This window comes from Manis javanica, chromosome 5 (assembly GCF_040802235.1).
Source record: "Manis javanica isolate MJ-LG chromosome 5, MJ_LKY, whole genome shotgun sequence".
Lineage (NCBI taxonomy): Eukaryota > Metazoa > Chordata > Mammalia > Pholidota > Manidae > Manis > Manis javanica.
The window spans coordinates 50,627,338-50,771,516 of NC_133160.1; the positions used below are offsets into that span (position 1 = coordinate 50,627,338).

Genomic DNA, 144,179 nt, shown 5'->3' on the forward strand with positions numbered 1-144,179 from the left:
AGTACAACTTGCCAAGGATGATCCAGGAAGAAACAGAAAATATGAACAGACAAATTACCAGCAATGAAACTGAACTGGTAATCAGAAAAATATGAAAGAACAAAATCCATGGACCAAATGGCTTCACTACTGAATTTTATCAAACATTTAGTGAAGACCTAATACCCATCCTCTTTAGTTTTCCAAAAAGTAAAAGAGGAAGGAATATTTCCAAACTCATTTTATACCAAATACTAGAACATCACTCTAATACCAAAACCAGCAAAGATACCACAAAAACAAGAAAAGCGCAGACCAATATCCCTAATAAACATAGATGCAAAATATTAAACAAAATATTAGCAAATCAAATTCAAAAATACATCAAAAAGATCATCCATTATGATCAAGTGCAATTTATTCCAGGGATGCAAGGATTGTAAAATATTCAAAAATCCATCAACATCACCCACCACATCAAGAAATAAAATGACAAAAACCACATGATTATCTCCATAGATGCTGAAAAAACATTCAACAAAATTCAAAATTGGTTCATGATAAAAGCTCTCAACAAAATTGGTATAGAGGGCAGGTATCTCAACATAATAAAAGCCATATATGACAAACCCACAGCCAATATCATACTTAACAGTGAGAAGCTGAAAGCTTTTCCTTTAAGATCAGGAATAAGACAAGGATGCCCACTTTCCCCACTTTTATTCAACATAGTTCTGGAGGTCCCAGTCATGGCATTCAGACAACACAAAGATATGACAAGCATCCATACTGGTAAGGAAGAAGTTAAACTGTCCCTGTTTGCAGATAACATGATATTGTATATAAACATACCCTAAAGAGTCCACCCAAAAACAACTAGATGTAATAGCTGAATTCAGAAAAGTTGCAGGATACAAAAGCAATACACAGAAACCTGTTGCATTACTATATATAATGATGAAAGAGAAACCAAGAAGACATTTCCATTCACAATTGCATCAAACAGAACAAAATACCTAGGAATAAACCTAACCGCTCTGAAAACTACAAGACACTCATGAGAGAAATTAAAGAAGATACCAACAAATGGAATTACATCCTGTGCTCATAGATAGAGATTGCATTGAATCTGCAGATTGTTTTAGGCAGGATGGACATTTTAAAAATATTAATTGTTCCTATCAAAATACTGACAGCATTCTTCAATGAACTAGAACAAATAGTTCTTAAATTCATATAGAATCACAAAAGACCCCAAAAAGTCAAAGCAATCCTGAGAAGGAAGAATAAAATGTGGAGGATTATGCTCCCCAACTTCAAGCTCTACTACAATGCCACAGAAATCAAGACAGTTTGGTACTGGCACAAGAACAGGACCATATAGATCAATGGAACAGAAGAGAGAGCCCAGATATAAATCCACACATATATGGCCAATTAATATATAATAAAGGAGCTATGGTTATACAATGGGGAAGTGACAGCCACTTCAACAGCTGGTGTTGGCAAAACTGGACAGCTACATGCAAGACAATGAAATGGGATTATTCTCCATACACAAATGGATCAAAGACCTTAATGTAAGTCATGAAACCATAAAAATCTTAGAAGAAAACATAGGCAACACTTTTGAATATAAACATGAGCACCTTTTTCATGAACATATCTCCTTGGGCAAGGGAAACAAAAGCAAAAATGAACAAATGGGACTACATCAAACTACAAATCTTCTGTACAGCAAAGGACACCATCAGTAGAACAAAAAGGCATCCTACAGTATGAGAGACTATACTCATAAATGACATATCCAATAAGGGGTTGGCATCCAAAATATATGAAGAGCTCATGTGCCTCAACACCTAAAACACAAATAACCCTATTAAAAAATGGGCAAAAGATGTGAACAGACACTTCTCCACAGAACAATTTCAGATGGTCAACAGGCACATGAAAAGATGCTCCACATTGCTAATCATCAGGGAAATACAAATTAAAACCACAGTGAGATATCACCTAATACCAGTTAGGATGGCCAGCATATAAAAGACTAGGAACAACAAATGTTTGTGAGGATTCAGAGAAAGGGGAACCCTCCTACACTGCTGGGGGAAATATAAATCAGTTCAACCATCATGGAAAGAAATATGGAGGTTCCTCAAAAAATTGAAAATAGAAATAATATTTAACCCCAGGAATTCTACTCATAGGAATTTCCCCAAAGAAAACAAGGTTCCAGATTCAAAAAGATATATGCACCCCTATGTTTATTGCAGCACTATTTACAATAGCCAAGATATGGAAGCAACCTAAGTGTCCATCAGTAGATGAGTGGATAAAGAAGAGGTGGGACATATACACAATGGAATACTATTCAGTCATAAGTAGAAAACAAATCCTAGATTTTGCAACAACATGGATGGAGCTAGAGGGTATTATGCCCAGTGAAATAAGTCAGGTGGAGAAAGACAAGTGCCAAATGATTTCCCTCATTTATGAAGTATAACAACAAAGCAAAAGTGAAGGAACAAAACAGTAGCAGAGAGAGGGGAAGATGGTAGCATGAGTAGGGCAGTGGAAATCTCCTCCAAAACCACATTTGTTGAAAATACAACAAATAAAACTATGTATAACAGAGAGACCAGAGGATACAGTACAACAGCCAGGCTACATCTACATCTGCGAGAACTCGGCATCTCATGAAAGGGGTAAGATACAAGCCACAGTCCGGTGGGAGCCAAGTGCTTCCCCCACCCCAGCCCACTGGTGGAAACAGAGAAGTCGGAGCAGGGACTGAGTGGGAGGCCAGGACTTCTAAATACCCAGCCCTAGTCATTCGCACTGGAGTGCAGACACACATTGCATGGTGTGCTGGATATTAAGGAAAAGGAAAAGGAAAATCTGTGAGCATGTCCCAGCAACCAGCTCCCCTGGGACAAAAGAAAAGCGAGCGCTTTTTGAAAGTCTGAAAGGGACAGGAGCCTCACAACTGGATGGAATCATCCTGGCGCACTCAGCCCAGCAGCTGGGAATCCCGGGGAACTCTAGGTGCCCCAGCCCCCTGGGAGGCAACACAGCCCTGAAGCACCTCATGGTGGTAAGCAGCCTGCTGTTTATTCCCCCTCCCACGTGGACCCAGCAGAGCAGCCTGGGTGTGTTCACACACACAGCAGTCACTCAGAGCCTCGTCCCAGCATGCAGCCACCTGGGACAGACCTGGGGCTGTCACAGGTGTGAAGCTGGCTCAGGCAGGGCTCGAAGGGGCACTGTTCTCACAGGAGAGCACATCTGGCACACCAGTCTCTCCCTGCAGGGCTCTGGAATGCCCCAAGGGCTGCTCCTGGTGTGCAGGTAATGGGCACAAGCAGAGGAGAAGGGCAAGGTGACCAGCAAGCAGGAAGTGACTTTGTTCTGCAAGCTAACACATGTGCTACCTGCCTACAAATACCTCTATTGCCATGAAAAGGCAGAAGAACTTGATCCAGTCCAGAATCACCCAGACAACCCTTGAGAGAGGACTGGGGAATATAGACTTAACCAATCTTCCTGAAAAAGAATTAAAAATAAAGGTCATAACCATGCTGATGGACCTACAGAGAAATATGCAAGAGCTAAAGGATCAAGTTGGGAAGGAGAATACAGAAATAAAACAATCTCTGGAAGGACTTAAGAGTAGACTGTATGAGGTGCAAGAGGCCATTAATGGAATAGAAATCAGAGAACAGGAACACAGAGAAGCTGAGGCAGAGAGAGATAAAAGGATCTCCAGGAATGAAAGAATATTAAGAGAAATCTGTGACCAATCCAAATGGAACAATATTCGCATTATAGGGATACCAGAAGAAGAAGAGAGAAAAAAAGGGATAGAAAGTGTTTTTGAAGAAATAATTGCTGAAAACTTCCCCAATCTGGGGGAGGAAATAGTCTCTCAGAACATGGAAGCCCACAGATGTCACAAAACAAGGGAGCCAAGGAGGACAACACCAAGACATATAACAATCAAAATGGCAAAGATCAAAGACAAGGACAGAGTACTAAAGGCAGCCAGAGAGAGAAAAAAGGTCACCTAAAAAAGGAAGACCCATTAGGCTATTATCAGACTTCTCAAAAGAAACCTTAAAGGCCAGAGAGAATGGCATGATATATTTAATGCAATGAAACAGAAGGGACTTGAACCAAGGATACTGCATCCAGCACGATTATCATTCAAATATGAAGGAGGGATTAAACAATTCCAAGACAAGCAAAAGTTGGAATTTGCCTCCCACAAACCACCTATACAGGATATTTCAAAGGGACTGCTCTAGATGGAAGCACTCCTAAGGCAAAATAGATGTAATCAGAGAAAATAAAATTACAAAAAAGAAAGCAGAGCAACCAAATACTAACTAAAGGCAAAATATAAAATCAACTATGCACATTCAAAGGAAACACAAAAGAGTACAGAATAAAACACCTAACATATAAAGAATAGAGAAGGAGGAATAAGAAGGAAGAGAAATAAAGAATCATCAGACTGTGTTTATAATAGCTCAATAAGAGAGTTAAGTTAGATGGTTAGATAGTAATGAAGATACCCTTGAACCTTTGGTAACCACAAACTTAAAGCCTGCAATGGCAATAAATGCCTATCTTTCAACAATCACCCTAAATGTAAATGGACTGAATGCACCAATCAAAAGACACATAGTGATAGAATGGATGAAAAAGCAAGACGCATCATATGCTGCTTACAAGAGACTCACCTCAAACCCAAAGACATGCACAGATTAAAAGTCAAGGGATGGAAAAAGATATTTCATGCAAACAGGGAAAAAATAGCAGGTGTGGCAATAATAGTATCAGACAAAATAGACTTCAAAGCAAAGAAAGTAACAAGAGATAAAGAACATTACATAATTATAAAGGGTTAAATCCAACAAGAGGATATAACCACTAAAATTATATATGCTCCCAATACAGGAGCACCAACATATGTGAAAGAAATACTAACAGAATTAAAGGAGGAAATAGAATGAAAGGCATTTATTCTAGGAGACTTCAACACACCACTCATTTCAAAGGACAGTTCCACCAGACAGAAAATAAGTAATGACACAGAGGCACTGAACAACACATTAGAACAGATGAACCTAATAGACATCTACAGAACTCTACACCCAAAAGCAGCAGGATACACATTCTTCTCAAGTGCACATGGAATGTTTTCCAGAATAGACCACATCCTAGGCCACAAAAAGAGCCTCAGTAAATTAAAAAAGATTGAAATTCTACCAACCAACTTTTCAGACCACAAAGGTATAAAACTAGAAATAAATTGTACAAAGAAAGCAAAAAGGCACGCAAACACATGGAGGCCTAACAACATGCCCCTAAATAATCAATGGATCAATGACCAAATTAAAATAGAGATCAAGCAATATATGGAGACAAATGACAACAACAGCACTAAGTCCCAACTTCTGTGGGACACAACAAAGGCAGTTCTGAGAGGAAAGTATTTAGCAATCCACATCTATTTAAAGAAGGAAGAACAATTCCAAAAGAATAATGTAAAGTCGCAATTATTGAAACTGGAAAAAGAAGAACAAAGGAGCCCCAAAGTCAACAGAATGAAAGACATAATAAAGATCAGAGAAGAAATAAATAAAATTGAGAAGAATAAAACAATAGAAAAAATCAACGAAACCAAGAGCTGGTTCTTTGAGAAAATAAACAAAATAGATAAGCCCCTAGCCAGACTTATTAAGAGAAAAGAGAATCTACACACATCAACAGAATCAGAAATGAGAAAGGAAAAACCATGACAGACCCCACAGAAATACAAAGAATTATTAGAGAATACTATGAGAATCTATATGCTAACAAACTGGAAAACCTAGAAGAAATGGACAACTTCGTAGGAAAATACAACCTTCCAAGACTGACCAAGGAAGAAACAGAAAATCTAAACAGACCAATTACCAGCAATGAAATTGAATCAGTAATCAAAAACTACCCAAGAACAAAAACCCAGGCCAGATGAATTGACTGCTGAATTTTATCAGACATATAGAGAAGACATAATACCCATTCTCCTTAAAGTTTTCAAAAAAATAAAAGAGGAGGGAATACTTCCAAACTCATTCTATGAAGCTAGCATCACTCTAATGTCAAAACCAGGCCATGACTGCACCAAAAAGGAAAATTACAGACCAATATCTGTGATGAACATAGAAGCAAATTACTCAACAAAATATTAGCAAACCAAATTCAATACATCAAAAGAAGATCATACAATAGCCAAAGCAATCCTGAGAAGGAAGAATAAAACAGAGGGGATCTCACTTTCCAACTTCAAACTCTACTACAATGCCACAGTAATCAAGAAAATTTGGTACCCAAAGACCAGTGGAACAGAATAGAGAGTCCAGATATTAACCCAAACATTTGTGGTCAATTAATATACGATAAAGGAGCCATGGACATACAATGGGGAAATGACAGCATCTTCAACAGCTGGTTTTGGCAAAACTGGACAGCTACATGTAAGAGAATGAAACTGGACCATTGTCTAACCCCATACACAAAAGTAAATTCAAAATGGATCAAAGACCTGAATGTAAGTCATGAAACCATAAAACTCTTAGAAAAAAAAATAGGCAAAAATCTCTTGAACACAAACATGAACAACTTCTTCGTGAACATATCTCCCTGGGCAAGGGAACGAAAAGCAAAAATGAACAAGTGGGACTATATCAAGCTGAAAAGCTTCTGTACATCAAAGGACACCATCAATAGAACAAAAGGTATCCTACAGTATGAAAGAATATATTCATAAATGGCAGATCCGATAAAGGGTTGACATCCAAAATATATAAAGAGCTCTCACACATCAACAAAAGCAAATAATCCAATAAAAGAAAATGGGCAGAGGAGTTGAAGAGACAGTTCTCCAAAGAAGAAATTCAGATGGCCAATAGACACATGAAAAGATGCTCCACATCACTTGTCATCAGAGAAATGTAAATTAAAACCACAATGAGGTATCACCTCACACCAGTAAGGATCGCCACCATCCAAAAGACAAACAACAACAAATGTTGGCAAGGTTGTGGAGAAAGGGGAACACTCCTACACCACTGATGGGAATGTAAATTAGTTCAGTCATTGTGGAAAGCAGTATGGAGGTTCCTCAAAATGCTCAAAATACAAATACCATTTGACCCAGGAATTTCACTTCTAGGAATTTACCCTAAGAATGCAGCAGCCTGGTTTGAAAAAGATATATGCACCCCTATGTTTATTGCAGCACTATTTACAATAGTCAAGAACTGGAAGCAACCTACGTGTCCATCAGTAGATGAATGGATAAAGAAGATGTGGTACATATATACAATGGAATATTATTTAGCCATAAGAAGAAAACAAATCCTGCCATTTGCAACAATGTGAATTGAGCTAGTTGGTATTATGCTCAGTGAAATAAGCCAGGCGGAGAAAGACAAATATCAAATGATTTCACTCATCTGTGGAGTATAAGAACAAGGAAAAAACTGAAGGAATAAAACAGCAGCAGTCTCACAGAACCCAAGAATGGACTAACAGTTACCAAAGGGAAAGGGACTGGGGAGGACGGGTGGGTAGGGAGGGATTAGGGGTTGGAAAAGAGAAAGGGAGCATTGTGATTAGCATGTATAATGAGGGGGGGGTCAAGGGGAGGGCTGTACAACAGAGAGAAGACCAGTAGTGACTCTATAGCATCTTACTATGCTGATGGACAGAGGCTGTAATGGGGTATGTGGGGGTGGACTTGGTGATGGGGGGTGTCTAGTAAACATAATGTTCCTCATGTTATTGTAGATTAATTATATAAAAAAACAGTAGCAGATTTACAGACATCAAGAAGGGACTAACAGTTATGAAAGGGGAGGGTTTGGGGAGTGCAGGTGGGGAGGGAGGGAGGAGATTGCGGGTATTATGATTAGTACACGTGGTATGTGGGGTCACAGGGAAGACAGTGTAGCACATAGAAGACAAGTAGTGACTCTGTGGCGTCTTACTCCTCTGATGGGCAGTGACTTCAATGTGTTGTGGGGGGGACTTGATAATATGTGTTAATGTAGTAACCACAATGTTTTTCATGTCAAACCTTTGTAAGAGTGTAAATCAATGATACTTTAATAAAATAAAAATAAACATAAAAAAATAAAAGGATTAAAAAAAGTAATAATAGAGATAAAAGTGCTTGGTGAACTTTAAGAAGTATAAAAGTATAAGAATATTATTACTATTTCCATCAGCCTGTTCTGTCCTTAGAGAGCAGGAGTAAGAGACACACTAGGGGCTTCCATCTTATTAAATCGATTCAGGAAACTGAACCTGGCTGATGACCAGGATGTTTAAAACCCTTGGAAAGACAGTACTTGTCATGTGACACCACCACTGCGGTGACATTCATGTCTCACCTTCAGGCTCCTAGCTGTCACTTCTTGAGAAATGTTGCTTTTTCGTATTCTGTTCTTAAAAACATCAGCGTTTATGTCTTCTAAGCTATTGTACAGCCTAACCTGATGAGTCTCTGATCATATGTAGTACAATCGTGCTGTGAAGCTTTCTCTCTCTCCAACCCAATCACACCTATCTCAAATCTTTTCATTTCCTGTTTTAAGTGTACTCTGTCATCCATTAGCAGACCACTGCCATTATATCCTGGTTCCTTCCTCTACCTCATTTTTCTTGATGAGAGTAACTGGCCTTCCTTGTATCAAATAGTTGTCATTAAAGTGATTTAGGACGTCCTTCTTTCAAGAAGCCTCTCCAATATGAGGATTTTGACCACGGAGTACCTCCTTCAGAAACCAACACTGGACTTACATATTAATCCTCATGACCTTGAACTCTCATGACATAGGTACCGAAAACAGGTTTGTTGTTTTTGACAGTGAATGAATAATTACGTGCTGAAGTTGAGCTCCATTAAGTGTAGCAAGGAATTCATTAAATGACTGAAATAATGAGGTCCGTGTAAGATGATGTTATTCAAAGTAATTTTATTATCCTGGGATTTAGTGGTAAAGATTTTGATTTCAACTACTCTCAACAGCAGAAACAACCCATGCCATATACATGCCATAATAAGGGTCATACATGCCATAATAAGGGTCTTTTTTTTTGTTGCTGTTGTTTTTTAGTATAAAGTAAAACCCTTAGCAGAGCCTGAGACTAGCCTATCCCTACCTTTCTAGCTCCTTTCAGTGCTTTCTCTGCCCCTGGCCACTCCAGGCCTTCCTTCCACTCTCTGCACATGGTGGTGTCATTCTTCTTGACTGAAGGACTGGGCATGCTGTTTCTCCACTTGATTCTTCCTACTCTTCTCCCCACCAAATAATTCTTTATAATTCAGAGCAGAGCTCAGCTATCACTGTCTCTCCATGATACCTTGGATGAATCAGCTCCTCTCTTTATATCTCACCTGGTGCCCTTCATAGAATGGATAACTGAGTAAGCACTTCAGTCATGAATATGATAATATGACTTTCCTGCTAAAAGGTAAATCCTGTGAGGGCTGAGACTATGGCTGCCTTACTCATAGTAGTAACTGCAGCATGTTTACACACAACAGGCATCCAAACAATAGGGTCACAAGGTGACTGAAGGGGAGAATCCCTTCATGGTGAGGATGCCGATGGGCTCCTGTGAGGTGAGGTGGCCCTGGGCTCTCTGATGATGATATTCTGGAAGTGTTAACACAGTTTGTAAAAACTAAATGTGCTATTTTCAACTCTGCTTCTGTGTTACAATTTCCTCTTTGGTTCTTCTAATAGTCAACTTATTTTGAAATCCAGGACTGACACAAGACTGTCAAAAGTTAAGAAATAACAGAAGTAAAACCAGTGATTCCTCAAAGTAGTAATTAATAAAAATTTATTGTGCATGCACTAAGAAGTTTGCAAACTGAGAGCCCTCAAATCAAAACATGGAATTTGGCTACCACTGAGCCTCATTGTTATAAAGCAGCTTGTAGGGTGGAAAGCAATGACTGTTCATTCTTCACAATGACTAGTTACAATATTAAAGATTTTTTCAAGGATAGGGAATTGGCCAGTGATTACCTCATATCAATCTTGGGAAACAGTTCAAGTTTTGCTTAGGATTTTCAGAACCATATACAACCAGTGGCTCTGATCAAGTTAGTCTTGCAAAATCAGCTAAATTAGTCTTTGTTTGAATGTCTATACTGGTTTTGTCTGCTCAGCGCTGGTCTCTGTTTTTTATTTTGACAACGTCACCTTTCTGCTCATTTTCTCAAGAGGCTGAGAGTATGACCCACCAATATAGTGTTATTCTCAGTTACCATCATGGATGTAGACAGTGCAAAGAATCACACATTTGTTGTTTCCAGTAGTAGGGTTGTGCTGGAAGGCCAGGTAGTCACCATTTTTATCTTTTATGTGTTCATTGCAATTTCATCCAGGTGTCTGATCCTGATGCATACCATTTGGTGAGTGGCTCACAGCAGGAATTTAAAACCCTTGAGAATATACAATGCATGTAAGAGGTTAATAGCATGACAATCAGAAGAATAATAGCCAAGGATTGAAAAGTTCTCCAGAAAAGAGATTCCCAGTAGCCAAGATTTAAACAATTAAAAAATCAAATGGGCTTCGATTTTTTTAAGTTATTTATGTAGACATAACATGATATATTAACAATCACATATCCTTATGATTACTTAGGACAGGACTAATGTGAATGTTTTATTTCAGGAGGCTGTATGGCAGGTGAGTTTTCACCTGAATTAGGTCTCTGTATGATGTGAGCAATCAGGTAATTTAATGAGAGGCATTTCCATGGAAACAAAAGTAAAACAAAGGTTAATAGTTTGAGCAAATTATACATTCAGTTTCTAAGTCTGGAGAGCAGCCTCATACTGTGAGGCTGAGACTAGAAATTTGAGAACATTTCTAGATGCCAGATTCCAAGCACCTTCAGAGGGGGTGAGAGTGGGCAGGTGAGATGGGATAGATTTCCCTGGTTTGTGGTGCGAATACCTCTGGTGAGTGACCACTTAGCAACAAACAAACATCATCCACACATAAGCTGTTACAGAGATTTCTCTGAAATTTCGATCAAGCTGGCCAGTTTTAGATTGCATGGATTCAGGAAAAGGGCATTTTTACTTTTACAGTGACTCCAAAAATTGGAAATTTTAATTAGTTTGGAGAGATCTAGCCAGATATTGGAGGAAACTAGAAGAATTCGGGATCTAGTGTAGTTTATAGGTAGAAAACAAAAGCCCAAAGACAACAACACCAGAATCTGACATCCACAAAGGTGTATTACTGAAACATAATTTTTCTCTCTAGAATCATCCCCATTCCTATCAAAGATAAACTCAGTAAGACTAATTCATTTGCAAACTAAGCCTAGTTTCAATAAATTTGGCTTGATTATTTACATAAGTGCATCAAGAAAAATGAGTGACTATAGAGGCTCCTTTAAATTTCCTTGTTGGAACTTTTTGTAAGGAATATCAGATTGAACTTTCAAAAGCCTCTCAAGGCTGGGAAGCCAAGCCACGGACTTGACCAATCATGTCCTCTTGTAAGAAGAGATTCTTGCTGAATTTCATCAAGTACTTACATTGTCATGAAAAATAAGAATATTTAATAAGAGTTTCTGAATTGTGGAAGGCTCAGGTAGGGAGAAAAAGAAAAACATTTTCAACTTTGTTGCAAAGGTATATTTTACCAAATTGCTGTAAGTTATAGATAGCTTTAAAGAGAGGAGAAAAAGGAGTCCTTTAAATTTGCATAACAAAACATTAAAGAACTAGCAATGATTTAAATGAAGTTATAAAATTATAATCATCTGCATCAGTTGATTCAGTCTCCTGTAATTAATTTTTGTCTTGCTTTATCTTGGTTTATCAGCTTTATGAATTAATCAAAATGTTTTCATGAAAAGTTTTAGAAAATCTTACCCAGTTCACTGTTATAATCTTATAATTACCTGAAACCTGAATTTTAGTTGTGTATGTGTCAGGGTCTTTCCCATGAATCTCTTTGAAGACATTGTACAATGCTTCTCATGTAATCTAACATATCAAATAAGTCTAATTAGTTTAATACTCCTACAAGGAGAGAAAACAAGTCTTTTGAGATGTTCCAAGGACCCTCTAGAAAATCCCAAAATTATTTCAAGTTTTAAAAAAAGAAGCTTTATTTAAAATTTAATTTCTGAGAAGTCTGTCAAAAATATTAAAAGGTTTAAAACACAAAAGGGTTAAAATTATGATCATAAGTCATTGTCAAACAATACTTACCCATTCATTCAATGAAAGTAACAATTGAAAGATTTCAAAAGCATATACAGAAGGTTATAGAACTGTAAAAACAAAACAAAGCAAAACAAAAACACTTAGACCTTTTAATAGAAAAGACTCTTTTTTTCTAAGTAATCAAAGACCTGATGAAGACAAAACACAGAATCTGTTCTCTAGGCAGATTACATTAAAGGCACAGAAAAATCTTTTCTTACAGTTTTTTTTAAGAGTAGACCAATAATCTTTCTTTAAAAATGTGATTTTAACAGAGAGAGAACAAAATTCTAATTTTGTACTAGTAGCTTTTGATATTAAATATTTTTAAGTAAATAAATCTATTCCAATCTAAGTCAGCTTGAACACACATAAAATTTCTTTCTCAAGAATCTTTGTCTATAAATCTTCTTCAGCTTTCTGTATCTAATTTGACTTTATCTTATCTTGTTCCTTTCTTATTCTGGAACAATCGTGTTACTTTAGCACAAAATTACTTTTTTTCCCTTACAAAAACAAAACAAAAAAACATGTCCTTCACATTTTTCCTTATCTGAAAAACACACTCCTTTTTATTTGCCTACCATATCAAATAAATACTCATTTTTTTCCACCCTTAGTATTTCTAGTGGTTTATTTTTACATATTGATTATAAATTTGAACTATTTGTAATCTGTGCTTTTCAGTGGAAACTAGGAGGCAGGCAAATGTGAACTGCTTATCATCTTTAGCATCCTGTAGTAGATTAGGAAATTTAGAAATACACTTCACAGTTGCTAGAATATTCTTTCTCACAGTAAAATTTTCACTGTGAACACAAAACATGTTTATTTATAGACACAAATATCTTTTGTCTCTCTGGAAAAAAATTTAAAAGCCCAAAGTAGATAAAACTCAAACTCATGTTTAATTTTTGTTATTGGGAAATTATTTAGATAGTCAATGAATATCTATTTTTTAGTTTAACTTAGTATAAACTTTTAACTTAATATTTATTTACATTACTTGTTTTTAACAATTATGCTTGGATTAGACCTCAAATAGCTAACCATATTAAGTTTTTCTATTGTTAACAAATTTCTAAGGCATGCCTGCATTTATTAAACTAGATTTTATTTATTTAAGATTATACCAGATCATGTGAACTTGAAAACATTTTTTTTCTGAGAGTATAGTTGATTTATATAAATGTTTAACTTTCTTTAAGCCAATTAAATAGAGCTTTTTAAAAGTTAACTCTGGTAATGCCACCCAGAGATAGAAATATAGCACACATAGACATACATAAATGTACTGATAGACAGACATCTTATAGCTTTTGTTTTGAAAATTTTAGCCATATCTGTGGTATAAACCTCTAAAGAACAGTTGTATCACCCTTGTGTTTCTGGCAGATAAACTAAGTGTACCTGCTCAGACGGTCAAGGCTTTTTTTTAAAGATATTTTATTTGCATGTTGTAAGGATCTTTTTAGAACTGTTTTTGGAGTCATTTTATCTTTCAAAGGCTTCTGAATATCAGTTAGAAAATGCTTTCCATTGTCTCTCAGAGGTTTGGAATCCAAATTTACATAAGCCAATGGTTACCCAAAATGGCCATTACAATTTCAAAAGTTCATCCATTTTTCCAAAAGACATGAAAACCTGATTCATAGACCAAGTGGAACCCATTTTTACCTTTGGATTCTGCAAGACATTTTAACTATGAGAGGCACTATTTTCCAATAGTTGTTCCAAAATGTAGGGAATCATGCATTTTCCCCACTATAGAATGGAATATGGTGACTTACCAAGAAGTTGAAAGGAAGTGTGCACAATAAAGTAGGAGAGCTCAGAATGCAGAGTGGAGCCCACATCCCAGAGACTTACCCTCAGTTCCAGGGTCAGCAAGAAAGCAGTGAGCTCCACGGGCTCTGTGGGTACGAGCACGTATTTGTTCACCATACTTGGGAGTCTTTGGAAGTCTTCTTTGGATCCCACTTCTGATACCAGAGAATGTCATAAGTTCAGAAATAACAGAAGTAAAATGAGTGAATCACTAAAGTAGTAATTAGTAAAAGTTTATTGTGCACACATCAAACACCAAAACGAGTTTGCGACAGAGTGCACTTAACCCAAAATACGGAATGAGGTTCAGGGGTACCTTTTTATAAAGCAGATTGTATACTCAAAAAGCAGTGACTATTTATTCTTCACAGTGGTTATAATAGAATTTTCTTAAATAATAGGGAATAAGTCAGTGGTTACCTCTTATCAACCTTGGAAAACTGTTTTATTTATGATTTTCAGAAGCATAAGCAAGAAATGACTCATGTCAAGTTAGTCGTGCAAAATAAGCCAAATCAAGCTTTGTATGACTAAACTAGTTTTGTCTGCTCAGGGAGTTTTCAAGGCTGGTTTCTGTTTTTGATTTTAATAAGGGCAAAATTATAATTCTTTATTAATGATTCCTTAATTTTTCTTTTATGTTGATTATATCAGATAGATTATACAATTAGGGGACTTTTCAATGAAGCTAAAGTTTACTTTGCATAATAAATTCCTTAGTGAAGATGAAATTCAGTCATCAGACACATTCAGAAGCATTGAACTAAATCTCTATGGAAATGGGATTTCCTTGGGGCAAAATATTTATACATGACATGCATATGTTAACCATAACTCACACATGAATGCAGAGAGCTTATGCTAAGCCTGGTATAACACTGATGAAGGGAAAAAATGTGTTCTCTAGTATATCTGTGTGTGTGGGAGGAGAGTGATCAATTACATTACTTGATTTTCTTACTGTATATATCAGTTTGCCCATATGAGCCATTGAATTTGATGGACACTAAGAGTAACACATCAAAATGTATAAGCCCTTCACAGCAACAGCAAAACAAAATAATTTTATTGATTCTTTGTTGTAAGATAAAAAATGAGAGTATATAAAATTAGACTTGTCAATAGGTTTTAAAAATCTCTAGGCTCACCAATTATGTATTGGTTCTGTTTGCAGTTCCAGACCTTTTGCCTATTTGCTCTTTATACTTACTGCCAGGGAGAGTGTAGAAATAATATTTTCTAATATGTTTTTTTCTTTACCTACAATTAAGAAAAGGTAAGAATATAATCAATTTGACTTTGAACTGTAAACTTGATTTTTATTATGCTTGCTTTTACTATTTGAGGTTCTAACTCTATGGATTTGTGCTTTTTTTACTATGTGTAATATAAGGCAAATACTTTCAGCATTTAGAGCAATGTGAGACATCAACATAGCATCCAAGTCTAGGCAAATAACATTAGGCTGGTTAATTAAGGAGAACAGTTCAAGTAGGAAAAATTTTGAAACAGAAATGAAAGAGTTAAGAATACAAGTATGAAAATAAAATTCAGATTGTTGTACATAATTACTTTGCTTTTGTCTTAGCTAAGAGTGTTTTAAGAAGTAGCACATACATGTCTTGAATTTAGTAAGGTCAACTAAAATGATCCATATTAAGTATCTAATGTGGGAGCAATCTTAACTTTGAGCACTGGAAAATGCCGAAATTTAAACCTATTTGTGTGCCTATAGAACCAGAATGGATTCCTGGTCATTATAAAATATTATGGGTAATGTGACTCCATTATGATTTTTCTTCACCCAACCCAACAAACACTGGATGGAGCCTAACTTTTCTCTAAGGATTGGACTGGAAACTTATAGTTAAAAATGGACATTTTTCCTATTCCTCATCAACAGAACAGCTAGAACATTTTTTAAAATAAAAGATAGGCTTAAGAAATTCTATTCCAGATGAAATTAAAAAAAAAAATGGTCACAATGCCAATCTCTAAACTCTGAAGTGTGGCTGCTGAACACAGTTTGTCTGGCTTAAGAGCAGGACACATGCTGAGTCAGCACATAACTCTTTGAAAGTCAGACAGGATACACATTGCTCCAAAACTACCTTGAAAGAAATGTTTTAAGCATACACTGGCTAGAGCAATGGGGTACATGAACATGATGGGACATCAGGCAATAAAAGAATGTTTCAATATTGAACTGGTTTGTACTGTGAAATGGAGAGAAATGGAATTCTTAGGAGATAAATTCCTACCCTCTAGTGTTCAGTGAAGGCTGCCAGAAATGAAGTGAGTGAAATTAATTTATGATGAGACAAGAATATTCCATTTCAGTCATAGTTACATTAAAAAAGAGCTTGCAAATTTTAGACATTGTATTGCAAAAAATGCATAAACAATAATTTTATGTCAGGCAATATTGACTCTACCAAATCAGCAGGGCAAAAAAAAAAAAAAGGAAAATAAAGTATCTGTACTTGGTAAAGTGGAAATATAAACATTATGACAACCATCAGTTTTCTATACACAATTCTATCTATAAGTGAAGGTTTATTATTGCCACCCCCACCTAAGGTTTGCTGATGCATATTACATGCCAGGTACTTGCAATCTCTTTTTTTTTTTTCACAACAGGGCTTTATATATCAATAATTAAATTTGAGAGTACAGCAATGGTTCACAACTAGTTCCTCCTTTTTCATTGGTAGTCAATTCTTCCTCTGGGGGCTACACATAACAGAGAAGTAAATGAAGGCTGGTAAGAGTTCCACATTGGTTGGAGCATGTTGTTTACTGTAGCAGTGATGTCCAGCCCTGCTTGTTGTTAAATAATTTGACTCTCACCCTTGAACAGATGTTCCCTACTTTCTTACAAAAGGTAAATATCAGTGCAATTTCAAAGGATAAAATATGTTCACCATTTTATTCAAAATTTTATATTATGCTACAAATATGTACAATTTCAATAATAAATTAAAAATAAAGCATGAAAAAATAAGCATGAGGCCAGTTCATTGACACTGTGTTACTCAGTGCCATTTTTATGTCTTCATTTCTAACAGTTCATCTGATCTAGGATCCAGATCATCTTCTTGCTAGTAAAACTTTTTGGCAGCACATCTGACATGCAGAGTGTTTCCTTCCTTCTAAGCAGTGGGAAGATGTTTGTTAAAAATAGAAATGCTGAAGACAATCAGTTGCGATCAAGAAGGGTTGATGAACATTTGCACTATATGTACAAAACTCCGTAAAAATTCTTTAATATTTTTTTCCTCCAGTTCCTCACATTCTTTGCATCCTAATTCAGTTACATTCTGCCAGATAAAAAGAGAGGATCAATTAGATTAGAAAGTCTAATGTATTTCTTTCCTGGGAACATTACATCATTTGAACTATAAGGTGAGGTCTCAAGACATAAAAACTTTGGCAAATTACTATGCCATTAGGAAGAACTATGGGGAAAAAGAACTGAGGGATTTGATATGGGCTATCAAATGTCCTATAATAGATTAAGGATATTGAAAAAAATAGCCATGCCTATCAGACCATGGACTTCCTGATTAGAGCCTTTCAATAGTTTCCAGTCATCTACTCTAGCACAATGTCCCTGCCTCCAGTATCACCCTTAAGCTACTCCTTACCTATTTCTTTCACATTTCCCCATTACCTCAAAGGTTATGCCCTAGGAACTCTGAGGTCATGCCTTTACCCCCCATGCACACATCAGACTATTCCTCTCTGCTGATCCACACTTCCTGTTCTAGCTACTGCTACTCACAACTATTCAGACAAATACCACAAATTGATGTCACTTAAACATAGTTTCATGGATAACTAGAATATTCCAAACGTAGCAATCATAAATTAACTTTTTAGAGATGATCTGAACCATGAAAGCTGTACCAGCAGAAATCAAAATTATATTTTGCAAGCATTTGAAAGTCAGATCCACCAATTTTTATCAAGTACATACTCTATGCCAGGCACTGTCATATCTCATATAATGCTACCCTATTGGTTCTGAAAATCATCGTGTCAGATAGAATAGCAGAGATACTAAATGACTCATCTCAGTTGACATAATCAATAAAATTGACCCTGTCCAGGTCTTTTAACTATGCCTCCTGCCCTTCCTTCCATTGCATATGCCACACTGGATAGTGAGGACGGGGACTATGAACATGCACATTAGATTCACCATTGATGTTGTTATGACTTATCTGTTGCATGGTTCAGTCTTTCAACTGATAACATAAAGATAACATCACAAGGGTATTTTAAACATTAGTATATTCATTTCACAAATATATCAAGGGTCTAGTATATGCCAGGCATTATTCTGGGAATTGGGATATAGCACTGACAAAGCCAGAAGTGCCTGCCCCTTTGAGTGGGCATTCTAGCCGGGAAAAGCAGCTAATATCCATTAAACATGTGGTATGTCAGATAGAGGGACATGTAGAGAAGGGGACAGGGAGCACTGATGTGGGGATGGGACAGCAACTATGAAGAAGTGATATCATGAGAAGGTGACGTCTAAGCACAAACTGGACGCAGCCTGGCATTTGTGGGAAAAATCCAAGGTGTGCAGCCTCACAAGCCCAGGGTCTTTGCACTCTCAATTGCCTCTGCCTGCAGATACTTCCCCAGGTGTCCTTCAGGCTCATCCCCCCTGCTCACATCCTTGTCAAATGTCAGCTTAGTAAGTAAATCTCCAAAGAAGAAGCCCTGTCCCTTATCTGCCTTCTTTTCAGCCATTAGACCTTTACTATGTAACTGACTTATTCATTTGCTTATTGATTGGTTTATTTATGCTTCTTTCCTTCTTAAGATCTGGGATTATGTATATTTTTTCACTTCTTTTATCCTGAGGGCCTTCAACTGGGCCTAAAAAGATTTTGTTAAATTAACAAATAATTATTATACCTTCCTCATTTATAAAACATTGATCCACTTTGCTTTGGCAACTACTGTCTCACCACAAAAGCCATGATCCTCTGTGCTTCAGTGCCTTTGCACAGCTGCCCTCAAGCCTGCCACAGCAGTCCCTAGGGTTTGCTCTCCTGGAACCATACTGCTGATGTTGCCTGGATTGACCCAAATTATTAATAATCTTATTATGATCCCTTTGCTGCATTTATTCTTTCACAGATAGGAAGACAGACTCTGGGGTGAAACTGCTTGCATACGAATCCTGGCTCCCCATTGTACTAGCTGTGTGGATGGCAGGGAGACTTCAAACTCTCCATGCTCCAATTTCTTCAGTCTTAAAACAAAGGTATCTATCATAAAAAGTTACTGTGTAGATTCAATGAATAACCATTTAGCCCTTGAAGAACAGGTCTGGCACAGAGTAACAACCCAATAATGTGGGCTGCAGTTATTGATGCTAAACACTTACTTAGGTAATTAGATTAACATCTATCCACCATACCTGGTGGTAAGTAAACACCTCGAAGTCAGTGACCTGACTTTTCCTCCACTGCCACTCCAGCTCCGAGGCACAATACCTGGCATCATGCAGTAAACGTTGAATGAGTGTCAACAATGAATGGTTTAGGATTGTATGCACACTAGTAACGGTGCCTCTTCTGCATGTCACTCCTAGAATTAGCTCCCTCTCACGAGTGCCCTTTGAAGGGTCCGCTTGTCCATTATTACTAATGACTTCTCCCAATCAAGCAAAAATATCCAACATAGCTCTGTATGAGTATTGGTAACTCACCCCACTGGAAGATAAACTGTTGTTTGCTAGAATGATGAGGTTTTCAACTGTTTCATCAATGCCCGGATTTCTGGACTCACGCAAAATAACGTGTAACTCCAGGAGAAAGCACTTCATTGCTGTAACTTTGCAATTGGGCTAAAAATAGAGTTACAAAAAGCCATTTTGGAAAAAAATTGCTCTTATTCACTTTCATATAGATGTAATTTTCACTTTTTAGAAAGTCAATCCAAATATTTTATAAAAAAACACAATACCCCTGAAGAGTTTTACATAGGAAGTTGTTTGATTTTTTTTTTCTCTCTTTTGGCTTTGAAAATCAAAACCAAAACAGAGGACAAACAGTCAAGAATGATGGCAATATTGTACAGAAGAAAGAACACAAAATCAGAAAACATGGAAATTATAAGCCACTTAGATGATAATTACTCTCAAAACATTAATATAGATACTTAATGTGAGAATTTTTAGAATTATACTGTATTGTTAACATTTTAAACAGTGGTAGCTGCTAATCATACTATTTATGCAAGTTCCAAAGTTTGAGAGGCAGATGTGATTCCAAGAAATTTATTAGAAAAATCAAAGCAAGAGTATTATCTACTTACAGATTGGCTAAATCAAAAGATACCTTTCCGATACCACCCAAATACATTTCCCACAATAATTACTTGAACAAAAACTTAAACTTAAGAGAAGCAAAGCAGTTAATGAATATTGGGGATTTAACCATGACTTCTTTGGCTTTGTGTTCCCAATGCCTGGGACCCTGCAGGCACTGAACAAACGCTTCTGAACAGATGAATGAATGAAGGAACACACCCATGTGCCTGGCTCTGACAGTATTCCTTATCCCTCACTGCAGCTGCTTAGGATTGAAAGGGTAAATACTGTCACCATGTTGATAATAAAATAAATAATAAAACTGAGGTTCAGAAAAGTTTAGTGAATTCCAAGCTAACACATGACTAGGAAGAACATGAGTCAGGCTTTAAATCTCAATTTCCGTCTCAGTTTCTTTCTACAAACTATGAGTTGCAAGGTTATCTTCTTGCAAAAAAACAATCTCAGGACACTGAGTGTTGGTGGTAACTGACTGTTCCCTACTTTGAAACAATGCAAAGAAACAGGGGAAACACGCTGAAGCCCAGGCAGGGAAATGCCTTCCAAGGGCAGCAGCCCTAAGTGGCTGGCGGCTATCTGTCTTTTCTGGTTTCTGGCTATGGTTTCTTTTCAGTGCTTAGAAAGTCTTGGTGGGGGCAAAGCCTTCTATTTCATAGAAGTTCTAGGTGAGGAATAATGAAAGAACACTTACTGTTCTGAATGCACACAGCACAGAATTTGTTTTCCATGAGGTGAAGGAGTAGGGGATCTGTTTCCTGGTTTTTAGTGACCAATCCAGAGGGAAAGGACCAGCAGTGTGACTGAAATCACACGTGCCTTAGGAAATGTCGGTGTGTAATGAAACAAGGTCAAGATTATTCTTGAACTCTGACAGGTTTTTTGGGTTGTGTTTCTTTCTTTCCCACAGAGAGAGTAACCAACCAGGCAGAATCTTTTTCTGACAATTGTAGATATTTATGCAAAATGTAGAACATGAAGTTTTTAGGCAATTTGTAGAAAATATGATTAAAGATGGTGATACACCTCAGCACTGGAAACAAACGATATGCTGAATACTTTGAAATTGCATCAGTCAACATGATTCTTGCATTTAATTGCATGATGATACAATTGCATGCTCAAAATGTATAACGTATTTTGTTTGACATTGATGGAAAAGGCTTTTTTATATTTTGATATGGCACCTTTAAAAAATAGCATCCATATGTAGCTCTTTGTCCCCAAATCCTAGAACCACAATAATTAGTTATAAAATTCATTGATCTATGCTATAAGAACACACCAAAAGCTAGATTAAAACTATACATATTTCAATCAATTTATGAATATACACTTAACAGATTTTTGAAAACTCAAAAATATACAATTTTGAGAAAAAAACAATACTCACATGAGCATCACTTTCAGTATATAAAGTGGCATCAATATGCATAGACTGAAAGGGAACAAAATTAGATAAAATGAAAAACTATGCCTGCATTAGATATAATGAGAACAATATACTGAAAATATTAAGCTTTTAAAATTAATTCTTTATTTTGAGGTAATTTTAGATTCATATGCAATTGTAAGAGAAAATACAGAGAGATCCTGTGTACCCTTCACTATTTCCCCTATTGGTATATCCTGCATGAGGAGAGTACAACTTTACAACTAGGAAATTAACATCAATGCAACCTCCACCTTGTTCAGATGTCACTAGTTTTATATGCACTAATGAATGTGTGGTGTGTAGTTGTATGCAATTTTATCATATGTGTAAATTCATGTAACCACCACCACCACTATTAATATACAGAACAGGGCCATCATCAGAAGGATCCTCCTGCTAGTCTTGTATAGCCAAAACCACCTTCATCCCCACACATTCCTGCACCCCCATCCTTCTAATCTATGGCAACCAATTCTCCACTCTCTATTTCTATGATATAAATTCAAGAATGTTATATAAATAGAATCATACAGTATAAACTTTTGAGATTGGCTTTTTGAAAAAATTAATATACTTTTATTTTTTTAGATTTTATAAAACATGAGCAGAAAGTATAGAAAGTTCCCATATATCCCCTTACCTACCTCCATCCCCACCTTCCCCTCATTAATATCTTGCATTAGTGTGGTACATCTATTAAAATTGATGAATCAATATTGATGCATTTTTAAACTACAAATGCAGATTACATTAGAATTCACTCTTGGTGTTGTCTGTCCTGTGTGATTTAACAAATACATAATGACATGTATCCTCCATACAGTATCACACAAAATAGTACCACTGCCTTCAGAATCATCTGTGTTCCATCTATTTGTTTCTCTCTCTCTTCTAACCCCTGGCAGCTACTGATATTTTTACTGTATTCATAGTTTTACCTTTTCCAGAAGAAAGTTGGAGTCATATAATATATAACCTTTTTAGATTGGCTTCTTTCATTTTGTCATATGCTTTCAAGGTTCCTCTATGTCTTTTCATGGCTAGATAGCCCGTTTCTTTTCATTGCTGAGTATATATACCAATGTATGGACATACTCTGGTTTGTCTGTCTAGACTGGCTTCTTTCACACAGTATAATAATATTCTGGAGGTCTATTCAGTAATTTGTATCAGTAACTTGTATCAGTAATTTGTTCCTTAGTATTATTCAGTATTATTCCATGATATAAGGTACCACAAACTATTCACCTGTTGAAGGATGTTTGGTGGGGTTTTTTTTGCTATCATAAATAAAGCTTTATGAACATTCATGTGCATGTTTTTGTGTAGATGTAAGTTTTCATCTCCCATATAAATGATCAAGAGTGAAACTGTTGGATCATATGGCAAATGCATGTTTTGTTTTATAAGAAACAGCCAAACTATTTTAGAGTGTATCAGAAAAACATGAGTGATATACTTTCTCCACATCCTTGGCAGCATTTGGCACTATCACTCTATTTTATTTTAAATATTCTTATAGGTGCATAGTGATAGATATTGTGGTTTTAATTTGCACTCCCTAAGTAAAATATTACCATTTACTGGTACTGTCTCCCAAAAAAGACTTGGAGTGATTTGTAATTTCTTCCTTTCTAATGTATCTACTTTTTCTTTTCTTGCCCTGCCAATTTAGCTGAAGTTCCAACACTATGTTGAATAAGAGTGGTGAGAGAAGACATCCTTGCCTTGTTTCCTGTAAAAGCATTCAGTCTTTCCCCATTATGATGTTAGCTCTAGATTTTTGTATCTGTATCTTTGATGCTCTCTATCAAGTTGAGGAAGTTCCCCCTCTGTTCCTTGCTTACCGAGAAATTTTATCCTGCATAGGTATTGTGTTTTTAAATGCCTTTTCTGTATCAATTGGTATGATTATATGATTTTGTAATTTAGATGGTTGACATGGTGGGTTACACTGATTGACTTTAAAGTACTGAACCAGTCCTGTATAACTGGAATAAATCTCACTTGGTCATAATACATAATTCTTTTAATATACCATTTATTGAGAATTTTTACATCTGAGTTTATGAGTGGTATTTTTAGCTTTCTTTTTGATGCTCTCTTTGGTTTTATCCTCAAGGTAATACTTGCCTCCTAAAATTAGTTGGAAAGTGTTCCCTCTTCTAATTTTGGAAGAGATTGTGTAAAATTGTTTAGTTTTTCTCTAAATGTTTGGTAGAACCAGTGAAACCAGCTGTCCTGGAATTCTTTTCTGGGAGCTTATAAATGGTGAATTCAATGTCTTTAGCAGTTACGGGAGTTTTAGGATCATCTGTTTCATCTTTATTACATTTTGGTGGTTTGTGGTTTTTGAGAAATTTGTCTATTTTGTCTAAGTTGTTAAATTTATAAGAGTAAATTTGTTCTTAGTTTTTCTTCATTAGCTTTTTGATGGCTTCAGGTTTTGTGGTGATAGCCCTTGATTTCAGTCCTGATGTTGATGGTCTGTGTCATTTTCAATCTTTGTCAGTCTTACTAGAGGTTTATCATTTTATTGATTTTTTGCCCCAAATTGAGTTTTATGTTTCATTGATTTTCTCTATTTTTTTCCTGACTTCAGTTTCATTAATTACTGCTTTTAATATTTATTCCTTCCTTCCTTCTGTTTGTGATGGGTTTATTTTGCTCCTCTTTCTCCACCCTCTTAAGGCAGGAACTTAGATTGCTGATATGACATTGGTCCTCTTTCCTAACATAATCATTTAGTTTTATAAATTTCCCTGCAAGTAATCATTAAAATTTTATAACTCTTAAACTTATTTAAAAAGTGACTACAATAACTGCTCAATCTAAGTAAGAATTTAACTGAACTTCACATATCTTGATTTTCATTTGCCTTCAGTTCTAAGTAATTTTTTATATCCTTCGAGACTTATTCTTTGACCAATGGAATATTTATGGGTGCTTTATTTAATTTCCAAGTGTTTGAAGATTTTACTGTTGTATTTGTGTAACTGACTTCTATTTGATTTACTGAGGTGGGAGAACATACTTTGCATGATTGTGGTTGTGATAAATTTGTTAAAATTTGTTTTATGGCCTAGCATCTGCTCAGTCTTGGTGAATGGTGGCTAAAAAAGTATTTATTCGCTATGGTTAGATGAATTGTTCTATCTATGTGAATTAGATATTCTTGGTTGACTGTGTCATTCAGTTCTGTACCCTTCCTAATTACCTGTCTCATAGTTCTGCTCATCATTGGTGAGGTGGCAAAGGCCTCAGCTGTGATGGTGGGTTTGCTGTTTCTCCTTTCAGTTCTATTAGTTTTTACTTCTTCCATTTTGAAGCTCAGTTGTTCTGTGTGTACCCACTTAAGATCACTGTTTTCCTGGTGTATTCATCTTTTTTACCATTATATAATGTTCCTCTTGTTTCTAGTAATTTTATTTGTTACAAAGTCTGCTTCATCTGGTAATAATACAGCCACTTCTGATTTCTTATTATTACTGTCTGTATGTACATTTTCCTGGAGCTGCTGTAACAAAGCATCACAAAGTATGTGGCTTAAAATAACAATTTATTCTCTTGCAGTTTTGGAAGCTAGAAGTCTAAGATCAAGGTGTCACAGGGCTGCCTCTGAAGGCTCTAGAGAACAATCCTTCCTTACCTCTCCCAAGCTCTAGTGGCCCCTGGCAATCTTTGGCTTGTAAATATATCATTCGAATCTGGTTTGGCTGTAGCTGCCTCTGTTTGCACATGGTCTTCTCCCATGTCAGTCTCTCTGTCTTATGTCCTCTTCTTATAAGGACAGCTAGCATTGGATTAGGGTCCATCCCACCCCAGCATGACCTCATCATAACTAATTATGTTTGCATAGACCCTATTTCCAAATAAGGTCATGTTCTGGGATTCTGGGTGGACATACATTTATTTGGGGGACACTTTTCAACCCATTACAATATGGCATATTTCCTCTTTCTTTCTAATTTCAATCCACCTATGCCATTGTATTTGAAGTGAAATCCCTGTACACAGCATAAAGTTGGTTTTATTTTGTTAGCAATCCAGTCCATCTTTGTGTTTTAGTTGTATTCTCTTCTCTCCACTGAGATGTTAATGCAAGGAATGCTGGATCACTTATTGTCCCAAAGATCCCCGAGGCTTATACATTTTTTGGTAAGTTTTCTATTACTCTATCATCAAGTTCACTGTTTATCCTCTGTCATATTCATTCTCATCTCCAGTTTGTTTTGTATTTCAGTTATTGTATTTTTCAGTTCTATGATTTCCATTTGTTTCCTTTTTCATATTGAAGTTGTGATTTTCCTGCTTCTTGGTAAGATGACTGATTTTCAACTGTATTCCAGTATCTTGGAGATTATGTTGGGGGAGACACTGGTCCTATTTCCATCTTCCATTTTGGTGTGCAGCCACCTTGATTGGGTTTAGCACACAGGTTCTGGCTTCTGTTTGTATGCCGTGATTCCCATGGCAGTTTGGTTTCCATTTGGAAGGCTTGGTTCACTGGGTGCTCCTGGGCCTCCCACTGGTCCCTGTTGTGTCAACCACAGGGCAAAAGCACTTGCTTGCCCACACTTGTCAGTGAGTCTCCTGCTCCCCACCCCACTGCAGATTCTGCCAGGCCAGCTGGTGTCTCTAGGTGGGAGAGGGGGCTCTCTACCTCTCAGGAAAGAAAGCCTTTCCTTGGCTCAGGCCCTGGAAGGGCTTTTCCTCCTGCAAATGCCACTAAGTCACCTGGTTTCTCTGGTAGGAGAAGAGATTATCTCCTGTGACAGAGAGTTCTTCATGCTGGACCACTTGCAAATTGCTGATAATTGTAGTAAAAGATTTCATTTGAGGTCTTACAAGGCTCACAATTCTACAAAATATTGTTTCCAGAAAGACTTCATTAAGATTAACAGCAAAACACAGGGAGAGGAATACTCCAAAGCAATTACATCAGATATTTTTGGAAAAATGAGTACTCACTTGAATGAGACTGTCAATTCTTTTCAAATCACTTATTACATCCTGCCATTGTGCCTCTGTTTTAGGAAGACCTGCGCTGATACAGCTGAAAGCAAAACCAAAGGGTGAAGCATATTGAATAAGCATAATATTGTCCTGATGACTACCATGGGCAAAGGAGCAACCAAGAATGTTTTATTATGACTAGTGAAAAGATGAGTGCTGTCCCTGTCTTCAGGCATTTGACAGCCTTGTAGATAAATAGAAGGCCTGAACACACAGTACAACTTTGATGCTTTAGGCTACCTGGGGACTTACGAACATGGATTAGAGAAAGTGAAAGTGATAACTAATAAATAACCTAGTGCAATTTATCATAATGAAATAAAAATAGTGCCTTATGTGTGGTAGTGCTATAGTAGTGCTATCGTAAATATTTTTGAATGAATTACTATTTCTTTTTTTAAGTGGAGGTCTCATCAGACTTTTTAGTCTAATAAATAAATTAACTCTTAATAATCATTCTCATGTAATCATTTTGACAACAGATCATCTTTACAGTAGATTAAACATGCCCCTTGAATGTTGCTCACACTATTACTATGCTTGTAGCAGTTTCCTTCACAAACATTACAGATTTGAGCCCAGTCTAAGTTGTATGATCACATACTTCGTTATTTTGGTAAAACCAAAATTTAATACCAAGACAAAAGACTCCTGTACCGATAAGTGGCTGTGGAATGATTCTTAGAGCTTCAGGAGAAATAGTTGCTCCCTGATGGATCTTGTACAGAAGCATGAGAACCAACACTAATCTTTCCTGGGAGAAAGATTTACCTGCACAAATCTATGGCACCCCATAGTATGCAGACATTAGTAGAGTAAAGCTGAGTTCAGAGTCAGATTACACAACTACAGGTTGGGTACTTTGGGTTAACTGTACACTGTATTAGCTGCATCTAAGAAGGAGGAAAAAACTTAATAGGCATTTTAACAAAAATATGAATATTTAATTGGAATAAAAACAGAAGGCCTAACTAAAGAAAGAACTGGTTCACACTGAACTAGGATAGGGCTCAAAGGATAGGAACAGTGCTAGCAATAGATAAAGAAGTAATGCAGGCTAGCCTTATGTATCTATTTTTTTTACTGCTGTGAAAATCATGCAGGATATTAATAAGGAATCTACTTCCAAGTTCAGTTAGATACCAAGAGGTCCAATTTATGTGAAGGCTATAACATCATCTGGAGTACCATCAGGATATAAAAATGCTCAGTAGGGTGATTACCAAACCTTCCCTGAATCTCCACAATCTGCTCTTTATCATCACTCAAATGCTGAGCACCTAAGGATTCAAAGAAGCTGAACATAAACCAATTCCACAGAGGAGATACTGAAGAATAATGACTATGGCTATCAGTATGATATTTATGCTGAAAAACAAAATTACCCCAAAATGAAGACATGAATGCCAGCCTCCGTTAAAAAATGACTGTTCAGAAGTAAACACAAGTAGCACTGGATGGAAGAACTTCTCAGATATGGTTTCTGAAAGATACAATCGCAAAGTTAGTAAATTGTTTTCAGTTAGAAAGTGAGATTTAAAATTATATTTTATCATGTTTCTATGTCCCAAAATGTAACCTTATCAAAATTTCAGACTGAATATTCCTTATCAGAATTAATGAAACAAATTTATCTTTTTGCTTTCTCCCCCACCTCTGGCTCTGTCTCCTGTGTGCAAAATTCTTTCATATGTATTTCTCCAGATGCATTTCAATGATGATAATTTTAAGAAAATTTACATATTTACTAAATTACATATATACTAACAGCACCACTTGATTTGTTTCTATTATCCTGAAGCTCCCTCTCATCTCTTTTTCCTTTTTAATAGTCCAACATATTTTATATAGCACAGATTAATACCATGAATAATTAATATAGGTGTACTAGTTATATATTAATTTCACATAATGCTATGAAAATTAGTTATATAATCAATATCACTTGGAGAAAAACCAGACAGAAAAGGAACCAATTAAAGATACTCTATGCCATCCTAAGAGCCAATATAAAATAAGGTCTCTTGGTAATTAAGGAAAATCACTTATCTTCAAAGTTCCTGGAGTTTTGATACTGTTGACTGTCTCTTTCATGTTGGAAAAACCTTTATAACTTCAGAAAGCAGTGATGATTTTCACCTTAACCACTAGAATCAGTGCTTCATTTAGTCTAAACTGCAGGGATGAATAATACCCAGATCCTGCCCTCCATGAACTTGCCCTACATAATTATCTGAGTAAACATTTAAAGAATAAAACAGGGAGACATAAGTGAAGCAACACATTTATGACATGAAAAGCACATCAAGATGTTAGTAGAGTTAAAAAGCTATTTTATTTATTTTCAAAATAAGAACAATCTGTGTGTGAAAAGACATCTGTGACATCCCAAGATCTTCACAGAAGAGTCATGTAACATTATAAAGTATCTGAGATTGAAGTGACCTTTTAAGAAAAAATCCATATACTCTCTTCATCTGATTTTTCTTACCGAAATTCTCATTACTCAATGACAGGGTAAATCCTTAAGTATTGAAGAAGAGCTGGCTATGGCAATGGGTTTCCAGCAGCCATCCATTCAGAATACTTCCTACAATACAATCCAGGGTAAAGGATGATCTGTTAAAAACACAGTAGACTAGTGGGAGGAAAGAAAGGGAAGGGAATTAATATTTATTGAGCATGTACTTTTCTATGGACATCCTATTAGTCACTTTAATATAAGCATCACATTTAATCCTCACAGCGATCCTGTAGGGTGGGGTTGGTAGCATTTGGGTAAACTGTCCAAGCCCCTTGCAAGTCAAGACAGCCAGGATTTGAGGCCAGGTCTCTGATTACAAAGCCTGAACCCTTTCCACCATGTTCCTAAATCAACAAATTGCAAAGTCATATTAGTGAAAAGTGAAGCAACCAAGTACCTGGAGTCATATAAATTACTGACTGTTAAGTCTTTGAAATAAATCACTTTGAAATAAGTCACTGTTAATTGAAACACCATTTGAGAATTTCATAAGTAACAAAAAATTTCTATTTTTCTAATTGAAATCATCAAAGAAGGCAAAGTTTACACATTCCCATATTCAATTCCATTTTATTAAATAAAAATTTAAAAGTATATAAAATACAAACTTGTCCTTTTAAAATAGTATGTATTTTACAGCATCTTACTATGTTGATGGACAGTGACTGTGAACGGGTATGTGGGGGGGACTTGCTGAAGGGGGGAACCTCGTAAACATAATGTCCTCCATGTAATTGTAGATTAATGATACCAAAATAAAATTAATTAAAAAAAATAGTATGTATTTGTTGACCTCTCCCCAAAATAAAAATAGGCCATGTCCCTTGACATAAATAGTCACAGCAATTAAGTTTATAAACTATACTAATTTTATTATTTAATTTTCTTTAATTTTAATTTGTATTTAATTTACATACTCATGTTAATGATAGGGAAAATTTACAAGGACAGCAACCTAGCGGGTGGCTCCACTCTGTCTCGCACCCCTCCCTCCTCAACATAAACAACACTATAAGGACAATAATTTACGAGGTGGCTCCCTCCCTGCCTCGCCCCCCTCCTCAACCCAAACAAAAAAAACCACTCCCTTGGTTTCCCCATGCTGCCGAGCACCGGTCCCAAGGTTTGCTTCCTAAACTCCCTCCCCTTGCCTGCTCGCTTGCTGTGTACGTAGGAATGTTACAGATAAGGAAGCAGAAAGGTATAAATTGCTCCCTTTTCCTTTGTTCGGGGCTCAGACTTTTTGGGAGATTACTCCCCCCTGAGCCCGCAGGTGTGAAATAAAGCCTCAGCACTCCAAGACCTCCGAGTGCCGCTTGGTTTTTTCCTTCGGTGATCCAGTCCAGGCTTTTTTTCAGTATTTTCCGTAACATAAACATAATAAAAACAAATATTTAATGTAATTTTTATTTTACAAATTATTTTATTATTCAGATGTTTCTGAAATATAAAAATGATTGCTTTATAATACATGATGTATCAACTTTTTAAAAGAAAAATGAGCATTTATCTAGGTGTTACAGATACTAGAAGAGTATATCTAATAGGAATGCCATTTTTTCCTACAACATATTAAATCTAGTCTAACCTATATTAAATCTAATCCTGTTGCATATGATCTAAATCACCCATTTATTGGTTTAATTAAAGCAAACTCTGTGTTACTCTCATAATCATTCTCTGTCTATATTATCTCAGTGCTCCAATTTTTGAAACTTCAGAATTATCTTTGTAATTTCATCCAAATCCTCTTAAGTTCCCTGTATCCTTTTAAATTGTCATACCCCAAACTCCACATGGTTATAAAAACTGTAGTTACTGTCTTGGGACCAAGTCATACTAAGGAAGATACATGTGTTAATACGGCCATATGAAGCTACTTCAGTAAACAACGGGGGTTTCACTCCTGGGCTTTTGCAGCAGTGAGTCTCCACACATGCAGGGTGTTTAATTCCTACCAAGGTCACAGTGGACTTTCATCGCTCTGCTCAACTAGCTCCAGCTAGCATAAGTCAAGGATGACTAAGTGATGTAACCAAAACGCTCAGGGCAAAGCATGGAAGAATTGGGCAGGAAATTGCCTCAAAAGTCTCTAACAAAAAAATGATAATGGAGACCAGTGTAGCTGAAAAGGAAACTTTTACAGTTTTGATTATCACTTGGCAGAAGAACTGATATGGTCTTTTAGATAGCCACATGGAAATGTCAAATAGACTGGGTTGACAGCAGAGAATCTGGTTTTCATAGCAACTTTGGAAGCAATTAATCTGCCTCTTACTAAACTTCTGTGGACCAATAATTTTACTAGAAATTGTGTGTGTGTATGTGTGTGTGTGTGTATATGTGTTTGTGTGTGTAATCCACGTGGGTCAAAAAGACTGGAAAAAGTATAATACTCTATTGCTTTCACCTTAGTAAGGGTTCAATGTTAACTTTTACTATAAAAATTATTAATGATGCTATATTAATTAGAGTGTTTACCTAGTGCTTTCAGATTTATAAAATTATTTCAAATATATATACTATCACATTCAATCCTGGCAATATCTTTAAATGAAATATATTATTCTTATCTTACAGTAAGAAAATGAGATTCTGAGAGATTAAATGACTTGCTTCAGCGAAATACCCTGCATGTAGCCATCAAAAATTTACCTCACAATATAGGTGGGGTAAGGGAAGGAGGGAGGCAGTAAATTTCACAAACTTTGTGACTGAGAAATGTAGGCCCCTTCTATATATATAGAAAGTACACCACCCATCCCATGTAAATAATCAAAAGCCACAGCTCTCTGAAAACTTAAAAACAGGTCTCAAATTGTTCTGATCTGAAACATAACTCAAGTTCTTTCACACACATCATCTCATTTGCCTCTCACAAAATAACTGGTGGAGAGGTCTCAAATTGTTCTGATCTGAAACATAACTCAAGTTCTTTCACACACATCATCTCATTTGCCTCTCACAAAATAACTGGTGGAGGAAAGTGGCCGAAACCAAGCCAATCACTTCCTGAGCAGGCAAACACAGGGCTGGAATGGATTTTCCACTCCTTCTATGCCATGGCCCTGGATGACAGGAAGCAGTGTTTAATGCTGTCACACCAACTACGCACGGTCATGATTTGTCCTCACAACTGCCACCTTTGGTTTTTCCTTCATTCCCCTGATGCCAGGACCTGGGAATAAACAAAGACTAAATTCCAGGCCTAGCCTCAAGGAACTTACTGAGCTTAAGCAGGATATTTTTTTTCTAATCCTGTGATTGGGTCTCCTCACTCCAGGGTGCCTGTTGACCTTACAGCAGCACTGCTATCCAAGCAGGATGCCACTGCCCAGGCCAGAGACGTCAAGGCACTGGAAAGGGCTGACAAATCAACACAGCTGGGTAGTTCTGGAGCAACTTGTGAAAATAACTGTAAACATGTTAAATTCTATACCAATATTACAGTTCTTACTAGCATGAAAATATAATCTAACACACTGCTTTTCTGTTTTGCTTTATTCTGCTTAATTATTTACATGCTTAGTCACACATTTAAAACAAATTCAAATAGACTTAGCAACAAAAGAAGAGTTACAAGTATTGGTTTATTTGGAAAACATGTTCATCTATTCCATCAAATAGCTAAAAATGAGAGCAAATCAAGGTTGAGTGCTTCTGTGGAATATAAAGAATGTACAACAATGTAGCTGTCCATTCATTTAGTAAATAATTATCAAGTACTTACCATGTGCTAGGCATTTTTGTGTGACCTTGGAATACATCAATGAATGCAGAAGACAAAGAACCTTGACTTCAGGTGAAAAGCCCACTTGCAATATACATAAGTTAAGTTATATATTTTATGAGAGTGTGATACATGATACAGGAAAAAGAAAATGGAGACTGAAGTAAGAAAGATAGGGTTGCAATTTTAGGTAGAGTGGTTAGGGTAAGGTTTAGGTAAAACAAAATCTGTTCAAAGATATAAAGGCAACTGGGGCATGGGCCCCAGGGAGATTCAGGGAAGAGCATCTGAAGCAGAGGGGCAGCTGGAGCAAAGGCACAAAGGCAGCTGCAGGCCTGAGTTTGAGGACTGGGAAAAAAAGGCCAATGGAGGGAGGAAAGCAGAGGGTAGTTTGAGATGACGCCAGAAAGGCAGAGCTGGAGGGGCATCAGGTTGGGCCCTTTCAGCCCCTCTAAGGATCTGAAGTGAGAAAGCACTGCAGCATTTTGAGCAGATAATTGATACCATCTGAATGGCCTTTCTAAGAATGCCTCTGGGCCTCTATTAAGGCCAGGCTGTCAGGTCAGGGCAAGGATTCACGCAGGGAGTCTTGCAACTACAGGAAACCAGGTGAGAGGCATGATGGCTACAACGAAGGGGACGGCAGTGGAGCTAGGAGCTGTGGTTGGAGTCTGGAAACACTTTTAGGACAGAACCAATAGGATTTCCTGGCAGATTGGATGTAGGGTACAAGAGAAAGAAGAATTGCTCCAAGTCTTTTGCCCTAAGCAACTGATAAATGGAGCTGCCATCAACTGAAATGAGGCAGGTTGTGGGTGGAGTGGACGCTGTGAATGGAAGGGGAAGGCCAGGAGTTTTAGTTTAGGGTGTGTGTTGAGTTTGGAGGTCTATCAGATAGCCACATGGAAATGTCAAATAGGCTATTGGATATATGAATCGAGTTCAGGAAGGTTGTTTGAGCCTGAAATATATTGATTGGGGATTAGTGACATGGTTGAGACACCAAAGGAAAGTAGAGGAAAGGGCCAAAAACCGAGCCAAGGCGTTTCAATATTAGGGAGAAAAAGAAGAACCAGAAAAGGAAAAACTCAAAGGGAAGACCAGCGAAAAAGGAAAAAATGAAGAGAGTGTGATGATGTTCTAGAAATCAAGTGAAGCGACTATAACCAGGGAAAGAAATGATGATCATGTTAAATGTGCAGCTAGGTCACAGAAAACACAGACTTATCACTGACCAGTGGGACTTAACAACCTGGAGGGCAAGTGACTCTGAAAAGAACACTTCCGGCGGAATGACAGAGGCGGAAGCATGCCTGGAATGGGTTGAGGAGAAGTGAGAGGAAGGAATTTGTGAATTGTTAGTGCAGACAATGTTCAGAACTTTAACTTTGAAGAAAACCAATGTAAAAAGGAGAAATGAGTGGGGTGGCGATAGGTGGTAGAAGGTGGAGGAAATAACAGCATGTCTTCATCCTGAGGGAAAATTAAACAGAGTTAGAGAGAGATGGGCCTCTTGCCAGAGTGATATTTTTGATGAGAATAGTATCTCCTGCACAAGTGGATGGAAGCTGAGACATCTATTGTCTCAGAAAGAAAGCTAAGTGTCAGGATGGATGCAGTACCTGAGAGGTAGGTAGATATGGCGACTGAGTCCTCAACTCTCACTTGAATATTTTCACTGAATTGGGACAAAAAGTCATCTGCAGAGAATGAGAAAGCAGAGGACAAGAGAAAGAGAATGTTACAGTTTGAGGACAGAGGAGAACATATGAAACAGTCATCAGGGTAAGAAGGAGAATGAATAAATATAAATATGCTATGAGAACCATGCCTATTGGAAGTCCGTGGTCATAAATGGTCAGAAAGTAAGATCAGTCAGCATGCTTGTGTGCATCTTCTCCAGGCACATTGAGTGCCAAGGAATAGGTAGGCCTGAAATAGGGAGAAAACTGGATTTACTCATGGTGGTGTATGCCCACCAAGTACAAGCAAGAGAGAATCAAGGAATTTTAGGGCATATGTAAGGAAGCTGTGTCCAGCATATTTAATTTTCTTTTTTTATTATAGGACTTCATGGAGTGTTATTGGAATCATACCTTGAAGAATGGGTAGATTTTAGAATTGAGTAAAAGGAGAAAAAACAATATTCTAGCTGGATGACAGAGCCTGAGCAAGGACCTATGTAAATAGGTATAGTAGTATGTATACTGAGAAAGGTGAGTCATTTGATGACAGTGAAAGTAGTGGTAAGAGTGGACAAAACTGTACAATTTCAAAGCAGGAATTGTTAAACATTTTTTCTAAAGCACCACATAGTAAATAATTCTGGCTCTGTAGGTCTTACAGTCTGTCACAACTACTTAACTCTGCCAATACAATGTGAAAACAGCTACAATGTATGCATGAATAGGTATTACTGTGTTCCAATACAACTTCAACCATCAAAGCAGATGGTTGGAGGATTTGACTCACAGGTTATATAGTTTGTGAACTTCTGATGATGTGGATCTCTTAGTCCTTATTTAAGTTCTTAGGAATACTTAAAAACAGACAAATTGTTTAATTATATTAAAATGCTTCCAAAGCAAATCATAACCATTTAATATCTGTACTGCCAAGGAAAAACAAAGGAAAAAACAAAGTGGTAAAATTTGGACACTTTAGTTACCACAACTACTGAAAAAGCACTAATTAAATAGATGATGATATTATAAAATGTACATATAGAAATACCTCAAATAGTTTATCATTTAAGACAGACAACAATGATACATACATGTAGCTACACAGCATACATGATAGATGGTCTTACCACTCTCTGATCACAGTTCTATGTAGCAGTAAATATATATATATATACACATACATACATACATATAAAAAAGAGCTTTCTCAAAGCATCACAGCTATGGCATTTAATCTACTGTTCAGGAATAGCCAGTGAGATCTGCTCCTCTAGACCACTTTCTGGAAGCACTGTATTCACAACATTTGAGAAGGTGAAGAAATTACCCCAGCCCATCACACAAAAGGATGAAGAGCCAGAAATTATGAGACAGGTTTGGAAATTCCAACATAGTATTGAAAAGGAACTCCAGAAGGAACAAAGAGAATGGAGAAAAGGAAATATTTCCAAAAAATGATAAAAGAAAATTTCACAGAGGAAGACACTAGCTTTCACAATGAATGGGTATAAAAAGGATAAATAAAAAACATAGTAATTTTTAATTAAATTTCCTAACTCCAGGATAAAGAAAAACATGCTGATAGCATCCACGGAGTAAAAACAAATGACTTAAGGACAAGAATCAGAATGAATCTGATCATGGTTACAAGGCAATAGAACTAATATTCAAAGTTTAAGAGTAAGTAAGTTTGAAACTAGAAAGCTATTGATATTTGAGAAAGAGGGCAAAGAACATTCTTTCATACCAGACCTTAGAAAACATAAGATCCACAGAATGTCTGTGAAATAATTATGTGAAAATGCCATTTTGGGAGAAGAAAAAGGTTATACCAGCAAAAAGAAAAAGATGTATATAAGAAAGTGCAGAGCATAAAATAAGTAATATTTATATTTGGGTCTAAATAACTAATGATCATTTTTAAATGTACATTTTTAAAAGTACATTGCTTCTTTTTACCCCACTCATTCATTTATTTTACAAACATGAGATTCTTGTTAGAAACCTTGTTTATCTTGTTCATTACTGTATATCCAGCCTAGCTTACTAGATGCATGATAAGCACAGATTAGATGTTTGCTCTATTTGATTTTTCATTTGTTTACGATGACATTGTTCCCATTCTCAGAACTCTCAGCCTCTTAGCTGCATGTCTCCCCATCCAGCATGTCTCAGTCACTGTAACACTATACTAAATAGCACCCTAAGTTTCCTCCACAAGTCATTTTTCTGCTATTTTATTTCACCGACTTCAAATTCCAAGCTACAAAGCATTGAGAGAAAAACTGTGCCATTACAACTTCTTGAGATGCAACTTCTACTGGGCCTTCTCTATAGTCTGCTAATGATTTGTTGCTCTTTCTGACATTCCCTGCCACACTTTAAAGTCAACTTTATTGAGATATAATTTCAAGATAATAATATACACCTAATTTAGGTATACAGTATGCAAAGTTTTAAAAATTGTGTACACCTTTAAAATCACCACTACAGCTATGATATAAAACATATCTGTAATCAAAAATTTTTCTCATCTCCCTTTAAGGTCACTCCACTCCCAGTGTCAACACCAGGCAATGACTGACCTAATATGTACTCTTCCAAATATGGAAGGAAGATTACAGATAATCTCCATGTGGGAAATAATGTGGAAGAAAAAGCAGCAGCAAACTCATGCTAAGATTATTATTTTGTTTGGAGAATGTGAACTGAATTAATGATGACTATTGCAAAAATCAAGATAAAAGTTTACTACAGGAAATAATAAAACCTAATTATATTATTATAATTTCTAAACCACAAAATAAAGGAGAAAGACAAAAAAAAAACCTTGAGCAATCTAACAAAGACAGAACAGTAAAAAGTACAAAATAAAGTGGCAGCAGTAAGACTAAACATACAAGTGCATTCACCACACAAGCAGAGGTGTGATGAAAATTATATCTGCTCATTAAAACATTTGTATTGAATTTGAACAGTACAGAGGTAGAATAATAGACATAAAAAATTTTTAAATATGCTGTTTATAAGAAATGGAACAGAAATAAAATAGACAGGGAGTAGTCCTGGTATGGTAAATGACAAATGGGTTATGTCATGGAAAGCCTTGCTTGACAGGAGAATTTGCTGTTCACTCTGTTCATGAATGAAATGGCATGATCAAATCTGCATTTGATACAGATCATCTTGACCACTGTGAGGTGAGAGAAGACCGATAGTAGGAAAATGAGTCAGTTATTATTCTAGTAGTCCGTTTAAGGATCCAAACTGAGGAAGTAGGAATAGGAATTGAAAAGTAAAGAGTACTACTTATTGGAGTAATAGTTCCCAGCAGAACCGGCAGGTCTTATCAACAGTCTGGGCATGTGGAGTCACGGTGGAGGGTGAGTCTAGGGTGAATGACAGGCCTTATGGATTGGAATATCAGGGTAGTGGGGTCACTGAGACTGGACAAGACAGGACTGGTTTGAGAGGAATATGATTCACCCGGCGTCGAACATGTTAAGCCTGGAAGGCTGGTGGGATACCAGAGAAAACGTAGGGCAGACAGATGAATATGCAGATTAGAAGCGCAGGAGATAGCAGAGTTGGAGATACAACACACTGACTGGCTTAAAATCACGCATTCAGACAAGATCAAGCAAGGAGAGCGTGTAAAGAGAAAACTGCGGTGAGAAAGGGAAGAATGACAATCCTTGGCCTTTCTTCACATGCCGGCCTCCGTGAAAGGCTTCTGACTGCCGCGGGTTATCAGTCACAGCTACCAGGGTCATGCTGCAATCACAACATGCTTGTGGGCTCTAACAGTACACTGCCTGGAATCTTAGAAGCACATGTTTTCAATTAGAACGTTTCTGAAATAGGGTCTTAAGTGATCTCTATCCTCACCTACAGAAAAGCTGTTATTGCAAAGATGTGCTTTTTAAAAACCTGATGATGGTTCAGGGAGGGTTCTCTGAGAAAGGGACTCTTGACAGATTTATGTGCAGGATCTATACTGAGAAATGTCTCCAGGTCCGCTACCTGTGGGGGAAGGAAGAGAGCTGAATTGGGCAGAGGGAGAAGTGAAGCTGCTCTGCAGCCCCTGACCGGGCTTTGCGGGGCCCTGTAGCTGCGGCAGCCCTCCGGACTGCACCAGGCAGGGGAAGTTACGGCCTTTGTGACACCCGCGTCACCGCGTCACCATGGATGCAGGCTGCCCCTGGTGACTGAGTGTGTGCTGAGTGGCGGGGGTTTCCCCCAGAAAGGACTGTCAGCCAACAGGAGCTGAGATAACGAACTTCGTTCCTGACGGAGAATAGGACATCCGCTACAAATACTTGAGAATGAAGATATGTAACAGTTTTAGCTCAGCATGATCTGATCTTTATATGAAAAGGAAATATTAAACATAAATTTTATCTGGCACAACCCACTTCAAAATCCATTTTAGTTAAAGCAGGTCATTTGAAATCTTACCCTGTTTGGGACAAAGTGGAACAAGATAATTATTCCTGAAAATTAAAAATATATGTATATATATATATGATCAAAAAAGACATTCACCACCAAATTCCTAGGGATTTATGGAAAATTTGGCAAGAGTAAAATACAATGGTAAATGTTAATTTAGCCCTTAGCCCTTAATGTGAGTGGCAGAGTTACCACAAAATCAGTGGCACTCCGATGCCTCTGTCTTGTATTGCCTGCGGTGAGGAAACAGCAGTGGGGCATGGAGGCTAGCCCCAGCCTGGTGGTCTCCTCCACCTCCTAGAAGTCACCCTGGGTTTGTAACAGGTATTGTCAGCAGGCAGGCCAGTACTTCCTCAATCATTTTGACTACAGTGACTATCTAATCCCAGTAAACCTCGTGGAGAATCTGGACCTTACCTGAGGCTCTAAGGATGTGAACAAAGTGTACCAGGGCCCCTCTGTCCCAGGCTCTCAGCCACTCGCTCCCCTCCATCTCTCACAGCCAGACCTGCCCAAGGTAAATGAAGGGCGAAGATGGAGAGTCAAGAGGCAGCAGTGAGGAAACGGGTGGTTCCACCACAGAGGCACTGGCCTGAGATCATGCCAAGTGAGACCTATAAGCCAGACTTCTCTGAGGCTTCCCTCCAAACAAGAAGGACCCCCAAGCACAAAGCAGTGGGGGCAGTTAGAAATGTGGTATTTGTGATAATTCGTTATGAAGGTCAATGAGTATTTCCTAAATCATCAATAATGAAAAACAAATTTCAATCTACTTGCTAGAGAAAAGCATAAATTTTCCTTCTATTCTCTATATAGAAAATATTATAAATAATATCACATAAAAGAGAAAATCTGAGTGTACCAAGACAAAAGTTTGTAGGAAATAAAGTATATAAGGATACAGGATGCTTATTAATGATGCTGATAGTATTTTGCAGTGTTTGTGGTATTCTTCAGTTTTTTTATATCTGTAATTAGTGATTTCTCTTCCCACTGTAGATACATAAAAAATGTTCTAGTTGAGTCACTTTGTATTTATAATTCAGTATTCTTTTTCTTAAAGGGGACCAACATTATAAAAAGCTTATGCAAACTTGGATTCTCTCTTACTTGTGATGTACTAGAAAGTCTTCCAAACATTTTAAATCAAGTAAATGTATGTGGTAGATGCTGTCATTATCCCACTTCACAGATGAGGAAGTTGAAGACACAGACTTTAAGCAACTTGCCAAAGATGACTCATGGAGGACCAGCAGCGCCCAGATTTGAACCTGCTGTGTCACTCACTCTTAAGCTCTGTGCTATACTGAAATAAGCAATTTATTGATCATTTTGATGTACTTTGATATGCATCCTATCATTCCTCATTCAACATTTATAAAGCTCCTTTTTAAGGGGTTCTTAAAGGGTTAAGGGAATGTGTTTGGTGCACATTCAGGTGTACATCACATCAGGCAGATCTGAGATAGCTCCTTCCTCCCAAAGCATCAAGACTAAGGAGCAGATCCAAAATGCTCTAACAGAAAGCATAATAAAATATAAAGATATTTTAAAATGTTACAAAGAAAGAAAATAAAATGTTACAAATCAAAATAAACATTCTGATCTACCAAGTGAAAGAGTGTGAGTAATGGTGTATAAACATCTGATAAGTCTTCTCATTTACAGAACACTGGGAAGCTAATGCTATAATTTCAGTCTAAAATCTCAACTCAAGATAATGGATAAATTTTGGACAAATTTTTTAAGTTTCAGGGGTAACTAAGATGTATTCTGAGTTCCCATCAGGCAACTGGAATTTTGATATGCATTTGGTGATTGAGTCAAGAAAAAACAACTTTATAATGGGAAAGACTAACAGAGATTCTATAATCTACCCTCTTTTTCCAAGAGGAACCTGAAGCTAAAAGATGCATGGCAATATGCTAAGACAATTCCCTTTCAGGAATCTTTTCCTGAAGTGATCACAGTCAGATACCATTTTACCTTTTTCTTTACACAGCTTATGATATTGCTCATCTAGGCTATTGTTCTTTAGTTGGGAGCTTGTTTTGTGCATATCTCAAGATCATGAACATCTTAACCTTTATTTTTTTATGATCAACAACACCTTTAATGTCTAAAAGTTTATGTGCTCTTTCCTCAGAAAAATGCAAATAAGCACGAAGCCAAAATTTCGATAAAGTCCTCTGCAGCTAAAACATTCAGTCCTCTAGAGGACTCGATACCAGGCTAAGGATCTTTCTTCTAGATTATTGGTTCCATAAAATGACTTTTTCTTATGCATGTTCAAACACATACATAGAAAACATTTATCTGTGCATCTCCTATAGTGCCTAACATTGCAATAAACATGATAGAAGCTTAATAAATGTCCATTAATTTGAATTACCAAGAACAAAGTAGCAGCCAACAGGAGGCATGGAACCAGTCTTATAATTCCTTGCCTGTTCATGTCTTATACTATTTCATGATTTTTCTAAAAGAAGAAACATAACCATTGCCATGATGGGTAAGTTTTATAGTGCAGGTAAAATAAACATTAAAGTAGAAACTCCCTATAACTACTTGGATATGACTATGCATACAATAAAAAGTCATATTTAGGAGAGGGCAGCACCTGTAACATAAAAAGTACTCAGTAAATATTTGTGGAGTGATTGTGAATACATGAATAAATGAATAATAAATAAGAATGAGCAAATGCTGCTACAAATGGAGCAGGCTTTTAGACGGGGTGGCAACTGAGGCTAGTATTGAAGAGTGACTAAAATTTGAATAGGAAGAGGAGGAGATTCCAGCTTATACAAATGCAGCATAAATAATACCATTTGAGTATGAGAAAACCTAAGAGGTGCCACTAACTCAAAAACAATGAAGGAAGTCAAAAGAAATTGCTACCCTGACTGTTGCTACCCCAAAATGTGTCTCACTGGCATATGGATTATTTTAGGCTGGTTATTATTAAGAAACAGAAGGCTTAGGAAGAGGCTTTGACTTTCCCCCTAATGGCCTAGAAGAATTTGAATAGAGGACTTGCACCAGGAAGGGAGCCATCACCATAGATAACTACAGTATAATATGAATTACTTGTGGCAGACAGGGAGATGCTTAGCAAAGCCTGTTTGTTAAATTGACTTTCTTTGTCCCATTGATTTTCTGTGGCCCAGCAAACATTTGTTTACCAAACATTTACTCCTTTCATCTTCCTGTGAATTGTCTTCCTCCACTTTGAAGTCCCAGATGCCTATCTCCTTCTCTTTATCTCAGGATGGCTTACAAGACTCAATTGCCTGTCAGCGAGCCTCAATACTCTTATGGAGCCCCTTGTAGGTATGTAATTAAATTTTACTTTCTCCTGTTGATCTGTCTCATGTCAATATAATTCTTAGACCAGGCAGAAGAAATCTTGAAGGGTAGAGGAAAATTATCCCTCCCCAACAAAATATAAATAGGCAGGTTGCAATCAGATTGCACATGACCTTCACAATCAAACTGAGAAATCTGATTTGATTTTCTGGGCAATGAGATGCATTTTAGACTCTTAGATAGTGATGTTAGGTACCTAACAGTTGTACTTGACAGGAATTAATGACTAAATGTGTAACTGAAGAAAAAAATGACACATATAATTTTTCAACATCAGCTAATATATAAATACTCAGACCAGTTTTTACCTGTTACAAACTATTACCTTAATCTCACAAATAGTCCTTCTACTTTAATAAACTAGTTTATGATTACTGGTCACCAATAGTCATCCTTTTCCAGGAAAGACTGTCAATTATTCAAAACTGAAAATTGGTATTGATTGCCCATGTGTCAATTAATAGCTGCATAAGTCATAAGTATTTATGGGCTTGGGTCATAATTAGTTTTGATCTTAAAAGAAATCTCCTAGCCTCCTCAGCACACACGTCCGACAGCAGTTTCCCTCTAGACTGTGGCTCCCTTTGTTATTCCTGCCTCCCAAAGTATATTGTTTAAAATTGGCTTTTCAAGTATTCATACTTTCTCTGTATTTTGATCTGCCTACTAAAGCTGGTCATTAGTATCTCTATAAATCAATATGCAATATGTTTGGGTTATAGCCTCCTTTACAGTTTCCACTATAGATAAAATTAAAAAGGGAGCAGTGCTTTCTTTTTCCACAAAGTTTGTACTAGGTGTGTACCCCTCTCAGCCTGAAAGTTTATTCTTCCCCTTCAGTATCATTTTCTCCACCATCAGACAACTATTATTACAATGCCTGCGTGTGGAAGTTGACTTGGGATTGTTGTCCTAATACACAGACAAGATAAAAGTGAGGCAGAAGTTATTAAGTGATGTTGTTCCAGATTCCCATGGTGCAGTTATCAGAGCAACCCAGAGGAGATATCAAATTCCTATTGTTTATTTTACACCATATTTTCCTAATCTTTCCCTAACCATCCAGGCAACTTTCCAACATTGACTTCTTACTGTGCATATGTGCACATGTGTGATCATGCATACCTACACATGAGCACATTTGCCACTGCAGAGAACAAGAGATAAAATCTCTGCTCTCACAGAGCTCATGCATTTTTTTTTTTTTTTTTTGAGAGGGCATCTCTCATATTTATTGATCAAATGGTTGTTAACAACAATAAAATTCAGTATAGGGGGGTCAATGCTCAATGTACAATCATTAATCCATCTCAAGCCTAATTCTCGTCAGTCTCCAATCTTCTGAAGCATAACGAACAAGTTCTTACATGGTGAACGAATTCTTACAGAGTGAATAAATTCTTACATGGTGAACAGTACAAGGGCAGTCATCACAGAAACTTTCGGTTTTGATCATGCAATATGACCTATAAACCATCAGGTCAAATATGAATATTCATTTGATTTTTGTACTTGATTTATATGTTGATCCCACATTTCTCCTATTATTATTATTATTTTTATTTTTAATAAAATGCTGAAGTGGTAGGTAGATGCAAGATAAAGGTAGAAAACATAGTTTAGTGCTGTAAGAAGGCAAATGTAGATGATCAGATGATCAGGTGTGTGCCTATGGACTAAGTATTAATCCAGGCTAGACAAGGGCAGCAAAACATCCACGGATGCAGAAGATTTCTCTCAAAACAGGGGGGGTGAGGTTCTGAGCCTCACCTCTGTTGATCCCCAAATTCTCACCTGATGGCCCCCCTGCGACTGTGCCTCTCTTAGGTTGTTCCTCCCTTGAGGAATCTTACCCGTCTCTGGCTAACCAGTCATCTTCCGGGGCCATACAGGGAAATGTAAAGTTGGTAAGTGAGAGAGAAGCCATATTGTTTGCAGAGGTTAGCTTTTTACTTCTTTGCAGATTTATGCCCTGTGGCTTCTATGCCCAGCACTTGTCTCGAGGTATCTTTACCACCTGGAGGAATTATGATACTCGGTAAATTCGATATGAGGCACGAATTCTATTTAAAGTTTGTAATTAGGAAGGAAGAAGAAAAGCTATAGATGTAGCATATGAAGGAAACTTGGGAGGATTGATTATTTCTTTGACATATCTTCTTGTATAGTACCTTAAGTATGTATAGGTTTTAAACTACTAACTAATTTGCACACACATATTAACATAATAGGAATACGGTGACATAAACAAAGCAAATCTATAATTACCATCCATCTCCAGTGAAGCCAAGAAAACCAGTTAGGCACCCTAGGCATTTGTGAAAATTTATCTATGATATGATGGATATTTTCCAACTGTACTTGAACCATCAGACAAATTAAAGCAGCCCATTTCTGGGATCTGTTCACATCCCATATGTTCTTTTAACCATAGATAGTCTATAGTCATGAGATTTTGGGGTGCTACAACTTGCACCCCTCCCAACTCCTGGTTGAGTTCCAACAGACAGATCCGGTCAAATTCGTTGTCTCACTGTATGCACATGCCAGCCTAGACATCTCCCTCCTCCTTCTCATGGCAAGTCCAGGAGATGGTGGGCTGGATGCAGCCACAACCGCAGCATCGTCCGGATCCCTGTGGAGGCTTTTTGATGATCATCCCCCGGCACGAGTCCTCCAGAGAGTGCTGATGCCGGAAGCTCCTCCTCATATCGTATCTTAGTTCATTTTCTGGGTATCCAAGCTAGGCCTTGATCTTCTGCGTAGAAACAAACAGACCCTTTGCCCACACTTTGACATGCCCTCTATACCACTGTGCAGAACTCATTGGAGGTCAGCACACAGTAACTGCTTTTTTTTTTTTTTTTTTAATTAAGAGAAAGGAATATTATCAGAAAAGAGTACCTCCATAGCTGATCATCTGACACCCTTTAAGTGATCAACATTAAGGATATTTAAAGCATGCGTTGATCTTTGATTTACCAATAGTTTTATCCTGTTAAGGAGTAATCCCCCTTTTCTTTCTTTCTTTCTTTTTTTTTTTTTTTAAATTTTTAATCTACACTTACCTGAAGAATACTATGTTTACTATGCTCTCCCCTATATCAGGTCCCCCCTAACAACCACATTACGGTTACTGTCCATCAGCTTAGCAAAATGTTGTAGAGTCACTACTTGTCCTCTCTGTGTTGTGCAGCCCACCCTCCCCTTTCTCCCTCCCCCCCATGCATGCTAATCTTAATACCCCCCTTCTTCTTCCCCCCCCTTATCCCTCCCTGCCCACCCATCCTCCCCAGTTCCTTTCCCTTTGGTACCTGTTAGTCCATTTTTGGGTTCTGTAATTCTGCTGCTGTTTTGTTCCTTCAGTTTTTCCTTTGTTCCTATACTCCTCAGATGAGTGAAATCATTTGGTATTTCTCTTTCTCCGCTTGGCTTATTTCACTGAGCATAATACTCTCCAGCTCCATCCATGTTGCTGCAAATGGTTGGATTTTTCCACTTCTTATGGCTGAGTAGTATTCCATTGTGTATATGTACCACATCTTCTTTATCCATTCATCTACAGATGGACATTTAGGTTGCTTCCAATTCTTGGCTATTGTAAATAGTGCTGCGATAAACATAGGAGTGCATCTGTCTTTCTCAAACTTGATTGCTGCGTTCTTAGGGTAAATTCCTAGGAGTGGAATTCCTGGGTCAAATGGTAGGTCTGTTTTGAGCATTTTGATGCACCTCCATACTGCTTTCCACAATGGTTGAACTAATTTACATTCCCACCAGCAGTGTAGGAGGGTTCCCCTTTCTCCACAGCCTCGCCAACATTTGTTGTTGTTTGTCTTTTGGATGGCAGCTATCCTTACTGGTGTGAGGTGATACCTCATTGTAGTTTTAATTTGCATTTCTCTGATAATTAGCGATGTGGAGCATCTTTTCATGTGTCTCTTGGCCATCTGTATTTCTTTTTTGGAGAACTGTCTGTTCAGTTCCTCTGCCCATTTTTTAATTGGGTTATTTGTTTTTTGTTTGTTGAGGCGTGTGAGCTCTTTATATATTCTGGACGTCAAGCCTTTATCAGATCTGTCATTTTCAAATATATTCTCCCATACTGTAGGGTTCCTTTTTGTTCTATTGATGGTGTCTTTCGCTGTACAGAAGCTTTTCAGCTTAATGTAGTCCCACTTGCTCATTTTTGCTGTTGTTTTCCTTGCCCGGGGAGATATGTTCAAGAAGAGATCACTCATGTTTATGTCTAAGAGGTTTTTGCCTATGTTTTTTTCCAAGAGTTTAATGGTTTCGTGACTTACATTCAGGTCTTTGATCCATTTTGAGTTTACCTTTGTATATGGGGTTAGACAGTGGTCCAGTTTCATTCTCCTACATGTAGCTGTCCAGTTTTGCCAGCACCATCTGTTGAAGAGACTGTCATTTTGCCATTGTATGTCCATGGCTCCTTTATCAAATATTAATTGACCATATATGTTTGGGTTAATTTCTGGGGTCTCTAATCTGTTCCACTGGTCTGTGGCTCTGTTCTTGTGCCAGTACCAAATTGTCTTGATTACTATGGCTTTGTAGTAGAGCTTGAAGTTGGGGAGTGAGATCCCCCCTACTTTATTCTTCTTTTTCAGGATTGCTTTGGCTATTCGGGGTCTTTGGTGTTTCCATATGAATTTTTGAATTATTTGTTCCAATTCATTGAAGAATGTTGCTGGTAATTTGAGAGGGATTGCATCAAATTTGTATATTGCTTTTGGCAGGATGGCCATTTTGACGATATTAATTCTTCCTAGCCATGAGCGTGGGATGAGTTTCCATTTATTAGTGTCCCCTTTAATTTCTCTTAAGAGTGACTTGTAGTTTTCAGAGTATAAGTCTTTCACTTCCTTGGTTAGGTTTATTCCTAGGTATTTTATTCTTTTTGATGCAATGGTGAATGGAATTGTTTTCCTGATTTCTCTTTCTATTGATTCGTTGTTAGTGTATAGGAAAGCTACAGATTTCTGTGTGTTGATTTTGTATCCTGCAACTTTGCTGTATTCCGATATCAGTTCTAGTAGTTTTGGAGTGGAGTCTTTAGGGTTTTTTATGTACAGTATCATATCATCTGCAAATAGTGACAGTTTAACTTCTTCTTTACCAATCTGGATTCCTTGTATTTCTTTGTTTTGTCTGATTGCCGTGGCTAGGACCTCCAGTACTATGTTAAATAACAGTGGGGAGAGTGGGCATCCCTGTCTGGTTCCCGATCTCAGTGGAAATGCTTTCAGCTTCTCGCTGTTCAGTATAATGCTGGCTGTGGGTTTATCATATATGGCCTTTATTATGTTGAGGTACTTGCCCTCTATTCCCATTTTGCTGAGAGTTTTTATCATGAATGGATGTTGAATTTTGTCAAATGCTTTTTCAGCATCTATGGAGATGATCATGTGGTTTTTGTCTTTCTTTTTGTTGATGTGGTGGATGATGTTGATGGATTTTCGAATGTTGTACCATCCTTGCATCCCTGGGATGAACCCCACTTGGTCATGGTGTATGATCCTTTTGATATACTGTTGAATTCTGTTTGCTAATATTTTATTGAGTATTTTTGCATCTACGTTCATCAGGGATATTGGTCTGTAATTTTCTTTTTTGGTGGGGTCTTTGCCTGGTTTTGGTATTAGGGTGATGTTGGCTTCATAGAATGAGTTTGGGAGTATTCCCTCTTCTTCTATTTTGTGGAACACTTTAAGGAGAATGGGTATTATGTCTTCTCTGTGTGTCTGATAAAATTCCGAGGTAAATCCGTCCGGCCCCGGGGTTTTGTTCTTGGGTAGTTTTTTGATTACTGTTTCAATTTCTTTGCTTGTAATTGGTTTGTTTAACTTTTGTGTTTCTTCCTTGGTCAGTCTTGGGAGGTTGTATTTTTCTAGGAAGTTGTCCATTTCTTCTAGGTTTTCCAGCTTGTTGGCATATAGGTTTTCATAGTAGTCTTTAATAATTCTTTGTATTTCTGTGGAGTCTGTTGTGATTTTTCCATTCTCATTTCTGATTATGTTGATTTGTGTTGACTCTCTTTTTCTCTTAATAAGTTGGGCTAGAGGCTTATCTATTTTGTTTATTTTCTCAAAGAACCAGCTCTTGGTTTCGTTGATTTTTGCTATTGTTTTATTCTTCTCAATTTTGTTTATTTCTTCTCTGATCTTTATTATGTCCCTCCTTCTGCTGACTTTAGGCCTCATTTGTTCTTCTTTTTCCAGTTTTAATAATTGTGATGTTAGACTATTCATTTGGGATTGTTCTTCCTTCTTCAAGTGTGCCTGGATTGCTATATACTTTCCTCTTAAGACTGCTTTCGCTGCATCCCACAGAAGTTGGGGCTTAGTGTTGTTGTTGTCATTTGTTTCTATATATTCCTTGATCTCTATTTTGATTTGTTCATTGATCCATTGATTATTTAGTAGCATGTTGTTAAGCCTCCATGTGTTTGTGAGCCTTTTTGTTTTCTTTGTAGAATTTATTTCTACTTTCATACCTTTGTGGTCTGAAAAATTGGTTGGTAGAATTTCAATATTGTGGAATTTACTGAGGCTCTTTTTGTGAGCTAGTATGTGGTCTATTCTAGAGAATGTTCCATGTGCACTTGAGAAGAATGTATATCCTGTTGCTTTTGGATGTAAAGTTCTATAGATGTCTATTAGGTCCATCTGTTCTAGTGTGTTGTTCAGTGCCTGTGTGTCTTTACTTATTTTCTGCCCGGTGGATCTATCCTTTGGGGTGAGTGGTGTGTTGAAGTCTCCTACAATGAATGCATTGCAGTCTATTTCCCTCTTTAGTTCTGTTAGTATTTGCTTCACATATGCTGGTGCTCCTGTATTGGGTGCATATATATTTAGAATGGTTATATCCTCTTGTTGGACTAAGCCCTTTATCATTATGTAGTGGCCTTCTTTATCTCTTGTTACTTTCTTTGTTTTGAAGTCTATTTTGTCTGATATTAGTACTGCAACCCCTGCTTTCTTCTCACTGTTGTTTGCCTGAAATATGTTTTTCCATCCCTTGACTTTTAGTCTATGCTTATCTTTGGGTTTAAGGTGAGTTTCTTGTAAGCAGCATATAGATGGGTCTTGCTTTTTTATCCATTCTATTACTCTATGTCTTTTGATTGGTGCATTAAGTCCATTTACATTTAGGGTGACTATTGAAAGATATGTACTTATTGCCATTGCAGGCTTTAGATTCGTGGTTATCAAAGGTTCAAGGTTAGCTTCTTTAGTATCTTACTGCCTACCTTAGCTCGCTTATTGAGCTGTTATATACACTGTCTGGAGAGTCTTTTCTTCTCTCCCTTCTTATTCCTCCTCCTCCCTTCTTCATATGTTGTGTGTTTTGTTCTGTGCTCTTTTTAGGGGTGCTCCCATCTAGAGCAGTCCCTGTAGGATGCCCTGTAGAGGTGGTTTGTGGGAAGCAAATTCCCTCAGCTTTTGCTTGTCTGGGAATTGTTTGATCCCACCATCATATTTAAATGATAGTCGTGCTGGATACAGTATCCTTGGTTCAAGGCCCTTCTGTTTCATTGCATTAAGTATATCATGCCATTCTCTTCTGGCCTGTAGGGTTTCTGTTGAGAAGTCTGATGTTAGCCTGATTGGTTTTCCTTTATAGGTGACCTTTTTCTCTCTAGCTGCCTTTAAAACTCTTTCCTTGTCCTTGATCCTTGCCATTTTAATTATTATGTGTCTTGGTGTTGTCCTCCTTGGATCCTTTCTGTTGGGGGTTCTGTATAATTCCATGGTCTGTTCGATTATTTCCTCCCCCAGTTTGGGGAAGTTTTCAGCAATTATTTCTTCAAAGACCCTTTCTATCCCTTTTCCTCTTTCTTCCTCTTCTGGTATCCCTATAATACGAATGTTTTTCCTTTTGTATTGGTCACATATTTCTCTTAGTGTTGTTTCATTCCTGGAGATCCTTTTATCTCTCTCTATGTCAGCTTCTATACGTTCCTGTTCTCTGGCTTCTATTCCTTCAATGGCCTCTTGCATCTTATCCATTCTGCTTATAAATCCTTCCAGGGATTGTTTCACTTCTGTGATCTCTTTCCTGACATCTGTGATCTCCTTCCGGACTTCATCCCACTGCTCTTGCATTTTTCTCTGCATCTCATCCCACTGCTCTTGCATTTTTCTCTGCATCTCATCCCATTGCTCTTGCATTTTTTTCTGCATCTCTGTCAGCATGTTCATGATTTTTATTTTGAATTCTTTTTCAGGAGGACTAGTTAGGTCTGTCTCCTTCTCAGGTGTTGTCTCTGTGATCTTTGTCTGCCTGTAGTTTTGCCTTTTCATGGTGATAGAGATAGTCTGCAGAGCTTGTACAAGTGACCGCTGGAAGAGCTTCCCTTCTTGTTGGTTTGTAGCCTTTTCCTGGGAGAATAGCGACCTCTAGTGGCTTGTGCTGGGCAGCTGTGCGCAGACAGGGCTTCTGCTTCCTGCCCAGTTGCTTTGGGGTTTATCTCCACTGTTGCTGTGGGCTTGGCCTGGCTGGGGCTGTTCCTCCAAAATGGTGGAGCCCCGTTAGAGGGGGAGCAGCCAGGAGACTATTTATCTCCGTAAGGGGCCTCTGTGCTCCCTGCTGCCCAGGGGGTTAGAGTGCCCAGAGATCCCCAGATTCCCTGCTTCTGGTCTAAGTGACCTGTCCTGCCCCTTTAAGATTTCCAAAAAGCACTCTCCAAACCAAAACAACAACAGCAACAATGAGAGAGGGAACAGAAAGGAAAAAAAAAAGAAAAAACACGCGATTTTTTTTTTTTTTTCCTCAGGTGCCGGTCCCAGGCACCCGCGCACTGGTCCTGCTGCCCTGTCTCCCTAGCACCAGGGTCCCTGTCCTTTCAAGGCTTCCAAAAAGCACCCACCCACCGGTCCCGCAGGGAAGGAACGCTCAATATTCTTTGTCCTCAGGCACTGGTCCCACGCACCCGCTCACCAGTCCTGCCGCCCTGCCTCCCTAGCACCGGGGTCCCTGTCCCTTCAAGGCTTCCAAAAAGCACTTGGCAAAAAGAGAGAAAAAAAAGGGGAAAAACGCGCGATTTCTTCCGTCCTCAGGTGCTGGTCTCAGGCACCCACCCACCGGTCCCACAGGGAAAAATGCGGGATATTCTTTGTCCTCAGGTGCCGGTCCCAGGCACCCGCTCACCAGTCCCGCCGCCCTGCCTCCCTAGCACCGGGGTCCCTGTCCCTTTTAGGCTTCCAAAAAGCACTCGCAGAAAAGAGAAAAAAAAAAGGGGAAAAACGCGCGATTTCCTCTGTCCTCAAGTGCCGGTCTCAGGCACCCGCCCACCGGTCCCGCAGGGAAAAACGGGGGATATTCTTTGTCCTCAGGCGCCGGTCCCAGCCACCCGCTCACCAGTCCCGCCACCGTGCCTCCCTAGCACTGGGGTCCCCGTCCCTTCAAGGCTTCCAAAAAGCGCTTGCCATAAAGAGAAAAAAAAAAAAAGGGGAAAAACGCGCGACCTCCTCCGTCCTCAGGCACCGGTCTCAGGCACCCGCCCCCAGGTCTCGCAGGGAGAAACGCGGGATATTCTTTGTCCTCCGGCGCTGTTCCCAGGCACCTCCTCACCGGTCCCGCCACCCTGCCTCCCCAGCAACGGGGGCCCGTCCCTCTAAGGCTTCCAAAAAGCGCTCGCCAAAAAAAAAAACTGCTCCGGTTTCTCTCCACCCGCCGGGAGCCGGGGGGAGGGGCGCTCGGGTCCCGCCGGGCTGGGGCTTGTATCTTACCCCCTTCACAAGGCGCTGGGTTCTTGCAGGTGTGGATGTGGTCTGGATGTTGTCCTGTGTCCTGTGGTCTCTATTTTAGGAAGATTTTTCTTTGTTATATTTTCATAGCTCTATGTGTTTTTGGGAGGAGATTTCCACTGCTCTACTCACGCCGCCATCTTGGCTCCCGCCTCTCCTCATGCATTTTTTAATGTGACTAAATATTATGTACGTGTGTTGTAGTCACGTGGAGATTAACAGCACTGATTTTTCTGATGGAAAAATTCTAGCTAGTACCTTATAGCTTAAATAGTTTGGATCAAAGTTTGCTGGGGGAAAAATCTGTAACTAGGTAAAATTAATTTTGTGGAATTCATTTATCATTATTTTCCAAATTAGGCTCCACAAAGAAAATACAGAGTAAGTCACCAATAAGTAATTTTTTCATTGTTTACATTTTCTTTCAACAAATACGCATCTTAAGAGGAGGAAGGTATATAGATAAGGAGAACAAAGTTAAACATTAATATATTAATAATTTGTATGAGAAGAGAATAGTTAAACTTGCCTTTGGTGTTAACTTTGAACAAATGCTCAGAAAAAACCCTGCAGCTCAGCAAAAACTATTTCTGAAAGAGCAAGGTGCACTAAAAGAACAGTCTTACATTAATAATCTATGTAGTACAGTATACCCATTCAAATGTTGTATCTAATGTTGACTCAATCAAAAATTTTGAACAACTGTCTAGAAAAATCACCTCTCAGCAGAAATTACTTCAACATGAGCTATAAGTCTGTGAATTAAATTGGAATCCACATTCTATATGGTGCCAAAAGAAAGTCAGGATTCTCAGGCTTAGGAATGACAAAATGGGTCACTTATTGTCTGGGAGTTATATACAATCAGTGCAGAGAATAAGCTTTCTGCACTAACAATGCCTTACCAAGCCAATTAAGTACTTAACTTGAGCACTCAAAGAGATTCTGTGGGTTACTCTCTGAAAAGAGGAAGGCCCTGTAGTAGGGTAAGAAGGTCACATAGAGTAATTGCCTTTAGGGGGAAAAATATGTTTTCTCAGTTTCCAAAGAAATATATGAAACAAATTATATAGGAATGAAAAATATGTTAAGAATCCTGTTATTTCACCTTGATTCCCCTGGGCACCCATTATCATGCTTGAACTGAATATTTACATCAAACCGACACTATTCGCACAAAATAAAATGACAGAAAATTCTTTTCCCATTTACAGCATTTCAAAATCTGGGCTACCATGGGCCATTAAGGAATGCTGAAACATCCTATCTGGATTGCCACTTAACTTATCTTTTCATTTATTTATTTTTAAAGGAAAATGTGAAGAAATCTCTGTATAGCTTAGACTCCCTTTGGAAGCCAAGCAACTGGTTTCCAGGCAAAGCAAAAGATAACCGTGACTTCTATTACCCTTAAACAGAATGTCTTCTGCTTCTTTATACTCAGGTTAATTAAACAAGCAAAATTAAAAGGAAAAAAAGTAAGAAACCTTGTTTCTCACTGCATCTTATGTAAGATTTCAGAACAAGAATTGAAAGGTATTCTGGGGAAAGAAGGAATGCACACAATAAAAGAAGACAAGTACTCTCTCAGGATCTGCTTAATTAAGTTAAAATGGGGCCACTAACAAGTCATAGAATTACAGGGGAAGTATAGATCTGTACTGGCTGAGTTGGACATCACAGATGTCAGCCAAAAAGGATGCAAGCTGGCGTGACATGGACACAAAATGGAAGTGGAGAACAAGAAGTTTCCATAAGGAAGAATTGGCAATAAAGTATGCTCATTTCAATTAAAAATATCTCCCCAAAATGTTTAATTAGTTCTCACTGAGGACTAAGTGGATGAAGTCCTTCTTAAGAGCTATGCCTGGGTAAAAAAGAGGTAAATTAGGCTGAGTGTAAGTGGAATCTGGTCCTTGAAAATGCAAATACCTCAGGAAGACACCCCAAAATCTTGGTTTCAATATACAGCGAGGATAGGCTGAACAAGGCTGTTGTGCCCCTGGGGAAAGGCTGGTGGGAGAGACATTCATGGTAAGTGAAGGACATGTCCATATAGTGAGCAAGCACAGCTATGGGTTAAATAACACTCAGGTTCTGAGCTTTTAATAGCACACAGGGCAGCATCATAAAGATAATTTCCAATCAAATTTTATGGGACTTTCTTTTATAGCCAAGGCATAAAGCAATCTCCATGAAGGAAGCTATACAACAAAACTTTTCATCAAGTGTTCAATAGAACCAGAACCATCTGACAAGTCTCTGCAGTCAAACAAATAAAATAAATAAAAGCAGTACTACAACATTCATTCAGTAGAATGAAGCACTTAAAACGCAGGAGAGAGCTCACTCCCGGACATAGTGTCGGTGGCATTAGGCTTCCTGCCTCTTAACACCCGTGCTCACACTCTCCCTATAGCTATAATAAAATATTGCTATCCAGCTCGAAAATCAACACATTGGCTTCCAAAGCACATGGACTCAGTAGTTTTCCTATCAGAATCCTACAGCTTTATGAAGCCACGTCCTGACAGAATGGCAGTGTAAAAAGAAAATAAAACCAAAAGAAAAACAGATAAACAGCTGTTTCCCTTGCACTAAGACATCATTGCAAACATACAGCAGCAGTATAGGTTCCTATGTAATGAAAACTCTTTTTGTTCTCTACATGCTGAATGACAACATGAATAGTTTTGTTCTGTTTTGGTTGCTATTTTCCAAGCTTTATTACCAGAAAAATCATTTTGTATGTGCACATTACCCATTATATCTTCCCTTTCAGTGAGAGACATTAGAGCTCAGACCCCAGTTCGTTTAATTTTCTCCAACACTTTAAAACATCAAGTGGATGTTTTGACTTATCACAACTGGGCCATCAATCTGGAGGAGAAACCATCAGTATGATAGCACCACTGTTTCACAGAACATATTTCACAAAGGCAAAACCAAGTTTGCTTAAGACAGTATGCAAACACTGGCCATAGTCTACTAACACGGTATTTGTGGTTTAGTATTTAAGTCAATTTTCCTAGACAGCAAAGACAGCAAAAATATTAATGTTTCATTAAGTAAGAACAGTTATGCATAAGTTGTGACCAAACAAAATTCAAAATAAAAGCTATTTCTGGTGAAATAAAGGAAAAAGGAAAAAAACTGTGAGCAAAAAACTGGAACCCAAGAAAGCATTTTATTATGTGAAGAATGAAAAAAATCTCACAACTTAAGTATGACAAGCCCCATGCACATTATAATTTTAGTATCATATTCACACACAGTGAAATTCAGTAAAATGTTTTCATGTGTCTTTATATCTAGCAAACAAATTTGTAAGCAATCAAACTAAAATAAATATTTCCAGCAACTTAGAAACTGACCAAAGTATGTCACTGATGTGTTTAAAACAAAAGAATTTTGGAACTGCTGATTTTATAGTGGGGGACAATGAGGTTTAGAGATGTTCAGTGAAGTGTCCCAGGTTACGAAATTGTTGAGTAAACCAGGATTGGACTTAGTTCAACACACAAGCTACAATGTGCAACTGAGTTGGTTATAGTCTGTGAGGCTCTGTCTGACTTGGTAAATCATGGGAAAAATACAGATTCCTACCCCTGTCTTAATGGGGTAAAAAACAGAAGATTCAAAAGCTGCCAGGGAATCAATGGTTCTCTCAAAAAAAATTATACTCAACAGCCTAAGGAATATATGTTATAAATTTGCTTGTTATTTAAAATCAATAAAGTGACAAATCTATTTTTTTTTCTTTTCATTGGGTGCACCAGATCAAATACTCTGCTTCATAAAAATCCATGTGGTCTTTAGTTAATGATAGCTTTTTATGATCAAGAATGGGATTTTTCTTGATTTATACCTTTTGCAGTTCCCTTAGCACACTGCTGTAGGAATTATAGTCACTTAATTACTTTTGAAAAGGACATAAACAAGGAGAAAAACTATGATTGCCTTCAAATTTCCAAAAGAAATGGAAATGAGCATGACTTAGTTAACCAAGTCTTTAGGGCATATTCATAAGATAAGCAGAAAGGAGATGGAGTACAAAGTAGAAACCAAAGCTTGTAATAAAATAGGGTAGACTAAACTGCTCTAAGTGCAAATCACAGAAATATGTAAAGCATAGAAAACTTACTTTACATGATTCTTGGCCATGTGGATCTCCTATTTTATAGGACCAGTGTGCCTGTATGGTTTGTGTTGGAACCAGTAAGGCAGTACTTTTTACATCAGTGTGTGTAGTACTGGTACAGTCTGGTTATATAGCAAAAAGGTTGGTTTCCATAATGCTTATGGATAAAGTCAGGGCCTCTGATGAATGTGGTATAGGGACAAAGCTCTGTAGTTCAACTAAACCCAGGTAGACTCCAAATCTGTCAATTAACATTTTGAGTAATAGGGTATGGCCAGCAGACTTACACATCCTACCCCCCAAAACCTGATAAAGGTCAATGTCATACCTGTCTTTTCTAAGTTCACAGACAACGGTAAACAAATCCACAGCTATTATGTAATAGTGGGAAGTATTACAGGAGGGTGCTATTGACATGCAAGAGAGGTAGCTCCTCTGAGAAAGACTTTCTGGAGGGCTAACAGCCAAGCTGGGACCTACGGGACAAATAGACAGACCTTAAGAGAGTAGGGGACAGCGAGTGTTTCAAGCTAAGGGGGCAACATATTTAAAGGTTAGAAGATAAGTAGCTATGTTGCATTTTCAAGAAAATGAAAGACATTCCCTATAGCTAGAGACTATAATCAAGATACATAAATAATTGTCTATAAACTGGAATATTTTAACTCTGTTACCACTGCTTTTCTGCATTTTGTTTTTAATTGGGAGCACCAAAGCAGAAGTGATTAGTAGTACTCCCTGCTTTTATGTATTAAGTCTACCGTTCCATCTAGATCCTGTATATTTTTCAGTGGAAAATTCTTGCTATTCTCTAATGTTTGAAATCCCTGGTTTTTAGCAAAATCAACAAGTTTATATTTCTGCTTTGTCATACATACCCTCTAGATATTGTGCTATATACATATTATAAAGCCACTGAGACAATAAAACAATGATAGATTAATGTGACAAAATATTATTTTGTTGTGAGGTTACTTAAAAAGCAAGGAGATTAACCAATTAGAAATGACATTGAAACTATCAGACTAAAACAAAAAAGATTACAAAAATCACTCCCTACCCCCTATTCTATGCTCTCAAAGCTTTGGTTCATATGCTGAAATAAAAGGAAAACTGAATTAAAATGTATTTATCTTTTTGTCAGGAAAGAATAAAAGTGACTGCTACTAAGAGACAGAATTTGTTTCTTACTGATAAACCACTGAAGGCAGTGTAATGATCGATTAACAAAACTTCAAACCACTCAAATTAGTAGATTTTCTCATATATACAGATTCATTATTCATAACACAACAATTAGAATTGCTGCAATAATTATAAACAATTACTATGAAAGGCCTTAAACTCTGTCTTATTTCCTATTATTATTTGTTAGTACAGATGACTGAAATACAAAAAAATAAAGACAACTGTTAGCCACTGTATACAGAAAAGTATTTACATTTATCAATAGTGAAATGAAAGCCTACTGTGTTATAATGATAGCATAACAAGCTCTCTAATTCCTGTGTCCTTATGCAATGTGACCACACCTCTCCTCCCATCAGAGGTGGAGTTTTTCTCCTCCCATTAATCCAGGCTGGCCCTGTCCCTCTAACTTGCTATGACTGAGTGGATGTAGTAGAAATAATGTGCAACTTCCAAGGCTAGGTCTTAAGAGGGCCTGTCACTCTGTTTCCTTTATCTTTGAATGCTTCTGTTCTCATGAAAGAAAATGCAGCTAAACTATTAAAACTACTAAGTGAAGAAATTACATGGAGAGAAAAACTCAGAACCACAGCCAGCCCCAGGCCCCATGTGAGGAAATCTTAAATGAGCCCAGAGAAGACTAGCAGAGACTGCCCAGTCAACCAGCAGAATTATGAGCAATAATAAAATGTGGTGACTTTAGGCCACTAAACTTGGTGGTTTGTTACACAGCAGGAGATAATTGATTCACTATAATATATATTTTAAGTAAAAAAATTTGGAAAATGAGTTAGTAATGTCTTGTTAATAAATCCCTCAGTCTATAATGTGAAATCATTTAACCTTCTACAGTGCTTTGCAGTACTTTTCACAACCACATCTTTTCCTAACCATAACCTCATGAGCTAGTTATGGTTAGACTCACAGAGGAAACAAAAGCTGATTAGTTCACCCTAGCTAATAAGTGTGCCCACAAAACTGAGTCTCCCCATTAGTCTCTGATCTTCTGTAGGTAGGGGTTATCCTACTCATGTCTGTATCTCGAGCATATGCATGATGACCAACACACAAGTTATTTTTAAAAGGGTGAATGAATGGATGGATGGATGGATGGATGGATGGATGGATGGATGAATCAACATGCTGCTTCCTCTGCTATTTTAAATATTTAAGAAAATTGATATCTAACCCATTCCCATGCCCAGTAAAAACCAGGGTCTTTCTTTCCCATGCTAGTTGTTTGGGTTATTCTTTATTTGAGATAGTACTTAAATACTTTATAATCCTTGTTGTCTTCTAAGTAAAATCCAGTTTACCAATGTTTCTCTCAGAACTGAGTTCTTGAAGCTAAACATAATACAGAATTTATCTAAAACTGCTTTCTATAATCTGAACCCTGAATCTATAAGAAAGTAATACTTCTTTGTAGATTTCAACAGTTTATCTGAAATAGGTATTATCCTAACTAAAACTAAAATAGTTTTTAAGTTGTAATAGGAAAAGATTGAATCTCCCTAAAAATCTGCTTTAAAAAAGCAAAATGCCTTGGCAAAACTAATGATCAATAAAATTTAGTTGGGAAAATGTACTTACTCTGTAGTAATCTACTTGAATTGAGAGAATAAATGGACTCATTAATTTTGGTTAGTTTAAGAGACTTCTTTAAACTGTGCCATTGATTTTCATTAATTTGGATAGAATTAAAGAACTCAAGTTGTCCTATTAAATTCCTTTCATAATGCATTAATTTGGCCAGTTTTAAAAGAGTATACCCACCCCAGCCCACAGGTAAACACAGATGACCCCAGTCCCATGCTGCGCTGCAGTGCAGCCGGCCACAGCCCTTGCACCTCATTTCCTTCTATTGTTTGTCAAGATAACAGCATCATAAACCAAAAGCACCACTTTTTGTCCCCATGACACCCAATAAGTCAAACCTTATTTTGCATTAATTTCCACAAAATCAAGAAGTTAGGAATTCTCTCAAACTATTGTGTTAAATTCTAAATTATACTTTTTAAAAACTACGTTAATTTTATTTAGCCAACTTTTGTATCTAGTTGATGAAAAATCCTTCTGATGTAACTTCAGGGATCACAAAAAGTAGGACATAATTTTATAAAATCTATTTCTGGGCAAAAACCTTTAATTTATTTATTTATGTAGTTTTATTTTCACAATAATATTCTATTTTAATGAAGGTACTGCATATAATGTCCATGCTCACTATTGATTTTCCAAATTATATACATGCTAACGGTAAAGACATCTAGATCTGTAACCCCAACATCTCTGTCAAGGGTCCATTCTTTTGCAATAAACTGTTATGGATTGGCAAACTACAGCTTTATAGAGTAAATGAGGTTTCAATCTGTTTTTCATACACATTTTTTTAAATTAAAAGGATAGTTAAAAAGAAAAATTCTTAAAGAAGCTTATGTAACAAAGACTATACTTGGCCCACAAAATATTTACTATCTGCCCTTTACATGAAAAGTTGGCCAATCCCTGCCCAATGGATATTTCTACCTGAATAGCCTATCAGTAGATGAAGCTTAATATCCCATAAAAAAATGTTAACAATGTCAGGTTACATTTCCACAGAATACTTAAATAACTTACATCAGAAAATTAAAATTAAGATAAAGGATTAAATAAATATGCTGAGTACTGGGAGATGGCAATAGTGATGTTCATGCATATATGCATATAGGACTGACCCTCAGTATATATGTGTAAATGACTAATCCTGAGACTGTTTTGACAACTTTCTTAATATTAGGTAGATTAGAATATCAAGAAAAAATAAATACACTCCACATTATCATCCAATATAAAAGGACTAAAAGAAAAACTAGTGTTTTAAGAATTAGTATCAACTCCACCCTTCCTTCCTATGATTGAAATAACAGAGTCCTGAGAAGCAGAAGGCAAAGCAGTTTCTTAATTTTGCTGACTGGACAAAGCACATGCTTTTTTTTTTTTTAAGTGAGCAGTATACTGAGAGTAAAAAAACAGGTACTAATTTAACCATAGGTGTGCAAACACAGGGTGGAGAGATGTGTGATCTTAATAAGATGAGACTGCTGGGATGCCAGTCAGACTTGCTTTGCTAAAGTTCTTTCACTTTAAGTTGTCCCATAAAAAATTCACACCATAATCTCAACAGATGATACTACTAGTCATTGCTGATTGAGTGCCTACTGTATTTCAAGGGGGATGCAAAACACATATGCCATTTCTAAAACCCCTGTGAGGCAGGTATGATTGCTCTCTTCATTTTACCACTGATGAAACTGACAGCATAACCCCTAGCCTGAGGCTGTGATGTAATGCTAATATGTGGGAATGTGGTAGAGAAGGTTTCAAATCCCAGACAACCCAACCTGTTCAATACAGCACCAACTATGTCCTAACAATGTATTTGACAAAATTCAGCACCCATTGTTTTTTTAAATAATAAATTCTTAATAATAGAAATAGAATAACAATTTCTAATATAATCAAATCTTCCTTAAGTAATACCAACTTCAAACCTATTAGCAAACCACTATAGGTATCTATCTCCATTGTACTCAGTAATAAGATACCCTGGTGACTATTTTTTGGCCCTTTTCCCTTACTTGTCACTTCAAGATTCAGCATTATAATGTTTCATTGAGTAGCAGGTAAGGGAATAGTTACTGTTTAACAAGAATTCTGTGAAGCCATTGATTAGCTATTTCTGAGAAAAATTATATTCTCATTTCACTTCACATGACAAATTCCAGCTTTTAAAAAAAGATGTGTAGAAAAAGTATATAAGTAAAGTATATGTTTTCTAGATAAGCATTAGAGCAATTTTTATAAAATTAAACAAAGATTGATAATTTGAAAAAGTAAAAACGATTAAGTTCTACAAGTGAATGTAAAATGAGCAAAATGATAGGATGAATGGACTTTAAGAAGTGAAATAAAAATGTTAAAATGTACTGGTTCTTTATATATTAATTAATGGATTATAAAATTTGGTTAATAAAAACAAAAATATCTTTGAATAAAAGAACAGATAAGTTCAAAGAGTGAAAATAAAAATAACAAATGAACTCTTATAGGAATTGAATGTCTACAGCAATCAAGAACACAAAATAAAATGAGATGAAATTTCTCATTTTACAAGTTTTTAGAAAATTACATGTCATTTTCTTTTTTCTGTAAAGGTTATATATTCATGTGGTTAAAAAACAAAACAATAAAAATGATATTTATTTGGAAATTGTGTCTTTATTTCTCTCCCTGTCCACCCACAACCATTGTTATTAGTGTCTGTGGATTCTGAAAGCTTCCTAATGAAATGTAAGCAAATTTAGAAATGTATACTTATATTTCCACATCTCTTCAATAAGATTAAATAACAATTAGCATTTTATGTGACGTGGAATATTCTTTGTGAATTGAAATACTATTCGTATTTCTTTTTATGCAAATTGTCCACTCATGATCTGTGCCCATCATTCTGTTGGTTGGTACATTCTTATACCCCCCACAATTTCTAACATATATTAGACAGAAAACTCTGGGTGATTTGAGAGGCAAATGTTTTTTCCCAATTTATCATTCTCTTTTGAATTTCCTCATAGTACTTGCCTTTTTGTCTGTTTCTCTGTTTTTTGGACAACCAATGGGTTTCTTTTTAATGAGTCAAATTTATCTTTTTTTTTCTCTCTTTTACATGCTAGAATTGGGTCATAGAAATTTTTTTTAGTTATATTCTTTGGGGTTTTCTAAGTCTTAACTCATCTACAAATAACAGTTTTGCTTCCACCTTTTTAAAATTTTATACTTTGAATTTCTTTCTCTTGTCTAGCTTTGTTGACTAATAACTCTGGTATAGCATCACTAGTAGTGGTGTACCCTTATCTTTCTTTGTACTTTTAGCAGAAATAACAGAAGTGCTCTAACATTTTGCCACTACTTATGATGCTGTCTTTGGGCTGAATTTGCGTGTGCGTGTATGGGTGAGCACATAGTTCGCTCTGATTATAAGATATTCAACTCTTACTTCATTGAGCTGTCTCTTTTTCTGTAAACATTTACAATGGCTGTTGAATTTTGTCAAATGAATATTCAGTATCTATAGATATAACATATGACTTTTCCCCTTAGACTAACTAACATGATCAATTATTGTAATAGAGCTCATAATCTTTCATTCCTAGAATGAATCCTACTACATCATAATATACTACTCTTTTAATCAGTTGCTGGATTCTTTCTGCTAATAGTTTTTTTGAAGAGCTTTGAATTGACATTCATAAATCAAATTGGGAATACTTTTCTACTTGTGAAATTTTAACCAAGCTTAGGTGTCAATGATATTCTCACCTCATGAAAATAACTTGAAGTTTATATCCCTCTGGAAGGGGTTACATTATACTGAAATGATCTCTTCTTAAATTAACCATTAGATAATATGCAATACACAAATAATGCATGTTGTCATATCTAAGTAACAACTAGTATCTAGGGTAACAACTTGAAAACACATGTTATAATAATAAGCTAACAAAAGAAGAGTAAAATAATATTAATTAACAATTAATAGAGGAAAAAAGGATGATAGAAAGTTGACTAATCCAAATAAAAGCAAGAAAGGAGGAAAAAGCTACATAAAGAGATGTCGAATACAAAAGAAAAGATGGTAGAGACAGACACAACTATATCAGTAATTATGTTACATGAAAATGGACTAAATACTCGATGAAAATGACTACACAAAAACATGAAGCACAGCTACATGCTGTTTACAAAAGACACATCTGTAATAGAAGAACAAAGATAGGCTGAAAGTAAATAGAAGGGAAAATAAATATGATGCAAACAATAAATAACCTGGGGTAGTTATATTAACATTGGAAAAGCCATACTTCAAGGCAAGAAACTTTATTAGAAAGACAGGGGCTATTTCACACCCATGGAAGGGATTGATCTACCAACACAATCCAAAAGACTGCCTCTTAGGGACATGGCTTTAAATTTTATAAATCACAATGAACAGAACTAGAGAAAGGAGAAATAGGCAAATTCACATTATGGTGGGTGATTTTAAAATATCTCTCTCAAAAGCTAACAGAGCAACAATAAAGGAAAAATTCCAGAAGGATAGAAAGGTCTGAAAAAATCATGAATAAACTTGATCTACCTATCATGTATGGTGATTGTACCAACAATGACAAAATTCACACTTTTTCAGTACTACTGGAATATGTGCCAAAGTTGACCATATGTTGGGCCACATAGCAAGTCGTTACAAAATTGAAAGGAATGAAATTATTCAATGATTATTTTCTGACAGAATTCTGGCTGTGAACTCAGTAACAAAAGCATGAGGGAATTTTCAATTGCTTGAGAATTAAGCAATACATTTTTGAATAGCTCATGAATCAGAGGAGAAATCCCAGTGGAAATCAAGCAAACAATAAAGATATGCCATTATCATTAGACACAGAAAAAGTGTTCTATTAAGAAGTACAATTCCAGGAAAACAGGAGGAAGTGAGAATGGGAAAGGAGAGAGAGCTGAATGCCAGCAGAGCGGAGTTAGCAAGCTGGCCGCTTTGGAGGGTAGACAGCCATACATACACCCTGCTACTTAAGTCCTCACCCTCAGGCAGAGAGAAGGGCAAGGACTTATTACCAGCTCCTGAGTGTCAAAGATTAGACACTCAGCCCATTAACTCGTCCACCTTTCTGTGTCAGGAAGAAAGCCCAAACAAGAAGCCCATGGTGTGGGCAGGGGCATGACTCCACCTGTCAGGATGGCCCTTCGAAGCCCATCAGAGCCTATAAGAGGCAGCCTCGCACCTTTTCTGAGCAATTCCAGCTTGGTCACTAAAAACTGCCACTCAGGGACACAGCCTCTTCCTTCTAACGCATTTTCCCCCTTTTTGAAAGACACGCTTTTCGGGATAAAGAATCTTTTTCTATTTCTCCCAGCACTGACTTCCTGTTGGAGCTTGGTTCTTTCTGCCTCAGAGTACTTATCTGCAAGTGATCACTGACTTCTGTTACCACTGGTTCCTTACATGTCTCCCCCTGTGTCACTCCAGCAGGGATTCCTGGCCAGAGTTGTCTCTGCCTATAGTGACACCTGTTTGGACTTTACGGCTTTTCACTGTCTCTGGGTTTTGCTATAGACTTAGTTTGTGGGTCTCCCTCAATCCCACTCTGTATGGTCCCCAATAGCCCCAAACTGCTGTCCTCTTCATCATGAAACCCAGAGGAATTGTTGTAGAACTGATAAATGTCACCGCTGATGAGGGTGTGATGTCACCAACACTCACAAAGAGATGACAAAAATGTAAATTTATACATATTTTCTGGATTATGTGTTGAGCATCACTCAAATAGTTGTAATGACAGACACCTTAATTCTCCTCCTGGGAAATTTTCTTGGCAAAGTTTTCAGAAATCTGGACATTCATTCAAAAATATATTTGCTGAAATATTGTTTTTAATAACCACAAACTAATGAAATCTAAATGGATTGTGACACATTTTAAATTGGAATTTTATATACATATCAAAAGCAATATTTACTTATGTAATGTCACAGGGAAATGTCAGAGTTTGCTGTTAACATAACAAAACTACAAGGCAAATCTTCAGTCTTTTTGTATCAACCATACAGAAAGAAATAATCCTGGAACGAATCAAGCAACAAGTTGTCTCTTGCATAATTGGTATTATTTTTCCCTCTTAATACTTTTCTGTAGTTTCCACTCTTACTATAATGATCTCTTTGATAATTAGAAAAATATAAGAAATTTAAACTAAAAGCTTGAAACAAGTTGATTTAAAGACGGGGCCTCAAGGCTACTTGAGGCCGTAAGTTGCAGCCCCAGCCAAAATAAAAGATGAGGTGGGCTTTGAGCAAAGCATGCCCAGATGAGATCCCTGGCAACCAAGTCTAAACTCACATTCAGCTTTATAAATACATTTATTCTCAGAATAGATAAAAGAAGATCAAAAAAACAAAGAAAATCATGGTAAACACTACAAGTGAGTTGAGATTTGCACAAATGTCATTGCAGCCACATTTCTTTACGATAGAGCCTGCTATGCTTCCCAATCACTTGCCCCCCAAAAAGCTACCTTCAAGGAAACATCCTCCAGAGAAGGGTCTTTCTGGGTCCTGGTTACAATAACCCTGGTGCGTACTAAGGAACAGGTTACACTTGATTTCTACAGTGCAAATTGGAAGAGATACATGAAGTATTTGATTCCACCTTGCCTATATTCTCAACCTACCCTCACAGCAGACAAAAACAGCTATTATGGGCTACTACAAAATACGCAGATTAAAGTTCCTCTGCTTTGAGTACCCCAACGGAAGCAGTAACTAAAAATCCAGGAATCAAGGAGAACTCTGTAACAGACAGCACCTAACACTTTTCTTTTGACTTCATTACAACTGACAGGAGATTCCTTTTCAAGTCCTTGCATATTTTCAGGATGATATCATTAAAAAAAAATTCCCTCTTTTTTTTTGCCCCAAATTAATCATAATGGAGTTTTTAAGAAATAATATTTATTCATTTTCATAAATAACTCAGTGACAAAACAATTCAAAGCTATGTTCTATTGTAAAAATTTTCAGGTTCTATCCTTCAACATCTAAAATGCCCTCCCCCCCCCCCCCCCCCCCCCCCCCCCCCCCCCCCCCCCCCCCCCCCCCCCCCCCCCCCCCCCCCCCCCCCCCCCCCCCCCCCCCCCCCCCCCCCCCCCCCCCCCCCCCCCCCCCCCCCCCCCCCCCCCCCCCCCGCCCCCCCCCCCCCCCCCCCCCCCCCCCCCCCCCCCCCCCCCCCCCCCCCCCCCCCCCCCCCCCCCCCCCCCCCCCCCCCCCCCCCCCCCCGCCCCCCCCCCCCCCCCCCCCCCCCCCCCCCCCCCCCCCCCCCCCCCCCCCCCCCCCCCCCCCCCCCCCCCCCCCCCCCCCCCCCCCCCCCCCCCCCCCCCCCCCCCCCCCCCCCCGCCCCCCCCCCCCCCCCCCCCCCCCCCCCCCCCCCCCCCCCCCCCCCCCCCCCCCCCCCCCCCCCCCCCCCCCCCCCCCCCCCCCCCCCCCCCTCCCCCCCCTTCCCCCCCCCCCCCCCCTCTCCCCCCCCCCCCCCCCCCCCCCCCCCCCCCCCCCCCCCCCCCCCCCCCCCCCCTCCCTCCCCCCCCGCCCCCCCCCCCCCCCCCCCCCTTACCCTCCCGCCCCCCCCCCCCCTCCCCCCCCCCCCCCCCCCCCCCCCCCCCCCCCCCCCCCCCCCCCCCCCCCCCCCCCCCCCCCCCCCCCCCCCCCCCCCCCCCCCCCCCCCCCCCCCGCCCCCCCCCCCCCCGCCCCCCCCCCCCCCCCGCCCCCCCCCCCCCCCCCCCCCCCCCCCCCCCCCCCCCCCCCCCCCCCCCCCCCCTCCACCCCCCCCCCCCCCCCCCCCCCCCCCCCCCCCCCCCCCCCCCCCCCCCCCCCCCCCCCCCCCCCCCCCCCCCCCCCCCCCCCCCACCCTTTCCCCCCCCCCCTTATCCCCCCCCCCCCCCCCCCCCCCCCCCCCACCCCCCCCCCCCCCCCCCCCCCCCCCCCCCCCCCCCCCCCCCCCCCCCCCCCCCCCCCCCCCCCCCCCCCCCCCCCCCCCCCCCCCCCCCCACCCCCCCCCCGCCTCCCCCCCCCCTGCTGCTTCTTTGAGGCTTCAGAGCTAGCAAACACCTAATGTGTGTTTATCCCTAAGATGGTCAGAAAGTTGTTTCTTGAGATTGGGGAATTCTTAATAGAAATTCTAGGAAACAGAGCAGTTTCAAGGAAGCATACAAAGTCAGACAATAACTTTTACTTTGTGGGTCATTACAGGAAAAGGGCATGCTCTTTCATGCTTTTTCTTTCAATTCATGTTTCCTTTATTATTTTCTGATGCCAGAAACGATCATGCAAGAGAGGAATTTGCCTTTTTCCTCTTAACATCCTTGCAGGATTCAGTTCTCACAAACTTCTTTACTTACTCTACTGTTTATCCTGATTTATACACATACTGCAGGATTTTTTTCTAAAGGACTAAGTTAACATCTGAGGGTTGGCAGATTGACCCACAGGCCAAAATTACCTGCCATCTGTTTTGTAAATAAAGTTTTATCAGATTAGAGCCAAGCCCATCCCTGTCTATAGCTGCTTTCCAGTAGGAAAAGCAAAATTGAGTAGCTGTGACAGAGATCATTTGGCTTGCAAAGCCTTAAATTTTTACTATCTGGCTCTTTCCAAAAGAAAAAATTGCTCACCTCTGTTTTGTGTAATGCTCTTTGCCCTCAGAAAATGTGTTAAACATTTGATGACAAAGGGCATTTTCTTTTTTAACCAAGATGTTCATTTGGAAAATTCTGAGTATACATGTAACCTCACCTGTTTTGCACACCCTCCTTATTATTAATTACATTATTACATAAAAGGTCTCAACTGCATGTCATAATTCTTAAAGCCTTACTTACACAACCTCCTGTAGGCTGGCTATGTGCTAACACCGACTTTGCTTCCTGTGACATCAGCAGCATGGCACATGACGGGACATTGCTTTAAGAGCCAGGTGGCCGTAGGTAGGAACAGATGCTGTGAGAGTCAAATGTAGGGATAAAAAAATAAAAAATTACATATTGAATAATCCTCCCTTCCTTGGTTTGATGATCATGCTAGAAAAGACAGGAAGACTCAGGTAGAGAAAGCTTCAAAAGTCAATAGGATTTTATTATTTTTATTATTCTTTCCTAAAATCTTCAGATTTCTCCATAATTTAACTAACATCCATGTTGACTATACTTACTTCATTTTGGAAATCAAATAATCATGTATCATTGAAAATAAATGGTAACATCTCATACAATACTCTAGTAAAACATTTTTCAATTTTCCCAACACATAGCACAAAACAAACATGCTGTCCAAAGTATTCATGGATTTGATGTCAAGTTACTGACCAACTCTAAAGGAGATAAGTTGCAAACATAGAGTGGCAAAATCTCCACTCAGACACTCAGTAGTGAAACACAACATTATAACATCAAATTTTCAAGTGATATATAATTTGAAGGAGTTTGAATATGCCAAAAGATTAGAGTTTAAAGTAGTATATTTCCCGTTTTAGAAAAAGTAGTCTAACTTATTTATGCCATTTTAGAAAGGTAAGTAGCACAATTCCTAATTTAAAAAATAAATCAGAAAACATCTTCAACAAGTTCAGTATGGTCTGTGATATAAAGGATACTTATATTAATTAGAATAATTTTTAAAAATCTATATAATCTTACTTTGGACTATTCATGATTTAGTAAATCTTTAATATAGTTTTAAGTCCAAAAGTGTAGCCAATCTATTTGCATGCCTGTACTCTGGCACCTTCTTGAACTATTTATTTAAAAATATTCACTCAAAACATACTGTGTATAAGTATCTTTACTAGATGCTCTAATAACTGCTTTTAATCCTTAAGGAATTCACCAACCAGTTGGGGGGAGAAAACTGCAAACAACTAATGAATGCTCTTAGTGTTTTATAGAAGTATGAAGAAAGCCCCACTTAAAAACAGAGTGTGAGGCAATTAATACTGTAGAGATGAGGAAGATAAGGGACATGGAGAGACTTCAGTGAGAGGGTGGCATGTGAGCTGGCCTTCCTCGGAATGAGTGAGTACTACTACTACTCTAACAAAGGGAATGCTGCTTGCAAAGGCTCAAATTCAAGACAGTAGGTAAGGAATGGTATTCTAATAGGATTTTGACTGTGGCTTTACTCTTGCCTTGGAATTGATGACTAGAACCCCATGTTGGGGGATAAAGAAGTCATTAAGTTGTCCCTCATTCTAAAGGTAAATTTTTAGCTAGGTCTAGACACCACTCCAGGGCTAACTCAGAGGTAGGCAAACCCTTACTACTTCCACTATGTCTAAACCACCAATTCCACCCCCAAGATCCTAGCCCTGATCAAATACAGAGGACCATAACACCAGGAAGGGCATGGAAAGGTGGTGGCGGGAATCGCCAGCTGGAGGTATGGAGGGAAGTGCTGTGGGACAAGGCAGATGCTGCTCTGGACTGACTTGTCTTCCCAAAATGTGTGTGTTGAAGCCCTCACCCCTAGTGTGACTGTTGGGAAGTAATTATGGTTAAATGAGGTCATGAGGGTGGGCTCATGACAGGATTAGTGCCTTTATAAGAAAAGACACCAGAGGGCTTGTGTCTCCTCTCTCCACCACATGAAGGCAAGAAGCCAGGAAGACTGTCCTCGCCAGCAAACTGAATTGGCCGGCAGCTTGATCCTGACTTCAGCCTTCAGAAGTACAGGTATAGTATTTTGCCATGGCAGCCTGAGCAAACAAATACAGACAGGCATCTCATTCCCTGGCTGGACATCTTGTCAGCTCATGGGATTGCTAAATTGCTCTTAAGCCTATGTAACTAGGGAGAAAAATAACAGAGAAAAGTATCAGACTTTGTGTTTGAATCAACAAAGCTGTGGATAAAGGCTAGTGTCCTTGCAAGGGGACTGGCATAATAAGACCTAGTGAGCTATCCCACAGGGAGGAGCAGAGAGAGTGGAAGAGGTTAAGCCTAATCACCCACAGAGGGTCACTGTGAGGTTCAAGGAGGCCCTTCATGCAATCCGCATAAAGCAGGTCTTAATGCACACTGAGTACTCACTCAGAAACTGTGGCCTCTTAGCGAATATCGCCACTTACATGAACCAGTCTTCTCACCCCTCACAACCAGGCACTCCACCTCTCCCTCATGACTGGCAAAAGAGATAGTGGCCACTGACATCCTTAGAGTCTAGTTCAGTGCTATTAAAGTGTCACTTTACAATGAATAAAACTTGCACTCGTTCCTTCCTCAGCAAAGTCTTTTTATGAAAAAAAATTGGGTGAACTGAACATGTGTGTTAGTGACGTGGTGAATTTACCACCTGTACAAGCTCTTGGGAGTTGAATCCTGGGAACACACATTTTCATACTTTGGATTGCAATGGTCTAGTTGTTGGGAAGACTAGACATCCCTTGATATGATTTCTTAAATCTCATAAAGGAGAAGTCTTTCAAACTGTGCCATGAAAGGGGCAAAGTCTAATACTGCAGAATTGAAGGGAAAGAGACAGCTAAGCCAGTCAAGGTGAAGTTTTTATAGCTTGTGAATTCAAACTGAGTTCTGAAGAACATACAAACAATGCTAAAGGAAAAGAGATAAGTGGAGAAAGACAAAGGCACAATACCAAGAGAAAGGACAGAGAAGAAATGGGGAGAACTCTCGCAGTTTCAGAGCTTCAAGAATAAAGAAATAATTTTGTCATGATTGGGGAGTTGGAAAGCTAAGACAGGCAGAATTCCTGTAGATACTGAGAATCCAGCTGCTTGTGGAAAGCAGGGATCCATATCTGGCTGCTCTGGAACTAAAGAAAGGCAGGCAGTCTGAGAAACTTCATAACAATGAAGGCCTTAGCAAGAGGGCTGCTAAAGGGGTAAGGATTGCATAGACCTTACTGCTCAGGAGAAAGGACAGGTAGACAAAATTGTCTGGGTGCACTCTGTGCAGCAGGTTGGAAACTTTTACGATCTTCAAGCACTCCAGCTCCCTGGCTGGCTGCACAGCGCCAAGGATCCCCTCCATCATATGCAGCCTACTGCAACTTTATCCCAGCCAGCCCCACCTGGCTCACGAACTGGCAAACCCTACCCTGGTGTTAGGCCAGCCAGAGGGAAGATCTGTCTACAGCAACTACAAATGCAAGGCATAGAGGATTATACCTGTGTGCTCGGCCCACTGGCTGAGGCAGTGAAGATAGGAATAGCAGCTGAGAATCAGGAAACAGTTCTTTCCTCCCCCCAGGCACCAATACCACTCCCCTGTGGCCCCTGACATTGCTTCAGGGGCTGAGCAGGTCCAAAGAGTAGAGCCTCTGGGCACAAGAGGATGCCATATACAAACATGAAATGCCAAAGGGACAGTTCAAAGTAAAATTATTAATACAACTACTGAGAAAGACTAAAATGACATAGACATCATGAAACTTCCTGAAACGGAATTCAAAATAAAAATCATTACCATGTTCATGGAGGTATGGAAAGATATTCAAGAACTTAGGAATGGATTCAGGTCGGAGATCCAATCGTTGAAGAGCACAATGGAGGGTATTAAAAGCAGATGAGAAACAGTGGAGGAGATGATAAATGAAACAGAAACTAGAGAAGAGGAATATAAAGAAGCTGAGGCACAGAGAGAAAGAAGGATCTCTAGGAATGAAAGAATATTGAGAAAACTGTGTGACCAATCCAAACAGAACAATATTTGCATTATAGGGGTACCAGAAGAAGAAGAGAGAGAAAAAAGGATAGAAAGTGTCTTTGAGGAGGTAATTGGTGAAAACTTCCCCAGTCTGGAGAAGGAGATCATCTCTCAGGCCATGGAGGTACACAGATCTCCCAACACAAGGGACCCAAGGAAGACAACACCAAGACATATAGTAATTAAAATGGCAAAGATCAAGGATAAGGACAGACTATTAAAAGCAGCCAGAGAGAGAAATAAGATCATATACAAAGGAAAGCCCATCAGGCTATCATCAGACTTCTCAGCAAAAACCTTATAGGCCAGAAAGGAGTGAAATGATGTATTTAATGCAATGAAGCAGAAGGGCCTCCAACCAAGATTACTTTATCAAATAAGATTATCATTTAAATTTGAAGGAAGGATTAAATAATTTCCACATAAGCAAAAACTGAGAGAATTTACCTCCCACAAATCATCTCTACAGTCTATTTTAGAGGGACTGCTTTAGATGGAAGTGTTCCTAAGGTTTAATAGCTGTCACCAAAGGCAATGAAACCACAGTAAAGAAAGTAAAACAGTGAATTAGTAAGCAAATGCAAAATTAAATTGACTATTCTCAAAGTCAATCAAGGGATAGACAAAAGAGTACAGAATATGATACCTAATATATAAAGAATGGAAGAGGAAGAAAAAGGAGGAGGAAAAAAAAGAACCTTTAAATTGTGTCTGTAATATCATATTAAGTGAGTTAAGTTAGAATCTTAGATAATAAAGAAGTTAACCTTAAACCTTTGGTAACCACGAATCTAAAGCCTGCAATGGCAATAAGTACATACCTATCGATAATCACCCTAAATATAAATGGACCGAATGCACCAATCAAAAGACATAGATTCACTGAATGGATAAAAAAACAAGACCGATCTACATGCTTCCTACAAGAGACTCACTTTAAACCCAAAGACATACCCAGACTAAAAGTGAAGGGATGGAAAAAGATATTTCGTGCAACTAACAGGGAGAGAAAAGCAGGAGTTGCAGTGCTTGTATCAGACAAAATAGACTTGAAAACAAAGAAAGTCACAAGGGACACAGAAGGACATTACATAATGATAAAAGGGTCAGTCCAACAAGAAGACATAACCATTATAAATATCTATAAGCCCAACAGAGGAGCACCTACATTTGTGAAACAAATACTAACAGAATTAAAAGGTGAAATAGAATGCAATGAATTCATTCTAGGAGACTTCAACACTCCACTAACACTGAAGGACAGATTAACCAGACAGAAAAAATGTCAGGAGACAGAGGCACTGAACAACACACTAAAACAGATGGACCTAACAGATATCTACAGAACTCTACACCCAAAAGCAGCAGAATACACATTCTTCTCAAGTGCACATGGAACATTTTCAAGAATAGATCATATACAAGGCCACAAAAAAGAGCCTTGGTAAATTCAAAAAGATTGAAATTGTCCCAACCAGGTCTCAGACCACAAAGGTATGAAACTAGAAAGAAATTACACAAAGAAAATGAAAAATCCCTCAAACACATGGAGGCTTCACAACATGCTCCTAAATAACCAATGGATCAATAACCAAATAAAAACAGAGGTCAAGCAATATATGGAGACAAATGACAACAATAATTTAACATTGCAAAATCTGTGGGACACAGTAAAGGCTGTACTAAGAGGAAAGGATATTGCAATACAGGCATACCTCAGGAAAGAAGAACAATCCCATATGAGCAGTCTAAACTAACAATTAATGAAATAAGAAAAAGAAGAACAAATGAGGCCCAAAGTCAGTAGAAGGAGGTACATAATAAAGATTAGAGCAGAAATAAATAAAACTGAGAAGAATAAAACAATAGAATTAATGAAAGGAAGGGCTGATTCTTTGAGAAAATAAACAAAATAGATAAACCCCTAGCCAGACTTATCAAAATAAAAAGAGGGTCTACTCACATAAACAGAATCAGAAATGAGAAAGGAAAAATCACTACAGACACCACAGATATACAAAGAATTATTAGAGAATACTATGAAAAATTACATGCTAACAAATTGGATAACCTAGAAGAAATGGAGAACTTTCTAGAAAAATACAACCTTCCAAGGCTGACCCAGAAAGAAATGGAAAATTGGAACAGACCAATTACCAGCAACAAAATTGAACTGGTAATCAAAAACCTTACCTAAGAACAAAACCCCTGGACCAAATGACTTCAATGCTGAATTTTAGCAAACATTTACTGAAGACCTAATACCCATCCTCCTTAAAGTTTTCCAAAGAGTAGAAGAAGAGGGAATACTTCCAAACTCATTCTATGAGGCTAGCAACACTCTAATACCAAAACCTGGCAGACACCACAAAAAAAGGAAATTACACACCAATATTCCTGATGAACATAGATGCAAAAATACTCAACAAAATATTGGCAAAATGAATTAAAAAATACGTCAAAAAGATCATCCATCATGATCAAGTAGGATTTATTCCAGGGATGCAAGGATGCTACAACATTCAAAAATCCATCAACATCATCCACCACATCAACAAAAAGAAGGACAAAAACCACATGATCATCTCCATAGATGCTGAAAAAGCATTGGACAAAATTCAATGTCCATTCATGATAAAAACTCTCAACAAAATGGGTGTAGAGGGCAAGTACCTCACCGTAATAAAGGCTATATATAACAAACTCACAGACAACATTATACCTAACAGCAAAAAGCTGAAAGTTTTTCCTATAAGATTGGGAACAAGACAAGGATACCCACTTCCCCCACTTTTATTCAACATAGTTCTGGAGGTTCTAGCCACAGCAATCAGACAACACAAAGAAATAAAGGGCATTCAGATTGGCAGTGAAGAAGTTAAACTGACCCTGTTTGCAGATGACATGATATTGTACATAAAAACCCTAAAGAATCCACTCCAAAATGACTAGATCTAATATCTGAATTCAGCAAATTTGCAGGATACAAAATTAATACACAGAAAACTTGGCATTCCTATATACTAACAATTAACTAGCAGAGAGAGAAATCAGGAAAACAATCCCATTCACAATTGCATCAAAAAGAATAAAATACCTAGGAATAAACCTAACCAAGGAAGTGAAACACCTGTACTCTGAAAAATTACAAGATGCTCATGAAAGAAATTAAAGAAAATACCAATAAATGGAAACACATCCCTTGCTCATGGATAAGAAGAATTAATATTGTCAAAATGGCCATCCTACCTAAAGCAGTCTACAGAATCAATGCAATTCCTATCAAAATACCAACAGCATTCTTCAACAAACTACAGAGAAAATCATTCTACAATTCATATGGAACCACAAAAGACCCCAAATAGTCAAAGTAATCCTGAGAAGGAACAATAAAGCTGGGTGGATTATGCTCCCCAACTTCAAGCTCTATTACAAAGCCTTAGTAATCAAGACAATTTGGTACTGTCACAAGAACAGACCCATAGACCAATGGGACAGACAAGAGAGCCCTGCTATAAACCCAACCCTATATGGTTAATTAATAAGGGAGCCATGGACATACAATGGGGAAATGACAGCCTCTTCAACAGCTGGTGTTGGCAAAACTGGACAGCTACATGACAGAGAATGAAACTGTACTATTGTTTAACCCCATACACAAAAGTAAACTCAAAATGGATCAAAGACCTAAATGTAAGTCATGAAACCATAAAATTCTTAGAACGCAACATAGGCAAAAATTTCCTGAATATAAGCATGAGCAACTTCTTCCTGAACACATCTCCTCAAGCAAGGGAAACAAAAGCGAAAATGAACACATGGGACTACATCAAACTAATAAGTTTCTGTACAGCAAAGGACGCTATCAACAGAACAAAAAGGCATCGTAGAGTATGGAAGAATATATTTGTAAATGACATATCCAACAAGGGGTTAACATCCAAAACATACAAAGAACTCACACATCTCAAGACCCAAAAAACAAATAACCTGATTAACAAATAGGCAGAAGATATGGGGAGACAGTTCTCCAAAGAAGAAATTCAGATGGCCAACAGACACATGAAAAGATGCTCCACATCGCTAATCATCAGGGAAGTGCAATTAAAACCACAATGAGATATCACCTCCCACTATTAAGGATGGTCAGAATTGAAAAGACTAAGAACAACAAATGCTGATGAGGATGCAGAGAAAGGGGAACCCTCCTACACTGCTGGTGGGAATATAAGCTAGTTCAACCATTGTGGAAAGCAATATGGAGGTTCCTCAAGAAACTAAAAATAGAAATACCATTTGACCTGGGAATCCTACTCCTTGGAATTTACCCAAAGAATACAACTTCTCAGATTCAAAAAGACATATGCACCCCTATGTTCATCACAGCACTTTTTACAATAGTCAAGACATGGAAGCAACCTAAGTGTCCATCAGTAGATGAATGGGTAAAGAAGAGGTGGTACATATACACAGTGGAATACTATTCAGCCATAAGAAAGAAACAATTCCTACCATTTGCAGCAACATGAATGGAGCTGGAGGACATTATTCTCAGTGAAATAAGTCAGGCGGAGAAAGACAGGTGCCAAATGATTTCCCTCATTTATGGAGTATAACAATGAAGCAAAACTGAAGGACCAAAATAGCAGCAGACTCAGAAATTCCAAGAAGGAACTAGTGGTTACCAAAGGGGTGGGGTGGGGAGGGAGGGAGAAGGGCATGGAGGGGTATTATGTTTAGTACGCATGGTGTGGGGGATCACGGGGAGAACAGTGTAGCACAGAGAAGGCAAATAGTGAATCTGTGGCATCTTACTACACTGATGGACAGTGACTGCAATGGGTTATGGGTGGGGACTTGATAATATGGGTAAATGTAGTAACCACATTGTTTTATCATGGGAGACCTTCATATGAGTGTGTATATCAATAATACCTTAATAAAAAATTTTAAAAAAAAAGAAAGAATTTTACCGCACAGGCCGAGCCACTCAGTTGATACCTTGTGGCTGCTAACAACAGAAAGCCAGAAGGACCTGAAGAGCATTGTGGCCAGTTTTGACCTCTTTTGTCCTATTATTCTGTATTTTCACATAATAAGAATACTAAATATTTATAACTGTAAACTCTAAAAATAGATATAAAAGCTATTTTGGTGACTTTTTGACTCTTCATACACTTATAGTAAAAGATAAATGAGCCTCAAAAGAGAAAATTTCCAAGTATGTGTTTAAAATAAATGTTCTTCTTTGAATTCTTCAGATATTTATATTAAAAGATCCATAGGAGAATTATTCTTCATCATAAAAACCAGTCAATCATTACTAAACAATTTTCCAGTACTGCCACTATAGATGATTGTTTAACTATGAAAGTGTATGTTCTGATTTGTAACAGCCATAATGGCACCAATCTCTACGTGATTGTTCAGTGCTTTCATGGAAGACATACTTCATCTGTTGCAGCATGAAATACCGTATGACAATTTATAATGATGCACATTTCTTATTACCTGCTGATAATAACTCGTCAGTGAAAATGACAGCTTAATTATATAGCACATCTCCTACTCTCAAATAACTGGATTCAAACATCTCTACTGCTTCTCACCAATCCCTTAGAGAAGCAAAGAAGTACAATTACCACAATCCTCAGAAATAACACTACTAAGTAAAAAATATCTAAGGGAAAGCTGATCCTTTATTAAATACCCATGTACTTTAGACCATATAATCCCTCAGTTCTGCCATCAGACATTTACCTTAGAGCTGGTTGTCATTCTTTTAATGTTTTATTTTTCTTGCTCATTAGGCCTCTCGTCTCTCCCATTCCAAATACTTGGATTTTTATGAGATGCATCAAGTGATGTACTCTGAATAGTGGACCTCTGAATCAACACAGTGGCCTCACACGTGCTGCAGTAGTCTCAAACATCTTGTTTCTAACTCATGACTCACCAGGCTCCACTAACTGGTCAAGTCTACATAGCAAAGCAGTAGCATTTATAAAATTTCCAAGAGGCAGACTGCCTCTATTAATAACACTTATTTGGCAACTGACAGAGTGCTTGGACTCCTGAGTTCCAGTGCGGTCCAGGTGGCTGCTGCCCTCCTTTTCTCTGAACTGCACAGTGGAACTTGTCTATCTTCTACAGCACCACTTGTTTCTTTTTCCTCTACCAAGGCCATGTGTACAGCTGGCTGTGTACCTGGGCTACAGCTAACAGACTGCCTGCCCCAGAATTAGAAGACTTAATCAGCTTTAGTTATTTACTTCATCTTTCACTGGTCTCATTAAATACTCTTATTTGAATAGTGATTACCAAAACCACTACCACCAATAGACTGCCATTCCTTTATTCTTTCTCATCTTTGCTTTCCATTTTTCTGTCTTTCAATCACTTCTTCCATGATCCTCAACTTTCATGCAAAGAAAAATGGGCTATAAAGACATCAGTAAACACTCAACATGCCTCATGACTTCTATGGGATTCCACATTTGTTACAGCCTTAGCACCCTTTTTCTGGGTGTACTTTTATAGGGTGACCTAAATGGATGCATCTCTGCAGTCTAAAATGTCAGATTTCTTTTCAGAACCTTTTCTGGGGGTAAGGGGACCATAGAGAAGTAAAAGTGTGTGGCTGCTTCTTGCATCAGAGCCATCCCTAAATAACAGAGGCTGCATGATTAACTTAAATGGCCAAATTACTAAGAAGATTTTTTGACAAACATGGAATAGGAACAAAGGAAATTGTAAAGCCATGTAGGATGTATCTTCTAGGTTAGAATAGAAAACAGAATAGGTTGTCTTGATTCAGCTATAGAACACAGCCTTCTAGGTAACTAGCATTAAATGTGTCACTACCAAGTGCTGAGACCATGACCATTAATTTCTATAGACATAGCATTTCTATTTGGATTTGTGTCAACACTGGTGGTGGTGGTCACAATCTCTTCTCTTACTAGACTCCATGCAGACTACCATCTTACCATTCTATTCATTGTTAGAATGATACTATTTCAAAAACTGTAGTTCATGTAATATTGAAAGTGAAGGCTCCTTGATGAAATCTGGAGTCTACCTAGTCTTACCAAAATCATGAAATGGACTAGAAATCTAGAGATTTGGACCCTGGTCTTGGCTCTGTCTTTAAACAACTATGTGACCTTAGCAAGGCACTTCATATCTCTTAACCTCGTTTTATCTTTAAAAGGGCCAGACTGGAGTCTGTCTAAATTTCCTTCCCAGTACCTAAGTATATCTATTAAGGTCACAGGTTAGTTATCAGCATATGACCAAATTCATTCAAGTCATGTTAATCGGATCTGACATGTGCAGGAATGAATTCCTCTGGTCTAATCCCCTTAATTTTCCAAGAGAGAAAAAAAGCCTAGAGAAACTAAACGTATTGCCCAGTTTTCTACAAAGAGGTAAAATTGGGGTTTGCTGTGTGTCTTGGATTCCTAGTTTAATTCTTCTCCAGTAGTTCATTTGGTTAACAGGGAGCACAGGTCATGTGCTGCCTCTCCATATTAGCTTCAATTTCAAAACATGTCTACTTAGCCCTAAAATCAAGGATTGCAATCTGCATGGGGCTTACAGCCCTGTAGGTATTGATGATAACCAAAGGACAGTATGAGTAGATTTTGAATTGTTTTAATTTCACTCCTTATATCTAACTGTCCTGCACCAACACTGCCATGGGCAAAATGTTGCTACAATGCAAGTGACTTTTCTTATTTCCCGACAGCGCTTTCTGAGTCAGAACACCAAAGTCAACATGCCACCCACCACTGCTCTAGAACAACTCTGCTTCCTCCTAACTCACTATCCCAATTAATACCTTTCTACCTTGAAGGAATGGGAAGATGGAATTTTTACAATCTCCTTCACACCACAGCTAAGCCACCACACTTTGGCTGTTCACTGAGATATTTGAGAATTTTGCCCAGCGTGGCTTGATGATAACAATAATGAATATCACCACATAGTTACTTATCTATTCTTTCTTGAGTGAATCAGTTGGGAGCAGAAACAACAATCAATCCCAGGCAGTTCCTAGTTCCATGAAGAACCAGCAAGGGCAGTTGGCTCCCTCTTTGGAAATCCACCCTGTAGATTCCTGAGAAATAAAGTGGTTTGTGGAATGCTAAGCCATGATCAGGAATTAATGTCAAATCTATGAAAATCCCTTGAGAAAGGAAATAAATTGTATCTCAATTTGGTGTCTCAGAGCTGGACAGAGTCAAGGAGACAAAAGAGGAGGACATGATGAGGAAGAAAGCTCTCAATGGCATGTCCTATTCTATCCCTTGTTCTTTCTGAAAGCTGGGTCAGGAGATCCCTGCTTCACTGCATGTCGACCTTGGTGATACTTGCTGGTGAAGCCTGGAATGTGGGGCACTCAGAACCTGTAAAATTGCCAACACGATTTTTTTGCAGAAGCCCACTCTGGATCTAAGTATGCTCATCCCATCACTACCACATCACTAGGCACAAGAGACTGGGAATGAGGCTTTGGAAGAATGGAGAGTCATGGAGTTAAATTCATAATAAAGCAGTCTAGTCTCTTCAACCTGAAGGGCACCCACACCAACCCATTTGGAAGACCAAGGTTTTTGTCATTGGCTGATAACATTAGCCAATGATGATCTTAATTTAAAAGAAAGAAGCTCTGACTGTAGTGGGAGAAGGAGGATGAGGACTTGATAATATGGGTGAATGTTGAAAACAATGTTGTTCACATGAAACCTTCACAAAATTGTGTATCAGTGATACTTTAATAAAAAAAGAGAGTGAGAGAGAAATTCATGGGGAAGAATATATAGTGGAAACTCTATAAAGAGGGACAAAACTGGAGTAATGTATGGCAGATGAGAAAAGCCTAGTGGAATGGGTAATACAAGGATTTAAAAGAATAATAACTTGTAGAGTAGTAAGGGGGATTTTGGAAACATGAACCAAGAGCAAGAAACTATGCAGAAATAATGGGGTATAATAAATATTTAAAAAACAAAAATGATAAAGAATTAAGTAGATAGAGCCAGGATGGCGGCGTGAGTAGAGCAGTGGAAATCTCCTCCCAAAACTACATACATACATGAAAATATAACAAAGACAACTCTTCCTAAAACAGAGACCAGAGGACACAGGACAATATCCAGACCACATCCATACCTGCGAGAACCCAGAGCCTCATGAAGGGGGTAAGATACAACGCCCGGCCCGGAAGAACATGAGCACCCCTCCCCCGGACCCTGGCGGGTGGAGAGGAGTCAGCAGGGGGGGAAAGAGAGCCCAGGACTGCTGAACACCCAGCCCCAGGATTCTGGACCAGATCGCAGACACAGTGCATGCGTGGGGTCCTGGATACTAGGGAAACAGGGTGGCAGGACTGGTGAGCAGGTGCCTGAGGCTGACGCCGGAGAACAAAGAAATGGGAGTGTTTTTTTTTTTGGCGAGTGCTTTTTGGAAGCCTTAAAGGGACAGGGACCCCAATACTAGGGAAACAGGGCAGCAAGACCAGTGAGTGGGTGCCTGAGACCGGCGCCTGAGGACAAAGAAAATTGCGCGTTTTCCCTTTTTTTTTAGCGAGTGCTTTTTCAAAGCCTTAAAGGGACAGGGACCCAAATACTAGGGAAAGAGGGCAGTAAGACCGGTGAGTGGGTGCCTGAGATCGGCACCTGAGGACAAAGAAAATCATGCGTTTTTCCCTTATTTTTGGCGAGTGCTTTTTGGAAGCCTTAAAGGGAAAGGGACCCCAATACTAGAGAAACAGGGCAGCAAGACCGGTGAGTGGGTGCCTGAGCCCGGCACCTGAGGACAAAGAAAATCGCGCATTTTTCCCTTTTTTTTTTTTCTCTTTCATTGTTGCTGTTGGTGTTTTGGTTTGGAGAGTGCTTTTTGGAAGTCATAAAGGGGCAGGACAGGAAACTTAGCCCAGAGTCAGGGAATCTGGGGATCTCTGGGCACTCTAACGCCCTGAGCAACAGGGAGCACAGAGGCCCCTTACGGAGATAAATAGCCTCCCAGCCGCTCCCTCTCCAATGGGGCTCCACCATTTTGGAGGAGCAGCCCCAGCCAGGCCATGCCCACAGCAACAGCTGAGATAAAGTCCAAACCAACTGGCAGGTAGCTGAAGCCCTGTCTGCGCACAGGTCCCAAGCATAAGCCACTAGAGGTCGCTATTCTCCCAGGAGAAGAAGGCCACAAACCAACAAGAAGGAAAGCTCTTCCAGCTGTCACTCGTACCAGCTCTGCAAACTATCTCTATCACCATGAAAAGGCAAAACTACAGGCAGACAAAGATCACAGAGACAACTGAGAAGGAGACAGACCTAACCAGTCTTCCTGAAAAAGAATTCAAAATAAAAATCATGAACATGCTGACAGAGATGCAGAGAAAAACGCAAGAGCAATGGGATGAGATGCAGAGAAAAATGCAAGAGCAATGGGATGAAGTCCGGAAGGAGATCACAGATGTCAGGAAGGAGATCACAGAAGGGAAAAAAACCCTGGAAGGATTTATAAGCAGAATGAATAAGATGCAAGAGGCCATTGAAAGAATAGAAACCACAGAACAGGAACATATAGAAGCTGACATAGAGAGAGATAAAAGGATCTCCAGGAACGAAACAACACTAAGAGAACTATGTAACCAATTCAAAAGGAATAATATTCATATTACAGGGGTACCAGAAGAAGAAGAAAGAGGAAAAGGGATAGAAAGTCTCTTTGAAGAAATAATTGCTGAAAACTTCCCCAAACTGGGGGAGGAAATAATTGAACAGACCATGGAAATACACAGAACCCCCAACAGAAAGGATCCAAGAAGGACAACACCAAGACACATAATAATTAAAATGGCAAGGATCAAGGACAAGGAAAGAGTTTTAAAGGCAGCTAGAGAGAAAAAGGTCACCTATAAAGGAAAACCCATCAGGCTAACATCAGACTTCTCGACAGAAACCCTACAGGCCAGAAGAGAATGGCATGATATATTTAATGCAATGAAACAGAAGGGCCTTGAACCAAGGATACTGTATCCAGCACAACTATCATTTAAATATGATGGTGGGATTAAACAATTCCCAGACAAGCAAAAGCTGAGGGAATTTGCTTCCCACAAACCACCGCTATAGGGCATCTTACAGGGACGGCTCTAGATGGGAGCACTCCTAAAAAGAGCACAGAACAAAACACACAACATATGAAGAATGGAGGAGGAGGAATAAGAAGGGACAGAAGAAAAGAATCTCCAGACAGTGTATATGACAGCTCAATAAGCGAGCTAAGTTAGGCAGTAAGATACTAAAGAAGCTAACCTTGAACCTCTGGTAACCACGAATCTAAAGCCTGCAATGGCAATAAGTACATATCTTTCAAAAGTCACCCTAAATGTAAATGGACTGAATGCACCAATCAAAAGACACAGAGTAATAGAATGGATTAAAAAGCAAGACCCATCTATATGCTGCTTACAAGAAACTCACCTCAAACCCAAAGACATGCACAGACTAAAAGTCAAGGGATGGAAAAACATATTTCAGGCAAACAACAGCAAGCATAAAGCAGGGGATGCAGTACTAATATCAGACAAAATAGACTTCAAAACAAAGAAAGTAACAAGAGATAAAGAAGGACACTACATAATGATAAAGGGCTCAGTCCAACAAGAGGATATAACCATTCTAAATATATATGCACCCAACACAGGAGCACCAGCATTTGTGAAACAAATACTAACAGAACTAAAGAGGGAAATAGACTGCAATGCATTTATTTTAGGAGACTTCAACACACCACTCACCCAAAAGGGCAGATCCACCGGGCAGAAAATAAGTAAGGACACAGAGGCACTGAACAACACACTAGAACTGATGGACCTAATAGACATCTATAGAACTCTACATCCAAAAGCAACAGGATATACATTCTTCTCAAGTGCACATGGAACATTCTCCAGAATAGACCACATACTAGCTCACAAAAAGAGCCTCAGTAAATTCCAAAATATTGAAATTCTACCAACCAATTTTTCAGACTACAAAGGTATAGAACTAGAAATAAATTCTACAAAGAAAACAAAAAGGCTCACAAACACATGGAGGCTTAACAACATGCTTCTAAATAATCAATGGATCAAGGAACAAATCAAAAAAGAGAACAAGGAATATATAGAAACAAATGACAACAACAACACAAAGCCCCAACTTCTGTGGGATGCAGAGAAAGCAGTCCTAAGAGGAAAGTATACAGCGATCCAGGCACACTTGAAGAAGGAAGAACAATCCCAAATGAATAGTCTAACATCACAATTATTGAAACTGGAAAAAGAAGAACAAATGAGGCCTAAAGTCAGCAGAAGGAGGGACATAATAAAGATCAGAGAAGAAATAAACAAAATTGAGAAGAATAAAACAATAGCAAAAATCAATGAAACCAAGAGCTGGTTCTTTGAGAAAAAAAAAAATTGATAAGCCTCTAGCGAAACTTATTAAGAGAAAAAGAGAATCAACACAAATCAACAGCATCAGAAATGAGAACAGAATAATCACGACAGACTCCACAGAAATACAAAGAATTATGAAAGACTACTACGAAAACTTATATGCCAACAAGCTGGAAAACCTAGAAGAAATGAACAACTTCCTAGAAAAATACAACCTCCCAAGACTGACCAAGGAAGAAACACAAAAGTTAAACAAACTAATTACGAGCAATGAAATTGAAACGGTAATCAAAAAACTACCCAAGAACAAAACCCCAGGGCCGGACGGATTTACCTCGGAATTTTATCAGACACACAGAGAAGACATAATACCCATTTTCCTTAAAGTGTTTGAAAAAATAGAAGAGGAGGGAATACTCCCAAACGCATTCTATGAAGCCAACATCACCCTAATACCAAAACCAGGCAAAGACCCCACCAAAAAAGAAAATGACAGACCAATATCCCTGATGAATGTAGATGCAAAAATACTCAATAAAATATTAGCAAACCGAATTCAACAGTATATCAAAAGGATCATACAACATGACAAAGTGGGATTCATCCCAGGGATGCAAGGATGGTACAACCTTTGAAAATCCATCAACATCATCCACCACATCAACAAAAAGAAAGACAAAAACCACATGATCATCTTCATAGATGCTGAAAAAGCATTTGACAAAATTCAACATCCATTCATGATAAAAAGTCTCAGCAAAATGGGAATAGGGGGCAAGTACCTCAACATAATAAAAGCCATATATGATAAACCGCAGCCAACATTATACTGAACAGCGAGAAGCTGAAAGCATTTCCTCTGAGATCGGGAACCAGACAGGGATGCCCACTCTCCCCACTGTTATTTAACATAGTACTGGAGGTCCTAACCATGGCAATCAGACAAAACAAAGAAATACAAGGAATCCAAATTGGAAAAGAAGAAGTTAAACTGTCACTATTTGCAGATGATATGATACTGTACATAAAAAACCCTAGACTCCACTTCAAAACTACTAGAACTGATATCAGAATACAGCAAAGTTGCAGGATACAAAATTAACACACAGAAATCTGTAGCTTTCCTATACACTACAATGAACCAATAGAAAGAGAAATCAGGAAAACCTTTCCATTCACCATTGCATCAAAAAGAATAAAATTCCTAGGAATAAACCTAACCAAAGAAGTGAAAGACCTATACCCTGAAAACTACAAGTCACTCTTAAGAGAAATTAAAGGGGACACTAATAAATGGAAACAAATCCCATCCTCATGGCTAGGAAGAATTAATATCTTCAAAATGGCCATCCTGCCCAAAGCAATATACAGATTTGATGCAATCCCTCTCAAATTACCAGCAACATTCTTCAATGAATTGGAACAAATAATTCAAAAATTCACATGGAAACACCAAAGACCCCCAATAGCCAAAGCAATCCTGAAAAAGAAGAATAAAGTAGGGAGGATCTCACTCTCCAACTTCAAGCTCTACTACAAAGCCATAGTAATCAAGACAATTTGGTACTGGCACAAGAACAGAGCCACAGACCAGTGAAACAGATTAGAGACTCCAGACATTAACCCAAACATATATGGTCAATTAATATTTGATAAAGGAGCCATGGACATACAATGACAAAATGACAGTCTCTTCAACAGATGGTGCTGGCAAAACTGGACAGCTACATGTAGGAGAATGAAACTGGACCATTGTCTAACCCCATATACAAAGGTAACCTCAAAATGGATCAAAGACCTGAATGTAAGTCATGAAATCATTAAACTCTTGGAAAAAAACATAGGCAAAAACCTTTTAGGCATAAGCATGAGTGATCTCTTCTTGAACATATCTCCCCAGGCAAGGAAAGCAACAGCAAAAATGAGCAAGTGGGACTACATTAAGCTGAAAAGCTTCTGTACAGCGAAAGACACCATCAATAGAACAAAAAGGAACCCTACAGTATGGGAGAATATATTTGAAAATGACAGATCCGATAAAGGCTTGATGTCCAGAATATATAAAGAGCTCACATGCCTCAACAAACAAAAAACAAATAACCCAATTAAAAAATGGGCAGAGGAACTGAACAGTTCTCTAAAAAAGAAATACAGATGGCCAACAGACACATGAAAAGATGCTCCACATCGCTAATTATCACGGAAATGCAAATTAAAACTACAATGAGGTATCACCTCACACTAGTAAGGATGGCTGCCATCCAAAAGACAAACAACAACAAATGTTGGCGAGGCTGTGGAGAAAGGGGAACCCTCCTACACTGCTGGTGGGAATGTAAATTAGTTCAACCATTGTGGAAAGCAGTATGGAGGTTCATCAAAATGCTCAAAACAGACCTACCATTTGACCCAGGAATTCCACTCCTAGGAATTTACCCTAAGAATGCAGCAATCAAGTTTGAGAAAGACAGATGTACCCCTATGTTTATCGCAGCACTATTTACAATAGCCAAAAATTGGAAGCAGCCTAAATGTCCATCAGTAGATGAATGGATAAAGAAGATGTGGTACATATACACAATGGAATACTACTCAGCCATAAGAAGAGGAAAAATCCTACCATTTGCAGCAACATGGATGGAGCTGGAGAGTATTATGCTCAGTGAAATAAGCCAAGCGGAGAAAGAGAAATACCAAATGATTTCACTCATCTGAGGAGTATAAGAACAAAGGAAAAACTGAAGGAACAAAACAGCAGCAGAATTACAGAACCCAAAAATGGACTAACAGGTACCAAAGGGAAAGGAACTGGGGAGGATGGGTGGGCAGGGAGGGATAAGGTGGGGGAAGAAGAAAGGGGGTATTACGATTAGCACACATGGGGGGTAGGGAGGGCTGTACAACACAGAGAGGACAAGTAGTGATTCTACAACATTTTGCTATGCTGATGGACAGTGACTGTAATGTGGTTTTTAGGGAGGACTTGGTATAGGGGAGAGCATAGTAAACATAGTATTCTTCACGTAAGTGTAGATTAAAGATTAAAAAAAAAGAAAAAAAAAAGAAAGAGATAAAAGGGGATTACTCCTTGTTAGGATAAAACTATTGGTAAATCAAAGATTAACGTATTCTTTAAATATCCTTAATTTTCATCACTTTAAGCGTGTCAGATCGGCTATGGAGGTACTCTTTTCTGATAATATTCCTTTCTCTTAATAAAAATAAAAAATAAATAAATAATTTTAAAAAGCAGTTCCTGTGTGCTGACCTCCAATGAGTTCTACACAGTGTTATAGAGGGCATGTCAAAGTGTGGGCAAAGGGTCTGTTTATTTTTATGCAGAAGATCAAGGCCTAGCTTGGCTACCCAGAAAATGAACTAAGATACGATATGAGGAGGAGCCTCCGGCATCAGCACTCTCTGGAGGACTCGTGCCAGGGGATGATCATCAAAAAGCCTCCACAGGGATCTGGGTGATGCTGCGGTTGTGGCTACGTCCATCCCACCATTTCCTGGACTTGCCACTGGAATGAGGAGGGAGATGTCTAGGCTGGCATGTGCATACAGTGAGACAACGAATTTGAGTGGATTTTGACTGTTTGAACTCAACCAGGAGTTGGGAGTGGTGCAAGTTGTAGCGCTCCAAAATCTTACGACTATAGACTATCTATGGTTAAAAGAACATATGGGATGTGAACAGATCCCAGAAATGCGTTGCTTTAATTTGTCTGATTTCTCTCAGACTGTTCAAGTACAGTTGGACAATATTCTTCATATCATAGACAAATTTTCACAAATGCCTAGGGTGCCTAACTGGGTTTCTTGGCTTCACTGGAGATGGCTGGTAATTACAGATTTGCTTAGTTTATGTCTCCGTATTCCTATTATGTTAATATGACTGCAAGTTAGTTAGTAGTTTAAAACCTATACATGCTTAAGGTACTCTACAAGAAGATATGTCAAAGAAATAATCAATCCTCCCATGTTTTCTTCCATATGCTACCTCTATAGCTTTTCTTCTTCCTTCCTAATTACAACCCTTAAATAGAATTCGTGCCTCATATCGAATTTACCGAGTATCATAATTCCTCCAGGTGGTAAAGATACCTCGAGACAAGTGCTGGGCATAGAAGCCACAGGGCATAAATCTGCAAAGAAGTAAAAAGCTAACCTTTTCAAACAATATGGCTTCTCTCTCACTTACCAACTTTACATTTCCCTGTATGGCCCCGGAAGATGACTGGTTAGCCAGAGACGGGTAAGATTCCTCAAGGGAGGAACAACCTATGACAGGCACAGTCACAGGGGGGCCATCAGGTAAGAAATCGGGGAACAACAGTGGTGAAGCTTAGAACCACCCCCCCACTATTTTGAGAGAAAGCTTCTGCATCCGTGAATGTTTTATTGCCCTTGTCTAGCTCAGATTAGCACATAGTCTACAGGCACACACCTGATCATCTACAATTGCTCTCTTACAACACTAAACTATGTTTTCTACCTTTATCTTGCATCTACCTGCCACTTCAGCATTTTATTAAAAATAAAAATAATAATAATAATAATAATAAAGGGAGAAATGTGGGATTCACATATAAATCAAGTATAAAAATCAAACAAATATTCATATTTGACCTGATTGTTTATAGTTCATAATGCGTGATCAAAACCAAAAGTTTCTGTGATGAATGCCCTTGTACTGTTCACCATGTAAGAACTTATTCACTATGTAAGAATTTGTTCACCATGTAAGAACTTGTTCATTATGCTTCAGAAGATTGGAGACTGATGAGATTTAGGCTTGAGATGGATTAATGATTGTGCATTGAGCATTGACCCCCCATACAGAATTTTATTGTTGTTAACAACCATTTGATCAATAAATATGAGAGATGCCCTCTCAAAAAAAAAAAAAAGAATTAAGTAGATAGCTTGAATGCCAGACGAATACCACTGAAGAGTGAAAGAATGGGCAGTACAGTTGGATTAGCAATATCCTTGATGGCATTAGGAATAACATTACATGGCGGAAAATGAAGGAAGTCAAGTGACATAGAGGATGAAAGTAGAAATTTCAACTTCTGTCTACTTTTGTTCTGAAAAAATATATAAATAAAGGAAATAAATGAGAAAGTAACTATCAAGATTTTTCCAAAAATTGTAACCATAAGACCTCAAAATAAAGAAGAGAATAGACTGGCAAAAAGATAAATTAAAAACAAACACACCCTCACAGACTGGCATATTTCAGTTGGCATTCAAGAATATTCAAACCGAAAAGAAACTTCAAAAAATATTCATAGTCCACACAATGTCAAAGGAAAATATGCTGTACCTGAATTAGATACCCAAACCATTATTTAAATATGCAGCAAGATTAATATACTCACAGGCATGTAAGAGCTCAAAAAAAGTCACACTTTACTGACCCCATTTTAAATAATTTCTGGAGGAAGCAAAAACATACAGAAAGCCAAGATAATAAAGAACTTAAAGTTCACTGCTCTTTCAATAAACAAAACATATAAAGCACTTATAATACTGCTTGGCACATAGTAAGAACTCTGGAAAAAGGACTGCAATCATTATCTTTGTCATCAATATTCTGCTAGTTGCACTGATACTAACATCCTCAGGGTTCCCACTAAAAGAAATTCTTTTTAAAGTTCTGTATTAAGTATGAGGTTTACTAGGAAATTTTCAGTAGTTGTCATTCATTCATTCATTCATTCATTTGGTAGCTCCCATCTAATTTTATCAAGGTCTTATCTAAGAGCTTGGAAATAACTTTTTCTGCATCCATTAAGATTATATTGTTAGATTTTCTAATATCGGACCATCCTATACAATCCTCAAGTAAGACTTATTTAATCATGGTAAAATTGTCTTCCTGCCAGGGAAAGTGTGCTGTGTGTTTTATTGTTGTGTTATGTTAGCTAATATTTTATTTATATTGAAAAATGCTATTGATCTTGTGTTGCTATTCTGCCTGGCAATCATGCTAAACTCATTTATTAGTTTTAGTAGTTTGTTAATTTCCATGGCTCTCATTTATAAATAATGATAATTTTATCTCCTCCTTTTGAATCTTTATGCCTCTTATAGTTTGTGCAGTGAGGTAGCACTTCTAGGTGAAGAGTACAGGCTCTGGGGACACCTGATTGTGGATCGTGGGCAAGTTAGCTGAAGCCCTGGTGCCTCAGTGTAATCCCTGCAAAGTGATGAGGAAAGCCCCTCAAAGACTTTGGGACCATTACACAAGTTAAAGTAATTGGCCCATGGCTAACAATAAATGTTAACTCTTGAAATATTTACTAAATGAAGTATAGAATTAGAGATCCCTAACCCAATATTAGAGGTTAAGAAAAATGTTGCCAAAGAAAAACAACATCAGACTGAGACTTGTGGAAAAGGTAAATGGGTCAGGAGAAAGGGGCAGGGAAAAGACATGGAATGAAACAGGGCACTCCCAATGAGGGGTGTGTATATTCACATGTTTAGCAGTGAAAGAAAGCATGGCTTGTTTAGAGAATGGACAGTCATTCTGTGCACTGGATAACTCAGCTCTTCATATACAAGTGTTACCTGCTCCACCAGACAATAAGTTCCTGAAAGGAGTCTCATTTTGTTCATCTTGATATCCTTCACAGCACTTGCAAGAGAGCCATGCGCAAAGAAAGTTCTCAATAAATATCTGCTATGGTTCAGGAGGGCTTCTGGTATCTGTAGTTAGCCCACTGATTCAGAACCATAGTCTGGAAGCCAATGCTTTATAAACTGCACAGGCTGAGAGAAATGTCCCTTGAATTAAGAAAGGTTAAGGTTTAGAAGAGAAACACCTCAGTATCAAATCTAATAAGCCATCGTAAAACCACGTTTGAAGTTTTAGAGTTCCTTCACAGAACAATGAGAATACGGATCTTGTTATAAATCTAATGGAATCTAATGATATAAAATACAAATTGACATTTCAGGTTATTGCAAATTTTAAACTGACATAATAAAGTTGTTACGCCTGTTTATTTGTTCCCTTGGATTCTCAGGAGTAGGATAAATAAATTAAATATTAACAATACTATTTTTATAAAATTTCATCTTTTCTGTACTACTGAGATCATTTTGTTTTCAAAATATTTGGCAAATAGAATTAAGAAAATGAAAGAATTTCTCTTTGAAGGAATTTAGAGAATAGGGTATGACTTGTTTCTAGTTTCATGTACTGAAGCTTTACTTTTCAATTTATGAAATTATTCCCTTAATAATAAAACTGGCACAAAATATTATAAAGCCTTATTTTTTCTTTAGTTCTAAAAAGCTCTTAAGGACCATCCTAAAAATTAATGTAAAGATTTTATCTGTAGCCTGGCCCAAATTAGGCCCTGATGAAATTCTATTTCCTTTCCTAATCCTGACAATCAGGAACATGCTGGGAATGGTTTTCCAACAGCTATGTAATCACTGATGATTTACTTCTAGGAAAATCTAGTCAAACTTCTTTCCTCAAAAGTACAGTATTTGACACCTCAGTAATATATGATAGATGACTGGCAACAAAAATAACATTATTCAAGGTCTACGATGTGCCAGGCAAAGTACTAGACACAGAAGGACACACGCAGTATCTCCCCAACTTCAGCCCTTAACTCTAACTCACCATCACAATTGTTGTCATCCTTTATCTTTTACCTAAGGAGAAAGGCAATCTGAATACAAGCCAGTACAGAAAAATACCACAGATACTATTAGAGAGGTATCCCTCCGGTTGAGACAGCACAAAGGTGCGATGTGGCCAATTTTCCAGGGGGCTAGAGAGGAGGTAAAGTTGGGGTTTTAGAACTCCAAACAAGAAATGATTCTTTAAAGATAAGTATGTTAAACTAAAAACAAATGAACAAAAACCAAAAACAGAAAAATGACTGTGTAGATACAGAGAACAGATTGGTAGCTACCAGAGCGGGAGGGTGGGAGGGCGGTGACATGGTAAAGGGAGTCAAAGGTACAAACTTCCAGTTATAAATAAGTCATGGGGATATGATGTACAGCATGGTGACCATTGTGTATTTGAAAGTTGCTAAAATAGTAAACCTCTCTAGCATGGGGGACAAAGATACAATTCAGTTCATAACAACTGCCTTGCAATAACTGAAAAAAATCTGAATTTCAAACACATTTGAACTTAAGAGTTTTGAATAGAGTACTATAAACCTAGCAGTATGTCAGATAGTTAGCAGGGTTTGGAGAAGAGTTTAAGCAGAGTGCTGGTGGGAGCTCAGTATGTCAATCAGGCAAAGCCTCACTGCAAAGATACTGTGAACCAAGCCCTGAATGAGGTGCGGTGAGGGGTAAAGCGGGCCAGATCTGAGAGAATAGCATTCTAGGCAGGGGTGGCAACAGGGTCAAATATGCTTAAGTAAGAACAAAGCATTGTGGCTGATGGATACAAAGGTTGTCAGTGTGGCTGAATCAGTGAGCTAAAGAAGAGTAATAGATGAGATAGCAGAGCACACATACTTAGAGCCTTACTAACCATTGCAAATGGAATTTGGCTTTTATGGAAGGGAAATGAGAATGCAATGGAGGGTTTCGAATAGAGGAAAGGCATGACCTGTTTTAACATGATCACAATGTGTGGCTGATAATCTTCAAAGACGGCTGCCATCTATCAGCATCATCCCTCCATGAGCAAGCATGACATACTACCCAGCAAGAGGCAGCATCTATGTCATCTTCTCTTGAATCTGGGAAGGCCTTCTTGGAACTCGCTTTTTCTAGTATAATGAGACAAATGTGACAGTCTGGGAAATCCCAACCCAGGCCTTAACAGCATTTGCAGCTCCCACTTCCTCTTTTACAGAAGCTGGAGACTATGTAAGGAGCCTGACTTCCCTGAGACCACATGCTGTGAGAAAGCCTAGTCTAGCCATGTGGAAAGGCAAGTGGAAGAGAACGAAGGAACCCAGTCAACAGCCAGAAGTGAGGCCCTGTATAATCGGACCCAGTGTCCTGGGACATCTCAGGTAATCCTTGACCACTGAAGTCACACCAGCTGAGACCACAGACATCGTGAAGTAGAGATAAGTCATTGCCACTGTGTCCCATCAAAATTTCTAACCTCAAAATTTGCAACAAATAAAATGGTTCTTATTTTATACCCCTAAATGCTGGGGTAGTTTATTACATGGCAATTAGTAACTGACTCTGAAACTGATCTGAAACCACGTGGTTGGTAAACACCTGAGGAGTAACAAGAGCCCTGTTAGTGAGGCTAGAAAGGGGGAGATGGGAGAGGGCAATCATGTAGTGCCGTAATGATTGGCAACTATGTCTCTTGCAATAATAAGGAAAAAGAAAATGTATCTAATGAACTTGTACATAGCTAAGAAGATTTCTGAATGTGATCACTGGCTTCATTTAGTCTCCTAAGATTAATTACAGGAAGAGAAAGATGAACTAAAGTGTTCTGGCAGAATTTAGACAAATCATTCAATCCAAAACTTGCTACGTTGGAAAATAAAACACTGTCATTTTTGTCTTTACAGGAAGAAACAGGTTCTCAAAGAAAGGTCTTATGACAAAGATCAAATCTAAGATCTATTAGTACCATGTGCTCTTGAACAAATCAAGCATGTGGTTGGAAGATCCCTCATCAAGACCTCGAAAAGATTTAAGGTAGCACCTCACAGACCAGCAGCAAGTAAACAGCGCTTCTAAAAACCTTTAAGGTTTTCCCTACAGAATTCCAACTTGCACCCAAAGCAAAGACCCTGTTTTAAGAGTTTTATCGCTGTGTCTTTTTCTAATGGAGTGAGTCTCAAAAATTTTACAGGAAGCCCCTAAGGTTTATATGAAAATTATTACTAAAAAAAGCACCACCATTTAAAAAAAGACACAAAAGGTTTCTAGATTCCTAACACTAGGAGCAGGAAGCAGCCTATTGAACTGTTAACAAGTTATTTCTTATGGAAAAGAAAGAAAGAATCAAAGGAGGGGCCCTTAACTTTCCAGCCAGCCCAGCTGCTCTGCAGACGAATGAATGAAGTAACTTTTTTGGATGTTTGGTTTCCAGGAGCCTAAGAGGAGCCAACCAGCTGAACGTAGCTCAACTTACAGAATCATGACAAATAACAAATTACTGTATCTTTAGCCACTGAGTTCTGGGGTGGTTTTTTATGTGCGGCGGGGTGGGGGTGGGGTTGTTTGTTTAATGCAGGCAGGGCAGATAACTGAAAACGGGTGACTGAAACACTGGCTGCTGCGTTGTGTTACCGACAGACTGGAGGTGGGAAGAGGATGGAGCTATAGGTGTAGCGGCAAGGACACCAGCTCTGGCAATAATGCCAGGGGAACTGGTGGCAGCGCTTGGACCCAGGAGTGATCAGCGATGGTGGTGAGAAGGGCAGATGTAGGTCATATTTAAAGGGACAGCTAAATTATTTAAATGTGGGACAAGAGAAAAAGAGGACAACTCAAGATTCACCGATTAATTATCTATGCAACTAAAAGAATGGAGCCGTTATCAAGTAAGATGGGACAGGAAATGGGAGAAGCAGTTTTGAGAAGTCAAGTCAGGGAGCCAATGAATACTAGGTATCTACTCAGGAGATGTTATTAGATGCGTATATGAGTGTGTAGTTCAGGGACATGTCATGACCAGAGATATAAATCGTAAGTATAGAGAGGTATTAAAAGCCTTGAGGCTGGATGCAGTCACCCAGAAATTGAGTAAAAATAGAGAAAGGCTCAAGGACTGAGCCCTCAGACTCCTGTATTTAGAGGTTAGAGAAATAAGGAACCAGCAAAAGGACTGAAATGGATGCTGGCAAGGTAGGAGGAGAATAAGGGGAGGGGGTAACCTGGAAGCCGAACGAAGAGCCCCAGGCCCTGCTGAGGGGCGCACAGGCAGGGGACCAAGCACGGACCTCTGGATCCAATGGCAGGGTGCGCAGGGCAGTGAGATGGCAGCCTGGCTGATTCAAGACAAAATGAAAAGAAAGAAACTGGCTTTGCAAGTTTTCCTATAATATAGGGAAAGAAGAACCAGGAGGTAGCTGAAGAGAAACATGAGGTCAAGAGAGGTTTTTTTGGGGGGGAGGGGAGTAATTATAGCATGGTTGTATAGTGACAGGTTAGACCCATCAGAGAGAGGAAAAAGCCAATGATGGAGAGAAAGGATAAATCGCTAGAGCTGTGTCCTCGAGAAGATAACAGGGATGAGAGTGCACACTAGAAGGGCTGTGATAGTCTTCTCGCTGGTTTCCTCATCTCTTAATTTGTTTTTTCTTCAACAACTCCTACCTCAGACTAATTTTCCCCAAATACTATTTTTATTATAATATGCAACAATATTTTGCTATATTACATTTGTTTCCAGCCTATTTTAAATTCCTCTGCTTAGCTGTCAACTATTGAATGGTCTGACTCTCAATGAAGTCAATCCAACTCAACTATGCGACCAACCCTTGGCTAGGCACACAGGACAGTCACATCGTCATGTCTTTATTCAAAGTGTTAACTGTAGAGGCAGATATATACTAAGGTGAATTTATGGAGATAAAAGGGGAATGTAGATAGCACTAAGTAAATCATACAAGGGACAAAATAATTCTGCCTGGACAGTAGAAGGGGGCAGCAAAAGTTACAGAGGGTTGGTATTTTGAGCAGATCACATGAAGGATGACACAGTGTGAAGAGGAGTAGCAGGTGTGTCTAGATCACAAAAGACATGGACGGGAGCCAAGGTCAGAAGAGGAGCCAGGCTGCATGCTATAAAAACCCCAAGCCCTGTAAACTATTTCCCCACTGTTCTTGGTGGGGAGCCTTTATGCAGCCAGACTTGGTCTTTACTGTTCCCTGCCCTGCTTTGTTTCAGTTGCAGTGAGCCATGGTAATCCAGAAACCAAGGGCAGCAAGTGGGTGATAAGGTTGAACCAGATCAGAGATCTTCAAAGTGAAGAACAGGCACCTCTGGGAACCCCATTACTTTCTAAGGTCTGTATAGGCACAGAGAGGTCTAAAGGAACCAATTCCCAATCCAGAGGCACCCCTTTTTATAAATGATATGCCTGAAATGTGCCTGAGGCAAGCGATTTTAGCAAGTTCTCTTTCTTACTTCCTCTTTTATAATTACCCTTCTGCCATTTTACCAAAGAAAGGTCTGTCTCTTCCCTATCCAGAATCTCACCATGTGCCTCAACTCTCCAGGGTGCCAAGTAATGGGGCAATTTGGAAAACTGATATTAGAGAAACTTTCTTTAACGAAAGCAGTGATAGCAACACTACCCCTATCAATGTCTATGATATAGTTTACAACATAGTTTAGTTTTATGCCTCATGATTACTTATAAAATGTAAATGGATTATTTTGGCTAATTGTATACTAATAATATTTAAAATAACAAAGATTTTTTACAATAAAACCATGTTTAATTGAATTTAAATTCATATACTTTTTGTTGCTGAGGAGTAAGAAAAGACACTGGAAAAATATGCTGTAAAATTTTGAACTGTAAAATGTTCAATTAAAGAATAATTATTTGAAAGTTCTAGAGGTCAGTGTTAACAGTGTGCAAGGGGTATTCTGTTTTTCAAATTTGTTTGAAGGTATATGAGCAAAATGCCCAGTGAAGAGAATGAAACGATACAAGGGATAATTAAATATGTCACTGGGCTCGGTAGGTATGGTAAGTAGAGCTCCCTCTCACTCTCAACAATCTTACAACCATCATTATTTTTCTCTTCTAGGATCATTTTCAGTTTCAATTCCTTTATGCGACAAAATACTTTCTGTCCCTCTCCTGTTCATCTATGTATCCTGCCAACACTTGGAGGAAGCTTCACATTTGGAGAAGAAACAACTTAGTTAGAAAATAGTTAGCTAATAGACATTCGGACTTTTTAATACATTTTTATACAGCCCTCTGCCTTTCTAAAAATGACCCACAAAGCACTACTAGGCTTGCAGTGTGTTAAGACACTGGAAAATAAACACATACACATACCGTGTCTCTAGATACAAATTATGTGCAAATACATTAATGAATTGAACTGAGTTCAAAGAACCTCTTATTTCCTATTTCTGATTTTAGCATTTAATGACTTAAAACAAACAAATAAAAAGGATAACATTCTTTGACCTAAAGCAAAGTAATAAATAGTAATAAATAAATATATATAATTGATCATAGCTAATTAGCAAAATTCACCATTAAATAGTTTAGTAGTGAATATATTCCACTACTAGCTAAAGCCACAATGTTCTTTCAATTTCCCTATGTAATTTTCCCATCCAATCCATGCCAATAGGATGTAGCAGCAAGCATTCAGCCTCAACAGCCTCATGCAGTAACCCATAATCACCGGGCAAATAAATCTAAGAGCTAATATTGAACTAAAGAAAGAAGTTGGCTTTTTGCAACCCTTATACCATAAAGCCTTCCAAAGAGGGCACTTCTCAAATAGTTGCCTACACCACATCCGTTGTGATCTAATGAGCAAGTCTGCTCTGATCTTTCCATGAATGTCAGCCTCTATTTTGATGGATGGACAGACGGGTAATAGATACAGACACATAGATCAATCCACATGTGCTTACTGTTTGTTAAGCTCTATCAGCAAAAACTGATATAAATTAAATAAATATTTTCTTTAGAGCACCATAAGAGAAATTTCTCCAAGGGACCAAACACATACAGACACTCATGTGAATATTATTTGATTATAAAGATAATCTTTAAGTATATAATTAGTATTGTCAATCATGGAAGTGCCACATAATCACTACGTTAAAACCAACATTCTACCATTATGACACTCTGCATCAAAATGAAAAATAGTGGTTGATCATAACTGTCAAACTGTGAGAAATATTTCTATGGAAATAACATCATCCTTCATAAACAACAGAGATCTTAAATTTGGGTTCAAATCCCAGCTCTACCACTTTCTAGCTTTGTAACTTTGGGAGAGTTATCTAATTACTCTATACTTCAATTTCTTCAACTAAAAAATGTAATGTTTTAAAGTTTATTATGAGGAGTTTTAAAAATACATACATACTTTAAACAATGTCTGATATGTAATAGTTTACCAAATATTAGCTATGATTCATACAATATCCCACAACTCAAGTGGGCCTAAACATAGTAATTTCTGTATTGTCATTAACTAACCTTCAAAAGAACAGTTACTTACTGAACAAAACTTAACAGTAAACTCTAAAAGTGACAGGAAGAAAAAAGTCTACTAAGTTCTAAAATGATTTAAACTGTTTTGGGTCTGAGACCCATTTAAAAGCTGAATTACGGATATTTCCCTCAAAAAAAGTGCACTTATACCCAACATTTCAGGGCTTCATTCACAGCTTTCGTGAAGTATATGCAGAGACAGAAAATCTGACATGGAGAACCTTTTAGGGTTTGAAATCTTTCCATTATCAAACTCTATTTCAATCAACCTTAAGCCACTGTTTTTCTCCACCATCCGAAGAAGTTTATAAACATGTATTTCATTGACAAACATTATGTTTTGTGATATAGCTGTTGAAATTTATGTATTAATCTAATGAACTAAAACAAAAAGCATCAAATTGTTTTTCTTAAACCCACCAGTAATCTGCAGGAAAATTCCAAATTCCCGAACTATAGCTTCAAATCAGGTTCTGGAGTTCCCACTGCAAATGAGCACAGAGCAGTGAATCCAAAGTATGGAAACATTCTGTCTATACGAGGCGCAAGGCCAGTGACCAGCCTAACCCCACTCTGTCACTCTGTCACTGCCACAGCGCCAACAACACTTCGGGAAAGCCATTCCGAGTATCACTAAAACTTGGAAAGGAGAAAACAGAGGGAGAGATATAAGGATGTGACATTAAAATACAATCATCATAAACTTTCAGAACTTTCTGAGACTTCTTTATTAACTAAAATTTTTAATTTTCATCACTGTTTACATCTAGAATGGTTACTACTTTGTCTTCAGTCCTTTCCTTCATGTAACTTTATTTTTTCTTTGAGCCTCCTCCCTCCGCTACCATGCCTACCCCACTGTTTTTTAATAAAATGACAGTTAATATTTTAATCTACATTGTAGCTTCTTGCTCTCAGTAGAATAGCTCACCTGGCAGCCTCTGCCACAGCAGGAGGCTGTAACCATTCATATATGACTTATTTATTCAGCTGCATCAATAAAGTGTCTTTAGGAACACTGACAAGATGAGTTTGCCTGTTACAAGATGCCATAGTATAACAACATTAGACAACAGCTAGTGACAACCACTTTATCACAAGTTTTGAAATTTCTGACTCACCATGCTTAAGAATCGATTATAAGCATCATTTAAGAATAATCTTATTTTATACGTAGAAGTTAACAAAATCTTAAATACATGGAATTACACAAATTCAAATGAATTGTACACTTGCTATAGGCCGTCGAGCAACACTTGAAAAAATTAACAAGATTTTGTTGAAATCCACCTTAAGTAAGCATTTTATTGCACTACAAGTCTCCTGCATTTCTTCCAAATTTCTAATACAGCTTTTCTAAGAAAGAAGTGCTTGTCCAGGGTTGGAACTAATAATATAGACCCAGGTCCGAATGCCCAACAGTGATCATTCCTGAAAATTCCTCTCCCTAGGAACACAAGCGTCCTGATCAAAGAGGAGGGTAATTTGATTTTGCAAAGAGGGAGACAGACGCGCAGGCTCACACCCAAGTTTGCACTGGCCGGCAGGAAGTTTGGGAGTGGGCAAAGAAGTGCAAAGCTGCGGTACCTTTCTAAACTTTCTTTGCTGGATTAGGTAGTTGCAGGACTCAGCGCTCTGTGTTGTCAGACCATGTCTCCTCCGAAACGGGGAGGAGGCAGCGACAGCCAGGACCACGTCCCCCACCCTCCGGCAGCCTGCTGCGGAGTCGGCGGAGCGCACAGAACCGAGCGCAGCCTTCCGGTCGCCCACAGCCAGCAACCCCCAGTGCACTGGGAAGCCGCAATCTGAGCTCCTCTGGAAGCGGAGGATGGCGACAGTCCACGAGAGGAATAAAGGGTCAGAAGAGGAAAAACCTCTGCAAGTAGCGCAACCGAGAACTAAAGTCACGGTCAAGTGTTTCCCCTAAGAGGGCGGGGCGGCGGACAACGGGTGGGTCCTGCCGGAGCGGGGAGAAGCCCGATGTGTAGGCTTTCGGGGAAAATTCCAACGCCCTTCCAGCCACCGTCACCTCCCTCTCAAAGCGCCACTCTGTACCTCCATGGAGTCCGGGCTGCAGGGCCGGGGGCACCCACCCGGCACCCTGCCCTGGTCTTGGGCTGCGACTGCTGCGAGCCAGTAGGCTGGGGCTCCCCTGGGCGCCCTGAACCCAGGGAGTCCCAACCCTCAGCGAAAAGAAAAGTGAAAGAGGAAAGAGCCAGTAGCTAAGGCAAAGATAAACACCCCGGCGGAGGCTGGGGGAAGGGCGGGATGGCAGCAGCTTCCAGAAAAGTGCCCCAGGTGTCGCGACTCCCCGCTGCCGGAGCTGGACTCCCGGCAAGTTTACACCACTGCCACGCCCCGGGGCGCAGAACCTGGAGGGTGGGCTGAGGGAGGCCAGGGAGCTGGCCCGCCTCGCAGGAGCGCAGCTCCGGCCTCGAGCCGCGCCCCCTGGAGCACCTGCAAAGAAAACGCAAGGGGATGGCACGGGAGACTTCCTCAGAGAGGCCCGGAGACCTGCACGCGCGAAGGGAAAATGTGTTTGATAGGGATGAGTGGCTAGTCCAGACCAGCCTTCGGCACGCTGCGCTGACTGAAAGCAGGAACACTCTGAAATTTTACTCGAGAAAACGGAGGAAGACACCCGGGTGACTACTTTCTCCCAAACAGTTGACACAGAGGGTGAACGTGAAGGAATGAGTCTGCAGATCATTCACTTCTCCAGTCGAGTGCATAATGGAGTATTAATACACAAGGTCTCATTTAATGGGATCATTTAATGAGACCCTGTGACATGTTGTATTTTACATTTGAAGGAAGGGTCTGAGTTCTTTGAGGCTGAATGATGTGCATGCCACACAGCAGAAAAGCCTTCGTGCCCAGTTTCAGAAGCACTTGGGAGAACCTTGCACACGTGTGAATCTCTGAAAATCCCTGGTGGTTGGTGTATTCGCAAATTTTTCAGTCATGTCACAGAAAAAATAAGTCTCCCTGGAGTTTAGAAAACATTCAACTACCTTTTCTTTGCATTACATTTATGTTAAAACAAAATAGAAAATTGGCAGTGATTTAAATATCAAATAGAAAACATTCAACTACCTTTTCTGTGCATTACATTTATGTTAAAACGAAATAGAAAATTGGCAGTGATTTAAATATCAAATGTGCATGAAATTCCATATAAAAGAATTTCATATTTTTATGAAAAAGTTGAGCCCTAGATAGTCATTATTAACAAAATAAGTGGTATATTAAAAGACTTTAGGCAGATTGGAGAGCGAAAAAATAACATAGGTAACAATAAAGTAAAATTGAAAATGATTATGACATATGCTTTGCTCTATTTTCCTCCCAAATATGTAGGTCAAATTTGTTTTCTTAATTAAAGAAAAAGGTGTGTTTGTTAATCAGTTATATAAATGCCTGAAATTCAGTGAAGTTGGGTTTTCAGCATAATTTGTTTTCTGTTGCGCTGAGCTCAAACAAAAAACTCTAATATATGCAACTTGCACTTTCATTTGCCACAGGCTGTTTGGCAACAGATTGAAAATTACTCACACCAGTGAGCAAGTAAATGAAGACCAAGTATGATGAAATAATTTGAAACTGCCCTAAGATAACTAATAAAATCATAATGTGTAAAGAAGTAAAAGTTAACTAAACCTCGCAGAAGTGACCGTAATCTTTCCTTAAATTTAAAGAATTATCAATGAAATCAGAGTTTAATAAACATTTAATATCTGATTTTTCATTCCAGGGACAGTGCTTGCTAAACGAGCAGTTGTCTTTAATATACATTAATACAGGCATACTTCAGAGGGATTGCAGGCTTGGTTTCAGACCACTGCAATAAGGTGAATATCACAATAATGTGAATCATATGATTTTTTTTATTTCCTAATGTGTAGAAAAGTTATGTTTACACTACACTGTAGTCTAGTAGGTGGGTAATAGGATTTTGTCTAAAAAAATCAATGTACTTACCTTAATTAAAAAATACGCCATTGCTAAAAAATACTAACCATCATCTGAGCTTTTCAGTAAGTCATAATCAGTGATTACAGATCACCATAACAAATAGAGTAACCATGAAAAAGTTTGAAATACTGCAAGAATTACCAAGATGTGATGCAAAGACACAAAGTGAGCAAAAGTATTAGAAAAATGGTACCAATGGACTTGCTTGATGTAGGATTGCCATAAACCTTTAATTTGTAAAAACAAAACAAAACAAATACCTGCAAAGCACAATAAAATGAAGTATACTTGTAAATGTTTTCTGTAGCTTTTTAGGCTGTACGGAAGAAGTTAAAAGTTCATTTGATTAAGTGTCCAAAGTCCATGACTATGACTTTATTTATGACTCCAAGAATAAACCAAAACCAAGAGCTAGTTAATCTTCTGGTCTTTGGAAAACATGGCCAGGACCCCCCGTGCTTCCATTTTGGCTAACGCATGCCTGAAATGCAGCCGTACCACAAGGTTGCACCTGCCTCAGTTTCTCAGTGGTCCTGACTATAGAGGAATAATACTCTTCCTCTGCAAGATTGCTTTAGCTTTCAAGAGCTTCTTACATTGCTGCTTTTTCAGAGGTGCAACAATACTACCTAATACTTCTATAGTTCCTACAGTGTGACTCCTGGGGCTTACTAAGTACAAATATCAACTCACTAAATTCTCAGACTGGGAGATACGAATTACTATCAACTGCATCTCTAGATGGAGAATCCAAGGTCCAGAGAAATTGCACAGTTTACCTAAGGTCATACGCAACTGGGTGGCACAGCAAGGATTTGAACTCAGGTGGTCTGGCTTTAGTACACATCCCTCCCCTCTGCCACCTTTAAATTGGCAACTACCCTCTGCAGTTTGTAAAATAAAGGGCTCATGAGGGAAGAGCTCATAAGAAAAGACTCACAGTCTTTGAGTATAGTTTTGTTATGCTCCTGGATAATCTGAACCACCACCACCACAAGCCCCGGCTACCTGAATGAAGTGGCCAGCAAGGGGCTGGCAGGTACTGCTGCATGTCAGACACAGCAGAACAAGTAGCTGACAGATTCTGGCCTGTCCCTGCAGGATATGGGTGGGTTTGTTTTGAACTGAAGCGTCAGAGTGTACCCATGGCAAAGGAGGAGAAAAGACCTCTAGTTTCAAGCTGGAGAGAAATTAGAAGCAGTTAAATAATAACATACTTAATTTTTAATATACTTAGAAGTATGTGGAATCATAAATATTTTGGTACTTAGTAGTGAGGCATTAGGGGTTTTTAAGTAGAACCAAGATATAATTTAGTGTGCTAACAATACCATGCTGAACAGTCTTTTAAGGCTGAACTTACCAATCAAAATCTAGTTCCAGAAAATTAATTACCTTAGTTTTATATAGAGTGTATCATAAATGTACACAATATGAATTGTGTTGGCATTTATTTCATTGACTACCTGTAAAGAGGGATTTTACATTTCATCACATGTATTTGCTGACATGTGGAAAATACATATTTCTTGAATTAGTTCTATAATTTATATTCATGCATTTTTTTACAACATATAATAATTTCAATAAAAGGGTATAAACTAAAGTCAGTATGAATGAAATGTCTACACCAACAAACTTAAACTGACAATGATTTTGATTTTGACCCTGTGCCTGGCAGCAAGGCCCTCAATAAATGTCTGTTGAATATATTTTGGTCAAAAATAATTTCACCTATCACTTCATCATTTTAAATCCTTGCTAGAATCAAAATCTGAGAACTTATAGACATGTGTATATGTATGTACATATACACATATACACATACATGTATATACATGTATATGTGTTATATATATAACAGTTCTTTTTAAGTATCAAGAAATAATTTGATAATTTAAATAATTCTGTGGTTGATATGTATATTTAATCCTACAGTCACTTTTCATTGAGCTTTTAACTAAATTCTCTTCAAAACATTGATCAAAATCAATTTTCAGAAGTACTCTAACATATATCAACTATACCAGTAGAAGACTCATAATCATTGATTCAAATATCATTGGTCAAAATGGTCATGTGATATTTCTTCAAAGTAATTGTGAAATGAACACTTATGTGTGGAAACCTATGGAGCACTCAGCTTTACAGCTGAGCCATCTGGTGTTTTCTGTAATCTGAATTCAATAGTCTTTAATATATGGAGAAAGGAAAAGCATACCTGCACCTGAGGTTTCAACAAAAAGCCTCCAAATTAGCAGAAAAAACTATTTTTCTGGGTAGTTTTTTAATTATCATAGAGAGAAATAAGTGATAAAGTGGCATTTTGGCTTGCAAAGGGAAAGATCAAACACCAACCTTACATACTGGATGTCAATCACAGTTGAACCTTAAGACAGTTGTCCACAAAATCAGATACCAATTTCTTAGGCCATTATCTCAAAAACCCTCCCATTAGCTTGATCTACAGAATTGCATCTCCTCTTACAATCTTCTATAATTATACTTACCCTGAAGAACACCTCTTTTTGCTGCCTCCTACTCCTGTCCCTTCAAATGGGCTTCTCTAGCTCCTTTTCTGGCTAATGTTTGATAAATTAAGCCAAATGTTCTTGCAAAGGTCATCTAAGAGATTTCATAGAGACTTCCTTGAAGGAGACTTTTCCACATGCAATTCCTGTTCTTCTTCCTTGAGGCTAATTTGTTTGCACTTGAACATGCTTCTTTGTGTATTGGCATGTGTTCATTCTCAAGCTGTTTTGGGTATTGATTTCCTCACTGAAATAGTGGAACCAGCTTGGCAAAGGTTGGTGTCTCAGAAATCAGATTAATAAATGCCTCAGAGCTGGGACAGATTGAAGAGAGCAGAGTGTTTGTTACATTGAGGTGCTGGTTTTAGGATTGGATATGAGTGCTTGGCACATGGGAGGAAGCAAATATACACTAGGGGACATGGGGCATTGGCGCGAGAGAGCAAGATGTGGGCTCAAGTACTGGCTTCCCCATTTCATTTCTGTGTGATCCTAGACAAGTCAAATTTTGTCTTAGTTTTTCACATTTATAAAATGATGATAAGCATACCACACTTTCCAAGTGTTATAAGATTAATGTAAGATACACTACATGATAAAGTTTTCATTGGTGTGAACAAATTGAGGTCAGGCTTGGCACCAGCTGGAGGCCAGTGCTTGGTTATCAGGAGGCCTTCCTGTATTACATTCAGCAAATTTAACATGGTTCAGGCTTCCATTATATGATTTAAATGTTTAACAGTATTAGGATTATGTAATAACATGTGTGCTTTTTCTTCAATAGACCAATCAAGTAATTATGCTATATCAAGACACTCTTTCCATGGAGAGGGCTTGAATGGGCACTCCCACCAAGTCCCTTCCCTTTCTCTGCTTCCATCACCCAGCAACCTTCCCTGATTCACACTCTGTTCCCATTTAATGGTACCACTGTAACCAAATACAGCTCCTGGAATCCTCTCTCTTTCTCCTTCCCCCCTCCTATCTCTTATCTCCTACTTGAATTGAGTACAGAATTACATAAAGAAGGACATAAAAATCACCTCCAATCTTAGCACCAGTTCTCTGCCACTTTTCTTATTTTGTACATACATATGATAGTTTATCTTATTTGAGATTTGTTGGAGTTTCTGAGGAGAGTTCATTAGCTTTCCTGGGATTCTCAGCCATTACCATTTACATATTGCCTCTCCTCAGTCTGTTATATTTTCCAGGACTTTGATTAGGTATGTGTTGGGGAAGCTCATTCTATTTCCCAGGTCTCTCAACTTTTCTTTTGTACTTTCTGCCCCTTTGCTTTTGTGAGCACCAGTTGTGTGATTTCTTAATTTATATCTTCTAGCTTGTTAATTCTCTCAAACAGTTAATTTATGAACTTAGCTTTAATTTCACTGACTATATTTTCCTTTTCTAGAAGTTCAACTTTACTTTTATGGAACTATGCCTGCTCATCTTTGATAGATGCTTGGTCCTTACTCATGTTTTTTATTCCATGTTTTATTTTGCATAATTTTATTAGTTGTACTCATTTTATATTTCTAATAATTCTAATATTTGTCTGCATCTGCTATTTGTTCTGTCTCTCACTCTCACTCATAATGCCTTGTTTTATTTACATGTTTTATGATCTTTGATTCTGAGCATTGTTTGTTGACACTCTGTGGGAATTTGTTGAGGTTTGATGTAAGGATGTGTTCAGCAAGAAAGAATTTCCTACTTTGTCTCTGTCCCCTAAAGCTATAAGCCCAGATCTTCTTTAAACCAAAGTTCCTTAATTGCAAATAATTTGAATTCAAGTCCAAAGACTATTAAAGAGCAGGCATGTGAACAGAAATATTTTGGAAAACTATTGCTTTTCCCTTTACCTGCAGCCAGTCAGAAACGTCTCCTTTTTTTTCTTCCCTGATTTAGGTCTTCTATAAGTCTGGGCTTTACACAGATCTCTGATCTAGTCTTTTGCTAATCAATAGCCCTAATCTTTGCTTTACCTCTCTATTAGGTACAGTCCTTAAAACCAAATCTCTAAACTACCAGAGATACTTCCCTGGGTCAGTAGACAGCTTCAGCATTCAGTTACCTCCTGGACTTGTATTCTTGCTTCATTCCTGACTTTTGAGAGTTCCCATCTCTTCTTCAGATGGTCATTTATGTAATTGCTATTTTTAAAAATTTTATTCAGCATTTTGAAAGAGTTTTTGATATGTCTTACAGAATGTTTCATTATTTCCTAGAACTTGTAAAGTTGCTTGAAACCAATGACCTTCTCTGAAGATTCTTACGTAGGCAGTGTGCTCACCAGTGCTCAGGCTCGAGGAGAAATGTCCAGCTGGTTCTGTATAGTTCCATCTTGGCCAGGAGTAGTTTCCTCTCATACTTTCATCCCCACTTAAGATATTCCTGTACTCACGTGGGGATACCAAAGTCTAGGACTATTGCAAAGGGAATTAGCCACAGTGGATTACAGGGGTGTCTGCACAGATAGGCTGCTCAGGATTGAGCATCTCTACCTGATGGCACCATCTGATCTGTCCCTTGACTCTTGGGCAGGCCCCTCCTTTCAGTTCTGTCTGCCTTCTCCTTCCTTCGGCCTCTGTTATATTTCATTTCTATAAGCAGCAATAAGGACACTTGGCTAGGGTACATAGTAGTCTGTCTGCTAATGGCTCCTCTGGTCCTTATTTTTGCTTCTGTGTTGTTCCATCTAGACATGGGGAGATAGGGAGGGAAAATCACCCTTTCCATTGCCACTGAGAGAGAAGAAGGAGAGGAAAATACACAGGAAAAATGTAGACAAGTTCTTCAAGCATTTAGAGAGAATTTCTTAGATTCTTCTTGGGATGTGTTGCTTTCTCTTTATATGGGTAAGTATTTTCCTTTGCTTGGGTCTCATACCAGTGATTTCATGCCAAGAATATTAATTTATTCTGGTCCATGACAGTTATTTTCCCATTTCCTATGCCTAAGCACACAGATTCATTTCACCCAGTCTTACAGAGGGTCTGCTGTCTGCTGTATTTGAGGTGATCACTTCCCTCATACTTCACTTGGGTAATCTCTGCTGCACTGACCGGAAGGCTTGCTGTTGCTCAGCACTGCTACTGCCCTGGGAACTGGCTCTGTTCCCGAACTTTGAAGCTGCCTTTTACTATTCCACAAAGTCCAAGTTTATGGGAAAAATGTGCTCAATAAATATCATGTGCTTGAGGCCTGTGGTAAATCTATGTCTCATAGACACAGATAGTCAAACATATTACCTCTGTTCCTTCAGTCAGATCTGAAGCTGACCTAGTAATTATGGTTTGACTCATGCACAACTTCTCAAACTTCTCAAAACCTATTTTTTTAAAAAATTACTGTTTAAATCAGTTCTTCAACAAGCAACAAGAGCACAACTATCACAAATGATTTGCAAACTGATAAGAATGAGAAAAGCCAGATAACAATCTTTTCCTTTGACCTCTGGGTATGTATCTGTAATATCAGTGTAAGTTGATTTTCACTATCCCTTTCCCTTTCTTTTTATCCTTCCCCCTCCCCTCCTCTCTTTTTCTTCATCCTCCATCTCTTCTTCCCTCCCTAAGTTCTACTCTTCTTCCAGAAAGAAAATGAGAAATGCCATAGTTTTCAAGATCTATCTTGCTCATATTGAGAAAAAATGGTTGGAGAGGCGCAGAGTGGCAGCCTTCAGAAACTGGCAATGAATTTAAATGGAGGAAAAAAGAAAGATTCAGGAGATTCTTTTACCCTTTATATTTATGAATGGAATGCTGTATAAATATAAATTATTAAATAAAAACATGTATAAATCATGTAATTAATCTGACTACTTGTGTTTTATAAAGAATTAAAGAGAAGTTACCAATGTTGCTAACAATTTCCTAGGACTGCACTATCTTTTAATTCCCTGGACAATCTGAAAAACAGAATAAATATAGTGTTTGGGTTGTACTCTTTTAAATAAGTAGAAATCAATGTATATTTATATTTTAAAAGTTGGTATGCTCTTAAACAAGATATAGTCAGAAAAATTATTCATGTTTATTTAAGTTGATTCATAAATCTTTACTTTTCAGTCTCAATTTCTGAATTTAATTCAGTGATACACTTGATATTATGGGATACTTAATTTGTTTATGAAAGACCCACCATCTTAGAAAGCAATTCTTCAGACTCAACTAATGGTTAAGTTCTCATCCAAATACTTAATATTTATTGAGTACTTAACAATGTACTGGACATTTGGTTAAGAGTTTACATTATCTCATTTAATCATCACACTGCTGCAATTAGGTATATATAACATTATCTTAATTTTACACTTGAAGTCACCAAGGCTTAGACGATTTAAATGAGTCAGTGGTGCCCAGATAGTAGAGGAGGCAGGATACAAATCCGTAGGCATGTGGCTTTATTTTTAGATCACTTACTCTTTTATCTGCGGCATTCCATTATGAAGAGTACAGGATTTAAACATAATGGTGTTCTTAAATCCGATTACTGTAGACAGAATGTCTTCTTATGCAAGAATCTTCTCTTCACATAGAATTGCAGCATTTTTTGAGTTGGAAAAGCCCCACAAACTGTGAAGTCCAGTGATTCCGTCATGCAGGCTAATGTGCCCTGGTCTACTGCTGCAAACTCACAGGAGCGGTGGTGGGGAGGTTTTATTTTTCAGTGTAAACACATTGGCTGCTATTTGTTAGACACTGAGCAACAAGCTCAAGGCATTTCAGTTTCAGTTTTAGACAATGTAAAATTCTTTTGAGTGACATCCATACCTTTTGAAACTGTTGCATTTCCTAGATTGAAATAAGAAGTCAGTACTACAGTCTAATCAGTGTGAAGCAGGAAATGAGGGTGGCAGTATCCAGTTTGGTTTCAAGGTCTGAGAAGTTGTGTACAGCTCAGTTAGCGCACGCATCCCATTAATAACTAATCATGCTTATTTCAGAATGAAAATTTTAAAAATTGTTTCAAATTATTATTTTTTTCAAATGGATAATAACTTCTGAGGATATAAATATTTATTAAATTGTTTGGGGTTGATGACCTAAAAAAGGAACTGTACAAGACTTCTCTTGGTCTGGGATGCCATGGAAAAATTAGAGATGCTAAGGATGCCATGAACTGAAAAAATTTGGAAACCTCTGATCTACTCCAATAATCCATGCAATGCATAAGTCTGGCTCTTTGAATATATTCAAAGACTTATGGATGGGATAGATCTATAACACAGCATAAACTAGAGAAATAAACAAGAAAATGATGTAGTGTTTATAATATCCCCCCACATCATGATTTCATTTAAAATAATGAAACACAGCATGTATCAAAGCCTTTGTGGCTTCTTAAATTTAGCTTGCCCATATTTGCTCACCTCAGCGCTAGACCATTTTAATCTTCATATTGAGAAAAATCTGCTATTTGTTTTGATCTCTTATTTTCTTCCAAGCTCACATACAAACAAGCTTTGGGGAATCCATGGGTAAGGGCAACACATCTGTATATAAACTATTGTAGATTTCCTATTAGAGTAAAATCAGTAACAGTATGTATTTATTGTTGCCATCGTTGTCCACTTAGTGTCCAAATACTAAGGGATTATTAATTCACTTAACAAATTTTTCTTGAGTGCACACTGAACAAACTGGTGTTAAGTATTCCGTAATGACAGACTTTTTAAGACATGTGTGATAAGCAAATTCAACCTTGCCCTTGAAAACACACATAAACACACACACATTTTTAAGTGAATTAAACAGTAAAATTTTATTTTATTTACAACTTATGGCATAAGGTGTCCCTAAAAATTAGATGACTAGTATTAACAGATTAAATTAGAACTGTATTTTGTTAAATATTTACCATATGAATGGCCATAAAAATATTCATTTAGATGAAATAGAAAAAAATGTCCCAGTCTTATTTGGTAAATTTCCTCATCCTCTACCACCCATTTCTTTTCAAATCCCATTTTCTTCTTCAAAGGTTACACTTGCCATTGGGCAGTATATCTTTCCATTATTTCAAATAATAAATACACACAGAGTGGCATCATATGATAACTCATATATGTAATTCTGTAGTCACTTGCTCATTTCCTCTTATTGCTAAGTTTTGAAGTTTATGCAGATACATGTTCTTTTCTTATCCCCAGTTTTATAGAATTATAACTGACATATATTAATTTAAGATGTTCAACATAACTGTTTGATATAGGTCTATATTGTGAAATGAAATAAATTTAGTTAACATCACCACTTCACCTGGTTGCAAATTATATATATGTCTTTTTAATGAATTCATAGTTTTCCACAGTATGGATTTACCATAATTTGCCCAATTGCTTAATTGTGATTTTTTTACTAGTTTGTTTCCAGAATAAAATTATCATTTATTTATTCTTGTGCATATATGTGAGTAATTTTGTTGTACCCATTCCTAGAAACAAAGTTCTTCTGGACAAAATTTTTGCACTCTTTAAATCTCAAAAGGCATGACCAAATTGCCTTACAAAGTGGTTGTAGCCATTTACATTATCAATAGTACAGTAGAGTGCTAGTTTCCCTTTTATGGAGAAATGTTTGCAATTTTATTTGTTGCATGATCAAACTTGTGACTATTCAATCAAGATTAGAAAACCTATTTTTAGGTTTAATGTCCAATATTATTAATGGAATTAGCTAGATCATGCATATTGATACATTTTGTCTCCATTAACTGTCTATTTATGAGAGAGCAGTGTTAAATGATCCAACTATAATTGTGCCTTTGTCGGGTACTTCTTGAATTTTTAGCAATTTTTCCTTTACTTTAAAGCTGTGATATTATGGTGCATAAAAGGTTCATGAGAAATAACACATTTGGAGTCTGTACCTTATAACAATATATAAAGCTGTCACATTGAATTTCCTTTGTCTGACTCAGAATATATGTTTTCTGATAATAACATGAAGTATTTCTTTTAGATGGTTATTTCCTTTATCACATTGTTTTCCACTCTTTACCCTTAAACCTTTCAGCTTCAGATTGTGGGTGGCTCTTGCAAAGCACTAATAACTAGAGTTTAAACATTTGTTTTTACAATTTATTTCACTTAATCTGGAAACTTCTGTCTGTTGAAAGGAATTAGTTGCTGATTAATGATAAATTTCAACTTTTCAGGCCATCTATTGTCTTTTTTTCCATTTGCACATAATCTTGTTTTATTGATTTGTTCCTTTATGTTATATCACTGACTTGAATTAGGTTTCTTTGGTTAGGAAATTTCATATCACATTTTTATTCTACTAATGGTTATATTTAATTTTTTATTATTTATTAAAGTATAATTGATATATGAGTGAAGTACGAAGACTGTGCATATATAGTTTGATCCATTTTGAAAATACACCTATACAAACTACAACCCTATCAAGATTGTCCTCTCTTAAAAGATTTCTTTTGTACTATCCCAGTCAATTTCTGTCACTCAGAGACAAGCATTGTTCTCATTTCTATAACCACAAATTAGTTATGCTAATTCTAGAATTTCTGATAAGTGGAAACACACAGCATGTACTCTTTCATATCTGCCTTTAGTCGGTATACGTTGTGGATTTTCATCCATGTTATTTTGCATGTCAGCAATTCATTCCTTTATTTTGCTAAGTTGTATTCCATTGTATGAAATGCCAGAAATTTTTTATCCATTCACCTGTTGTTGGATGTTTGTCTAGTTTCCAAATGAGTAGTTACTATTATAAGTAGAACTACAATAAACATTCTTTCTTGGTGGATATACATGTCAACTGTAAAATGTCTGGGATCTTACTCTTTTATAAGCTGGAAAGTTTGCTTGGTAGTTTCAGGGAGTCTGGCCGAAGACTGAAGACTACTGAGTCAGGACGAGACTTTACTTCTCAGGCCACAGTAAGCAGTCTAAGTGTCTGTAGATTTGCATCAGGTCTCCTTGCCTCCAAGTCCCATAGGGTGAAACAATGGGGCCCAGGAGGACATTATGCATGCAGTGGGTTTGTACCACTAAATGCTGACAAGGATATGGAGCAACAGGAACCTTCATTCACTACTGGTGGGAATGTAAAATGGTACAGCTACTTTGTAAGACAGTTTGGCAGTTTCTTACAAAGTGAAAGAAACTGTAAAAAAGAAATTTCTTACCTAGTTTTACCATATGATCCAGCAATCGCACTCCTAGGTATTTATTCAAATGAATTGAAAATTGTAAACTTACGTCCACACAAAAGCCTACACATGAATGTTTATCACAATTGTGTTCATGACTGCCAAAAAAACTGAGCAACTAAAGTGTTCTTCAATAGCTGAATGATTAAACAAACTGTAGTAGGTCCATACAATGGGTAATGGAACTCTCTATATTTGTCTGTAAATTTTTTGTAACCTAAAGTTGCTTTAAAAAATAAGGCCTGTTTTTAAAACACCCAAAACCGTAGTTTGGAAATAAGGCTGTCAGTGCCTCTGGTCACATAACACACAGAAACACAAAACCTATAGGCAATTGTCCCCTATGGATTTTTGCTTTTACACCATACTGGCTTCTGGAAAAATTTCCCATGAATATGCCACCATGTTGGTTACACTGATTAATCTGACCAATAAAAGTCAGAACAAAATATGTTTATTTGTCTTCTATCATGTTTCAATCAGACTACTGTTGAGAGGACTTCAAATATCATGGTAAGGTCAGCCCTCGACCTCAGTCATGCTCACCCTCCCATAGTTCCAGCCAAGTCAGCTGAACAAATGCCATAAACCATCAGGGCATACATTAGAAATCCATGGACTTTGACAGTTCTGTATGGATCTTTCCACTTTGCCCAGGCTTGATTTATTAGCAATTACACAGAGTCTGTCTTGGTCTCCTAGGAGGAAGCGTAGTACAATTCTATCATCCATAGCAATGCCAGCCAGTGAGGTGAGGCTGACTCAAATCCCTTCCAGGTCTGAATAGGTGCTATTGATTACTTTAGCTAAAAAAGGGAATAACTAAAGAACTTGGAATTGGATGACTCCCATGATAGGGATAAATAATAGTTTTCCATTTGGGAAATTTTCCCAAGTAACCAAGTAGAGTCTCATTTTGGAGAGATTTCTGCAGACATCAGAGAGAGACATGATGTACATGTAATGTTCCCTAAATACATGAAGGTCCTTATGATCATACTAAGGTACAAGTTGCAGGGTTTAGGAGGGAGGTAAGCTAATACCTGGCTTCCACACGTGCAGTAACGTTTCAGGGGCACATATGTACTTGGAAAGGAAGTGTTGCTTACAAATCTGGGGATTTACAAAAGTCAAAAAGTCTGATAGTGTGTCTAATGTGGTCTCCTACCTGACTGGTAGGTGTCAGAGTTCCTAGTACAGTTCAGGTGGTTGAGTCCATTTCTTGTTTATGGATGGATTCTTGAAGGAGAAACGGTCCAATCTGTGCTTCGTCCACACCACAAGGTGGGTGACATTTGTCTGCTCCACAGAGTGACTGAGAAAGGTAATGAGAAAGATACCCAGACATGACGACAAGTGTTTTCCGTGGGAGGTGAAGGACCTGGGTTCATATCCTGCTATTTTTGGTACACTTTGTAATTAGGTTAAAGGTAATGACAATCAAATTGTGATCAGACTATCTAGTAGGGGCTGGCAGACTTCACCATCAGTTGAATTCAAGGCATTTGCGATAGTCTGGTAGAGCAGCAGCAAGGCATTTCCCTTCAGGAAGGAAGTTCCACAAGTGGTTCTGAAAAACAGATGCATTAATACACTGCCCTCCTCGATTCCACCCCAGATGTAAGGTGTCTCTTCCCTAAGTGCTGGGGTGGTGCTCACCTTCAGTCATTACAAAATTGGTGTGTCCCATTCTAATAGCTGTAATTTCACTTCTTTTCTCCCTAAATCATCTCTTACTGTCACCCATATTTTCCATAGAAAGGTCAGGTACTAGAGGAACAAAGGCATTTTAATAAAGCTTACAGAAAACCATATGTGCCCCATTTGGTCTGCATAGGAACTCAGTGAGGAGTGCACTCAGGTGGTCATCCTCCTAATGATCTCAGACCCTGGATCTAGGCAGCTAGAAGTGAGTTCAAATCCTTTCATTTCTCTTTTTGTTGGTTTATCACCAAGATGTTATACCTACAAGGTTGGCCTGTGTTTACTGTATGGAGAAAAAAAAGAAGCATCAGACCCAGGAATGATCAGGGAAGAATTCCAAATATTCAAAAAATATATAATCCTCAATTTCTTTTTGTCTGCTAATTACTCAGAAAGTGCTTGAGAGGAGACTGTCTTTTTGGGCACAATTGTATTTAGTGACCGAACTACCTACTAAGGTTTTGGGCAAAGAGGAGATGAAAGACATGTCAGAAATCTTCGAGTCTATCTTTGAGGAGATATTCTAACACTCAAAAATAACAGATGGTTGCAGAGGATGGGAAGGATGGAAAATCCATCAAATATCTTACTCTTTACTCATTATTGGGTGGCTTTTGTGATAAAAGGTGCATCATTTCCTAACTACAAATGATCAAGAAAGTCAAAAGCATGACATAGGTAAGTTTCAAGGGACCCAGTGGGACTAGAGTAGGTGATGAGGCTAGAAAAATAACACTGTGACCTGAAAATGTCTCAGTAACAATGGGGCACAACTGGCATAACATAGCTTTCCAGGACTGGCAGGGGTGGTCCCTGTGTGAGCTTGCCTCTGCCACCGCAAGTCACACAGGCCAGCTTTCAGTGGGAGCCACAAGTCTGGCCGCACACACTGCTCTCTGAATTAAAGGCCAGGAGTCCTTTGCCTTGTGACAAGCGTCTGATGCTGAATGTGTTGTCATATCTGGTACAAGGATGAAGCAGACAGCAAAGGTGGCATCTGGGTAAAGAAGCCTTCATTCGTAGCTGGATTCCATGCAGTCCAATCAGAAAATAAGCCCTTACTAGAGGCATCTATGTGTGTGACTCAGTTTCATCATTCATGATTTTGTTTCTATAGTTCATGACCCCAAAAAGAGCTATCTTTAATCTGTCTGTCTGTAGTTTTCCAAACTGTCAGGTCACTGACAAAAGTCAAAGAGTGAGTAAGAGTATAACCAGGCTCCTTGATGGACGTGCTGGGCATAACTCTGAGAAATGCCTTGGGCCCTACAGCTGAGCAACGTGACCATGTCTATTTTTGATTTTGCACAGCTGGAGTGGGGCTGAACTCTGGCTGCAATCCAGGGGATATCATCAAGTTTCAGCTTGGCCAGGCTGGAAGAGAACCAGGCCCACATGTTTAGAGGAATTTCTTTAAATCAAGAAAATCCAGTAGCTTTGCTTCAGCAGCAAGTGAAGGATAAAATTTCTCCCAAGGAGATAGCTGCTACTTCTTTTAAAGTCAAAAAGCCACTGGAGCCAGGCCAGTTGCATTTCTGAATGTACCATTTCCATTTGACAACTGAGGCTTTTTGTGCCCTTCCCATCTTGTCAGTTGTGGCGTCTTTGTTGAACCATCCCAAAGTGGAATTGCAGGCCAGAGAGACACAAGGGCTCCTTGAGTCCGAGCTTCATTTCTGAGAAGAACTGTAAAACATGCTGCGATGAGTCCAGAACTCAAGGTACACCTTCCAGCAGCAGCCGCCTCCGTCAGTCACAGTTTAAAACTGACAAAAGATCAGTCATAGAGACTCACAACCAAAAGAATCTTCACTATAGGAGCCTTCCTTACGTACTTCACTGATTTCTTTGTTCTCCACTCTTGTATATTGTATTCCCTTAACTTTGTTAAGCCCATACTTTCAAAAATATTTGTTAGGTAGTAAACTTTATACTCCCCCTGTTTAGTATCATTTTGACTACTTATATATAATTTAAGATTTATAATTATTTTCCTTAGAGGATTTAAAAATATAACTAAAGACAAAAGAGCATACAATATTCAATCACAAATCCAAAGAATGTGCTTATGCTAGAGTGCTTTTATAAGATAGAACAAGTAACTATTGAACCTCATGCCAATTTTACCAGCTCTTCATCATTTTGCAAAATAACTTTTTGTTAGTCAACATTTCTTGAAATCTTCTATGTGACAGAGATAGTGCACAGCACTAGAAATTCCAAAATGAGTAGACAGTACCTGCCCTCAACTTGATTGGCAGTAAAAGGATGATTATTACAATATAGAGTTAAGTGTTCTGTTACACATAAATTTGGGATGCAGTGCTTGCAAGGAGAAAATATGGCAAAACAAGACTGGCCCAACTTCCTAGAGAAGTGGCTCTTAGCAGAGTTTTGAAGGAAATAATACTCTGTTTAAAAAAAGAAAATATGCGATATTGTTTCAGGAAATGAGAGCTTTAAGTTAAAAAACCCAGAAGCTAAAGGAACCTAACAGATTCTGAGAACTGCAGTTGTCGTGTTTCATGTGGCATGTGACATATGCCATAGTACAGATTCAGAAGGAAGTTCACTCAAATGCCCTTGTAAAATGGCCAAATCATTCATATATACACATATACTCATATTTTTTCATATATGTATATGTCAGCTTAAGAAGGCATGCTCTGACATTGGTAGTTCAAATAAGTTATTTTGGAACAAAGTAGCTAAAAATAGTAACATTAATACAAAGCTGTGAGCCAAACCTGGCAACCATGAATTTGCAGCTCTCCCTACCACCACCCCCATCCTCCAGAAAGTAAGCACTATGAAACATGGGCCAGAACCATGGGAGGTGACCATGTGATCAGGGACAGATGATTAGACCTCTCTGACACTTAGTATGCTTATCTAGGGTCACTTTCTGTGCCAAAATTCTGTTCTAATGATGAAGCTATAAAAATACTGAAAACCTAAACCTGAATTATGTTGTTGAGGTTACAGACAGTGACCCAAAACAGGAAACATGAAGATGGAACCTCAAAGCACATTCACCTTATTTTCCCTAACTTTCTGGTAGAATTAATTTTATTTTACTTGATATTATATTATTTTTGTGCCACAGTCGCTCCTACTAGAATATATGCCTCATTTGGCCAGAAACTGATCTTTTTTTCTTCTGTATATGTCCCACAGCATTTCATTAATGTCTCACAGTTAGGTAATCACAAATAACTGTCAAAGAGAATTTTAAATTTTAAAAAGAGAAACATTTAGTTTTTGAAGACACAGCTGCATGCACTTTTAACGAAATAATCTCAGGAAATGGAGTTTTGGAAAACAATCTTGTAATTAAGAAAACCAAACATTGACAAAAAAAAGGTAATGAATAAGCAAATAAGGAAACAGGAAGAACGAAAACTGGCTTATTTTCCTCATGTGACACCAAGTTAAACACCTTGAATTGGCAAGAAACTATGTCCCTTCATGTAAAGTATGTTGATAGTTTCTGTTCAATTGTTACAATATTTTCTCTAAATTATGTTTGCCAATTAAATGGTTCTATTTTAGAAGGAGTGTAAGTCATTTTGTAAGTTGTCTTTTCTTATCCATATGCAACCTCAAAATGTAAAACCTCTTTACTATGGTGACTAATACCCCTCTAAAAGAAGCAGACTTAGGTGAAAGTGATAGTCATTACATTTATATCTATTAATAGCCATAGGAGTCTTCAAAATACCCCCAAATTGCTCATTTTGTTCACATCACAAATATTTTTATCAAGTTGTTAGTATTTCTCTTACTAGCTCTGGGCAAGGACAATATGTAAATAGGATGTTCTTACCTGCAAGAGATAGAATAATAAAAATGTCTCGAGCTGAAGGACCTGTATTATCTGATGGATGTGTGAGCAGGAGAACTCCAGATTTGGTGCAGCACCAGAACAATGGCATCAGGATCCCAGGTTTCCCCACCTTTGCCTTTTGCCATGCTCAGCAAGCTGTTTTTTAATTCCTAGCCTTGTCTGCTCATGGTTACAGTGTGGCTGCTGCAGCTCAAGGCATCATGTCTTTACACAATGACATTCAAAGAGATAAAAAAAAGGGGGGGGGGAAAGGGCAGTTTTTCAGCTTGTAAGCATGTGTGTGTGTTTCTGTTTCTGTTTGTTTTATTTTGTTGTGTTCTGTTTTAAATCAGGGAGGAATATGTGCCAGAATTTCCCATAATAACTTGGCCAGAACTGAGTAATATCCCTATGCTCCAGCTTCAAAGAAAACTAGGAAAGCAATCATCTAGAATTATTTGCAATATTCATTCTCTATTGTGGGAAGCAGGCTCTTCCAGCCAAGAAATTGAGGACAGGGGACTGGAGTGGGGCATAATAGTGTTTGCCATGCAAAGTACTAGCAAGATGGTACAGGCATAAAAGGATTATTATCCCCACATTAAAGGAAGCAAACTAAGGCTCAGCATTTATTATACCAAAATGCCATGACTAATAAAAAGTAAAGCAAGAAATCAGGCTGGATAGCTCCTATTGGGCCTCTGGGTCATTTATTACTTGGTGAAATTGTGGAGATTTGTATCTCTCTCAGTGCCAGGAATGCTCAAAACTGACATATTAACAGAAGGCATATTTATTTATTTATAAAATTAAATATGAACTAAAGTAGCTGCACTAATAGGACTAGTGCATTCTTTCTCTATAGGTAAACCTCAGTGGGAAGGTAAATTGAACCAGAAGGTGGTTTTGTGTGCACAGAATCAACACAGAGGACTCAAATGATTGAGACTGATTTAACATTGAGACCCGGGAAAGTAAAGCCTGTTCACTCAGGTTTCTCCATGGCTGGAGAGCGTTGGATGAACAGTAACAATGCTGTACTTCCAGCCTCCATTCCCACTGCTTTAGGGCTACAGACACCTCTTTGAGGAGTTTATACATCCTTTCAGGAAACTCTCAAGTCCTTCTGTCCTGAGATAATGTCAAGTTTTCAGATAATATCAAGATCTTTGGGTTTATACTACAGTTTAATTACCAGAAGAGAATCATACTTCTATCGTTTACATGATCTTAATAGTGAGTTGTCACTTCAGTGTAGCCTTCCAGTTCTGGAAACTAGTATAGATTTTTTTTATCATTCATTTTTCTTTTGCTGAAGTTTTATAAGTGATGTTTTAAACCTATGCCTTTCTGCCTTCATTTTTTTTGCTTACTTTATTACAAGCACATGGCAGCGTTAGTAAAATTAAAATAACTATTAAGCCTTAATCATTTTTTTCTAGTGAAAAGAATAAAAAATAGCTACTAAAATAATAATCTTCTCTAAAAGCTCCCCTCCAAAATCCCTCTGTTTATTTCAAATACACGGTCTTTTACTTTAGAAAAAGATCAGCAGATAAAAAAAGTTTATAGTATTGTGTTTATGATCACACTTGACCACATATTTAGAGGTGTTTTTCAGTAAGATGAAATATTATTTGTAATAGATATCTACAGATATTATTTGTAATAGATAACCTGGTAACTATAATTCTTCAAAAAGACAAGGTGTTATATCAAATACACTCTCAAAGTCTTCATTTAAAGAAGTTGACATTTGTGTGATACAAAAATGTATTTATTTAAAAAAGAATAGTTTGTATTTTTCCCCTTAGAAAACATTCACATGATAGTTACACATGAAAAGCCAAGTTAATGTGGAGAAAATATGCTCTTGTTAAGATTTGTAGAAGTGAATGCTTTACTGGAATTATCTAAAAATTGCCTCAATGCCCAATTTAGATTCATATGTGGGGTATGATCTCTATGTTCCAAAATTTCATTAATTAATATTCTCATGAAGGGCTAATGAGAAAATGCTATACTCTATATACTTTGAGAAGAGAAACACAGTTATGTGTCTCCTACCTGTAGACAGTAGGGTTCCTTTAGCCAGTTTTGAAGAACACATATAACATGCCTTTTTTGAAAGAATGCTCACTGACCTTTATAACATTTTATACTAAAAAATCCTGACATGTATATGAAATGATATTAAGAATTACTTTGCTTATCAATGAGCATATTTAACAATGAAAAAAATCACAGTGACATGAAGTATGATCGGGAATTCTTTTATAATATTTTCATATGTGAAGAGAGAATTGAGTTTCTTTTTCTGTATAACTAATCTGTTGTTTTTTTCATAAGGCCGAACAAAACTCAGTGGAGGAGTTGAAGTGGGGGTGCACATGCAGAATTCAGTTTCGTCTCATAAGTTTTTTCCAGTGTAAACATGGAAATAGTCAAGTCTTGAGGTATTAGTAAGTCTTGTCATGCCATGCCTCTGCCCTGTGATTGTGTCTGGGAGTTGACTGTGCCCTTGTAAGTTGACTGGTAGGTGAGTGGGAGTAGACACCAGCTGCCATCTAAGGTGGCATCCTTGTACTACCCTGGGTCACTTGGGGATCCTTCAGCAGTGTTCCTTCTCTGCCTGATCACCACATTCTCTGCGGATCCCCTATGTTGGAAGTCCATGACTGATGATCTCAAGGTCTGCTCCTTGACTCTGGCACCTTGCCCTAGGAATTAACCGTCTCTCACTCTCTGACTTGTACTCATTCACTTCTCATGATGCCATAGCCTACTGAGGTCTGCTTTTTAATTCTGTTTGTTCCTGGTCAAGTGTAATCTGCTTTGTGCTAGGTCCAAGGCCTTTTCTCTCATTGCTCTAGTGAGTATTTTAGGCTAACTTGTCAACCAACCTTCTCATAAGATATCTAACAAGTCTCTCCACTTTAACAGTCTTCAAAACATGATATGAGAATGTCATGAGGGAGCTTTGGAAGGCAACCTGAAAGCTTCCCACTACCTAAGTGTCATGCTGCATGTTTTCCAGTCAGGATGCCCTGGAGCAGTATGTGGGTGCACCTCCAAGCCATCCCCTTCTAGAATATGAATAGGAGGCACAGAAGTAGCTCAGGGAACTCCTTTACTTTCTTAGGTATTTCTAAAATCACTCTCAACCCCTAGGCTTGATAGAGGAAATGGGAAAGAAAGTGAGATTTCCTCCTTTATCTTTTCTTCTTTCTTCCCATTTTTCTGAAGGACAGAACATATAAACTTCTCTCTTGTTACCTTTCAGTCAGCACTTTTCAAATTACTCATCACTGCCCAAGAGTCACCAGTATAGGACATTAATTTAACAGGCAATTATTTTTTTAATGAAAATGAAGGAAAAAATGTTAAAATATATTGTAAATTGGAAGGGTACATGAGTTTTGTTTTGTTAAATTTTTTCTTTGTGTGTACATGTACTCACCATCTGAAGAATATATGTTTCTTGCTGTGAGTCAGGGTTAGAAAGTTTGAATGCCATGGCTTTTGGGCAGTCTCCCTTCCTAAGTCCAAAGTCAGAGAGGACCAAGATATCCCCCCTACACTATGGAGGGAGCTTCATAATCAGTGACTCACCCCTGGGCCTCACTCTTGATACTTTCAGGTAGGGGCCCAAGGAATTTAGCAAAAACTGCCTCATTTCATGGAGATTGACTGTGAAAGCTTGATCTCTTAATATAAAAGTAAAGTACTGTTGTGACCATAGCTCCCAGTTTGGCAGCAACAGTCCTGGTTTTCACCTGTTGTATCAATTTTTCCATTCCACTGAATTTTCTTCTCAGATATTTTCATTTTTTAGAAAAGTACTATTGTTTACTGTGGCATCAGAATAATCAGAGTTGGATTTGGCAGACCTCTACTTTGTACTTCCATATTCTATCATGGTGTAGTGTAGAAGCAGTTGATACACACGTGGAGGGAACATACTTTTGATTTTAATTCATTGTTAACTATGACAGATGACCAGCAAGAGCCTGCCTCTCTTTTCCTGACCTTTTTCAGACACAATATAACTAACACCTTTTTAAGAACAGAATGCAGGGCGCACAATGATAAAACAACTAGTATTCCATCCAGAGTGACTAAGACAACTTGCTCTTTTCTCAGCTCACTTGGCAATGTGAGAGGTTGTGGGGGTGTGCACGACCCCGCTGTTCCCGACATCCCAATGACATATGCCCAGCTGTGCTGGGCCTTTCTGGAAGCCCGCACCAAGCCAGAAAGCTCTGGCTTCCTCGGCCCATGTGGGCTCTTGGGCAGGTGACCTTATTCACACATTTGGAAGTTGGAATAATAATGCTTATCTTGCAGAGTATTGTGAAGATTAGTGAAGAATTGAAAGTATAATACCTAAAATGTTGATGTACAAGTTACACAGCAATTATTGATAAATAAGTTGTGTATTTGCTGCCATTATTGCTATTTTATGTGCTCTCAGTTGACCTTCCCCTCTACCTAAACAGTTTCTCAATTCTTTTTAATTGCTTAATTGCTTTAAGTACAAATAAGTGAGATATCTCACTTGCCTCCTTAGAAAGTCAACATTCTCCAGAATCTTGTTTTTATAGAGCCTGTGTTTAGTATCTAGAAGACTGGTCTTAGAAGTTGCATTATGGTTCCATTATCTGATTTGAACTGTACTGAATAGAGAGGCTTTTGTCTCTGTTGAGGAGGAAAATTTTTTGCCCTTAAAGGTTCTTCTGACTGGCCTAAGAATTAAACTGACGTGAGACAGAATAACAGGGGAAAATTGATTTTAATTACATACCTACAGGGGCTCCATAAGAATATGAGGCCCACTGGCAGTCAGGCAGTTGATGCTTAGATGCCATACTGAGCTAAGGAGAAGGGGGCAGGAGGCTGGGACTTCAAAGGGGAGGAAGCCAATTCATAGGAAGATGAAAAGAGTAAATGTTTGGCAAGCAAACGTCTGCTGGGCCACATGATAACAGACTTTGCTGAGCTCCTCCCTGTCTGCCACACCTGGTTCATACTATACTGTAGATCTCTGGCAATGGTTCCCTTCCTGGAGCACATCCTCTATCCAAATTGTTTTAGGTGGTTAGGAGGAAGGTCAAACCACCTTCTGTTTCTTAAAAAATTCAGGAGCCTTCTGTTTCTTAAAATAACCAGCCTAAAATAATTCACATGCCAAGAAGACACATTTTGGGGTAGCAAATTTTGCTCCCCTGTATCTCCAAATATCTCCTCCCATTTGCACAGGATTAAAATTATTGCACTGTTACAGTTGGAATCTTGAGTTTAGGTCTTGAGTGTGTTTGGAATTTTAAAACTAGCAGGATTATAAGGGATTTCCAATAGACTTTATTTAACAGATGAGAAAACTGAAACTCTGGAAAATTCAAATGTCTTTCCAAAACTTATACATTTCAATTCTGATACCTTCACTTTTATACATAAGGAAATAGAAATCCAGAGACGTGAAACAGCTTAGGTCCTGAATCAAAATGTAAATATCCTCGGAACAATCTATGAAATTCAGCAATAAAATCTGCTACCTGAAGTAAAATCCATACCTCAAATTAGAGGTAAAATGTAATGGGAGTGTATTTTCTGAATATTAAACAGACACATTTTTATTTCTTTATTCCATCATGTTCTATGGCAGCCTAAAATTTCCAAAGCTAAGCTCAAGGCTTATTTTTCAAGGGAAGCAGAGCAAAGGTGCTGCCTAAAGCAAAGAGGCTATTTGTCAATTTTGAGATTCAGACCTGAATTTCTCAGGCTCTCTAGCAGCAATTTAGTCTTGCAAGCCAGATGTCAAGAAAGAAAAGGATTTCCTACATTATTTTATTTCATTCATTCATAACTAAAGAGTTTTTCTTGATGAGCTTGATTATACAGTATTTTCTAAGGGGGGGTCTAGCCAGGTCATGAGGGGAATGGGAGGAGCTGGCTTCTTAGGGTCCTGGTGAATTGTGGTGCAATCTGGGTACAAAATTGAGGGAGACAAAGGGGAGTGGGAAAGTCAAACCCCAAGGCTCTGGTTTGCCCACACTCAACATTAAGTGTGTCTGGGACTAAGGTGTGGGAAATTGCATCATTTGACTCCATACTCCAGGGATGTCTTTCTGGATCACTTTTGCCACATAGCTCAGCAGTGCTTTACCCTGTGGATGGCATGTCCTGTCCTGCCACTTGATGCTGAACTCAACCACCAACTTGCATTGGTCAAAAGGTTGAGACAGAAGTGGGAATGGGCTAGTTATGAGCTTAAACTTCAAGAAGTCTTCTTATTTCTGCCTGTTCTCTTGTGCCTCTGTAATTACCATTAGACTATGTCCAGAGCAGTCCTCTGGAGGATGAGAAACACGTGGAGCATAACTGTGTTGCCTTGTACCTGTCAAAGCAGCTTAGATGGGTGACCATCCAGCTAACCTCCACACATGTGAGGGAGCCCAGCAGGATCAGTAGAGCAGCCTCACTAATCCCTGTAACTTCAGCTGTGTGAGCAATTAACATGTAATTCCATATTGATCTCAGGTTTATTGATGCAGCTTCATTCTAGTAAAAACTAACTGATACAGGCTTTTTAAACATTAAAATCGGTATTGCAGAGGTAGTGGTATGCTTTCCCAGGAATAATAGGGAAAGGCTGTTAGCCAGGAGAAGTCATCCAACATGGTTTGGATTAATGGCAGCAGCTGGACACAGTGACATAGACAAGCTTGATTCAGTCCTCCTGGTTGCTTATTGCTGCATGTGACATGCAGAGATGGAGATGTGCCCAACTTGCATAGTAAGGGGAAGTAGAGGTGCTGAGAGGACTACTGAACCAGGAATGCCTTCAGGTCTGGCACTGGAAGCCAGCAATTGCTTCAGCAAGCCATCCAGGTGCACATGGCATCAACTTTACTAGTCTAGGAAGCATGGCAGAGAGTACTGGGGAACACTTCAAATAGCTAAGAATTTCCAGGTTCTTCATCTTGTAGCAGCAGAAAAGTGATTATCAGATTGTTTACAAAAGCAGTTGTTTATTTTCTCATCTACAATTTAGGCTGGGTAGCACGACCCTAAACGGCTGCCTGGGCTTTTTTCAGGCCTTCCTGTAGGGGGTTAGTGTCCTGGAGTGGACATTCCAACACTCTACACCTCAACTCCCCTTCCTTTAAGATCCTTCACTAGAGAAAGATTTACATTCCATAATTAGAAAGAAGAAAACCAATAAAATACTCCTGAAAGGATATTATGGTCATACAAATGTGTAACGTAGGCAGAAAAAGGAAATGGAGGTACAGAAGACTTTTAAGTTGTTTACAGTTTTGCCTCTTACCTTTAGATTACCTTCCCCCAGATTGTGCCCTTTGGAACATGAGTGCGCTATGAGGTAATACAAAACAAGTAAATCAGTAAACAAAACTCCCTTCAGCAAAACAACATGAAACTCAGCCATTAGAAGATAGGGTAAAAAAAATGTATCTCTTTGAATTTACATATGCGAGACTATACAATGTCTTGCTGTTAAGACAAAGCTTTCAAAATTGTTTAATTTTAGCCAACTTATTTCAACACAGAACTGTCTTCTCATGAAACACCCACTGAATGTCCATGGAGCCTGTCTTGGGAATGCTGCCTTGGATGGATTTATGATATCCTGAAAGCTCAGCCTACGTGCTGTGTACTTCACTAGCCCACCTACACTATGCTCACCTTTTGGGGAGGAAGTGGAGCTGTTTGAAGTAATGAACTGTATGTTTTTTCTTAAGATCAGAATGAAAACTCCTTTAAGATGGAGTCACGAGGCCAGAAAGGGGAGCTTTCATGCCTTTCCCCTTGTTGTAGCCCTTGGCAGACCCAACAGGAAGAGAAGTACCTTGCATTCCCAACAAGAAGAAGCCTGGAATAGGAGGAAGATTTTCTTCTTGCCTGGCAATGAGAGACTGTCACAGCTCAGCTAATGAAAAGCCACTATACTTGAAACTTCCAGGCTACTCCAGTGGAACTTTGTTTATAACAGTCTCTCCCAACTCAACTCCCCTCTTTCTTCTACAAAAGAGCATTTCTCTCCTTTGTTCTCTTTACTTACCTAGGGCTTTTACTATAGCTTATAAGCCTCAAACTGCAGTTCCTCCACTATTCCTGAATAAACCCATTTTGCTGGAAAAATAACTGGCTGTTTTACTTTAAGGTGGACTCTACATAATTCTCTTCCAGTCAGTCAGAAAGGAAAAGAGGACTGTAAGAATACGTTAAAAAAATAATTGCTTGCTCTGTGTTTTGTAAACTACTTTTAATTCTCTGTGCCAAATCTTATTGGCATTATTCCCACCATTCAAATTATTTCTGACTTTCAAAGGAAGAATCAAGGAAACAAACAAAATAATAGAATTGATACTTTCCAGAAGAGTCCTTTCTTGAACTTGTATCTCAAGCATGCAGACACAGCTTTATGGAGGTGCCATATGGAAACTCAAAAAGCAAAGAGTTTGGGAATGGTATCAATCTTTTATGGTGAGGAAACAATCTTTGTGGAGAGAAGGAAGAAGAGGGAAAAGAGAGGAAGAGAAGGAAAAAGAAGAGGAGGAGGAGAAGGAGAAAGGAGAGGGGAAGGAAAAGGAAGAAGAGGAGAAGACCCTGTATTTTTCTGGAACAGTGACTTAGTCTGTACCCAGGTTAGCTCCTTGTAATTCCCTTCCCTAATGATGACTCCTTCTATGAAGGCCTCAGGCTGTACCTTAACGATGTGGGTGGAGAGGGAATGGGGAAAAATTGTCCTAGGGATTTTTAAGAGAGGAGGGTAACTATATCTTTGGGAAAATAATGTTTTGACTATAATTATATAAACTAAACATTTGCTATGATCAAGTTCACAACATTCTCTTTTTTTGAAACAGCCATAGCTCAGACTGGCAAGTGCAACAATCTTAAGATGCAATAATAACTTTATTTTTGGAATCACTTTTTTATTTTAAAGTTTGACTTTTGTGTTCTGATTTTTAAAAAAGATAGGAATTGCATTATAGGATTTCCCTTTCTGAATGGAGTGGACAAAACTAATTTTTCAAAAAGTAAAACTTCTAATGGCAACCAAATGACTAACGAAGACTAATCAAGAAGAAACAGGATTCTGGACAGGGTAAGGAAATTATGTTCTGCACCACATCACTGCTATCCCCCAAAGAAACCGCACTACTGAACCAAGAAATGCCTGAGTATTTTCACTGAGACCCTCCAAATTTTGAGAAAAACAGCTGTGCAGGATCCTGGTCTTTCTTGTCTACTGATACAAAGTGGCTGCTAGGAAGAAACAGGACATTTTCTATAAGGAGCAATGTGTGTGACTCTGTACCTGACATGAAGGCAGAGATGAGTCTTCCTGAATTGGGGAAAGAATGTGCAGCATTAAGATTATTCCCATGAGAATGAGAATTACTCTCAACAGCCTGAATCCTGAAGTATGTGATCTGAATCCTGGCCCAGGACTTGAAGGAAATCTCAGGAAAGCAGAGACTGAGTATCAGGGTGCCAAAGACATCTCCACATTGCCTCAGCTGAGCAGCTCTTACAGTTTCACTTAGTCTCTCAAACTTTAGGAAAGTAACTAGAATGTAAAATAAGTAGATTTTAAACTATAATTTAAGAAGGCACAAAAAAAAGCCTGGTCTCTAGTGTGATGGGAAGAGAATCCAGCAGCTATACTCCAAGGCACACTTATGTCAATCAGATATAAGAGCACCCCTTAAAACATGCAGCACTATGAATGGTGATGTGGCTGAGTGTCAACCTCAGTTGCCTCTTGGACCAGATACCCTATGCAATAAAGTTGTTACACAAAAACATGTGGTGGGCCTGGAGTGAAAATGAAAGCCATGTTTTATCAGAGCTAATTAGGTGACTCAGTGGAGGAAAGCTACATACCCATGAGCTAGTTGAAAAGAAATTTGGTGGCAACAATGTGAATATAATGTGGCCAAGATGAAAAAACAGAACTCTGCAACATTTGGACCACTAAGCTAGAAGAAAACCACAAAGAGAAGAAAATTCCAAAGAGTTGCTTTATGTTATAGAAAAAATGTGCATTATAAGACTATGAATTCAATAAAATAAAAATGTAAACAAGACAATAATACAACAGAACAACATGATAAGAGAAACTGCATACTTAAGGAAATAAACTGAGGACAAAAATGGCATCATTATAGAATTAATACATAAATTAGACTCAGCAAGGAATGGAACATACATTGACAGAAATCAAATTATTGTCACAGAAAAGGCCTGAGATAATCATAATAAGTACAGTTAAAAAGGAAAAATAATGAAATAAATTAGAAAACTGGGAAAGATAATTCAACATAAAGTTAACAGGTATTCCCTGAAGAAAAGAACCTAACAAATGAAACAGGAAATATACCCTAAGATACAATACGTGAGTAATTCTCTGAAGTGAAGATAAAAATGATTCTGCAGATTGAGAAAACTCAGACATCCTAATTACTAAGCTTCAGGACTAAAAAAATGATTTCTTCAGTGTGTACAAATGTCATTATGTTATACCCCTGAAGCTAACACTTTATGTCCATCACACCTCAATAACTCAATACAAAAAGTGGGATATGTGATTAAACAAAACAGTCAAGGATTCCTGTTATCAGGGACTTGATATTCTGAAGGAGGTCATACAGGAAGAGATGGACAATAAGTGATAAACTCAACAAATAAGTAACTTAGAGTGTATGTTGGAAAATGATAACTTTTAGAAGAAAAAGTAGTACAGTGTAAGGAATTAGAAATGTGAGGTGGAAGAGGGCAGGTTGCAGTCTTACATGATCACTGTAGGCCTCATTTAAAACATAAGATTAGAGCAACATCTAAAAATGTCCTGGTGGCGGATTTAGGATGCCCCTCGAAGATTATTTCAGTTAAATGCAGGCCCTGGGGAAAGAATATGCTGATTTTATTCAAAGAACAGTTAGGAAGCCAGTGTGACTGGAGTGGAGTGATATGGGGGAAAGGAGGGTGTAGGACAAGGGACCAGTAATATGAGATGGAGCAAGAAATGTATGAGGGATGGTCTGAGATACAGGACATCCTTTGCATAGTTTTGAGCAGTAGAACGAATGATCACATATGTTTCCAACTTGTATCTCCAGTTTCTCTGTTGAGAACAGACAGCAGGGGGCAAGAACAGAAGCTGGGAGACCTGTTAAGGAGCTACTGAAGGAATCCAGGTGAGAAAAGGTGGTGGCATGAGTCAGGATGAGGTGAGTGAAGGTGGGAGGAAATGTTTGGCTTCTGGATATGTTTTCAAGCTACAGCCAAGATTTGCTTAGAAAAATAGGCCGGAATAAGTAACTGAAAGGACAGTGTTGCTATAAATGGGGTGGGAATGTCGTAACTGGAGTAAATGCAGAGGGACGGGGAGAATACGAGTTCAGTTTTGAACATCCTGAGTTTCAGATGAGTATTGAACATACAGGTTGAAATCTTAAGTACTTAGTCATTTCAGGGACCAGGGGGCAGGCTGCCTCAAAATGTGCCATGTTGGCCTATTGGTTACTTTGAGTTAAAGTTACTGCAGAAATGGTAAGGAGGGATACTCCGACTCTCCTCTGACCCCCACCAAAACCAGGAAATAAATCTCTCATGTGAAAGGTGCCTTTTCTGCACTTGGAAGGTAGAGGGTATTCTTGTCACCAGAGAGAGGAAATTTAGAGCCCAGAAGTCTGTGTAAACAAACCTTGTTAATTTACTACCCTAGCTGAAATGCTGTTAGTAATTCCTTACTAATAGAAGCTCCCAAACTTGAATTTTCTTTGTCCTATCAATTCCTCACACATTACTGTCTCTTTGTCTAGAATGTATGAAAACTGTCTGCCTTTGTTATTTCTTTATTTATTGAATTTCCATACATATATAATAAAACTTTGTTTTTTCCTTCTGTTAATCTGCCTTATGTCAATTTGATTCTTAGACCAGCTAGAAGAACCTTGAAGGATAGAAGGAGACTTCCTTCTCCCCAACATAGTGTATGTAAGTATGAAATTCATATAAGAAATCTGTGCCAGAGATGTGACTTTGCAATCACTGGCATAGCCCTGAGTGTAATTCATAGACAAAAGAAGAGAACTGAGGGTGGCTTGCTTGCAGACTCCTAATGTAGAAGTGGGAAGAAGATACAGAGCTAAGAAAAGAGACAGAGAAGGAGTGACCCATGAGTGATTTAGAACTGTAAGGTTGGAGGCACCAGAGAGAGGAGTGAGCATGTCGGACACTGATGATGTGCCAAAGTCCCCGGCTGCTGCCCCCTCCCAACCTGAAAAATGTGCCTTAGGCTAGCCAATCCTCATGCCACTGTAAATCTAAGCTCTGCCTCCCCCTACCTTCTTTTACTCGCTGCCTGCTCTGCTAAGTGTGACTTCCCCAGCCTCCATTTCCATAGACTGGGGAACATCACCCGGGAGTTGCCCTCAAATAAACTGCTTGGCCCTTTGTTGCCTCTCATCACCTGCTTATTTCAGCTAGAATTTATCTTACATTTGGTGCTGAAACCTGGGAAGGAGCGTGAGCGCGCGGCCCCGACCAGCCATCGACGGCCCTGCCCCCTCCTTCCCCGACCCGGGACCTCAGCCTGCTCTCCACTGTGTGGACTATTTTCTGGGGAGTCCCTCAGTTTCTCCCAGTCTGTCTCTGTCTCCCTTCCTAACTCCATTTCACCTGGTCCATTCAAAATCGTAGCTATGTCCAGGTTAGGGCATTCGGCCCACCCTCTGCAAGCATCTGACCTGCCCCTGGCCCTGCAGTGTGGGAGACATCCCTAACCCAAGCTCCCAGGACGTCTCCCCTGACTTGGTGTGCTTGGGATGCTGGGCGCTCCTCTCAGTGGGATTAGTTGGGAGGGTGACACAGACATGGGGAACCAGCCCTCAAAAGCAGAGGCTCAGATCCCACTGCGGTATCTCATTTCTAATCTGGCTACTCTATATTTGTCCCAAGAAGTTCGCAAATGGAAGCTGGTCTTCCTTTGCTCTGAGGCCAGGCCTCAGTATCCCTTGGACAATCAACCTCGCTGGCCCCTGAGGGAACTTTTGATTTTGGCCTCCTCACCGACTTGACTAAGTATTGCCACCAGAGCAGAAAGTAGGGTGAAATCCCATATGTGCAGGCTTTTTAGACTTTTGCTCCCACCCAGACCTTTATGTTAAGTGTTCAATGACTCAGGTTCTCCTGGCCTGATCTCCAGTTAAAAATTGTCAGCCTCTTACTCTGCGCAGTCCTTCTTCCTTTCCAGATCCTTAGTCTCCCACCTCTCTCAGCTCACTACCCCCACCCCTCTCCACCACCATCTTTAAGTTCTTTGTCCTCCCCCACGTCGCTGCCATCTTCAGGTCCTTTGTTCCCAGCCATGCCGTCTTCCTGCTCCTCTCCTCTTCCAGTGGCTGCACCATCCCCTCCCCGTCTCCTTCTGCCTTCACCGCCCTCTTCCCCAACTGGAACACGCTCCTCCCGCCCTCTGGTTCCAGAAGTCACAGACAAGAAGCTAAAAAAGAAAGCAATTAAATATCAGTAACTCAAATCTTTACATCAGTTTGTCTGTCTGTGTATGTATTTTTATATGAAGAGTGTTGCTAACTGTAGTCATTATGTCTCAATTTGTATGTTTGTGTGTCTGTGTAAATGAAAAATATTTTCCTACCTCCAGATGGTATTAATAAAAATTAATAAAAATTGATAATTAACAACTGTGTAAAGATGTGTGGTACATCTTCTAGAGCAATCCAGTATCAGAAACAAAAATCCTGTACTCATAACTCACTGAGCATATGACAGTCACTGAACTACTCCTTGAAGGAATTGAAAAGATTTTTCAGCATTTCTGATTGGTGATAATTCCTGATTCTCTTAAGAAAAAAGAGTAAGTTTTCATGACTTTCATTGGAATGCTTAGGTCAATGATCTTGGTCATCTCTTCCTGTGCCTCCCCAAGGTAACAGCACACAAAGTGGCAGCGATTATCTTTTACAAAAATGACTCCGGCCTGGGGCTGAACCCGTGCCTTGCTACTTTATTTACATAGGTGATCAGGGACAAGATCCTTGAGGTCAGCGAACTTCCATTTTCTCATCAGTAAGGTAGGGACAAGAACACCTGACTCCCAGGACTGTTCATATGACGCAATGGGGTTGGTGAACATACCTAGTGCGGTGCCAGGCTAACAGGTACCCCAAATACATTTGTTTCAGTCTTTTGTTTGTTTGCCTTTGTTGTTGCATTTCTTAATTTTAATTGTAAACTTCTCATGTGTATATAAGTCATCTCTAACTTTATGTATAACCCCCTCAAGGATAGAAAAATTAAATATCCTTTTCCTTCTGTACTAATATAGTGCATTGCATCTAGTAATCAATAGAGTACATCTATTTTCTTAAGTATAAAAATAATATCTCTTCATTTTAGATGATTTAGAAAGTACCTAGACTCTAAAGAAAAAACTAGAGTTGCTCATAATACACCACCATAGAGAGAGCCACTCATAATTTATTTTGGCATATTTCCTTATAGTCTTTTACCCCTTGTGTGTTTTCCAAATTAGGATCATGCAGAACTTACAGATTTGTGGTCTGTTATTTTCATTTAACCTTATACAGTGAACATTTCTCATATCAGTATTTTTTTAATGTAAATTTTAAAAACTTGATAGTAGTCCATCAACTGAATGACCATACTTTATTTCTAAATTTCCATTATTATAAATAATAATTTAAGCAATATTGTACATAAATCTTTGTGCAAACTTATTATTATTCCCTTAAAAAATCAAAAAGAACATACATTCAAGTCTTACCCCTCTCATTTCTTTAATTAATATCATCTTAGGAATTTTTACTAATTTATAAAGGAAATACTATGTAAGATTCAGATAGTACAAATATCTTTATTCCTTATGGAAAGCAATCATGCCTGCTTTGTTTACTGCTATACATTCAGTACCTTGCATTCGATAATAGCTGAATACATATTTATGAAAACAAATTAACTTGAATGTCCTTAAAACCTTGTCAGTGGATAACTGTACAATGTTTAACAGCACCTCTGGCTTCATCATGCCAGTAGCACTTCTCCAACTGTGATGACCAAGAATGTCCCCAGTATTGACAGATGTCCCCTGAAGGAAAAACAAAACAAAACAAAATGCCTCCACCACACACACATGCCATTGAAAAATTCTGCCTTACATTAACTTTCGTTACCTATAAATACATTCTGTAGCATTTGGTGCATTAACTTTTGTCTGTGTATTTAAACATACATATTATTTTTTAAGTAGAGCCATACTATGTATGTGCTTTTTCTAACACGTTGCTCATTTTTAGTTAATGTATCTTTGGCCATTCCTGACAATGATAAACATCTATATCATCATCTGTAATGGCTGTATAGTGTTCCATTGTGTGGATGTGCCAAAATTTCTATAGCCAAGTCCCTATGGATATGTATTCTTGGTGTTCTCAATTTTTACTGTCATAAGTAATATGTTAGTTAAGCACAAATATAGTTTTTATATATGCACATATACACACATCCATATCTTTAAACACTCTTCTAATTTCTTTCTTGAAATATATTTCCAGAAATGGAAGAGAGTGCCTAATTTTTCTTCAGAAGATTGAATCAATTTATACTTGAAGAACTAAATTTGAGAATATGTAAATTGTGCCCAATTTTATTTGCTTTACTAATTTAATTTGAGAACGTACAGATTTCTTCATTTCCTTGTCAAGCCTGGTATAGTCAGTATTTTTCATTTTTTTCACACCTTTTATAACCTTGTTGCTTTTTTAATAGAGCACTTTTTTTATTTGAAACAATACCGAATGACAAAGTATGGCTTTTCATAGTTAGATATTTGGCAGCCACTTTACCCCTTAAAGAAAACAACTGACTATTGCCAGTGATAAAATTTGAGCTTTCAACTGTTAAAATGGGGGAACTTGTATTTGCCACCATGGATCTGACAGCTTCTCAATTCTTATGGGGATTCTGCTGAGATCTGCAGTGGTATTAATGAATAAGATTATTTGTTGTCAACATCATTTGAAAAGTATTCATAACTCAATGAGCTGATATTTTCCAGAGTACACATTTACAAAATCATGTAAAAGTAAATGGTTGATTAAAAATGCAAGAGAAACAATGGATTTTAATGTACCACAGTTCTTTGGAATTTTTAGTAATTATAGAGACTATAAAAGTGTCTTCAGACCTAAAAGTTTAAGAATCACTACTTCAAAAAATATTTTTGTGAAGGAAAGATGAAATATCAATCCAAGTAGTTTCTACAATTTAGATAGTTTCTATTAGTCAATGTCATTTTTTGCAAAGAAAACCTGTGTTTAGGAGTGAAAATTAGGGTGTTTTCTGAAAGGAAATCTCAGTAAGTTTAAACATAAAATTCCTGCTTTGTTTAATCTAAGAATACCTTTTGGAGGGAATTTTGGTAAATAAAAAAAGATACACAGAAAATATTAGAAGTTTGTTCAAACATATGTACAAATTTAGCACATTGTTCATAATCAGAAAAAAATGTAGAAATGACTTGAGTTCATTAACATAAATCTTCCTCTGAATTTTTCTCTTGATTCTCTTCTTTTTTCTCCCTATACTCCCATAACTGTATTTCAGATGACTTCCAATCTAGACATGTAGTCAAAATTCTAAGTATTTCCAAAATCTGGGAGAATTTTCCATGTGAATGTGGAATGAATGTTGAAGGTACTTTTAATATCTTAAATTTACCTTCATGAAAACCAAATGTATCTGTTGAATCATGTGAAACTGACAATACTGCTTTTGCTTTACAAAAACAGGAATTTCCGTTGGTTCAACCAAATAAGATATTAACATCCTCCCAAAACTTCAGTCCTTGCAATTGAAATTTCATTCTTTGATTCTTTCATTTGCTATGTGTAATTATTTGATAAGTTGTCCAATCCTATTGCTTTGATGTCTGTGGAATCTCTGTTCCTATTTTATCTCAGTTCACACTACTTACTGCCTTAATTAAAGTCATCAAAACCCCTCACTTAAATTATTGGGAAAAAATCTCCTTATGGATCTCAATGACTCATTCAGTCAGCGAATTGTGTGCTTACTCTATTTTATACCCTGAGATAGGGGAGGTGCAAAGATGAATGGGGACATGACTAAGCTCTCTCAAGAGACTCATGCTGTAGAGGATCCAGCAAAATTACCTTACAATAAAATGTCAACAATAATGATACTAACAAAATCTTGAGAGTAACTAAAGTCAAAATAATTAAAACAAATGCCATGTATCTTCCATATGGAAAGAGGAATTTAAAAATGATTGTTTTCCTTCATTCTTTTAAAAAAAGTATTTATTCACCTTTTATTATGAGCCAGCCCTTGTGATTGGGCCTGGTGATACTGTGGGGAAAAAAATGTTCCACTTGTCAACCTTACAGAGCGGAGAGTAAGGCCATTAACAATAGCAGCACACATATAAATACCTAAGTACAAGTTGTGGTAAGTGTTCTGAAAGAAAAGTAATTTTCAATGTACTATGGTAAGGTGTAGAGAAGGACAGAATTGACCCTGGAGGAACGTGGAAGGCATCCGTGTGAAAGTGACATTTAAGTCAAGGCTTGAAGGATAAATAGAGTCAGCAGGAAGAGAGGGCAGCGGAGGCATTCCACCAAAAGGAACAGTTTGAACGCTGCATGGAAAAGACGTTGGCATATTTATGTGGATACAAAGGGGATATCAGATGAGATAATACATACTAAAGCACTTTTAAAGCACTAAGTTGTGTTAATTATTATTAGTGAAACTATTCTCAAGGATATGGTGCTCTTTAACTTACATATTGGTCTCATGAATATGTTACTTAATCCCCAGCATGATTCGTGAAGCACTAAGGTATGAATATGGCAACCTATGATTTTTCCTCTACAAAAGGAATATTCAAGTCTGTTCACATGTCTCTATTTTCATCTCTATTACTCAAATTCCAGCTGACAATCTCACCCCTGTACTTTAAAAACCCCTTTTAACACTCCTTTACTCTCAGTCACCATCTGAAGTTCTACATGGTCATGAAAGTTATAGCTGTGAAACAAATTTGGTTATAATACTTTGCTGTTTAAAAATCTACAGATTAAAGAGTGCAGCTGTGTTTGCCAATGCTCCTCATACATACAACCCCTAAGACATCACACATTGGAGAAGTGTTTCAGGTGTTTTATGCAAATGCAAATGAGATGAGAAAGAAGCTGAGGTTCTACATTAAATGTGGATGAGGACATTGTGTTAACTACTCAAGAGAGTTGTCTTCAGCTATTCAAATCTGATCTTAGAGGGTGGATACTTCCATAAAAATAAACTGCATTTTTTTTTTACATTTACATCTGTTTAAAATAGCAAAACAACATCCCCTTTAGAACATCTGCTTAATGATCTATAACCAAGAGGTGCTTTCCTTATATTATCCTCATATTTGTACATATTACTTTTGCTAATAAAACACTTTCTCTTTTCCTAATCTCATCTCAATACACAGAAGATACTTCTCTGAACACTTTACTGGGCTTTCTTAAACACCCTAATCATTTTCAGGATTCATGTGACTAAATATAACATCTATAGGCTTTACAAAGATCTTCTAAGCATTTTAAACTGAACTTTATATCAATGGCTATCTACCTTCATGTTGAAATTGTTTTCAGAATATTATATGGATTTGGCCCTGGCTGGGGACAGACACATGTCTGGTGCATTTACTGGACTTCCCAGGAGGTACCACAGAAACTAAAGGGCCTAGAGCTTTGTCAAGCAATAATGGATCAAATCATGTTTTTTGAAACTCTTAATAGTCCAAGATGGACAGTTAAAATAGTGTCTTGCTGTATGTATTTCCTATCAATACGTTTCCTATCATTTTACCACTCTTTAAAAATCAAACTGTGATTTGTCACAAACTGAACTGCAACCTGAGAATCCAGCTCTGTCCTGTAGGCCCATATATTATCAACTATCTCAAATAACAGCCCCTTTTCCAAGCACAGGGGGCAATTTTTTGATATATGAGACAGAATGGCTTACTCTTTTGCTTCCATATTGACTTTGTTGCATGAAAGTAACAAGATCATGGCATTAAAAAAAAAGTCTTAAACATCTAGATCTTGGAAAGTACATAAAAGTGAAAAAAATGTAATAATTTTCCTCACTATACAGTCACTGTTATATCCCCAAGAATAATAATTATGGAAATAGTTATGTTGTTCAATTCTTAAAGAATATATTTTAAATAATCATTCATTTATTGTATTGTTACAAAAAATATTTCTTAGGGTTAATGATTATAAGAAAGTAACCACTAGACACTTAAGGAAATAAATATATGAAGTTTTCTAAGCAGTGTGAGGTTGAGAGACAGATACTTTGCATATTCACTATGTTCTGAGTGTTTAATATGCATTACTTCATTCAACTTTCCCAATAAACCTGTGAAATAAGGGCTATGGCTGACCCACCATATGCCCTTCCTGAACTTCCCACTTCGGTGCCCCCTGTCCAACCCAACTGCCAGCAACTGCATTTATTCCTATTTACCCAAGGGCTTTGTCTGACTCCTGATGCCTACGTACTAGCTTGTGTGCTAGGCTAGTGGGCCACAAGGAATTTATGATTCATGGAGCACCTTTCTTCCAAAGACCAACCAGAGTTCAAATCTTGCCCCTCCCCACCTCCACCTCTACCTCCCACCTGGTGGGATAACTGCAATGACTCCCAAAATTTTCCCAGTGGGATTCAGCTCTAAGCCTCGCTCATGTTAACTGCCCCCAAACACACATTTTGTTGACTCTCTTCTCCTTCCACTCTAACATTTACTTGTTCTTAGTGTTTTTCCCCCCCTACTTTTCAAGTAAATTACTTGAAAATTCCTTTCTCAAAGTCAGCTTCTGGGAAAACTCAAAGTAAGACATCCGCATTTTATCGGAGGGGTAACTGAGGCCTAGCAAAGTCAAGGCACTTCCCTAAGTTCACACATCTACCCCCAGGATGCAGGCTCAGGATGCTGTCTTAAAGTCCCAGCACTTAGTCATTAGCTGTACAATTTCCATTTGGTTAAGTAGAATCTCAACTGCCCCTTCAACAATGCACTCACTAGTAAGTGCTTACTAATAAACCTCTATCCTCTCAGATATCCCATTTCTGAATAAAATCGAGAAGCATCATTAGGAAAACAAAATATAGTCAACATAATCTAAGACCCAAACTGATTCCAAAAATAAACTTCAAAAAAGCTAGAGAAAGTAAACTATTTGAATTTGAAATGCATATGATTTTACTTTTTAAGATAAGAAAAACACAGGTTTTAATTCATGTTCTATCATGATCAAGTCCTTATTCATTGAGAAATAGAACATGCCAGTATAGTACCCAGCCCACAGAAGGCTTTCAACAAACTTGCATCCATTTCTTTATCCTTCTCTTCCTCCAGCTCCGGTGCCTCCATGGTAAGGGTGGCACAAGGAAACTTTTAAAGACAAGATGCCTGAATTCCTTTCCATGAAACTTGGACTCAGTATGTTTAGAAATGTGCATTGTGTAAAGCTCCAGATAAGGGTCTAGAATAGAGGTGCAGGGTGGCTATGTGGGCCTGTGCTACTGCTCCCACCTATCTAGTCAGCACTGGCTCCAGAAAGTAAAGGAGTTAAAGAAAACAGCTGCTGGTTAAAGCCAACACACTCATCTCAGGTTTTCTTAAGAAATCAGCTCTTGAAAATTCTCAAAAACTTTAATATACCTGTCAGGAGTCTCTCATTCTACTTGAATTTGTCCATAAAATCTAAATATCCCAGCTATAATGTTGAGACATCATTTCTCTACATGCATGCAAATTTAAAAAATGACTTTATTAGTAGATTTTTATTCAATGTGGTGAATTAGCAGGATTTGGGTTAACAGGTTTTATGCAATGGTTTATTTTCCATAAGCTGCTGTAGCATCAAGATAATTGTGTTTCTTAAGTTCCAAAAAACTTGTATTGTGATTAAACCATGTGGTATTTCCAGGAAACAAAGGAGAATGTTGGAGAATTAAATACAATTCAAGGATTTGTAAATTATGATTTCTAAGGCAGAAGAGAGGATTTGAGCATTGTGTTGGGACTAATTCAAGAACAACTTATTAAAAGCTCAAGTCTACTGTAGCTCAACAAGGTTCAAGGTGGAATCAAGTTTGAAGATGTAACTCCAAAGCTTGAATTAGATATGAAGACTAGAGATTTATGATCTGATTCTTGAAGTACTTGTTTTTCTTCATTTGTTTTCTTCATCAGGAGATATACTGAAAAGATGGTTCCATCTTGGTTAAATTTCAAAATTCAGAAGGGTTTAGAATCTAGGAATTTGGTTGTTTCTGATTTGTTTTGAAGGCTTCAAACTGAGTTTGTAACTAGAGCTATGCCAGGTTAAAATAATCAGACTGATTCTAAGTTATCAAAATTTCAGTGTAGGTGTAGAATAGAGGCCAATTAAAATTATTTCTAAAAGAAAAATCCTGCCATAAAATGGCTGAAAGAGTGCTACCTTTCCAAGTTTAGAGATGCCAATCTTGTGAAGTTTCTATTATAATCTTCAGGGAAGCTTATAGTCAGTGAGAAAAGCATATGTTGGATTTCCAAATCTTTGAAAAAGGGCATCCCAGGAATTCACATTGCAGACTTGAATGGCTATAAAATTCATACAAGCATACCTTGTTTTATTGCACTTTGCTTTACTGCATTTCACAGATATTGAGTTTTTTACACATTGGAGATGTATGGCAACCATACATCAAACAAGTCTATTGACACCATTTCTCCAACATCAATTGCTCACTTTATGTCTCTGTCCTGTTTTGGTAATTCTTGCACTATTTCAAACTTTTTAATTATTATTACATTTATTATGGTGATCTGTGATCAGTGATCTTTGCTCATACAATTGTAATTGTTTTGGGGTGTCACAAACAGCACCTGTGTAAGATCGACAACTTAATCTGCAAATATGGTGTGTGTTCTGACTGCTCTGCCAGCCATCCATTCTCCATCTCTCTCTGTATCCTCAGGCCTCTCTGTTCCCTGACACACAACAATATTGAAATTAGGTGAGTCAAAAACCTTGCAATGACTTCTAAGTGTCCAAGAGGAAGGAAGAATCACATGCCTGTCACTTTAAATTAAAAGCTAGAAATGATTAAGCTTAGTGAGGAAGGCATGTCAAGACCTGCACCAGCCTCAAAGCTTGTTCCCTCACATCAGTCAGCTGAGTTGTGAATGCAAAGGAAAAGTCCTTGAAGGAAATGAAAAGTGCTCCTTCAGTGAGTGCATGAAGGATAAGAAAGCAGAATAACCTTATTACTTATATGGAGAAAGTTTTAGTGGTCTGGATAGAATACATTCCCTTAAGCAAAATCTAATCTAGAAGAAGGACCTAACTCTTTTCAATTCTGTGAAGGCTGAGAGAGGTGAGGAAGCTGCAGAAGGGAAATTGGAAGCTAGCAGAGGTGGGTTCATGAGGTCTGAAGAAAGAAGGCATCTCCATATCATAAAAGCACAAGGTGAAGCACCATGTGCTAATGTAGAAGGTGCTGCAACTTACCCAGAAGATCGAGCTAAGATAATTAATCTTGAAGGTGGTTACACTAAACAATAGATTTTCAATGTAGATGAAACAGCCTTCTATTAGAAAGTCATGCCATCTAGGACTTTCATAGCTAGTGAGAAGTCAATGCCTGGCTTCAAAGCTTCAAAGCACAGGCTGACTCTCTGGTTATGGGCTACTGGCAGCTGGTGACTTTAAATTGAGGCTAATATTCATTTACCATTCTGAAAATCCTAGAGCCCTTAAGAATTATTCTAAATCTACTCTGCCTATGTTCTTTAAGTGGAACAAGTCCAGATGATAGCATATCTGTTTTCAACATGGTTTACTGAATATTTTAGGCTCACTGTTGAGAACCGCTGCTCAGAAAAAATATCCTTTCAAAATATGACTCATTGATAATGCACCTGGTCACCCAAGATCTCTGATGGAGATGTACAATGAGAGCAATGCTGTTTTTTCATGCCTGCTAACACAACATCCATTCTGCAGCCCATGAATCAATGAGAATTTTCAACTTTCAAATCTTCTTATTTAAGAAATACATTTTGTAAAGCTATAACCAACCATAGATAGTGATTCCTGCAATGGATCTGGGCAAAGAAAATTAAAAGCCTTCTGAAAAGAATTCTCCATTCTAGACGTCATTGAGAACAGTCATGATTCATGGGAAGAGGTTAAAATACCAACATTAACAAGAGTTTGGAAGAAGTTGATTTTAGTCTTCATGGATGATTTTGAGGTGCTCAAGACTGCAGTGGAGGAAGTAACTGCAGAATGGAGGAAGTAACTTGCTAGATTCTCTAACAAGAGAACTAGAATTAGAGGTGGAGCCTGAAGACATGACTGAGTTGCTCATGACAGAACTTTAACAGGTGAGGAGTTGCTTCTTATAGATAAGCAAGCAAAGTGGGTTCTTGAGATGGAATCTACTACTGGTGAAGATTGTTGAAATAACAAAAAAGGATTTAGAATATTGCATAAACTTAGCTGATAAAGCAGTGGCAGAGTTTGAGAGGACTGACCCCAGTTTTGAAAGATGTTCTACAGTGGTTAATATGTTATGAAACAGCATTAGCATGATACAGAGAAATCGTTTGTGACAGGAAGAGTCAACCAACAGGGCAAACTTCAGTGTCGTCTTATTTTAAGCAATTGCCACAGCGACCCCAGCCTTCAGCAATCACCACCCTGATCAGTCAGCAGCCATGAACACGGAGGCAAGGCCCTCTACAGGAAAAAGATTATGTCTTGTATAATCAGCATATAACAGGGACAGAGGGGCCAGGGTGATGACTGAATATAAAAGCAAAACCTTGTTTGAGTAAAGAGTATCTTAAGTTAAATTCCACAGTAGAAAACAGGTTGTTGTAGTTCAGATAGGTGTAATATTGAAAATATCTAATGACTGCTGTGGCACAGAAGCCAACCAATTGAACGAAAACCAGAGCTGAGTTTGTATCAGTACACACAGGTGAATCTTATGATTCTGTATTAACTGGTTAAGAAATTAACATTGTGTAACTCGGGGGGGGGGGGGGTGGGGGGAGAATATTTTCCCAGCCCAGGGCGAAATACCTTTGAAACCAAAATCAAAGGGAGAAATAAAGTGGGAGAAACCTGTTTATTGCTTACAAACAGTTGTCCACTTCTGCTCACCCATGTCCCTCACAACCCAGTTGCAAAAATGGAGCCCACCCAACCTCTCTGGTCCAGATATGCCCTCACTCCCCCTTGTATTTACCTCTTGATATGGAGATGCACTAAGACCAGTTGAGAGATTCTGGAAATTTTGCAATTTACATACACATTGCATCTCTGATCATTCCTGCAGAGTTCCCTCTGACTCTTCTCTTTTGCCTCCCTCTTCCACTTTTAAGGACCCTTGTGAATATATTGGCCCTACCCAGATAATCCAGGATAAACTCCCTATCTTAAATTCAGCTGATTTTCAACCTTATTTCCTTTGCCATATTACCTAATGCATTCACAGAATCCAAGGATTCAAGGATTAAGCTATAGAATTCTTTGGAGAACCAACTCAGACAGTAAATCGCTTTAAAAAAAAAAAGGCCAACAGTTCACAAATCCAAAGAGATGAGGGTGAGGAGATAATAGAGCTAAAATTTGTAAACTGAGAATTGTGGCAACCAACTTGGCAGACCACAGAATGCTAAAACCTTCCTTAGCATTGGGAAAGTGCAGAAACAAGCTGATTCCTATCTCATAATCATTAAAAACTAGGAGAGTATTGGAGTTAAATGTATGTATAACATGAGACTTGAACCTCCAAGTCCTCTCCTCAGCTTCCTGCTTCATGGCAACTGCCTCTTTATAATTTTTCAGAAACTAGATTCATTTCTTCAGGGGCTGAATCAGAAAGACTTAGGATTCAGGGACTCTGTGCATAGCAGGACAATGAAATATCATGCTGATGCAGGTGCATGCAGTACTAGTCTAAGTGTTAAATACTTAGGACCCTTCTCTCCTCTCCCTACCATACCTAAGAATTCTAGGAGATTATAAATACATTTCTGGGGGAATGAACCAAGCCCAAAATAAAGACCCACA

At 38.2% G+C, this 144,179-nt stretch overlaps 1 protein-coding gene across 18 annotated transcripts; it reads right to left on the reverse strand.

Annotated features, from left to right (window-relative positions):
• Positions 1 to 8,897: 8,897 nt before the first annotated feature.
• Positions 8,898 to 101,656, reverse strand: IL15 (interleukin 15). 18 transcript variants are annotated; one of them, XR_012131559.1, is made up of 11 exons: positions 100,309 to 101,594; positions 99,142 to 99,206; positions 68,254 to 68,371; positions 28,293 to 28,390; positions 26,863 to 26,947; positions 21,850 to 21,894; positions 19,836 to 19,973; positions 15,253 to 15,364; positions 14,147 to 14,259; positions 12,284 to 12,345; positions 8,917 to 10,489 (listed from the first exon to the last, which is right to left on the reverse strand). XR_012131559.1 is itself a non-coding variant. In XM_036996782.2 (8 exons), the coding sequence occupies exons 3-8, from the start codon at positions 68,314 to 68,316 to the stop codon at positions 15,344 to 15,346; spliced, it is 450 nt and encodes a 149-aa protein (XP_036852677.1). In that variant the 5' UTR covers positions 68,317 to 68,371; positions 99,142 to 99,206; positions 100,309 to 101,594; the 3' UTR covers positions 14,267 to 15,343. The 18 variants fall into 18 exon arrangements, 11 of the variants coding, with proteins under 11 accessions (XP_036852677.1, XP_036852668.1, XP_036852667.1 ...); XR_012131556.1 differs by lacking the exons at positions 15,253 to 15,364; positions 19,836 to 19,973; positions 68,254 to 68,371 and having other exon boundaries at positions 8,898 to 10,489; positions 100,309 to 101,656; XM_036996782.2 differs by lacking the exons at positions 8,917 to 10,489; positions 12,284 to 12,345; positions 14,147 to 14,259 and having other exon boundaries at positions 14,267 to 15,364.
• Between the last annotated feature and the right edge of the window lie 42,523 nt (positions 101,657 to 144,179).

Excerpts from the sequence above, each read along its gene's own strand:
- IL15 (XM_036996775.2), bottom strand. The coding sequence starts at position 68,316 with ATGCTGCTGATGTCACAGGAAGCAAAGTCGGTGTTAGCACATAGCCAG. Across the intron at positions 28,391-68,253 it reads GCCAGCCTACAGGAGGTTGT|AAACCATATCTGAGAAGTTC; the intron begins GTAAGTAAGGCT and ends TGTATCTTTCAG. Across the intron at positions 21,895-26,862 it reads GAATTGACAGTCTCATTCAA|TCTATGCATATTGATGCCAC; the intron begins GTGAGTACTCAT and ends GTTCCCTTTCAG.